Source organism: Oryzias latipes, chromosome 13 (assembly GCF_002234675.1).
Source record: "Oryzias latipes chromosome 13, ASM223467v1".
NCBI classification, from domain to species: Eukaryota; Metazoa; Chordata; class Actinopteri; order Beloniformes; family Adrianichthyidae; genus Oryzias; species Oryzias latipes.
In genome coordinates this window covers 5,320,106-5,463,417 of record NC_019871.2, presented here as the reverse complement: position 1 = coordinate 5,463,417, position 143,312 = coordinate 5,320,106, and the positions used below count along the sequence as shown (strand labels likewise).

General features: G+C 42.4%; 5 protein-coding genes and 2 long non-coding RNA genes across 10 annotated transcripts; 2 read left to right on the top strand and 5 right to left on the bottom strand.

Moving 5' to 3' along the window:
• Nucleotides 1-9,906: 9,906 nt before the first annotated feature.
• Nucleotides 9,907-11,672, top strand: LOC101169551. 2 transcript variants are annotated; one of them, XR_909809.3, is made up of 2 exons: nt 9,907-10,161; nt 10,885-11,672. It is a non-coding gene; the product is annotated as an uncharacterized LOC101169551 (long non-coding RNA). The 2 variants fall into 2 exon arrangements; XR_002874481.1 differs by having other exon boundaries at nt 9,907-10,393.
• Nucleotides 11,673-11,811: 139 nt separating this feature from the next.
• On the bottom strand, nt 11,812-14,057 carry LOC111948462. Its single transcript, XM_023961726.1, has 3 exons — nt 13,329-14,057; nt 13,013-13,130; nt 11,812-12,741 (listed from the first exon to the last, which is right to left on the bottom strand). Exons 1-3 carry the CDS (start codon nt 13,916-13,918, stop codon nt 11,980-11,982), a joined length of 1,470 nt encoding a protein of 489 aa, XP_023817494.1. The 5' UTR covers nt 13,919-14,057; the 3' UTR covers nt 11,812-11,979.
• Nucleotides 14,058-17,296: 3,239 nt separating this feature from the next.
• LOC111948446 lies at nt 17,297-18,049 on the bottom strand. Its single transcript, XR_002874457.1, has 2 exons — nt 17,855-18,049; nt 17,297-17,536 (listed from the first exon to the last, which is right to left on the bottom strand). It is a non-coding gene; the product is annotated as an uncharacterized LOC111948446 (long non-coding RNA).
• A 43,478-nt stretch (nt 18,050-61,527) lies between these two features.
• On the bottom strand, nt 61,528-69,389 carry treh (trehalase). Its single transcript, XM_023961632.1, has 15 exons — nt 68,575-69,389; nt 68,347-68,447; nt 68,127-68,274; nt 67,962-68,049; nt 66,581-66,681; nt 66,416-66,508; nt 65,179-65,295; nt 64,983-65,105; nt 64,861-64,910; nt 64,099-64,299; nt 63,807-64,024; nt 63,436-63,547; nt 62,381-62,493; nt 62,237-62,290; nt 61,528-62,154 (listed from the first exon to the last, which is right to left on the bottom strand). The coding sequence occupies exons 1-15, from the start codon at nt 68,709-68,711 to the stop codon at nt 62,017-62,019; spliced, it is 1,794 nt and encodes a 597-aa protein (XP_023817400.1). The 5' UTR covers nt 68,712-69,389; the 3' UTR covers nt 61,528-62,016.
• Nucleotides 69,390-69,489: 100 nt separating this feature from the next.
• Nucleotides 69,490-84,340, bottom strand: ddx6 (DEAD-box helicase 6). The gene is made up of 14 exons (XM_023961633.1): nt 84,209-84,340; nt 83,010-83,593; nt 82,841-82,904; nt 82,613-82,717; nt 79,943-80,072; nt 79,432-79,578; nt 78,999-79,093; nt 78,795-78,917; nt 78,567-78,695; nt 77,182-77,298; nt 76,920-76,983; nt 74,401-74,502; nt 74,138-74,317; nt 69,490-72,191 (listed from the first exon to the last, which is right to left on the bottom strand). The coding sequence occupies exons 2-13, from the start codon at nt 83,195-83,197 to the stop codon at nt 74,142-74,144; spliced, it is 1,440 nt and encodes a 479-aa protein (XP_023817401.1). The 5' UTR covers nt 83,198-83,593; nt 84,209-84,340; the 3' UTR covers nt 69,490-72,191; nt 74,138-74,141.
• Nucleotides 84,341-91,836: 7,496 nt separating this feature from the next.
• cxcr5 (C-X-C motif chemokine receptor 5) lies at nt 91,837-95,385 on the top strand. Its single transcript, XM_004075509.4, has 2 exons — nt 91,837-92,317; nt 93,612-95,385. Exons 1-2 carry the CDS (start codon nt 92,285-92,287, stop codon nt 94,662-94,664), a joined length of 1,086 nt encoding a protein of 361 aa, XP_004075557.1. The 5' UTR covers nt 91,837-92,284; the 3' UTR covers nt 94,665-95,385.
• Nucleotides 95,386-95,431: 46 nt separating this feature from the next.
• bcl9l (B cell CLL/lymphoma 9 like) lies at nt 95,432-120,907 on the bottom strand. Of its 3 annotated transcripts, XM_023961631.1 has the most exons (10): nt 120,329-120,733; nt 105,235-105,494; nt 104,502-104,563; nt 103,937-104,322; nt 100,665-100,784; nt 100,268-100,442; nt 100,099-100,183; nt 97,411-99,688; nt 97,072-97,326; nt 95,432-96,970 (listed from the first exon to the last, which is right to left on the bottom strand). In XM_023961631.1, exons 4-10 carry the CDS (start codon nt 104,253-104,255, stop codon nt 95,859-95,861), a joined length of 4,344 nt encoding a protein of 1,447 aa, XP_023817399.1. In that variant the 5' UTR covers nt 104,256-104,322; nt 104,502-104,563; nt 105,235-105,494; nt 120,329-120,733; the 3' UTR covers nt 95,432-95,858. The 3 variants fall into 3 exon arrangements, with proteins under 3 accessions (XP_023817399.1, XP_023817398.1, XP_023817397.1); XM_023961630.1 differs by lacking the exons at nt 105,235-105,494; nt 120,329-120,733 and adding an exon at nt 120,775-120,907; XM_023961629.1 differs by lacking the exon at nt 105,235-105,494.
• Between the last annotated feature and the right edge of the window lie 22,405 nt (nt 120,908-143,312).

Below are 143,312 nucleotides of genomic sequence, written 5' to 3'. Positions count from 1 at the left end.
GGGCTGTGAGGCAAGAGCGCTAACCACTGCATCACCTGTCCAGGATGTCCCCTGCCTTCGCCCACAAGTGGCCAGGATAGGCTCCGGCAGCCCCGTGACCCCCGTTGACCTCGAAAGGGACAAAACGAATTGGAAGATGAATGAATGAATGAATGAATGAATGAATGAATGAATGAATGAATGAATGAATGAATGAATGAATGAATGAATGAATGAATGAATGAATGAATGACACATGAAGAGGAGCTCCCTTGAAACTCTGAGAGACAAGACAGACAAAAGCGGGCAGCTCCAGTGAACAAGACACATGTTGTATCCTGACACTGAATTTAGCGGAAAAGGGATTACAGGTCTCTTAAAATAATCTGAAGTCAAACAACAGAAAGGCCCCTGGTTCAAGTCCCAGCTGGGGGACAGGAACCAAAGCATCAGTGGCGGACCTTTCTGTGTGGAGTTTGCATGTTCTCCCTGTGCATGCGTAGGTTTTCTCCGGCGTCTCCTGCTTCCTCCCACCGTCCAAAAACATGCTTCAGTGGTCATTGGCAACTTTGAATTGTCCCTAGGTGTGAATGTGCGAGTGAAAGGCTGTGTGATTGTGGCCCTGCGACAGACTGGCGACCTGTCCAGGGTGTCCCCTGCCTTCACCCAGAAGTGGCTGGGATAGGCTCCAGCTGCCCCATGACCCCAAAAGGGACCAAACGGAAGAAGATGAATAAAAAAAAATGGTTTGTGTATAAATGTGTAGTAAAGAGATGAAGGTGTGTTTCCCAATGATAGTCAGAGACTCTTTTTTAAATTAATTTTGCATGTATATTTTTTCCCACTGCTGTTTTTTGATATAATAGCATCCCAGAGTAAGAAAAATGTGTTTTTGCTTCTGCTGCAGGTAGACCTACGCGATGTCCTTACACTCATGTCCCTCTGGATCTACTTAAGGTGGACAGACATTTGAAGATGAGCATTTAAATTATAACAGCAGTTATGGGCCTTTTGGCTGACATCCCACCTTTTTATTTAAAGCCAATGTCAGCCAAGAATAATATTTTACATCCTGGTTAGAGCATTTTATTTAACAACCTTAAATATCAATATTTGGCACCAGAACAGTATTTCTTATATTATTTAACAGGCACTGAAGCTTTGGCCTGGTCCATTATTGTAGGACTGATTTATATTCCGGATTTCCAGCACGTTCTGTCCAAAGCGTTTTCAGTTTGGTGGCAAAAATATTGACATGGAAAACCTTTTAAAGTGATTTATTAGGATTTCTTTTTCCCCTGAAAGAAACACTGCTGTGAATGTTTTTTTTTTTTTTTTAATTGAGGAATGAAGCTGGATTAGCCAGAAAAATTCCTCTTTAAAGCTGGGAGCCAGAAGTCTGCTGAAAAAACTGTGATGATGTGTGCCACGTCTTTCACAGAGTTAGCGCAGTTCTGGGTCTGATAAATGTTCGATTTGGGGAGGAGGTTTAAATTACCTTTTTACTCTTCAAATTTTCCTTCTAGACCAAAAATGTTAGCTTATTATACAGGACACAATTTAGCATGTTTTACTACACCTGGCCTGAGACGGACAGGACGACCTGTTCAGGGTGTCCTCGGCTTTCAGCCAATAGTCGCTAGCTTTGGCTCCTGCAGCATCGTGACTCCTACTGGATTTGGTGGCTTCTGAAGACATATGGATACTGCACCTGGTTTGATGTTTTACAGTGGGCAGATTGGATGTAAAAAAGGCTTGCAGCATTCACACGAGGGGAAATTATTGATCTAAGGGTAAACCTTGCGCAATCCTAGGCACATTAACATTGGGAGTTGGGTCATCTAGACCCACTAGACAGTGCGTTGAACCTTTTTTCTTCAATGATTTGTGATCTTCACTGGGGTCAAACCCTTGTGCTACCTTAGATGACCCCACCCTTACATTGACGTGTTCTCCCTACCATGACAAAGGTGGATAAAGGTGGAAAGATTTCATGTAATCCATGGACACCAGTGAAGATCACAAATCATTGAAGAAAAAAAGTTCAGAGCACTGTCTAGTGGGTCTAGATGACCCAACTCCCAATGTTAAAGTGCCTAGGATAGCACAGGGGTTAACAACCACAATGATGTCACAACATCCCATAAACAAACATGCCATGTAATTATGCTTATATTTAACCAAAGACAGGAGGCAAAAACAGAATCAGCTGAACTGAGATCCCATCTTCCAATCGATGTTCATTTATTTTGGGTTTATGTCCACAGTCATACGCATACGTCTTTACTGTGAACACATTGGTGGATTCTTTTCCTAAACAGCATGTTTACATCCTTAAATGAACAGATTGCTCAGAGAGTAATTCCTGTGAGAGCTCGGCATCGAATCAAACCCAGCTCACAGTTTCTAATTTCATATATTCTCTTCCTTTTATGTTGGATATGCAACATGTCGTCGCCGGCGTCCCCCAGTGAGTGCATTGCTGAGTCCGTTGACCCTAATTATTCATAGAATTAGACTGAATTTAATCATTTAGGGTCCTAAAGGGCCACCCTGAGTGCCTGAGGTAAATTCTTTCCATCATGGTCATTTAATTGATCCAAACCCTAACAAGACATTATGTCTTGTCTGTGCAGGAATCTTGATTAGAAACAGATAAAAACGAGATAAAACAAACACATTTTTATTATTGAAGGAGATAAATGAGGTACAGAGCAGAAATTCATGCATTGTCATCTCTGTAATTATCTTCCACGTTATTTTCTTTGTAGAAATAATAAAAGAAGGCCTCATCATTTAATAGAAGACATGAATCAATGCCCAAGATTAATCAGTGAGTCTCCTATCAATCCAGATGATCCAGATTTTTATATAAATATCTGGCTCTCTGAACTCTCCGCACTTTCCAATTATGTAAAGATTAATTACCTGGGGTCTGAGGGGCTCTGCTTTCCGTTGTCACGAAGTAATGTACGGCGCACCGTGCCTGATGGGCCCAGACTGACCTGAAAAGCCAATTAATTACCCCGTGGTTAGGTGTGATAAAGAGCGGTGCATAAACAGGCTCCTGCAGAGCGGGGGGGCTGAGGTGACCTGCTGCTGGACCTCCGGCTGCATCCCACACTCTGTCATCACGGGATGCCCGGCGGGGCTGCTGTCTTTGCTGACCTCCCTTCCACCTCACCTGCTTCAGCGTGGTTATCCACAGCTCCGAGGTTGGATTTTTACTGAAACTTCCACACTTTTTTCACACATGTCATCTGTTCGGTTTTTTACTTATCCTTTGCTCTCTGTCTTCCTGTTATTCACTCAAAGGGAGACGAGACGCTGCATCGATACGTTTTTTGCTCCTGCAGACCGAGACAGTGCCACGCTGGGCTCTGCACGGCGCCAGATGGGACCGCAGTGGCCTGAAATAACCCCTAACACGTCCAGTTTGTCACACTTGACACGCACTTATTATAAAGAAAATGAAAAAGACTAAAACATTAGTGGCGAGAGTCCAACTCTGGACGTTTAAAGCAGGTTTTTTCGATCAGAGCTCCAAGTGAAAGTGCTCGTTTCTGTGTCCCCATAATTGCGATCCTTTATGGCGAGAAGCAGTTAAGAAGAAAATGTTTTATCAGAGTCACTCATCTGGTGCACGGAGAGGCTATCATTAAACCGTGTTTTCAACAAACACAAAGAGCGTGAGGAAAATGGGATTTTAGTTGTTTATTTGCTGCTGCTTTGAACAGCAAATTATAAGTTTCACAGTAGAAAGGCTGAAAATTGCCAAAGTGTGAACAGTGGGTTACAGAAACGCTTCGGGTTTAGTGAGCAGGAAGAAAATCTGAACCCAGAAAATGTGATGTCTGTGTTGTGGGACTTGTTTTTTTAGGGAAACTTTTGTGGAAAAACAGCAACTTTCCTTTTAGTATAAAAAAAAAACCAACCTTTTTAACCCTTGTGCTATCTTAGATGACCCCACCCTTACATTGACGTGTTCTCCCTACCATGACAAAGGTGGATAAAGGTGGAAAGATTTCATGTAATCCATGGACACCAGTGAAGATCACAAATCATTGAAGAAAAAAGGTTCAGAGCACTGTCTAGTGGGTCTAGATGACCCAACTCCCAATGTTACAGTGCCTAGGATACCACAAGGGTTACATCAAAGCTTTCAATGACAATACAAAAACTATGAAAACTGTGGAATGATTAGGGCATTTTCACATGTTTCTTTGAAAAACAAAGAAGTAATTTAATATTTTAAAAAACATTGTTGAATCCTTAAGTCTGCAGTACTTTCTTGGTTAGCTAATTTTGTATTTTCTGTCTCAACTTGTAGCACTTTTTCGGAGGTTTGCACAGCTTTGATGATTAGCTGCCCTGAAAGCTGGGGGAGAATTTCAAGCATCACCTCTGAGTGAAGATAAAGCTGAGATTTCTGTTGGATTCAGTTTTTTGCACACAATTTATAAGGAGGTTGCAGTGTGATGATGTCATGCCTTTCATCAAACGTGGATGATGAGGCCGCGGACATTATGGGATGTATGTATTATCATACATCCCAAGCTAACTTACCAACTTCATACATTTATTTGGATTTTTCCTCAAATCTGGCAACAACAAGGAAAACTACGTCTGAATTAATGATTTGCCGGGTTCCTTTGGACTCCTAAACTTTCTTCTTTAACTCCCAGAATCACCAAATGTCAGTCTAAAGAGAAAGTTTGTATTTGAGATTTAAGATCCACCTGGTCAGATACTTTTCATTATCTTAGCCAGTCATTGATTTGAATGCATTTTCCTGAATTGTGCTCATTCACTGCAGTGAAACCTCAGACAATGGGCTCCCTGTAATAAATCCTGAAACAAAAGCTTCCTCTGAGCCTCTGCAGACAGGACTGTGGTCCTGACGCCTATCAGACACCGTCCAGAGCCAGAATGATTACACTCTGAAAGAGTTTTTCCCGATTGGTAAAGTCATTACGGCATGTTTGTCAATTGATTTGGCATCACTTCTCTGGGGCAAATCAACTGAGGGTAATCAGCCCCCCGCCTGTCTGCACACAACATGGGACGCACTGATTGCTCCTCTTGATTCTCCGCTTTTTCCCGTATCTATGTGGAGCGCTTGATGGGCTTCTTCCGGTGCACAACCGAGATCCCGGGCAGACACCCTGGGGTCAAATATGGATTATTAATTTTAGTGTATCGTGTTCTCACTTTCACGAAATTATTGAACTTTTATATTAAAATGATTGAAATCTCAAATATAACATATTTTTCTAACATTTGACATTTAGTTCTAATCATTTTCCTTCTATTTATTCTATAGTTGTTTCACAAACAATATTTGCAAAAACATTTGTTAATATTTTAAATACAACAACTAGTATCCCCATTTAATGTCAAAAACAGATTTACTATGCATGGTTTGCATTTACTTTAGCATTTATTGCTGTTTTAACCCTGTTTTAGCTAATTCAACAGTTTTGTCATCATTTGTAATTTTTCAAATTACATCATAATTCTGTTTGTTGTTATGGAAAGTACTACTATCTATTACTTTAAGGTTTCTGTGTCACACTCCTTTTTCTTGCCTTTCAGCACATAAGCTAAAGCTAAGAACTGTTGTTTTTTTCCTCAAAGTCCCTCTAGTCAGTGAGTTAATTAATGAAAACATACTTACCGGTAGTCAACTGGCCTTAACAGAAACTTGGCTCCAACAGGATGACTGTGTCAGATTGAATGAAGCAACCCCCACCCCCACCCCCAACCCACCACCACACACACACACACACGCACACACACTTATAATAACTATCAGATCTCCAGGATTTCAGGGAAAGGAGGTGCTTTGGCAGTAAAGTCAAACACATTTATAACTCCTTTGAAAACATCATACTGACTGTAAACCTCCAAACAGGAAGACTCAAAAAGCAGTTTAAATCATAATTATTTATCGCCTTCCTGGGCCGTATTTAAGAATTTTCATATGTCCAAGAAAGGCACAGCTTTTCTTCTACTTGTGATGGGAACAAATTCAGTAAAAATAGGAGGTCCTATAGTGGATCTTAGGGGAACTCCCAAAGTAATTTTGCCTGTTACTTGTATTTCACCTCGAAGAAGAAACTTGTCTGTATAGTTTCAAGCAACATTTGTTTGATTTTGGGGAGTTTTTTTATTATCTTAGAGTGTTGTTATTGTTTAAATATCAGTTTAAACTTGTTTTTATAGAAGCAAATACATCTCAAAAAGAAGTTAAACTTCCTTTCCCCTGTCACATTTTCCTTCATCTTAAGGCCACGGATTGCTCCCAAGTGTGTCCATAAGATGCATCTTTCTTTTTTGTGGGGGCGAAAGCCTTTGTCTTTGCAAAAACACCTTTGACATTGGATTACTGTCATAACACAGCCCACATTTTCCCCACTTCACTGCAGTCTCTTGTTATCAAGGCATTCTGCAGCAGAAAGGTCCTGATGTCCATCTAGGCACTTCTTTGCTGAGAAAATAAAGCCCTCCAGTGTTTTTCCCCCTCATGTGAAAAGCAAACTCTAAGTAATGCATTAGCTGCATCTGCTGATTTATCCAGCGGAATAGAAAATGGTCCACAGGACCACAATTCTCCCACCAGCTCAGATCGAATTTCACTCAAAAGCGTGCATATCCCCTCTCGGAGCGTCATTTGATCTTTCGCTCTGGGCTCGCATTAGGATTTTTGTCTTGCTCATGATTCTCCGCTGTGCAGAATTCAAACAGGGAAGCCGCAGGAGCTGAAATGAGTGGAAGGCCATTCTCTGAAAGGTCGGGAAGGTGTGAAAGCAATGAGGGACCAAACAAACGACACTGAAGAAAAAGGCTCACTCAACCCGCTCAAAAGAGAACTGTCAGGACGTTTTTTTGAAGCGAAAAACAAAAAAGCTCGCATGTTTTTTGTTTTTTTTTAATTTGTTGTAACACAACCTGCTATGCATCTTCCATTTTTATTTAAATTCCTAACCCTTTTTGTCTACAGAGGTGTCTGACTTTAAAGTTCACACATCCAAACATGACTTCAGTGAGGGTCCAGCCGGCAGCTTTTGATCACAAATGTGTTTCATGCAGTAAACAAAACATGTTTGTTACCGAGCCGCCAGATCGATGTATAAATAAAAAAAAAAACCTCATTCCAATTAAGCTTTTTCTGTGATGAGCAGACTTTTAGCTTTCAGTCCAAATGTGAAAAGTCAAATGGATTTAAACTGGATTAGAGCATTCAGACATGTCGTTTCCAAAATAGCATCAACTTGAAGAAATATTTCTGAAATTCAATGTTTGCTTGTTTTTTTATCGCCCGCTGTGGTTTTGGTTTGATGACTTTTCGAGGAAAAGCTGTCATTTTCTGACGATGCCTCTGTGATCTATACGGCGAGTATGTGAGAACTGGACCGAGTAAGCATGATGTCACTTGTATACGGTTCACTTCCGGCTCCAACTAAATGAAGTCAAGTTTTTGCGATGTGCATGGCGCCATGTTGCAACCACAAGACGGCAGTAAGCGGTGATCTGTCACTCAAACGTTAGGATTCACAGATCCAGCAGGGACCACCTCCTTTTATTGATGCATGTGATTTGTCAATAACTTGAACTACAGAAAAAACTATAATTTAAAAATTTTAGGTTCAGCCCTATCATTTTATAAAAAGAGCAGAGCAACAGCTAGTAACCCTTGTGCTGTCCTGGGCACTTTACCATTGGGAGTGGGGTCATCTAGACCCACTAGACAGTGCTCTGAACCTTTTTTCTTCAATGATTTGTGATCTTCACTGGTGTCCATGGATTACATGAAATCTTTCCATCTTTATCCACCTTTGTCATGGTAGGGAGAACACGCTAATGTAAGGGTGGGGTCATCTCAGATAGCACAAGGGTTAAAGTTATATCCCATTATCTGTCACACACCCAGGTGTGTAAAATACGGTCTCTACATTTGACCTATTCCCTGGGGGACCGGTGAGCGGATAAATGTAATGACTGAGTTATAGCTGTTGGTTTCTCAATAGAAGTTGAAAGGATTTAGGCTTTTCGGAGCCAGTGGACACTCTCTGTTCATTGTTCCATGATTATGCTATGGTGGATTTTTTTTTTTATTTGGATTCTCCATGTTTCAGGGTTTATAAGTAACATTGAGTCTTTCATCAGGAAGTGGCTGTATAGTTTGATAGTTTGCTACTTGAAACATTAGAGCTTCATTTTTAAAAGCTCAAAGCCTCAAAGAAATGTTTATGGAGTTAATTCAGTCTCAATAATTAGAAATGCACACAACCTGTTTCACAAATACACACGCTCTGATTCAGAACTGTAATTTTACGCAAACGTGCAATATTAATTTTGAAATGCACACGTTATTACTAAAGCTAGCTAAAGCTTACCTTGGTAATTGTGGATAAACTCTTCGTGGAAGAATTTATATCCCTTGTCCAATTTGTTTCCTTTAGTGGACAAACGCTTCGCCACACTCTTCACCACATCGGCGCTGGTGAACTTCAGAAGACAACTCAGGATTGTCGAAAACACTCTAGCTGCTATTTTCCGCCAACAACGCTTCATTGACGTGTTTCCGGTTTTTGCCTAAATGGTCTATTGAGACTCCTTTCACGCTGCAGGTCAACTAATGTCACCATTGGCTAATGAATGTGTCAATCAAACTCATCAACAAAGCAGATGTGCTCGCTTTCAGCCAATCGAATGGCCCCTTAGACTTTATACAACTTCCACACAGGTGACAAAAAGCCCCGCCCATCTTTGACTCTGTACCGGTCTGTCGTTAGCGTGTTAGCTTTAGCATGGCTCGTAGGTTTATTGCCTTCGGTCGTCAAAAATTACTGGCTTGTGCAACTTTCCAGTGGACTTGAAACCAAGTCAACATTGGTTGAATGCAGTTGGCATTGAATCCAGCGAACTGTCTCCTGGTGATGGGATTTGCCATGAATGTTTCATTCAGGATAGTTAGTTTGCTAATGCTTTATCCTTATTAGCTATGATGCTAGTGACCTTTTAGCACTCAGACACCGGGTCTGTTCGGTCTGGATCATGAGGAGAAAAATCTTCAACTTCCATAGAAAGTTCTGTGGAGAAACTGGCATCACTTTGTACCACTCTCCATATTACAGATGCAGCGTGACTACGTTACCTCAAGCCAACCTCCCTGTCAATCACAGATCAATTCAGCCCCCCCGTTTTTTTCACTCCATTTTCCAAACCCTTTAAACCCTGATGCAAGCGGCGGCAGACGTGTAGTCATCACACGCCGGGGTGACCTTCTCCGTGTCACTCCTCTGTGCTCGTCGCTCCTAAAAACACCCCGCAGTGCAGGTCCACACTGCAGACATATTCGATTATTAGAAGAATCCTAAATGACATTTGAGAGACTCATAATGATCACCTATGACGGAAAATTTTCTGTCTTTGAGAACAAAAGAAATGCTGAAAACTCATAATTCACATTTGATTGGTGAGTTTCAAAAATGTCAAGTTCTTTTTGCTCCGATCGCATTTGCAGACGTTTGAGAACCTTTCTTTACACAGAGGGAGTTCGAAGTGTTTCACTGAGGAGCACAACGCTTTGGCAGCATTAAAACGTGGAAATGAAATCAAGCACTGAAATGAAAACACAACCTGAAGTGCATAGAAAGAAATGGAACAGGTAGAGTGCAGGAGCTGCAACACGCCAGAAAACAGCAAAGTCTGGATTTAAAACTGAATAAAACTGAGGAACATTTGGGTTTATTATGTAGCTGCTTTTCATCTTTACATTGTAGCGGCTAAAAGCAGCTTCTTCCTGTTTAAAACTGTTCTGCAAACTACTTCCAAAGACACAGAACTTGGTTTTTTCAATATATTTGACCAGATCTGAAGTTTTCCTGACTTCTATTTGCTCTATTCCTTTCCACACTTTTCTGCAAATCAACACAATAGGCTATATGCACACTCACTTCCGCATTCCAAGTCGGCCAGCCAGGTTACATCCGGCGTCGACGGCGCACATAGCGTCAATAACAACTATGGCATTTTTCACTCGGTCCCTTCAAGATGTCCCAAAGGTAACGGTCAACGACGTGAGTCGAATCATACAAAAGTTATGTCACACTTCGACAACCAAGAAAGAGAAGGGCTTCAAATTGTATGTGTCAAGCTACATCCACAATTTTGAAGGTAAGATCTGGACGTGTTCTGTGTTTACATGCCCATAGCATGCATGCTATCTAGTGCTAGCGCAGCAGGTGCAGCGTAGGCTATGTTTACTATTATGTGTCAATCACAGCCAATTTTCCTAACGCCTTTGTCAATGTCAGTTTCAAACAAGGATTCAAGCACAGGAGAGGTAACGATTAGGGCTGAGTGCTACAGATCTATGAGGAAAAGCCAAAAGCCTCACAGCTTAAGCGTAAGAGAAAGTTATACTGCAGGTTCAGCGCAGATTGGTTCATGGTTCATGAGACAGGTTACGTTTGGCAGATCAAAGTTTCTGTGAATCATTGCATCTAATAATGCTAAAGGTTATTTTAAAGACAAATTTCATTTACCATACCATAAATAACACTGGTGTGTTGGAATATTTATCGATATTTAAATATGTACGCTAATCACTGGGATTCACAGAAACTGAGTTCCGTTTTGTCACTGCATTGACACACGTTCTGTGTCCACTGTTGGGGATGATGAGTAAAGTGAGATAAATAATAATATAAATAATATTGTGGCTACAATTTTAGCTCATACAAATTGTTTAGTAGTTATTAATTGTTTTAGTAGTTAATAATTATATGTCGATGGTTCAAATTTGTTTGTTTTGTTAAACATTCTCACTGTACTCATGTATTCTCTTTTTAAAAAACTGCACTTTTATTCTATTATAACAGATTTGTGTATTTTCAGATTGTGCTTGGGGATGCCCGTCCTGTGCATCTACAAAGCTGCCAGTGTACCTGTGTGGCAGGTACAGCTGTGTGTAATCATGTGGCAGCACTGTTGTACCAGACTGCACATTATTGCCAGCTTAGCATCACCTCTGTTCCCCCAACACACAGCTGCACAGAGACTGAACAGAAGTGGCATAAGCCAAGATCCATGGTAACTAATGTTTTTAACAGGGTACTTTGTGTACGATCCAAAGGGGCAGACAGTGTTTGGCCTTGTTGAAATTAAATGCCCCAATGTTGCAAGCTATGTTGACTGCCCATATATTAAGATCAGTGAGGGCACACACACATTAAGGAAATCTCATTCCTACTTTTGGCAAATCCAGGGCCAGATGTTGATTTCTGGTTTAGACTGGTGTGACTTTGTTGTCTACACACAGGAGGACATGTTTATTCAGAGGATTCCCAGAGACAATGAAATCACCAAAACAATGAAAGTAAAAATTGATTTTTTTTATTTTTATTGTTACCTCTTTGCTTCCCTAAATAATTAGATTCTGATTGCCTGTCACACTTCTTTATAGAGTGCTGTTAATTTCTCTTTTCTCCATTTCTCTTACTGGCAGTAACTCTTATTAGTTCAATCCATTTCAAAATATTTGTACATATATATTGATTCAAGTTTTTATATTTTTTCTTAATTGTATTACTATGTTTCTTGTTGTATTAATACTAATCTATTATTAAATTACATGTTACATGTTCTTCCGATTAATTTTTTTGATAATTGGTTACCTAAAAATATTATTTTATAACTGTTGTTTGTAAATTGGGAGCCCTAAATAAATGTTATTCAGTAAATAATTCACTGTGCATGAAAGTATTATTCTTATATTACAGATGGCTTAAAAGCATTGGTGAGGTAAAGTACATATAACATGCAAATAATTCAGTAGTTCTTTATTCAAAGAGTATGTGCAATGTACAGCAGTGCATACATAACATTAATTATAAAATTCAATTTATACAAAGTAATTTACAAAGGTACATTTAAAGAAAGTAGTTATACAAATGGTCATAGGTTATTAATTTTTATTTTTTTCTACTGCTGCTACTCTGGATTCTTTGCCCAAGCCTTTACAAGAGGCCCGTTTTCATAGTTCGTCAGAAGACATGCAACAGTATACAGCTGATTAATGTTGCCAAAAAGCCGAAGTGGAATCTCTGTGTCAAAGAACTTGTGTTCCTTAACACGCCGTATGAGGCGCTCAACATGCACCCTGAGGCGTGCAATTGCTTGGGTCTCCCTGACCTCACAGGCAGACATCTGGGATCTTCCAGAGAGAAATGCTGGCCTATAAATCTTGCAAGGTACAAGGTCATCAACCAGAAAACCTCGGTCGACCATGATGGCCATTCCAGGTCTCAAAAGGGAGAGAATTCCAGACTCACGCGTGATCTGTTTGTCACTGATGGAACCAGCGTACAGTTGAGAAATAAATGTGACCGCCCCATGAGGAGCCACTCCAAGCAGCCCTTTGAGAGTACAGTGGGACTTGTATGCTGAGAACATTTCACTTTGGAGAAGAGGTGATGAAGGGCACTGGCACCTTAGCTCTGTGCAGTCCAGGATGACTGTAGTGTCTGCATAGTCCTTAAACTCAGCTGGCAGATGTGCCCTTATTTTCTCCTCTGGTATCCAGATCCTCACAGACCCTAGCACAGTGTACAGAAAGTTGCTCCATGTTGTAATGATCCGACTGACTGTGGACTGGTGGACTCCATACCGGTCAGCAAGATCACGCTGTTTTGAACCCAGTGCCAGGTAATTGAGAAACATGAACATCTCATCCATGGGCTGCAGGAAACGAGTCTGTTCAAAAGAAAAACAATTTGCGTTATGTTTCTCTCAACCTCTATTAGCCCTGATCTTTGTTAAAGGGATAGTTCACTTCAAAATGAAAATCATATACTCAGTGAATTTCTTTCTTTCTTCAAAATATCTTCCTTTGTGTTCAGCAGAAGAAAGAAATTCATACAGGTTTGAAACAACTTGAGGGTGAGTATATGATGACAGAATTTTAATTTTGAAGTGAACTATCCCTTTAAGTTTTATTGTATGGGCCATGTAAATAACTACTTACTACAGTGGAACTTGGCTCTGTAAAGGTGCCTCTCTGTGCTTGTGTCACACTGACCATATTTGGCAGTGATGGCTCTATTAAGGCCCAGAATCTCATCAGCAGGTCATAGGATGCAAATCTAAATAAATACAATTCAGATATAATCATTTAAATATTATATCAGTGTATACTATGATATTACTTGGAAGCATTTCAAATATACAACTCTGTTAGCCTTCCTCTCTCCCTCTCTCTCTCTCTCACACACACACACACACACACAACTATATCTGTTGTTGCAAAAGTAACGTTACTACAGAACAATCTGATATCTTACCTTGTGAAAAAACGTATGTCCTTGTCTGAGGCAGCAAAACGATGAATTCCAAAGCGCTGATTCATTGTCAGCTTCTCGACGTGTTCCCTCAGCTTGAGAATCTCATCTCTGAGAGACATGTTGTCATCAAGGGCTAAATCAACAACTGCAGGATCTGAAGCTGAAGCGTAGTCGTGGTCCATAGGGATATCAGCTTTCTCGCCTGCGTCGCCGTCATCCTCCGTCATCGGAGGCGGACGCTCTCTCCTCTCCCACACCCCCGGTCGTGAAGTGGGAAGGGTGAAATTGTTCCACTCAAACAGTGCTGGGACAGCTCCCTTGTTTAATAGCCGCCTCCCCGTCTCTGATAAGGGCTCACGAACATCACCCTTGTTAAAATGTCGGCTACATACTCGGGTATGGGGAGTAACTGTGAATTTGTCCCTCCGGATAGCTACAAGCCATTTTCGCCTGATTTCCGCGTCAGATGGAAATGTATGAAAACTAAGTAAACTGTTGTACTTGCTCGAAGCTTGACACAGAGGCACACAGCAATGCTCGGCTGTACTATAGATTGTTCGCTGAAATTTGAACGTTTTCTTACTAGTCATATTGTAGTTGCTGTTATATCGCTTTGTAAACAATCGCCTCAGCGCGAGCGGAAATGGCTTAGCAGGCTGAGATTTTAGCGGAAGTACGTCATCACCTCCGTGTGCATATAGCCTATAGACCTTTTTCGCAAAAACCGGAAGTACGTCATCAACGTGTAAACCTAGTTCCGGTTTGTGCTTCGCTTGCGGAGGAATGGCAGAGCCTAGAGTGTTTTCGAAGAGCCTGAGTTGTGTTCCGAAGTTCACCAGCACCGATGTGATGAATAGTGTGAAGATGCATTCGTCCACTAAAGGAAACAAATTGGACAAGGGATATAAATTCGTCCACGAAGAGTTTATCCACCATTACCAAGGTAAGCTTCAGCTAGCTTTAGCCATAGCCGCATCACCGCTAACTCTTTGTTTACGTCAACTGTAAATCCTGGTGTTATTAATTTGTAATATAAGGCATAACACATCGCAGTGAATATGCTGTGTGTATGTTTAAGTGAAAAGGCATGAGATTAACATAACACCCAAAAATTTGGTGAAGCTGTAAATAAGAAATGTTAAGTTGCCCAAATGCGTCTTCATTCTTTTTGCTGCGGTTGCGGCACTTTCTTCACTTACTAGTATTATTTTTCTGAAAGTATGGTGAGCAGAAGTCCTCTTTTCCTGGACATGTCCTCTCTTTTGATACTTATATAATAAAATAACATTGAACATAGATGAAATGTAATTATATTTGCTTCATTTATGCAGCTCTGAACACCAATTACTCTCGATGAAATATCTCACAAACTCACTTCACTCCTGTTTTTTACAAACTCAAATCTGGTCACCCTACTGAAAGTTATAGTTTCATTTTACATTGATGTAGCAACATAAGTATGTCTTAATTTCAACCTATTTAATTTATTGTGTCTAGATATCACTGGATGCAGAATGTGCCAACCTGAAAGCTTTCTTCTGCAGTTGTGTGGCTGCTAAAGGATTTTGCAATCACATAGTTGCCATCCTGTTCCAGAGCGCACATTATTCACAGCTGGGTCTGCAGGCTGCTCCACCCCCCCGGCCTGCACGAGTGGCTTGCAAAGATGGCACAGACCAAGAGCACAGGTGGGTTTGTGATCATATTGTCATTATTTTTTAAGAACGGATGTGTATCCAGAACAACTCTAAATTATTATAAAAACACCCCAAGTAGTGACTACAGACTGTAATTGCTTTTTGCCTTTTACTTATAAGGGAATCCATCCTGAACCGGTTAGTGAGCTGATGGTGCAAAAGCCCAAAACAGTTGGCAGGGACGGTCAGAGGTCCACACTGTACAAGGCATTTACAGGTGATTCACTTTTTGTTGCTTTGTGAGCAAGTTAAGTTTGTTTTTTTTCTAATCTTATGACTAACCAAATTATGGTTACAGCAGATATAATGAATTAAATTGAAATGTAGTTATGCACTTATCAAATCAAATCAAACTTTATTTATAAAATAGCGCTTCTCATGCACTTTATTGCAGCTCGAAGCGCTTTAACACTAAAAACAGTAAACACACAACATTACAATAAAAACCCCAACCCACCCTTCACCCTTCCCACTCCCCTCCATTAAAGCACATGACCCATGGCTCCCACGTACAATGAAATATGACTATGTAACTGTAAAAGAATAAATAAATAAATAAATAAATAAACAAACAAACAAGCATGGCTTGGCTCTGTTGTGAGGAAACAGTATCTGGGAATCCTTTCATACCAGGAGCCAGCCCGGCCACCGGAACATCGCCACAGCGCCCACCCAGACCGGGACAACACCGGGGTCCCCCTCACACCCAAAAGCTGTAAAATTAGACCCCAGCCGCCCCAGCAAGGGCAACAACTGCAGCAACAACCGCTGACCAAGCCGGCAATCCCTGGAGGAAAAGATCCCCTCAAGAAACACTGGGGCTAAAATCATAAGATGCTAAAATTAAAAACATAAAAAAGAAGAAAAAAAAATACATAAAATTGAGAATAAGATGCATAAAATTAAAATAAATACATAAAATAGCATATATTAAAACTAATAGAATAAATTAGCAGTTAAAATCAACTAAAAGCTAAATTAAAAAGGTGAGTCTTGAGCCTCTTCTTACAAACCTCTACTGTCTCTGCGGCCCTGAGGTTCTCCGGCAGGCCGTTCCACAGGCCAGGACCATAATGGCAGAACGAAGCCTCACCATAAGTTTTGGTCCTCACCTTGGGAACAACTAAGAGGCCAGCACCGGAGGACCTCAGGGTCCGCGAGGGCTCATATTTTAAAAGAATATCATTTAAATAAGAAGGCCCAAGACCATAAAAACATTTATAAACCATTAAAAGAACTTTAAAATCAATCCTGAAACGCACAGGGAGCCAATGCAGCGATTTTAAAACCGGTGTAATGTGTTCCCGCCCTCTGGTCCTCGTCAGAACTCGTGCGGCTGAGTTCTGTAGAAGTTGTAAGTTTGAAAGAGACTTTTTGGGTAAACCAGAGAGAAGGGCATTACAATAATCTAAACGACTGAAAATAAAAGCATGCATTAGTACCTCTGTGCTGGCAAGAGAGAGGAACGGGCGACTCTGGCAATGTTTTTGAGATGATAAAATCCTGTCTTAACGACATTTTTAATGTGTGGGATAAAATTTAGCTCAGAGTCAAAAAGTACGCCCAGGTTTCTCACACATGGAGAAGGTTTAAAATTATGAAGATGTGGTAAAATCATCTCTCTCTTGTCTTCAGAACCGATGATTAAAACTTCAGTTTTGTCCTGGTTGACAGTTTATGTCTAACTTTTGTGTGTTGTGTTTCTCTTGTGTAGGACCACAGCCAGATCCATATCTGATGGCATCTGGAAGCAGATTATGCCAGGTGCAGCCCCAACCTCTCATGGCTGTGTTGGATGGGTTTCTGAGATGGAATGAAAGAGAACTTGGATATATATTGTGGCAAATGCATGAATGCATACCTTAAATTACACTTATCTTGTCTTTAACAATCAGTTCAGCCTTCTGTCTTACTGTTGATCTGTAATGTTATTTTTTATTGTAAATGTTTGATGTTATTTGCATACCAAAAAATTAAATGAGGCACAATTTTGACCAAAATTGTTTTATTTGTTCATCTAATTTTTTGTGTAGTCAGTCACATTTCAACAGAAAAATATTACGAATATAACATTTATATTTAATTAGATTTTAAGAATATGTGGAAACACTAAATTTTTCCATACTATTTGAACATTATACATTATTTACATACCAAACATTAATTCACTCTTCAAAACAAAAAAGTCCTTGATAATTTGCCAAAACACGGCGGTTAAGCCAGATCTGATTCACACCGCCCATCAGTGTGAGCGGCACGGGAGAGTCCCTGATGTGGAAGGACTTTATCCTACCGATCACTCTTTCCACCATAATTCTGAGGCGGGTGATGGCTTGGATTTGTTCATTTTCCTCCTTGCTGAATTGAGCTGAAAGCTTAAAAGGTGGAATGATGATCTTAGATCCAATGTCAGTAAGGAGGTCTTGAACGAGGAACTTTTGTCCGCCATGACATCGTCTCCTGGGTCCAGCAAAGGAACTTGGCTTCTAAGTCATGGATGTAATCCAAAGCCTCATCCAGAGCACATGTGAAGATAAAGAAATTAAAAATCAGTCTTAATATATTTATGCTACCTTTCAACACAACACAGTAATCATGTTTTGAAAAGTATGTTAAGTATTTAATTACAAATACATTTAATTTATTTTTGTTAAGGAAATTACAAAATGACAAAATGCTCAAAAGTGATTAAATACATGTAATTAAAATAGGTGAGAGCATGAACATCTTTTATTATAAATATTAATTTTTTCAGGTAGAAATGCATTTATCCAATAACGGTACACATAGTTGACTAACGTTAACCAAACACATTATGAACAACCTTACCTGCAGGTGGGTGTGTCACGTAGTCCTGATCCATCTTTACTGCCTTAGCTTAGCCACCGTATGCTAGTATCTTCACAGCATAGCTGCATAGACTGACGTTTGAGGTTCTGTCATATACTGACTCCCTTCTCAAAGGAGCAGTAAAGTTTTTCCAAGGGAAAATACTCCGGACGACACCACTCTTCAGGCGACGAACGACGCAGCCGCACCCCATCCGGAGCGAAGTTAGTAAGTGCCGGCAGCAGAGGGTGCTACCTGTGTTTACATTAAAACTATGCCCTTCATCTCTTCGCATCGCCTATATCCATTTGGGTTTCAGGTTTGGATCCACAGGAAAATAATGAAATGAAAAGTAAGGCTGTTTTTGGTAGGAAGACGAACAGCCTGGAACGCAACAGAGACTGCAACTCTTCGACTCTGCCATTCTTCATATCTGCTGCTACGCTAACAGGAAGTTGTTTTACACGTCATTGACGTATTTCCGGTCGAAAAATGCGGAAGTGTGAAAAAGGTCTATTGAGAATTTTTGTCTCACTAAGGGGTAGGATTTAGAAATAAGGAAATTATTATTTAAATGAGTCAAAATCCTTTTGCTCCTGATGTAAGACTCAATAATAACTCAATTTGCTCTGTTATTTTTGGTTCACTTCTAAAGGCATTATTTTACATAAATAAAGTTAGACTGGCATCTATTGTCGTTACTTTAGAAAAAAAATTAGATTTATGTCCTAAGATAAGTGCTAGTTTTAGATTTTACGAGGATTTATTCAACGGGCTAACTTGTACTAAGAGGGTATTTTATTTTGTTTACATTTTGTTTCAAAATGTGTCACTTCCATTTATTACGCTAGTTTTCTGTCACCGTAATCAAAATAAACCATAGATACACAAAACCTCAAAAAATACAAATTATTTGCTTGGAAATGGCAAAAAAAGTACTTCTTATTGGGCTGTATGATATGGAATTTGAAGTAATTCTCTCTAACAATTTGCTTTTTAGCCCATTTTTCCCTTTTTTAAGCTTGTGTGGAACTCCTTGTTTCCAGATGTTGATATCTTTGCATAAGCTTTAGTAAAAATAACTTTCTGAATTGACAGATCATTTTACAACTTTCCAGAGATTTTCTATTTCAAAATTAGTTTTCCTATTTTCAGGCAAGCTGTTTTCGCAGAGTCCCAGCAGATTCTGCTTCCTGTTGTGAACTTCTATCTCAGGTTGTTTTTTGAGGCACTTGGAAATCTGGCGCACTTCAGACTAATTTAACCACCAGGTGGTCAGTTCACAAAACCTGCTTTTCTCCATTCATTCTATTGTAACGTGGCCCAACTTCACAACAGAAACGAACACGAATGAAGCTTTGGCTCCTTTTGTTTTACTTTTTCTTTTCCACCGTGGTTAAATTTTTTTGTGGTGTTTTTGGAACTCATTTTTTGCATTTTATATTCCTGATCAAAATTAAGCCCAAATGTGGGCGTGGCCGTTTGCCACATGGCCATTCCAAACATGAGATCTCCAGTGTTTTGGACTGCTATAACTCTTTATGACCTCTTACCCAATTATTTGTAATTCCAGCAGATTCTGAAGTGAAGGAAACACAATATGCAGCAATATGCAGGACCTTACCGTAACAAAGCGTTTACGCAATCAATGTAAATCCGCTGATTTAGCAGCTTGCATCAACGGTTGAATAGTTACGATGTGGCAAATACTTGTGCACTCGCAGCTGCAAGCGGCTTGTTGTGAAATGTCGAAGCGGTAAAAATCTGCCGAATCTCGCTTCAGGCATTTTCTTTCACAGCTCCATTCCGACAACTGAAAGATTTGGCGTACTAGAATTCCGCAGTTGTTATTTTCTCCTTCCTGACGCTTCTGCGTCTTGAAAACAACGCTACCTATACATCACTCCCAATCAGAGTCCAAGACTTTAACTTTTGACACAATCAATTTCTACATGTTTTGTACGTAGAGCCCGAAAACAGATTTAAAAATGTGGATAGCGACTAGAGTTTTTGACGTTGAAGCCCAAAACACGCAAATACATGTGTTTACATAGACTTTTCATTGAAAGTGGTTTCTTGAACATGCAATTCTGAACCCAAAGTGAATGTAGCGTAACTTTACCCAAAAAGTCGTTGGACATGACCGTCATGCCTGTAGAATAAAAGTCCATGATTATTTTCGCTCTACTGGCTCACCTGTAGTGGTCTATCACTTTGATATTTTTCTCAGGCCACCTAACTGCCCAGTGCAGCCCGTATCCACCCATAAGAGCAGTAGCGACTAAGGCTTTGTGTTTTTGAAAACATCCGCTGCACCACCCGCACGTACCTGACTAAAGGAAATAAAACACAACCATGTGAGTGCACAAACTTTTTCCAGGTTTTTTATTTCAAAACAAGCATTATTTAAGGCCTTCTCACCCTTGTTTTTAGTTATTTTTAAGTCTAAATGACACAATAAGATCCTAAACCTCCTTTGAATGTGTGAGGAGTTAACCCTTGTGCTATCTTAGATGACCCCACCCTTGCATTGACGTGTTCTCCCTACCATGACAAAAGTGGATAAATGTGTCATGGTAGAGAGAACACGTCAAAGTTAGGGTGGGGTCATCTAAGATAGCACAAGGGTTACATCTCTCTTGCTGGTGCTGAATTTTCTTTCATTTTGTAACTTTTGTCACGCAGATTTAGGGAGCAGCCTGGAAGCTTTTTCTTGGACCGACCCTCAAATCATCTGTAAAATGGAAGCGGCGAAACATCAGTGCGGAAAATGAAGGGCCCTCTGCAGTCTGTCAGCAGGAGCCAGAGGGGGGAGTGTCGCAGTAAATAAGAGAAGAAGAAAAAATCTGCATTTATCTGTGTTGTCACCTTTAGGTAAACACTCTTAGGTCTGTCTATTTCTATTTCCTCTGCAGTAAATTAGGGGGAGCGACTGGTGGTTCTTAGCTCTCCTCCACCTGCTTCTAGAGTCTTTCTGCTCTCTGTTTGGTTTAGTTTGGGCTTCTGAATTTGTTTTACATTTTTGCCCCCGAGGGGGGAAAAAGATGGAACTGTCGGCAGCTCTCTTCCTCCACGCGATAATGTCCCCCCACTGTTTCCTGTCTCCTGCTGCTCCTCCTTCCTGCTCCTGCATCACCTTTCCCTGACACCAGATTACACGGTGACAGCCCATTACTGCTTATCCCGCACCGTCCGCCTTAATCACCGATGTCACAGACACATCGAAATATCTTATAATGAAATTGGCGCCTTTTGTCACATCCTGGCGGCTCTGCCTCTCGATAACAGTGTTTTTCTGTGACTTGCGGGATTTATTTCATGTGAAACTTTACCGGCGAGCATAAAACAGAGACAAAAACAGGTGATTGTGGGGAAACTGTGGCCTCTGCAATCATACGCTTCAGTGTTGAACTTCCTTAGAAGGAAAACCTGTCCTCAGTCAGGGTCAAGCGGTGACCTCAGCAGCCGGGGGGGGGGGGCGGGTGAAACCTGCCAGGAAGTAAGAAAACGTTGCAGTACCGCAACCAGAGAGGCAGGGGCTTGGAGTGAGTAATTGTCCATTGACTCCCATGTTAAAATCATAGAAACCCCTTTAATGCCTGGTGCTTAAAGTTTTTATTTCATCAATGGTTGCATAGTTGAGTGGGGAAGTGTGATGGGGATTGTGGAAAAGAGGTGAAGAGGCGAGTGCAGGCAGGTTGGAGCGGGTGGAGGAAAGTGTCAGGAGTGTTGTGTGACAGAAGAGTGTCAGCAAGACTCAAAGGAAAGGTGTACAAGACAGTGGTGAGACCAGCTCTGCTCTATGGGTTAGAGACGGTAGCAGTGAGACAGAGACAAGAGGCTGAGATGGAGGTAGCAGAGATGAAGATGTTGAGGTTCTCCTTAGGAGTGACCAGGTTAGACAGGATAAGGAACGAGTACATCAGAGGGACGGCTCATGTTGCCTGTGTTAGCGACAAAGTCAGAGAAGCCAGACTGAGATGGTTTGGACATGTTCAGAGGAGGGATAGTGGATACATTGGTAGAAGGATGTTGGAGATGGAGCTGCCTGGCCGGAGGGCAAGAGGACGGCCAAAGAGGAGATATATGGATGTCTTAACAGAGGACATGAAGTTGGCTAATGTTAGGGTAGAAGATGTTCATGATAGAGTGAGGTGGAAAAGGATGATTCGCTGTGGGGACCCCTGATGGGAAAAGCCGAAAGAGAAAGAAGAATGGTTGCATAGTTGAGTCATGGAAACTCTGGGGGAGTGAACCTTTGTCTAAGTTTGTGATTTCTTTAAAAAACAGCGTTTATTTTTGCTTAGTGAGGGGGCGCTGCTTTATGATTGACAGATTGCGATGGATTCTGTGAACAGAACTCTGGTGTTTAGCTCGTTTCCATTTTAGCTTTGGCATCTTTTGGCTATATTTAGGTTTATCAATGAGTTATATCGCTAGAGGAGACACGCCCACTTGGGAAGCCTGGCCAACGGTGGCGGAGCGCGACGTCATCTTGGTGAGGTCGTCGGCGCCCACATGACAATGCTTTCTATAGCCTTTAGTGGCATCTAAGAAGCTTTTATATAATTCATATATATGTATTTCTATTTATATATAGCACAAAGGTTAAGGGCTTCCCACGCCGGGCCGTTTCCAAAGCCACAACGTAGCTAGCTTCTGTCACAGCTTCACTGAATGTAGCCGTTTTTGTAAACATCGGCTGTACAGCATAGCCTTGTTGTTGTTGTTGTTGTCGGAGCTTATTGTTGCACTCCTTGCCGGTAAATTTGTCATAGTTTTTTAGGATTTGTAACATAGTGACGATTTTTATTCAATTATTTGAGCATTGCATTTACCTTCTTGCAAATACGGCACAGGACTTTATTCAGCCCGTGAGGTACGACAAGTAAGCATTTGTCCACTTAGCTTGAAAGCGCCTTTTCTCCTCGCCAACACAACGTTTTTCCTCAAAGGAACCGGCTCTGGCTCTCTTATTGAGGGCCACAAAAAATCTTCCCGCGGGCCGCCATTGGCCCCTGGGCCGCACTTTGAGAACCCCTCTAAAGATCTAAAGTGACTGACGTCACACCGGTGATCCAGATTTTTAAAGTGAAATAAAAAAAATACAGAAAACATTCTGTGTACTCCAACAGGAACATTGATTTTAATTGAATTTTTGACAAACTTGTACATGGTTCAATTTTTGCTGACTGTCTTGTGATTTTATTTTTGTGTTTGTCGCGTTGTCTCAAGTAAAGGTGCGATGAAACTGTTTTTCAATCACGTCGAGTTAAAAATAATTCAAATTTAAAACAAATCAAAGAGGAAAAACTTTTTGTGAACAAGACGCGTGCAAAATGTCTTTGATCTGATTCATCCAATTATGACAAACGTTTACACACGCCACACTTTCTATAGGAATAACTCGTTCTGACATGCGCAGAAATATGGAAAACACCGGAAACGGCCGTAGAAGAAGAAAAGGATAGACTGGCTAGCAGCCTTCCCTCCACCCAGGACATTTACTGCAGCAGGAGTCTGCACAAGCCACACAGCATCACAAAAGACCACACTCATCCAGAAAAAAGGCTTTGCTGACAGCTACCCTCCGGCTGACGACACAGGAGCCTGCCGGCATGTACAAAAAGCCTCAGAGACAGCTACTACCCACAAACTGTCAGACCTCTAAACTCCAAATAGCAGCTTCAACAATCAAGGCTGGACATGTGTAACGCTAAATCTGCAATAATAACCCCCAAATTCAACCTTTTTAATCAATTTTGAACCTGGACCCTGTTGCTATACCTCTGTACTTCTACATATTTTATCTTATTTGTACTAAATTTGAGGTGTTCTACTTGATTTTGAATCCACCTTCAATCTTGTACTCCACTATATTATATTTTATAATAATTGTCCTTTTCTACTTTTCTACACAAGGCGGGTACCTCTCGACCTCTGCAGTGAGTAACATCGCAAGCATTTCACTGCATTGTCGACCTGTGTTGATACTGCATATGACCAAAAAAAAAGCTGAATTCATCAACGCCGTGGGGAGTTTTATGCCAAATCTCAAAAGCCCTTGTCAAGTCCCTGCGCTGCTGCCGTAGGATTTCTAACCATAGGATGGCGGAAGGATGGCAGCATTGGAGGCAGCGGCATGGCTGGAGGGTTGGGCTGAAATCAGTTGGGGTTTCTGAGGGGCTGTAAGCTAGTGGGAGAGCGTGTAAACACAGAACTCTCAGCAATGGGGAGGGGAAAGTTTTTGTAATTTTTAGCTAAAAACATCCAAATCAAAGACCGCTTGGAAAACTTTGAAAAAAAGTGGGTCTTTGAGGAAGCCAAGATCTTTCACAAAAATCTGCTCTGAATTGTGACAAACGATGAGACGGCGGCTACCTGAAAGTTGCTGCCTTTGAGGCGCAAAGAGCAAACCAGTGAAGGTGCAGAGAAGGACAGTTGCCCTTTGAGGGCCTGCAGAGAGCAAAGTGAGCAATGTAAGCCCAAACCCAGCCAGAGCGGCTGCTGTCTGCTTCCATTGTCTCGGTCTGCTTTTATTGATCTGGGATGCAGGACGCTGCACGCGTCGTGCTGAGGATAATAATGCAGGAATAGAAGCTCTGATGAGTCTGTCATGGACGCGCTCGTCTCTACGGTCTGTTCAGATTGACGTTTTATGTTGTTGCGCTTGAAAAAAAATGTAGTTTTTCCCCAATTTCTTTCTTTTCTTTCAATAAACTTTGCAGAAATCCTTTAAAAATAAATGAATTGACTTTATTGACATCCAAACCTTTTGCTCTGGAAGCATTTGTGCAGCGGGACACCTAGGAAAACGTTGTTGAGCACCTTTTAGCTTAAAGCCGTGTCACACAGCCACTATGTACATTTTGAGCATATTGCACAGATGAAAATTGGTCGTAGGTGAATATTTGTGAGAACTGTTGTGGTCTTTACGTGAAATTTTCACAGATGTATCACAAATTGAGCATGTTAAAACCATGAAAGAAGTACGAATAAACCACGCAAAGAACACGTAACGTAGAACGTGAATCGTGCGCGATCATTGCGATGTTTGTATGCAATTCATTGGTGATTCGTGTGTCAAATACATAATTTCAACGTGACATGTGCGCCGTATACTTGATATAAAAGTTATACATTTGTGGTCTATGTGTGAAAAGTCAGTTAAACATATGTAGAACGGTCGTGGAAATTCACAAATTTGCATATGCATCTGGCAAAAATCACACATTTCTTAGGATTTACGTAATAATGGCATATAAACTACGTAACATTGAATCATTGTGTAATTCCCAACAGACCAAAAATTTCGAATAGCTCAAAAATTAATTCATGTAAAGACCCGTCGGCCAAAACCGTTGGCTGACATCTGCGCACAGGGACGAATGACGAACGCACGAAAAACTTAAGAAAAAAAAGATAAAAATAAATACAAAATTATTAAAAAATAATAATAATAATTTTAAAAAAATTAGTATTAATGATACGCATGTATCACGAAAAACCGAAATTTCATTTGTGGAAAATGCTCAAAATATTATCCCTTCAGGGGATAAAGTTTTTACTGATTCGCACAGGTTGTTTGACAGAGAGTTTTCCACCAGATGCCCTTTTTGACAACCCTGTTTGTTTTCTGGGCTGGGGACGGGCACAGGGGGACTACAGCTGCGTTTACACCGCACGCCTGATCGCTAAATTGGGCGGTGTCTATGTTTATGCCGTTTACACGGCATAAACATTCATCTCTCCGATTACTTCGTTAGCCACTTTGACAAACGTGTCTCCGATAATTTTTCTTTTCTCTTCGGGGTTGGTGGTCATGTTTAAGGTCTTGCTGATGCGTTTTCGAGGTGTTCTGTCCTCTTCTGAGATCGGGAGGGTTGTCGTTCCGTTGTAGAATGTGTGCGCCGCATTTATCACTTTGAGTTGGATGCCCAGCTTGGTAAGAGCTTCTTCCACACTTTGGAAGGGAGCATGTTAGAAGGCCACACCCCTTCCACTGAAGCAGCCTCAGGAGAATCTGTCAAAGGCTTCGAACATTTTGCCCAAGGCCACCTACTCTTATTGAGGCATCTGATTGGTCAGTTTATAACTTGAAGAAATGGCTTTACAGCAGAAATAACTTGAAAAGTTAATGAAGGTTATCAAGAACATGTTCATGTTGGAATCATTCTCTTCATGCAAAAAAAAAAACCTTAGAGGTTAGTTGGTGAACAACTTGTCTCCAGTTGTTATTGTTTTGGGTTTTAGTGTGGAAGTCAAAGGCCTCTTAGTTTCTCGTGATGTATCAGAAGAAGATGCTCTGTCTCCGCTCAAAGACTGGAGTTTCATTTGGAGCAGTGGCAGGAAATCCAAGATGGCTGCAATGTTAACCAGCAGTTCTGACTTTTCTGGAGGGGGTAAATCACTTTGTCACATGCCTCCATTTACACGATGAAACCACAACCAGGACCCCTTCTTCTTCCTTCCCAGATCCTCACACTTCTCCCTCTGCATCTCTTTTTGCAGCAGTGACACGTTTGCTCTCTCCGTCTCACAGTGCTCACATGAAACGGCTGTTAAACCAATTAGGATTTGTCTTCTTATCGCAGTCTGCGGCGCTCGCAGAGAAGGGGGCTGTGTCCGGGATGTTTTGACGTCTGCTTCTTGTAAACTCGCATATAAATACTTCTCGACAGGGTGTTTTTCGCAGCCTGACTTCCACATTAAAAACAGGTTAAATGAGGCTGCAACCAAACGTTGCTCTGTCCTCCGAGTCAGAGCCGAAAACATCTACAAATGTGAAAATGAGACTGACTGTAATGAAAAAATGTTTACACACTTTGAGAGGAAAAACAAAATAGTTTTTTTAACATCTGCTGCAACTAAAGGGAGTCCGACAGTCAACTAAAGTCAGCTTAGTGAGTCCAACTTTTCTCAAAGTTTAAAATAGCAGTTCCATCAATAGAAGTTCCATCATTAGTGTTAACTGCCCTTGTGGGTGGCTGTTGGTCAAACAGGTGGCCCGCAGAAAATGTCTTTGTTTCCATGCAGTTGGTGATGAACACCTATGCAACATAAAGGGTGAAGTTGGTGGGACGCAGGCAGGACATATGGATTTTGTCCATTTTCATAGTTCTGTTCAAGTGATAAGTGTGCGCTCCTTGCGTGCCGCCTGGCTGTTATGCTACGTTTGCACGTGCGTTCAAGTGGCCACTACCAATAAAAAGTCAATGTAAAAGCACATATATGTGCTTTTAGGGCTTCTGCATTCAAAACGCTTGCCTTCAATAGTAACTGTGCAAGAGCATTTTTAGGCTTTAAATACAAAATGAGTGGCCATTTATTGCATGTTGGAAGTTAAACCAGTTGAACTTTGACCAACTTTGACCAATCAGGAGCTCAGATTTGGTATGATGTGATGTTTGGGTAGTGTCCTTTTTGGAGACACAGAAGTTCCAAAAGGGGGAGGAGAAATTAATAATTGTGGTTAGTGTCCGGCTGGAATGAAAGGATACAAAGTCTTTCCAATGTCAGACTAGAGCTGTGAAAGAAAAAGCCTGGAGCAAGATTTGTGAGATTTGCTCTGCTTGGACATTTCCCACCAATCGTCTTCCAATTGTGAGTACACGCACCACAATCGGGCAGCGACAGTTCAGTGTAAACACTGTATGCTAGAAGCATGCTCTTGAACGCGCGACACATGCCCAGTGTGTACATAGTATTAGACATTAGCAAATTAGACAATCAGAGCATTTGTGTGGACGTCTTACGGGCATCATACAGACATGTACGAATCACCTGCACAGTCCGTGTCTGCACCATTTGCAGCAGAACCCAACGCAAGCACTTTACGCCTTGTGCTATCTTAGATGACCCCACCCTTACTTTGACGTGTTCTTCCTACCATGACAAAGGTGGATAAAGGTGGAAAGATTTCATGTAATCCATGGACACCAGTGAAGATCACAAATCATTGAAGAAAAAAGGTTCAGCACACTGTCTAGTGGGTCTAGATGACCCAACTCCCAATGTTAAAGTGCCTAGGATAGAACAAGGGTTACTAAGGACTAGAGTGTGGTAAAAGGGGATCGTACAAGTGTATCACCTGTTTGTCATAAGTGCGAGTAACTCATGTTATCCTTAGGAATCCTTCACTACACCACACCCACAACAATGGTACCTTCCAAGAGTGGTGAACGACGTGTTAGAGAAACACAAGACAAGTACAGAGGCATGGGACGAAATCTTTAAATGAAATACTTCACTAAGACAGAAACATTTCCACCCAAAAAAAAAAGCAATACAAAGTGTTATAAATTCCACTTAATTTGGCTAAAGTCTTTGCATTAGAAACACAAATAATTAAGAAAGTTTAACTAAATGAAAACTTTTATTTTAAAGAAAATATGTTATTAATATAACATTTCGTCCTTTTTTGTGGAAACATATTTTCTCTATTTTATTTAGGATGGAATTTACTAAAAAGAAAGTCTTTCTGTCAGAATAACGAATGGATTTTTTTTCTGTTGCTCATGTGTTAACATAAAGAAAAACTAAACAAAAAAAACACATTTCAATGTTGCAGCTCTGATAAAAGATATGGTTTTGCATTTGTTGTCAGTTTTTCATTCACACATATGACAGTTGTCAAAGAAATGACATTTAAAAAAAAGGTAAATGCAGAAAAAAAGGTGCAGCGGTGCTTCACGGAAGCAGAATATCACTGTACACTGTCAGCAAAAATGACAAGACTGGAACAATTATGTCATTTGGAGCAGTTTGTAGAAGATTCAAAAACAGAGAACCCCACCCCACAACCCGTGGTGTTTGATTTTTACCGACCATAATCTTAAAAATACACAGAAAAACTCCAAACAAAGCTGCCGGCGTTTGCGCTTAATTGTTGCTGCAGGAAAGTTTTCTTCCCCTGACAATCCTCCGCGGCGCTGAAACTTCAGATTGATGAGATATAAAATGAAAAATGAAACAGAACAAAGCTAAACTTAACTCTGACACTCTCCCAGGAGGTTCCTGGTTTATCCTCTGAAGTTTGTTCTTTACTGATGTGCTTTGATATCATCTCAACTGCTGCTGACACTTAAGAGAAAAAAAACAAAGGAAAAAACCTCAAAAAGATCTTAAAAATAGAGATTTTTTAAACTCGGCTGGTTTTTGGAAGAACTACTAACTTTGACTTTTAATGAAATTTAAATTGAAAAGCGTGTTTACGCACAAAGACACAAGATTTATGAAATGATGTGAGAGTCAGTGATAAATCTGCAGAATCAGAGCTTTCAGCCGATCCAAAAGGCGGATTTTCACTTTTACGTTTAACTGTAAATGGATGCAAACTTTTAGGTAATGTTTGACTTGCAGGTTTGAAAAGAGCATTCGTGTCGCAAGAAATGAGGCGTGGCAAAAAAAGAAACAATAATAATGCGAGGAAAGAGGAAGTGACAGAAAAATGACTGAGGAATCGTTAGTATGTATTCAAGAAAAAAACATCTTATACAGAGGAAAAAATGATTGAATATATGACCCCACTCTTATATTGACGTGTTCTCCCTACCATGACAAAGGTGGATAAAGGTGGAAAGATTTCATGTAATCCATGGACACCAGTGAAGATCACAAATCATTGAAGAAAAAAAGTTCAGAGCACTGTCTAGTGGGTCTAGATGACCCAACTGCCAATGTTAAAGTGCCTAGGATAGCACAAGGGTTAAAATGATACCTTGAAGTTGCATTAGTCTTTATTTAAGTGTGACAAATAAACAAAAAATACATATTCAACACTATGCTGAAAGTTTTCTCTATGAAAAATGAGTTGTTTCTAATTATTTGAAACTTTATCAGTACTTTTGGGCTAATTATTAGGACTCAATGGATCAGATGACCCTGTGTCTTCATGTGAAAGACGCTCGTCTGAGTGAATCAGTGGCCTGAAGACTGAATGCAGAAGAGTGTGGATCATTTTTCAGCAGATGCTTCACTTTCCTCCCAGAGAAACAGTCCATCTGCAGAGGCTGTCTCCTCCCCAGGCTCCGACAGGTTCGCAACTCTCCATGAACCTCCATGAAATATTTATGAGGACATATAATGTTGGCAAATTATTTTATATAGTGGGGAAAGATTCATCTTAGGAGCAGGAATTGGGTAGGGAGAAGCTAATGTGTTTATTATGCCAGGATAATGGCATGAAATAGAGACCAGGGGTGGAGAATTTAGAGGAGTGTTTATACTTTATATTCATTGGAGGGTTGCATCTGAATGCCTCGTGGTCACATGATGGCAGATGTCGGCAGAATGCAATTTATGAGCACCTCTGTGTGCACGCAGGTGCGCGCGCTTCCTCGTCTGGGTTTGCCGTGGATTTGTCTCGTCAAGGTTTTCAGGTCGGTGTTGTCTGCTTTTATGTCTTCCAAGAACTCTTGAGGAGAGGATTCAGAGAGTGTCTGACGGGCACTTTGCTCTGAGTGGCAGAAAACACCCATAAAAGGAGACGGTCTGCTGCCAGATCGGCTGTTTGCTCTGCTTAAAACACGGCATCACTGTGTTCACTGAAGGCAGGCAGTGAGGTCAACAAGTTACCTGACAGGCGTCTCCAACATGATTGGTGTCTCAAAACATGCTAACGTGTTTCAAATGGATTTATACTTTTACTGACATGTTTCAACTGGGTTAACCCTTGTGCTATCCTAGGCACTTTTACATTGGGAGTTGGGTCATCTAGACCCACTAGACAGTGCTCTGAACCTTTGTTCTTCAATGATTTGTGATCTTCACTGGTGTCCATGGATTACATGAAATCTTTCCACCTTTATCCACCTTTGTCATGTTAGGGAGAACACGTCAATTTAAGGATGGGGTCATCTGGACCCCATAGGATAGCAAGAGGGTTAACACGGCCTACATAGAAATATTTCCAATAGGAAAAAATTGTGTAGGCATTTATGTGTAAACAAAGGTGTAAACAATTTTTATCATTGTAAACCTATTTCAAATGCATAAACATGTGTAGAGACGTTTAATTGTGTAAAAAATTGTAAATATGTATAGAAATTAAATGTGTAAACATGTTTCAATATTTTAAATAATTCGCAAACATGTAAACAAATGTAAACAAATTTAAACGTGTTTAAATATCTAAAAAAATGTGTGAACATGTTTAAAAAAAAAAAAAATTATTGTAAAATTGTTAAATGCGTAAAAATAATGTCAACTTGTAAACAATTTGTTTACGGCTAGACGTATTTAAATAGATAAATACATGTGTAAATATGTTTTAAACATGTAGATATTGTATTAGTGTGAACATTTTCAAAAGTGTAAACATGTCTTATTATTGTAAACCTTTTCCAAATGTGTAAACATTGGTAATGTTTAAACAAAATTAGTAAATACCTTAAAAATATGTATACAAATGTGTAAACATGAATAAAATGTGAAAACAATACGTGTTAACATATCTAAAAATGTGTAAGCATGTCTTAAATGTGTAAACAAAAACATGTAAGCATGTTTAATTACATAAATAAACACATTTGTCAACATGCTTGAATGTGTCAAGACGGATAACTGCGTAATAAATGTGTAAACATGTTTGGAAATGAAAGAAATGTGTAAACATGTTTCAAACTTTGAAAAAATTCGTAAACATGTAAACAAATTTCTAAACTAGTTTGAAATGTGTAAACTTGTTTAAATATCCAGAAAATGTGTAAACAAAACATGAAAACATGTTTTTTTACTGTACACTTCATAAATTCATAAAAATAACGCAACTTGTAAACAATTTGTAAACGTCTGTAACCCTTGTGCTATCTTAGATGACCCCCCCCTTACATTGACGTGTTCTCCCTACCATGACAAAGGTGGATAAAGGTGGAAAGATTTCATGTAATCCATGGACACCAGTGAGGTTCACAAATCATTTAAAAAAAGGTTCAGAGCACTGTCTAGTGGGTCTAGATGACCCAACTCCCAATGTTAAAGTGCCTAGGATAGCACAAGGGTTAAATGTGTAAAAACATGTGTAAGCATCTTTTAAACATGTAAACATTTTATTTGTGTAAATATGTTTAAATGTCTAAAAATATTTCTAATTTGTAAGCATATTTTTTATGTGCAAACATTTATTGTATTTTCAGTTTTTTGTTCTTTGATCGTTTGAAATGTTTCGTAATTGAATTCTAATGAAATCAAAACAGCTAATTTAACAAAAACTAAAAAACAATTCCTGCATCCATCTTTGCATCCATCCATCCATATAATAATCTAATTATTCAATCATTACTTTGAGTTTTCAAATCTGACCCTTCCTCCCTGCCTTAACTCTATTGGTTTATCCATCCATCCATCTTCATCTTAACTGTATTCATCCAGTCTTTTCCATCTATTCTTTTCTTCCACAAAATCTTCATCCGTCCATGTTTTCATGAACACTTACCCAGCTCTCCCTCCTCCCCCATACTGTATGCGTGCAATGCTAGCATCCTAACTTTGTTCTCGCTCTCCTCTCTATTAACAATTTTCTTCCATTATTTTAGACTGCATCCGTTTAAATGCATCTTTACCACATTATCCTGGAATCCAAAAGCAAAGGTTTGGTCTCATTTAAGTGTTTGTTTTTCTCAATAATATTCCTGAGAGTCAAACATAAAACACGCAGTGTGATAATACATCCACATTGTACTGCAGGAATGCGTTCTTCTTTTTTGTAAATTGGGGTCAGGTAAAATCTGTCAGCGCAGAGAATGTGCTGAAAGCTGACAAAGTCGTGTTGACTTTTTTTTTTCTTTTTCTCAGGGAGCAGAAAGCAGAAGAAAACATGCAGCATCCCAGGAGGCAGGGAGGAGGAGAGGAAATTAAATTGCCTCTCCACAGCTCTTGTGAAGAATAAAAACCAATCAGCCAGCCCTCAATTCACATGCAGAGCTCCACCAAGATCATGGGAAATATTGATATTCGCATTAAAAAAATTCATTGTCCCTTTTAAACCTGACACTGAGGCTCCAGTTGTAACCATACTGATAAGATTTTTTTTTTTTTTGGCAAAACTGTAAGAGTCATGAATGTTTAACAAACACAACACTGTCAGAATGCGTTTCTAGGTTTCACGATTTTTGTATCCTGAGTGCAAAGCTTAGTGTGAGTCTTATTTCACAAAGACCAAATCTGTCAGCGCCCTTAAGTGCAGAAATGTAGTCTTTGTTTGGGCTAATTTAAGACTTCCCCCGGCTTATATCCCCATGAAATCCCTTCCAGTAACATGAGCACACATTCAGAGCTGTGGGAAGGCTGAAATAATGAGGTGAATGGACGGAGAGCAGCTCACAGAGGCTTCAGAGAAAGAAGTATTAACTCTGGTTATCACCGTTAATTTCACAGTGATCAGTTCAGAGGAAATTCTTTCTGTGCAATGGTCAATGTGTGGTTTCGCAGGGAGCATTTGTTTACAGTAATGAACTGCGGGAGCAGTACTGTGGGACGTCTTAGTCTGAGCTCAACCAGCAATTTTGAACAACATGTTCTGGAATTAGTTTAATGTCAATAACGGTCGACGCTGCTAGAAAGCTGTCAGAGTTCAAAATGAAGGAAGTTAAACCTAAAGTGGACCAAAAAAACCTAAAGTTTGGAAGCCTCTCTGACTTACGTACGACGTATGAACCAAAAAAGAAAAGAGAAAACATTTTTTATTAGATGTAACCTGTAATCAGAAACTACCAGTCATGCGTTGTGTCTTATCTCCATATCTTTGATTTTGTGTTCATAAGTTTCAGTTTAGCGCGACACAGCTGCCATGCTGATTGGTCTAGATTCTAACCAACCAAATTGCCATATTTATCTAATGTGGTGTCTGCTACCGAGACTCAGAAGCCAGACCAGCTCTTTTTACCTTCGACTTTGCCTCTTTGGCCAAAAAAATGTCATTTTGATCAGACATCTCATGCAGTAAAGAAGATTTATTTCCATATTTTCTTTTAGTTAGGCATAAGGCTCCATTCAGATACATAAAACAAAGATCTCCATAGAAAACTTTGGATATTAAACTACCCCTAACGGAGCTGACAAGTGGAAGCCGGGGAGGAGGGTGGGGCAACGAACGCAGAGCTCGCGGAAATGGATGAAGAAGGATTGGACCGCAAACCTGGAACTTAAGTAGGACGCTGAACAGGTGAGTTGATTAGACTGAACCGCCCGCAGGGAGGAGTAACCAGGTAAATGCACTGCTCGAGTTGCCTGCCTGAAATACTCCCAAGGTCGTTCATTTTTACAGGGACCAACCAGGATCAGTTCATAACTCTTTTTTTCCCTTATGTTTTACAAAAGCATCAAGGTATCAGTATTGATATCCAAACCAGATGACTCAGAATCGGATCAGAGCCCAACAGTTCTGATCGGGACAAAGGATACAGATACAGTGTGTTGATAATCAATAAAAAAAAATTGCACAAAGAAAAATCCTGAAACATTATAGCGAGGTAACACTTTGTAAAAAAAAAAAAACCTTACCCCCTGTGCTATCCTATGACCCCACCCTTACATTGACATGTTCTCCCTACCATGACAAAGGTGGATAAAGGTGAAGAGGATTTCATGTAATCCATGGACACCAGTGAAGATCACAAATCATTGAAGAAAAATTGTTCAGCGCACTGTCTAGTGGGTCTAGATGACCCAACTCCCAATGTTAAAGTGCCTAGGATAGCACAAAGGTTAAGAGTCACGTGACCTCCAGTGACTGACTCTTGTGCAAAATAAATGAACATTAATGGCAGATAAAATTGAAACCAACCTGCGATATTTTATTAAAACCTTCATGTTAATTTTATTCTTTAACTGACAACTTCTTTTTCTGACGGCATAATCTACGTTGCAGCCTCTCCTGTGAGCCGTTTCCTTCAGTTCTGATAATAACTTAAGGAGGAAGAGACATCAGGCCCATTTATGGCCAGCGAGGTTTTTCTGAAAGATGCTTCTGTTCCCCTCATTAGAGATGCCCGTCTGCGCCCCTCATCTCGATGTGATGCTGTGCTTCAAATGAAGCTATTTGATCGGTCGTCGATTTTTAAATTGGGGGGGGGGGCTGCCTGTGTGTGCCGCATGGAGAACCTGGTCTTTGTTGTGTCAGACCTGATGGTCTGTACGCCGCATCGTTCACGGATCTCATCGCTGTGCTCATTTGGGAGGGTTTGGGAGAATCCCCGACTATTTGCAGCTGCAGGATAACTCAGCGGTTATCTGTAACTTATAATGGGGGGGGGGTCACATTTTCAGACACATTTCTGAAAACAACCAAGGAACACGTGACGGAAGGTCCTGGAAGCATCGCCGCCTTTGCCTGCTGGAGGATGACTTTTCCTGCTGCACCACTTGAGCAAGCAAACACGGCAAAAGTCATTGAAAGTCCTCTTGAGATTTGGGTTCTTAAGATGATGGAGGGGGGGGCCGCATGCTGGCCCCTGCAGTGCTCTGTGTGATCACAGGCCGGGCTGCCGATGAGACTCGGAGATGAAGAAGGGAAGAGGGCAGAGCGACGCAGAGCCACTGATGTCTCCATCCGGTAGTTTCAACTTAATAGGAGTGCTTGTCAATCATAATTGATCTTGAGTGGCTGGGGTGGCGCGAGATAAGGATGGAGCCGAGGGGTGGGGGAGTGCGAGCGAAGCATCCTCCCTGGAGGCTACAAGAACCTTCCAGGAAGCGGAGACCTGAAGGGCTCCTGCTCTTTTTTCCCCCCGATTCAAGATCAAAACCCGTCTCTCCTCCACCCTGCCTCTCCCTATCGTCCCCTTCAAAACTACTCTTCATTAAATTTGCTAGGCGAGAATGTCCAAACAGCTGGAAGTGAGAGCCGCGCTTCACAGAGACCCACATCTATTCAGAACGCGTTTTGAAATCACAGGAGGGCATCGAGGAGCGCACGCTGACACTTTCATCTGCTCGCTGAAACCTTCATCCAGCCACGCATGTTCTGTTCAAACGCTCATGCTTTCACGCTGGCATAGAGATGGTGTCCTCCAAGCCAAACCCCTTAAAAGAGTCTTTTCAAGAGTTTTAAGCCTGTAATTCTTACTCGAGCAAATAAATCCTTGAAGGTATAACCTGTTGTCTTGACAAATAATAGTTTTGTTGATTTTATTCTGTATTGCCAAACCTTTTTGCTCATTTGAAGGATTCCCTTTACTCTTTTGTTTGACTAAACTGCTAGGAAACATCATGTACTTACAGCAGCTGCTCAGTAGGGGGCAGTACTGCCTGACATGCATAATGATCAGTCAGAAAAGAATGAAGAAGAAAAGCCAACAGTTCCTGACCGCCATTTTTACTCCATCTCTTCATCAGGTACCCACAAAATCTTTTGATATCTTTTCTACTATCGTCCATCTTTAATCTGGTTTAGGATCATCGGGACGCTGGAGCCTATCCTAGCCACTGTGGGGCGATGGTGGGGTTCACCTTGGGCAGGTCGCCAGTCATTGGCAAGGCAGACAATTTTTCTTCCTTTTAACTTGAAGTGCGCCGCAGCCTGTTAGCACAGTGTAGCGGAAAAATCTACGAACCCCGTGACTGTGTGAGCCGCTGCACAGTAACCCTTCAACACCCGAGCCTGAGCTCCAGTGTTGACATTGTTGAAAGCTAAACCAGTTTCACTTTAACCAGTCAGAGACTCGGATTTGATAGTGACGTGTGAGTGGCGCCCTTTCAAAACACAGAAGTGTCAGCCGTTTGAAAATTGATCATGGCGGAGAAATTAGTCATTGCGGTTCGTGCCCGGCCGGAATTCCATCGGAACAGAGCTGTGAAAAGGAAAAACTTAGAGCAAGATTTGTGATATTTGCACCACTTTGACATTTCCTACCTAACCTCTTCCAGCTGTCGGTGGTGGACATGCATTAGAAATAGAAAAAGAAGGTCCTCCCTGTTTGACCAGTGTGAACAGCCTTGGGCTAAACGTGCATTCAAGAATCTGCATTCTGGACCATGCGTCACAAACCCGGGGTGTCTGTAGCTCTGGGCAGCTCTGCTGCCGCCAGTGTGTTCCTGTGTGAGCTTGGGTGACGGGCACTGAATGGTTCCTGAATGTGCTTTTAGCATATGGTGTTGAAACTGGACTGTCGCTACCCGACATTAGCATATGTACTCACAGATCGAAGAGGTCAGGTGCGAAATGTCAAAGCGGTGCAAATGTTGTGAATCTCACTCCTACTTTTTCTTTCACTGCTCTATTCAGATAAATGAAAGACTTCAGAGGATTCCTGCAAAAACCGCAATTGATAATTCCTCATCCATGATGAATTTCCAAGCAGTTGCTACTTCCAGGCTTTGAAAAAGACTCTACCCATACGTCATTACCAAATCCGAGTCCCCGATTGGTACAAAGTTCAAGTGGTTTAACTTACATGTGTTCAGTTGCTGCTCATTTTATTCACAGAACCCCATAGTGGGACGTGAACGCAAGAGTTTTGAACACGTAAGCCCGAAATATGCTTGAACGCGCATCATCGAGCCCAGAGTGAAACCACGTGATAAAATGGTAAATGCCACACAAACACAGTCCCATTCACACGCCGCCAAACTCACCAGAGGCAACCGCCCCACCTCAGCACCATGGTCCTGTACACGCCGTTTACCCTTTTATCTTGTTTGTCTTGTTGTTGTCCTGAGAGTTTTAGCGACTCTGAATTTAAAAAAAAAAAGTTGGTCAACCTTTGCCTTGAAAAGCGAAATGAGACGATAATGATCCTGGCTTCACATTGTTTCTGTTCTGCTTCCACCTTTGGTGGGACCGGCGTGGAAACACTAAAAGACCAACAGAGGGGTCCTGATAAACAGCAGTGCAGCTCTGATGCATCATTGAATAAAATATCAAACATAAAGACATGAAGAAAACCAGAAAGCTTTGGTCTTATTGCAACGTGACTCCTCCCACTTTCATGGAGGAGTCTTGTGCACACATTGAATGTCAGCACGGACATAAAGAGGACGGACTGCTGTTCTCAATTCTTGGGCATCTTCCCGCTCTTGGCCGTCGGGAGTCATAAAGAGCTTCTCCCAGACTTTGGCGAAGTTAAACAAATCCTTCAAGCAGGCAGGTTTAACTTTTCCTCACAAAGAAGTGGTGATTTATGTGACAAAACGCAACGCCTTTGAGCAGAACGGAGTCCTTACCGTCTGCCTTTTTGCCCTCTACCAGAATTACATTCAACTTGATGGCGAGTCATTATCGTCTCATGTTCTTCCTTATCATATTTCACTTTAGAACCATACCGTTCTCTGGTGAACTTTCATGCATCGTGATTTTTTTCATAAAGATTCGTCAATCAAGAGTGTGATCTGCTCCATTCAGGGAGGGGAAACTCTCCCAACTGGTTCAGTTTTTCCCCCCGGAAGAAGACTTTATTCTTAAATCTGCTTTTGGAGTTTATTCAAGCTCACGTCGGACAAATCTGACCTAAACATGGAATAACAAAAACAATCATTTGAAGATGCTTTACTATCCTGCTCAGAATTTCTCTTTTATTTTCATTCTTTTCATTCCTCTGAACATCAGCTTCCCGCCTGCGTTGTGGTTTCATAGCAGTAATGATGTTTTTAACTCCATTCCAGGTTTTTACGAGGGATATTCCACCAGCAGCGTGAGCTCTTACCCGACATGATGAGGCTCAACGCAGGCGCTCTCATTTACCCTCACTTAGCTTACTCCGGGGTCCCCGGGTAGATTGGATCACAGGCAGGGACGAGGTGTGTGTTGTTGTGTGTCTGTGTGTGCGTGTGTGGGTGTGTGTGTGTGTGTGTGGTGCTGTGAAAGTGATTGATGAAGGGCGCCGACAGAGAGACTTGTTGTTAGATTCAATCCATCACCATTCTCACTCCAGGGGCCTCATTTTTAAATTCTGTCTTATTATCAATTTGCATCTTAAACAGAAACTTTCTCCTTTTTGAAACTGAATTTGTGTAAAAATGATTTGGTTTAGTGGAGGGGGGGGGTTCCGAACATTTGTCTGGACCGACCTGTGAGAGCTGTACGGAAAATAATTTTTGTAAGAAAATAGTTATTTTGTTGTCAGAAATGAATCGAAAAAGGACCAGACTTGGAGACGATTGTCCAACTTACAAAGATTTTGTCTTCAAGTTGTCATTTTAACCCTTGTGCAATCCTATGACCTCATAGGATTGACGTGTTCAAGGTGAAGAGGATTTCATGTACTCCATGGACACCTGTGAAGATCACAAATCATTGAAGCAAAAAAGTCCAGAGCACTGTCTAGTGGGTCTAGATGACCCAACTCCCAATGTTAAAGTGCCTAGGATAGCACAAGGTTTACGATGTCTCCATTAAACAAGAGGATCTGGTTGGAAGACGTCAACGTGTAAAACCGGAAGCCCTCGATCAGAACCGGAGGTTTCCCCATATCGCTGAGGGTGTAAACAGATGAAGGATGGTAATTGGGGGCGGGCTAACTCTTCACCCACTGTCGCGCCCTCAAATCAGAAGCAAATTCCTTACAGACTTCTGCCGCTCTGCAGAAACTATGTTCTGGGATTTTTGGGGGGATTTTGGCTAAAAAGGGCCATACACATAAGTAAAAGTCCACTGGGAACGCTTAGAAAATAGAAGAAAAGACGATCAGGGTGGAACTTTAAATACTTGATTTAAGTCCATCTGCTGTGTGACCAGAAACTTGCTGCTCGTTTTAATCAAAGTCCGACCGCTGGAGCCCGTAAAGCCGAGTCCACCGCACGTTAAACAACCGCTGCTGCTTTCATTGCCGGCGTTTAGGCGTCCATCCGTTAAGATGCTCGCATCATCACTCATCTTTAAAATCGATAATCACCAACAGAAACAGCAAGGTATGTGATGAATTATTGAAGTACAGAGTATGATTAAACCTTCCTGTTTTCCTTTCATTCATAATATATGAACAGCTTTTAGTACATAAGGAATCCTGGTACCTGCTTAAAATCACCTTTTAGTTAATAAATTCAGTTTTATGCAGCTGGTTAAGCATCCCATCGATATTTTGAAGCTTCTGGTTGTTTAAAGTCCCACTTTGATCCTCTTTTAGCGTTTCCAGTGTTCCCTTTACTTAGGATTTTGCCATTTTTAGCTGTAACCAAAATTTAAAAAAAAAAATCCTGTGTCATTTTCTAGGACCTCATTTCTTGCAGAGCAGCAGGAGTTAATCAGAAATTCCCCCCGGAGTTGTAGGTGGAACTGTTGGCACGGAGTAAGCCTGCCTTCATTTCCTATCATCCCTTGGTTTACATGCTCTACCGCTAGCGTAAAGCCCCTCATACCCACCAACTTAAATTTAGGAGTAAAAACAAAAATGGCGATCAATGTGGTAGCTATCCAGCTGTGCAGTTTGGAGCCAGACGCCACGAGGAAAACATGGATCTATTTGTCTGCAAGGATGCACGGATCAGGGAGCTTGTGGTCTGTCGATTGGAGATTTTACGTAACAACTACAAGCTTTTTTCATCTGCTCCTGATTCACAACCATTTCAATAAATAAATACTCAGAAACTTAGTTTTATTCTGAATTTTATATTTATATATATATATATATATATATATATATATATATATATATATATATATATATATATATAGCCACCAGAACATGTTTAAAAACACAATTTTCATTGGAATGAGTCTATAAACTCTTCAAGTTTGGGCCAAAAATCATTAAACCCCGTCCAAAAGCGGTGCTTCCTTCCTTTTGCGGGATCTATTTAGAGTCAGTCGTCCGCTTGTTTGCTGTTCATCTCAGTGTGAAATAAACTCTGGGCTAATGCTGGTGAAGTCTGGCTGAACTTTGTGTTCCTCACGGCCACTCTGGCTGCTCTCCAGCGCTGGCTTGCAGGTTGTTTTTTTTTACCTGAAAGGTTAAATTTCGCTCTCGACTTTAAAAAAATAAAATAAATGTTTAAAAAAAACTGACAGGCAAAAAAAAATCCTCTCTGCTTTGAATTGGACCAAATATGGGCTCATTCGGCTCACATAATTTGTAGAATGAGTCACCGGCAGCAGAAGTTTTTTCAGCAAAAATCTAACTAAATCAAACGCTCTCCCTGGTTTTCTGTCCCTCTTATTTCCCCTCCTGAAATGACCGCGAGCAGAGATCACCCAGTTTGTCTGCGGTGAGGAGTAATACTGTTGCAGCATAAAGAGTTTCTCCCCTTCTGGTTAATTTCCTGGAAGCCCGCAGGGCCAGCCGGTGGGGGGATTTAACAGAGGACTTCTGACAATCCTGAGGAGAGCTGACACAGAGAGCGCCAGTCGCTCCATCACTTCAGGCCAGATTGGAAGATGCCCAGCATGAAGGAGGCAGATGAGACGAGCGGAGGAGGGGGGGGGGGGGGGGGGGGGGGGCTGAGAGGAGCACCACGAGGGCACACTGCCACACAGAGGCCGCGGCCGACACTGCAGCCTCACAACCCCCCCCCCAATGGTGACTATTTCTGCCCCCGTTTCTGCCCCTTCATGCGCTGTCCTGCAACCTGAGGCTCCGGAGCCGCATGTGGCTCCTTCATCTCTCCAGTGTGGCTCTTTGGCTTTGGAGAAGACCACTAACAATTTCCAGAAATAATATGTTTGTAGTTTTGGTTCAATAATTTTAGCTAATCAGGTTTTATCATTAATTTATTTATTTATTTTTTATTACTAACCCCAATAAATGAAGACCAAGTAGGCTAAAAGTGGTTTATTAATAGAACACGTGTAAAGCACATATAGATTCAAAATTATTAAATATAACAAGGGTATTTTCTGAGCGATATGGGGAGGAGGGGGGCGAGACGTGAACTGCTAATGATGTCAGGGCAACATGATGTCCTCTTGGTCCTTTACGTGAGTAAAGTGTTGCATATTTTATTTTTTTTTATTTTTTTCTTTTAACTTGTCCTGTCCAACAGCTAGGCAGACAGATGAGAGCTGAGGGCCTCTTGGGTTGGACATATTTTACTTTAACAAGAGGGGTTATTAATCTTCAGACAAACCAAAGGTATGTCTGAATAAACCCCTTTTGTAATTGAGGCCAAACTTTATTAATTTCAAACATGTCTGAAAATCTTTGGTGTTGGACCGGACGGAAAAGGAAAGAGGGGAAGAAGAAAGAGGGACGTTAGAGAGAGGGGGGGTAGGGGGTGATAATAGGAGGGGAAGGGGGATAAGACCATGAAGCAGCATAAAGCAACAAGTTTACTGGTTGTTAATCATTATGGTAAGGTTCAAATGTAAAAAAAAAAAACAAAAAAAAAGGGCGGAGCCTGTCCACACACACACTCAAATGTTATAAACACACCTGTTAGTTGCAAAAATGTCCACCTGTCGACATGTACACAAAACAGATAGTGTTCACACGCATACTTATGCCTTAAAACCAACTAGTGTGAAATATTTCAGTCATTCAGTCTGTTGAGCTGACACCTGTGCTCAGGTGAGTGTTTATGTTCTTCTAAAATGGATGGTGGAACGTGAAAAGAAGGAGGGAGAGTGCCCAGCCATCCCCACCCCAAGACCCCCACCGCACCAGCAGCGGCAGCCGGATTCCCCCCAACACCACACGGGAACCGGCAGGGAACAACCGCCGCCCGGGCGACCAAGCCCGCCACCCAGGCCAGGGCCAGCAGGGCCGCCGCAAGGCCCCCAGAGCCAGAGAGCAGGGAGGCACGGAGGGAAAGAGGGCGCCGCCCCAGCCCAACCAGGAGAGCAGCCCCCCCGCCGCGCCGGGAGAACCCAACGCAGGGCCCCACCGGAGAAGGACGCCCACAGCCCCAGACGAGCACCCCACCACCACCCAGGAGTTCCGGGCATCCCCCCGCCCCAACCCCAGGTACGGGCCAGGACCCCCCAAGGGAGACCCACTCCGCACTCCAGGCAGCCATCCGCCCGGCCAACGGTTGGTCCAGGGAGGAGCGAGGCAGGGGCCCGCCGCCCCCGCCCAGGAGGGGGGAACCCCGGGGAAAAAAGAGGGCCCACAAGGGGTGTTGTAAATATGGCCCGACCAGGCTCGGCCACAGTTGGAAATTTGGCGGGGCCCAGCACTCAGGAGCAAGGACCAGAACCCACCCCCCAGGGACACAAACACCCCCGGCTCAGATGTAATGTGAACCCCCCCACCGCGCGGAGAGAGCACCGCCGGGCCCAGGAAGCCAGCACCCCGGGGACACAGCCGCCGTTGCAAAGGGGCCCGTACCCCCCACCAGGGAAGAGGCAGGGGACAGATGGTCCTAGGTCCCACCTTCCTTGCAAAATGTGTGTGCGTGTATGTGTGTTTGAGAGAGTGTGTGTGTGCATGTGTGTGTGTTTATGTTGGGATGTATATATTGAGGGGGGAGGGGTGTGTGTACTAAGGGGGGTGCGGTTAAAATTGGCGGGTAGGGCACTAAGGGGACGTCTCCTGATTACTCACAGTGACGTCCCCTCACCCTCCCCACCAAGGGGCCCTAAATGTCTAAGGTGCGGTTAAAATTGGCGGGTAGGGTGCTAGGAGGAAGTGTTGCATATTTTAAATGTTTATGTTAAATTTTGCATAACGGCGCAAGGCTGCGTTTTTCAGCTGATTGCGTTAACACTTCACTGTCAAGCCTCTTTTAGGAATCCACTTTTATGTGTGAAAACGGTTCAAAAGTTGGTCCGAAGAGCATCAACACTGCTGTTACAAGGTTGATCTCATGCAGTTTTGGAACAATACTGCCCCCCAGAGGAGCAGCTGGAATTGCGTAACAGTTGGGTCAATGTTTTGCCCCCCCCTGAAAGTGCAGTGTGAAAGCGGGACAAATGAACGAGTGGAAGGCGACACGTTTTGAAGCCTCCTTCAGGCTCATCACTCCATGTGGCATCACGGTCGGGTTTGGGTCACTTTTCCATCATCAGTACAGGATCTGTGGATGAGCAGAACGCAGAAGAACGTTGGTTAAAGCCCCAGTGAACGTGTGATTCTGCAAACCAAACCGCTGCTGCAGTTTCTATTTATGTGTTCAACGTCTCGGATTTCTCATGTTGTGGGTCTATTTTGACGGTTTGGGAACTGAAGGCTACTAAAAAAAAATTTTTCTCTCACATCAAAGTCAACAACAGCACAGCTGTGGAAGCAGCTCCTCTGCCCATCCATTAAAAGCCCCCACAGGGTCTGAAAGCTGCCCCCCCCCCTCGCCGGCTGTCTGTGTCTTCACACCTGGTTTCAAGGTGAGGCAGCTGGGAGGCAAAGTGTGCAGAGTAGTTTGTGTCCAGGCCCGCCCCCGCCGCTTGTTCCTTTGACTCTCAGCATTCAGGTGGAGCCACTGATTAATTAAACATCCCTGGGGGGTCATGAAGTCGTGGAGGGCGGTGTAATTTATCATCGGCCTGGTGTGTAATGGAGTGTGGTCGGCTGCAGAGCTCTCGTTAGGAATGATAAACTCAGCTGCTGCACCCAAGGCCTCCGCATAGTTCAGAGGAGGAGGGGCTACACCGGTACAGAACCCGACCAGCTCTCACCTCCACCTGTCCAGAACCCGACCAGCTCTCACCTGCACCTGTCCAGAACCCGACCAGCTCTCCTCCACCTGTCCAGAACCCAACCAGCTCTCCTCCACCTGTCCAGAACCCGACCAGCTCTCACCTTCACCTGTCCAGAACCCAACCAGCTCTCCTCCACCTGTCCAGAACCCAACCAGCTCTCACCCACACCTGTCCAGAACCCAACCAGCTCTACTCCACCTGTCCAGAACCCAACCAGCTCTCACCCACACCTGTCCAGAACCCAACCAGCTCTACTCCACCTGTCCAGAACCCAACCAGCTCTCACCTACACCTGTCCAGAACCCAACCAGCTCTACTCCACCTGTCCAGAACCCAACCAGCTCTCACCCACACCTGTCCAGAACCCGACCAGCTCTCACCTGCACCTGTCCAGAACCCAACCAGCTCTCCTCCACCTGTCCAGAACCCAACCAGCTCTCACCCACACCTGTCCAGAACCCGACCAGCTCTCACCTCCACCTGTCCAGAACCCGACCAGCTCTCCTCCACCTGTCCAGAACCCAACCAGCTCTCCTCCACCTGTCCAGAACCCGACCAGCTCTCACCTTCACCTGTCCAGAACCCAACCAGCTCTCCTCCACCTGTCCAGAACCCAACCAGCTCTCACCCACACCTGTCCAGAACCCGACCAGCTCTCACCTCCACCTGTCCAGAACCGAACCAGCTATCTCCTCCACCTTTCCAGAACCAACCAGCTCTCCTCCACCTTTCCAGAACTCAACCAGCTCTGCAGGAACAATGTGCAAATATGTTTCAGAAAACATTTTTGCTTTAATTTGAAACACTTAATTGTTCGAGTTGTTTTAGTTAAATTTCATAAAAACAAGAAGAAACTTTGATTTTTACTCCTTTTTTAATATTCACAACCACCTGTCCAGAACCCAACCAGCTCTCCTCCACCTGTCCAGAACCCAACCAGCTCTCACCCACACCTGTCCAGAACCCGACCAGCTCTCACCTCCACCTGTCCAGAACCCGACCAGCTCTCACCTCCACCTGTCCAGAACCCGACCAGCTCTCCTCCACCTGTCCAGAACCCAACCAGCTCTCCTCCACCTGTCCAGAACCCAACCAGCTCTCACCCACACCTGTCCAGAACCCGACCAGCTCTCCTCCACCTGTCCAGAACCCGACCAGCTCTCCTCCACCTGTCCAGAACCCAACCAGCTCTCCTCCACCTGTCCAGAACCCAACCAGCTCTCACCCACACCTGTCCAGAACCCGACCAGCTCTCACCTCCACCTGTCCAGAACCGAACCAGCTCTCACCTCCACCTGTCCAGAACCCGACCAGCTCTCACCTTCACCTGTCCAGAACCCAACCAGCTCTCACCCACACCTGTCCAGAACCCGACCAGCTCTCACCTCCACCTGTCCAGAACCGAACCAGCTATCTCCTCCACCTTTCCAGAACCAACCAGCTCTGCAGGAACAATGTGCAAATATGTTTCAGAAAACATTTTTGCTTTAATTTGAAACACTTAATTGTTCATCGAGTTGTTTTAGTTAAATTTCATAAAAACAAGAAGAAACTTTGATTTTTACTCCTTTTTTAATATTCACAACCAAGCCTTTAGTAGGAAGTGATACAAAATGCAGGAAACATCAAACCAAACTAAAGTGTAAATTGACCAAAGCAGGAAAAGTCACATGTAGTCACAGGTTGATCTGGTTTTACTAGCAGAGATCGGTGGCCCTCTAAAGGGAGGCTCGGGACCCCCACAGGCCACTATCCAACCCCCACCTGGAAACACAGACCACATTTAGAGGGACTGATGTCCCCCATGGGCCATTCTTACTAGAAAACCAATCATCTGTGCCTCATGTGTTTTATTTACACGCGTGTTCTGTCTCGTAGAGAGTGGTATGATTGACCTCACATCCAAGTTCTAACTGTATCTGCTCTATTGAGTCTTTTATGATTCAGCTCAACCATCAAAGCTCGGGTTTGTATGGGCTGTGAAGTCTTAAGTCCAACTGAACTTGAAATGATCTGATTTTCCCGGCTGCTGTGGATTCAAAGCGTCTGAAGTACTTAAGGAGTCAGAAATGTTCGTTCTGAAGATACCAGGTAATCTTAAAAGCACTCCTCCTCCAATTCAAGGGGTCAGATGTCTCTCTCAGTGCTCTGTTTAGCTCCTGGTTCTAGCAGTCAGAGTGAAGGGGGGCCAAAAAAATAGGACCTCTTAAAGGCGTTTGTTCCTGGGAAAGGTCCCTGCGATCAAAATCCAGCACTCTGTAAACATCCAGAGCTTCGTTAGCATGCACAGAGAGTCACCTCCACCCTATCCTGCTTAGCTTCAACCAGTCCTGCTAGAAATAGCCGCTTTCGACCTTCTTCTGAGGAAACCGTCGCCTCCTGAAGGTTGCAAAACCAAAGAAAAATGAGGTGACTAAAGAGGGAAAAGAGACGCGCGGTGCTCCTCTTCATGTTCCCTGAGTGACCTTCCTCTTCAAAGAGGCTAACAGCAGATCCAGAGTCCATTCGTTTAACTGGCAGACAGACGCAGGAGTGCAGGTTTAGACCTATTTTCCAACTCCAAAAAAGAAAAACGGAACCAATTCAGCTGAAAGTCCCACTCCGATCATCAATGAAATGTTAAAAAACACAATGAGAAAGCGGAAAAGGTAGGCACTAAAGGACATCACTGATTGGATGATGATATCCAGTATGGCTTCATGTATAACTATCGGTTGAAATGATGGAAAAACGTCATCGTCCAATCAGATGTCGCATAGTGTCTATAGTGTCTACCTTTTCCGGTTTCTCGTTGAGTTTCATTTCATTTTGTGTAACGGAAAATGACTGTCTTTTCCCAAAACGTTTTTTTTTTCATGTTTTGGTTTCTGGAATTGTGTTTTGTTTTTCTGAAATACAACGCTATTTTTTTAAATTTTTACCTTGTATTTTTAATTGTCATTGGGACCTTTAAAATATTTATGCATCGAGCGATTTGTTGATGTGATTTGCACCTCAGGGCCACCATAATGGATGAACGGACGGACAGACAGTTGGATGAATGGATGAAGACGAAAAGACCTGTACAGGGGGAACCCCATCTTCACCCAACAGTATATGGGATAGGTGGATGGATGAATGGAGAATTGAACACAATATACCATCAGTTACATTTTGCCAAGACAACTTTAGCCGAAGTTTTCCTGTTAAGCTCCTGGTAGTTTGCATTTTTGAATAAAGTTTTATATGTCTGACCTAAAGGTTTCAATATATCGTGAGATAAATATTTATGCATCACACATTGTTTTGTTTTAACTGAAAGTTCTTTATCTTAAAAAAAAAAACAGAATGTTGTGCTTTTTGAATTTTAAAATTATTCACCAGAATGGTATTTTAGTATCTATTTCTAAATTTCATCCTCAAATCGATTCTCTGGTCTTTATTCTAATTTCTTGTCCATTTTGCCATCTGTGATGTTGACCCAGCCGGGCAGGTCTCCCTGTTTAAGTCATGACTTTTTTTTTTTGCAAAAAAATGTGAAAACAGGACAGAAGAATATTTTCATGCAAATGTAAGACACTTTCATGCATCCTTACAAATACAAGTATGAAAGTCAACACCTCCCACGGACTGTGACCAAAAGGCTAAAGTAAGGGCAGCCGTTGACAGAAGGAGAAATCCTTCATCACCTCCCGACCCACAAACGTCCTCTTAAACCAAAGATAAAGAGAGCGGCCATCCTTGTTGTTGTTTTTTATTCTGTGAGTCATTTGCCCTTTTGGTAAACACATTATTCAGTCTGTGCCTCGTATTTAGGCGCTCTCTGGAAATTGTTTCTCTCTGCATCTCATATTCCGGCTAAGCAGATGTTAATAACTGTAATTAGTCATCTTCCTGTGAGACACATTCAGGCTGCAGGCTTCAGAAAGCTGTCTTGTTAAGTGACAAGCGGTTCTAAAAAATCCTTCCCCGGACTAAATTTGCTGCGGCTGCCACATTTTTCTTCTGCCGTGGAGCTTGAAAAGTGAGCCGATGCTTCAGACACGAGCAGAGGACGAGCCGAGGCCTTGATGATGCAACGGGGAAAGAGAGGCTGAAGATTTTCCTTTGATGAAGTGAAATTTTCTTGGTACAAAACACACGTTTAAAGAGGAAAGTTTCAGCTCGCCACAGCTTTGATCCAAAAGGCCGGTTTCTTTGTTATAGTGGAGTCGAAGAACTAAAAGCAGCCTCAGTTTCCCTGCATGTTTCAGCAGCGGGGCTCTGGCTCCTCTTAATGTTGAGTGTCGACAAGCGGGACTGGAGCAGCACGCCGAGGCCGATCCTCGTCCTGCTGAGCTACAGAGGCGTGACTGAGAGGAACTTCCAACCAGGCAAAGAACAAACCCAGGAGCTGCTGGAACATCAGAACATCAGCTGATCACTCAATGACTGTATCTCTCTAGTGCACCCAAGGCACTTTAACGTGGGTCATCTGGACCCTATCACAGATGACCCCACCGTTACATTGACGTGTTCTCCCTACCATGACTAAGGTGGATAAAGGTGGAAAGATTTCATGTAATCCATGGACACCAGTAAAGATCACAAATCATTGAAGAAAAAAGGTTCAGAACACTGTCTAGTGGGTCTAGATGACCCAACTCCCAATGGAAAATTGCCTAGGATAGCACAAGGGTTACACAGTGTGCTTGAACCTTTATCTTCAATGATTTGTTGAAATTTCCGGTTCCGGGTTACAGCAGCAGGACGCGTGGCGTGCCTCTCTGCGATTACAACTATCTTCAAATTACTTAAAAAGTTGATTTTTCTCCAAAAAAGAGAGCTGACCATGCCCCCAAAGAAACCCCAGGAATATGAAGAACTCAAAAAGTCTCTTGACATTATTCAAGAAACGCTGAAAAGTTTTATGGATCAAGTGTCGGCTAAGCTAACACCGTTCTGGGAGATGATGGAAGAGTTCCGAAGATTTCGGGCTCAAAACGAGCAGCGAGAAAACCAGGTCGAGATTCTGGAGAAAAGACTGGACGATGTGGAACAGCAAGTAAGGATGAATAATGTCATTCTCACTGGAGTACCAATCAAGCCTCAAGCGAAGCTGAATACAGCTGGAGCCAGCACTGCTAATGCTAGCGCTAGCGTAGCTGGCAGTGCTAATACGGAGGTCAGTGGAGAGTCTCTGGAACAGCAAATACATTCATTTCTCACATCTAAAGTGATTTCCCTGGATCTCAATACCATCGAGACCTGCCACCTGCTCCCCAGGAGAAAGGAGACGGATAAACCAGCGATCCTCATCAGGTTTGTGAATCACAAACACAAGCTAGCTTTGATGAACCAAAGGAAACACCTGAAAGGTTCGGCTGTTTATCTGAACGACCATCTGACCAGGAGGAATGCTGAAATCTCAAAACATGCACGGCTTCTCAGGAAGCGTAAGCAGATTGAGAACACTTGGGTTAAAGGCTGCAGGATTTATGTCAAACCGCTCGGTCCAGAGGACCGGTCCAAGGTTCTGGTTGTGAGCACCATGAAAGACTTTGAGAAGTGTTTGATCATGGTCGTCTGAAACAACATGGAGTAATAAACCAAAGAGCCAAATAATTTCAAGAAATATGACACCAGGAATCATCACTTTCTCCATCGTCTGACGTCACCTGAATAACAGCAGAGAGTTCTGACCTGCAGACAACTTGACCTCAACTTTCACCGCAGCTGATATCAGCTGAAGAAGGATATGGACCTGAATCTAATGTCTGCAGTCATAACATCGAAGAGAACTATTAACTCTATTTTGAACCCAGGAGATCAGCTGTTATCAGTAAAAGAAGAAATACCAACCTTGGATAATCGACAGTTATGGACCCTTTTTATTTTTCCCCAACAGCATTGCTTTATTATAAAAAAATAAAAAAATAAAAATAAAAATATATAAAAAGAGTAAAACAAATGATTAATCACTTTTGAAAATTGTTAAATTGATTGACTTTTGATGATATTACTTCACTAGCTCCTAAAATTGAAAAATTGATTCAAAAATCTTTCCTAATGTAGCATAACTTTGCACATGTTTTTAACTTTTGATACTTGATGAAATTTTGCTATGAAAACTCCTGAAACAGTGTTGTGTCTATTTTACTGGTATAGTATTATTTTTTAAAGCATATGAATGATTTTTAAAAGTAACATAATTTGCATATATTTCAGATGCTGCATTTGCCATGTTAATTTCTAAAATAGTTATTTTTGACGTAGTACTTAAGTAATTCATCTTTGGCATGTGCCTTATTGATACCTTATGATTCTTAATTCTGTCTGATAAAACCTAGGAACCGGATATTGATAAATCATGTAATAAAATGGTTATAGTATAACGGGGTGGAATTATATAAGTTCGCTTCCTTCCACTCCCTTTCAAGCAATATTTATTAATTATGTCTAATTATCCTAAGTTTGATTAGTTACTGTATGAATGTATAACTGATGTTTATATTGCTTTTGTGTATAACTTCTATTTGATTGCTTGAAATAAACCATTTCAAATCAAATCAAATCAAAATTTGTGATCTTCACTGGTGTCCATAGATTACATGAAATCTTCTTCACCCTTTTCCACCTTTGTCATGGTGGGGAGAACACGTCAATGTAAGAGTGGGGTCATTTTGACCCCACAAGATAGCACAAGGGTTAAAAGAACTGGACTGAGCGAGGGTGACTTCCGTGGCTTAGTTCCGGCTCCTGACGCTACCCGATCCGTATACCGTATATGTCAGCGATCGCCAACCTTTTTCAGGCCACGGACCTTGAATGTCAGTTTTTTCCAGAGACCGGCCTGCACGAGGCTGAAGTGGGCATCCGATGTTTTTAAACTCATACAAACTTTAGCCTCAAATGGGTAAAGTTTATCTCAATTTTCTGTTAAAAAAAAATCTGCAGCTGCTTTAAACTTTATGTGTACGCTGGATTTTGTGTACCGTTAAAATGCAATAAAGATTTTCCATCAAACCCATAACCGTCAAAGTGGAAGCCAAGAAAAAAAAATCATCAGCCTAAATGCATATAAAATGGTCACTAAAACTGGCATTTTCGAAATATAATAAAAATATTGTTTGAGTAACGTTATTAGCAGCATCCTAGTAACAAAAAAACGGTTAATGAATATTCTGCATTATTGTTATGGTGTTTGGAAACAACTGTCACAAGAAATCCATATTTGGAGTAAAGTCTCCTGGTTTTTGTTTGTTAAATGCCGATTTAATGAACAGTAAATGGAAACATGAACAACATAAGGTGTTGGAAAAAGGGGTGGGATCATACAAAATGTTTCTACTACCCGCTCTTTTTCAAACACAGCTTTTTGTTTTGTCCGCCTTTTATTGACGTTTGTGTTTTTACATAAAAATAAAGTGTTTTGTTAAATTAGCTAACTTGGGAGGTTTCAATTGAGATGTTGGCCCAGCCGCTTAAAAAAAGTAGCAGAAGGATCTTGAACCCGTGAGTGAGCGACTTGACATGCGTCAGGAGCGAGTCGGATGTAGTGGAGAAAATCCAGTCGTTTTTCAAAATAAAACTTCCCTCTGAATCAGATATTAAAGAAAATCTGAAAAAATGTAGGACCGTAGCGGTCCGTGGTCTGGGAGTTCAGCGCTACCGTCTTTCTTCACTTCCTCTCATCTGCAACACTGCAACAAGTTTAGCAGTTTGAATTAGACATAGCATTTCCCTGTCAGTTTTGTCTCCGTCCGAGCCACTTTCCTGCCAAATTAACCGTTCATAACGTGTCTGTGTAAGTAAGTAAGTTAGTAAAGTGTCGGTGTCCTTGCACAATGGGGAGTAAACTGCCATTACATGAAAAAGAAGAAAAAACATTCACATGCGCAGTACGGGTCATAAAGTACTAATCTGTAACTTTTTAGTGTTTTCATTTTAAATAAAAGTGTTTTTTATTACCGTAAACAATTTAAGAGATACATATTATTGTTGACATCACAAGAAATACTCCAACTAACTAGAGGGAGCTGCATTTCCAAATACAGAGAGGACATATCATCCCGGAACATCTTGAAAATGTTAAGGTTTTGAAGGACCAAAAGTCATAGCTGGAAAAAGTTTAAAAAGCTGAACATTTTCAAAGCTGACAAATTGTAGAAGGAGTTAAGCACCCAAAAAAATGGCGGAAGATACTATAATAAACCAGAAGAAAATGCAGGGTAGAATGCCTCCTCTCAACTCTCTGCTGACCTTTTTGGACTGAAGAGAAGATGTGTTGCTTTGTAGCATTCAAGCAATAAGTGCTTTAAAATATTTTCCGTTAAAGTCGACGCATTTCACGCATGGGCGATCGTGTTTCTGGTACTGATCGGGTCACGACGGCCCGAACCAAATGAAGTCAGTTTAGCCGAAAACATTTTTTTACGTGATTTTGGCGCCGTAATGTTGGAGCCAGACGTCGTCAGTAACCAGTGATTCATCCAAGTCATTCTAAGTCAACGTTTCTACGGCAACCACTCTCGCCAATCTGCAGTGAGTTTGTTGGTAGGCCACACCCCTTCCACTTGGGTGTCGGGGGGCCAGCAGGCTCGAGTAACAGCTGTTTATTTCTCCACAGACGTCTGTGGGATTTTGGCTTCTTGGAATCTGCGGGTGCTTCCTGTTGGGAACGCCAATGGGGGGGGGGGGTCACTCAGCCCAGTCCATCTTGGCCATCTTGGACCAGCGTTGTCCAGAGACAGAACTGGTGCTCCGCATCAGGTGATTCTAAAGTTAGGAGGAAAATTCTTCCCTCATCAGGAGACGCTCATCACAAAAGAAAAGAGAAGAAGATTTTGTGGCCGTCTTTACTGTACCTTTCAGACGCGAAGAGTAAAGGTGACGTTTGATAAGAAAATTACTTTTTTAATTCTCCATCCCACTTTTGATATCAGATATTAAAGTCGCTGAAAAGAACCGAGGGCCATTTCTCTGAACCTGATGCGGGGCCGGCGACGTGCGGTGAAAATAGCGCTCGCCTATAATACGGAATAAGAGCCAGCAAATTTTCATTTAGAGTAGATGACAATCAAACACAATAAAGGCTTCTAAGCTTCAATATTTCCTTCAAATGAAATCCCATTTTCTTTCATTCCTGAAGGCTGTTTTGGCAGGATTTGCTGATTACATGCTTCACACTTCTCTGACAAAAGAGGAAATTGGTTTCTTATTAATCCTCCTCACCGATGGGACACAACAGATCTCTGTCTGGTCTTGATCTGACCTTGGTAAACATTTAAACGCTGTACCGGCCTAATGAGGGGACATGAAAGAGACAGCCAGCACCTCAGCGTCCTCATCTGCAGAAATCCACATTGGGATTACAACAAAACATCTCATCTCTGGCTCAATTCAAGCCGTTTTCTTGTCCTGTGCAATCAGCCGTGTGATCAGACGCATGCTGCTTGAGCTGGAAAAAGGAAACTGCCAAGGTTCACACAGATGTGGACCCAACAGAACACTTCCTGGTTCTTTTAAGAAAAAGAAATAAAATACCGTTGTGTTGGTCGGATGAAATGCTTGAGTCACATCATGACGGACGGAGGGACACACAGATATAAATTACCCCAAAGTCTCATCACCATCATTCCATGGAAAGAATTTACTAGTGTTCGTCTGTGATTGTGATCCATATATATCTATAGATATAGATATATATGGATCACTCTTCTTTTTAAATTTGTGTGCTGAAAATACCCAACATTGGTGAGACCTTCTTGTGAAGGTAATTTTTAGCTAACTATTTATAACCCTCCATTTTCTAACAGCTGAGCCACAGATCAGAGCTGAAGGCTTCTTGTGTTATAGAGATTTTACTGTAAAGATCAAATGTGTCAAACTCAAGGCCCAGGGGCCAAATGGGGCCCGCCGTGTCATTTTCTGTGGCCCGCGAGAGCATAAAAGATTTTAATTTCTTAAAATAACTTTTTCTTTTAGTTGATTACATATTATTTATGTGTAGCTGCAGTTTTAATTATTCAATGTTTGCAGGTCTTATGTGTGTATGCAGAGAAACCATCAGTTGGATCCAAGGCTGTGTGCAGCCTTTTTTGTCAAATGTTACACTATAATACATGTTCTTTGTTTGCAGCTCAGTATTCTGTTATTTTTCTTTATTTACTTGGACAGTTTGATTGATCGTGGGTTTTAATAAGCGGACAAAATTTAAAAGAATGTATGCTAGAGTAACAAGCAAACGTGTTTTCTATGCAACTGTAATTGTCACATTAAGTTATAATAAATAAATAATGAGTTATTTAACATTAAGGAGTAGTTACATTTATTTTTCATTACATTTAGTTACATGTATAAGTTTTATCTTTGAGGACAGCCACTATGCTGATGTGGCCCTCAGTGAAAATGAGTTTGACACCCCTGGTACGGGGGGGTTTGTGGATCTTCAGATAAACGGAGTATATTTGTATAAACCTCTTTTGTATTTGAGGTTAAGCTTTCTTTATAATAATTATATTTATACACATTCCTTGTTGGACCGGACGGATAAGGAAAGGAGAAAGACGGCAGCTGGGTAGCTCGGTTGATAAGGTGAAAGACTACCATGCAGGAAACCAGGGTACTGACAATCTGACAATGGTACTGGGGAGGATACCATATCAATGGCGAGCAATTAACCTCACCTTTAACATGCTACTGCCTCCCGAGCACGGTTTGGCTACAGCTCACCGCTCCCCCACGGGATGGGTCAAATGCGGAGAACAAATTGCCCATTGTGGGATAAATACAGAATTATAAAATAAAAGAGAAAAAAGAGAGTGGGATGTTAGAGATGGTGGTAAGGGGAGATGGGGGGAGGGGTCGATATTACAGTCATAAGTATAACCTTCATCTTTGCTTCTGTCAAAAATGAAAAGTTAGATTCAAGTTTGGAACTGGAAAACCGACCACTGATGAAAATATTTTTGGTGTTTTTAGCGTGTACTTGTGTCATTTTTCTGATGATGCTGGGACATGTGTTGAGAAAATTAAGCTCAAAACTGTATTTAAATATTTTTATATTCACATCACTGTGAATCAGGAGCAGACAAAAAATTGACGTTCATGAAGGTTTGTAAAAGTGGCTTCAGTGTTTGTAAAAGTGGCTTCAGTGTTTCCCGCCTGGATCGCCATTAGGAATTCTCAGCAGGGTTTAATGTTTATATCTATATTCCTGCACTGATGTCAGAAGTGGATGCAAACTCCCTCTGTGACTGAAGCGCAATTTCACAAGCCAAAAAAAGGAAGAAAAAAAAGTGCTGCAGCGATCGCTCATCAAAACAAAGCCACAGAGGGAGTGGCCTGATTCCTGCTGCCTTTTCTCAATAAAAGTGTGGAGCGCCGTTCTCCTCTCATTACTTCTGTACTTATCAATGGCGGGGGGACAGAATCACAAATGACGAAAGCTGGAATAATAGCTTGCGAAGCACAAAATCTGCTGGAATATAAATATTTTTCTCTTTCAACTCCTCCTCCCAGTAATTTCATCCTCCTCCATCTTCTCCCGCCCTTCCCGGATGTCCTTGCTGATCCGATGCCTTTGTCATCTGGAGCTTCAAGTCGTCCGCTGTGCCCTGCAGGATCTTGCACCATATGCTGCCCGGCGCTTCCTGTGGAATTAATATTCCACAGGTGGCTCCTCTTGCCATTTTTCTTGCTGACAAACCGAAGCTGGATGGAGGTTTTCAAACGTTTCAAATGTTTCTCCTGGAAGCTCCTTATGCTCACCGTCCAACACGTGCTCTGACTTTTTTTTTCTTGTTCCCATCTGTGCAGCTGCTTCCAGCAGGACAACCGCCTCCGTGACTCCGGCCTTCGCCACCACGGCGAGCGCAGAAAAATGAGCTGAACTTCCCGGGATGAATTTCTCAAACTAAAGCCGCTCAGCCTGAATCTGTGCTCACCCAGAGGCCGCCCGCCGCGCTCAAGCAGATCCGTCCCTCCCGTTTGATCTGAATGATTTTCCGGACATAAAATCTTTGATTTGAAGCAGAAAACGTTCACCAAGAGCTCTCCGACTTTAGAGGAATTTCGAAAATATGTCTGCCATTCCAGTTTGAGAAAAAAGTTGTGACAAATTGAAATTGTTAACAGAGAATTCAATGGTTTCTTCATGCTTCTGTTTGCAGCACGGAGATGCTTCAGAAGCTGCAACGCCAAGATGAATGAGACCGATCCGACGTCTGAAAATCAAGTCGGGGGTCAGCCTGGAAGCTCGTTTCTGTCCAGTCGAACAAGAATGCTGACATAACCGAAAGTTTACACTCAAATACAAAAGGGGTTCACACAAATATACTCCTCGTGTGTCAGAAGATTCAGTATGGTAACAGTAACTCAAGAGGCCTAACGCTCAAATCTGTTTGCTCAGCTGACGGACAGGACAAAATACAAAAAAATGAAGGAAACTCGTTCATTTCTGGTATATTTTTCATTTCGACCTCCTATAAGCTGAATTGCTGTCATCTTTTGATCTATTTAAAGCCGTTTTTGAATTCTGATTGTTTTCATCCTAAAAACAACATAGGAGTTCATTAAAAATTTCCTCAAAGATGTGGGCGGGACTGTTGGCGCAGAGTAACACCGCCCCCATTCCCGTTGCCGAGAGCTCTAAGCAGGTCACTTATGCCTGCTTTGCCTTTATCTGAGTCATAAATGAGTCTGCTCCTGATTCACAGCGATTTGAATAAAGACAGACATCGAAACACAATTTTACGCATAATTTTCTTTTTACGTGTCCACCCTCATGACAAAAATGCCACAGGAACATGATTAAAAAAACTATTTTTAATCAGAGTGGGGCTTTAGCACGGGGAATTCAAAACAGACTGTAGCTCCATAAAACTGGTTCAGACATGAAAAGTAAATTTAGACGATTATTTCAGGTTGTGATGGTTCTGTAATGGAACTAATACCAGCTTAGTGGCCTAGTAGGAGAGTGTCCAACCTGAGATTCAAATCCTCAGTTGGCTTGTACCAAAATCTTCAAGTGGGACCCTGACACTCAGCTTTTTTTTTTTTTCAATTTTATATCAATTCAAGTCAAATTTATTTGTATAGCCGAAAATCGCAACAACAGTCGTCTCGATGGGCTTTGTGCAGATAGATGTAGGGTAAAACATAAAATATAAAGGTTAATGAATACATACGATTCAATAGAAAGATTCTAAACTGAACTAACTAAACTAAACTGGACATCCCTTCCCTTAGACCCCCCTTCGCGGTAAGGAAAAACCCCTAAAAAAACGGATTCCGGAAAAAAACGAAGAAACCTCAGGGGTGTCAACATGAAGGAGGGATCCTCCCCCAGGACGGACTGGTTTGGTCTGGGAACCAAATAGTTTGAGCCCAAGGGCTCACCGTCAAAAGTGGAAGACAGATTTCCTCACTGGAAACTAAAAACAAACTATGAGGATCAGTAATTACGTATAGATCGAGTGAAAATCAGCTAAATATCCAGAATTCTTTAAAAAGTCCAAAATAAAAGTCCCGTTTCCCTGAAGAACAGAACCCTGAGGTAACAGGATTCTGTCGGTTAAAATAAAAAAAATAAGCTTTTTTGATTTTTATTTGAAATGGTTTATTTCAAGCAATTAAGTACAAATAATACACAACAGCAATATAATCATCAGTTATACATTCATACAGTAACTAATCAAACTTAGAATAATGAATGCTGAATGAATTTCTTCTATGTCGTGAGGCAAAACATTTTATTTTACAGCTATTTTTCACAGTTACTTTATTATACAAGCAACAGTTTTTGAACATCAGTGTTTTCATTTCAAAAACACAGAATCTTGACGCAGCTCTGACAAAAGACCAGCAAACCCAGCTCATGAATTAGAGGTCATCCACCAGAATTTATTGACTTTAGATTTCAGCTCTCATAGCGATATGTAATCAGGTCAAGTAGACGTTCAAAGTTAGAGTTTTGTTGCAGGTTTTTAGACTCTGTATAAAAGCAGGGGACTTATAGATCAGGAACAAGCCGCATATTTCTTTGTGCAGCCAAAGACCTTCAGTTAGCTCCTGCTTCTAGATTAGAGGTCACGGCGTTGATCTGCAGACGGACCTGCAGGGCTTCACGTATTGATCAGGGCACGGCAGCAGAGGAGTCGCCGCATCTCGGATTCATCATGGCAGGCCGAGCGGCCTCTCTGCAGCCTGCAGAGCCTGCGGGGAGGCGCGCTAATCCTGGCAGGGCAGAGCGGTACGGCGTGGGGATAATGAGCAGGTTTGTGCTGCAGGAGGCTGGAGCAGGCTTTCATAGAAATTTCCTCTGTTGAAATTCAGGTTTTTGAAAATGTTCTTGATGGAGAACATAAGAAAATAAAGCTCAAAATTACATTTATTAGTTTTTCTTGATTGGAATCACTGTGAATGATGGTCAGACAAAAGGAAACTCCGTTGGAAGAAGATTGGTATTTGTGACGTAGAGCTACATTGGCCGGGCCACTAGTTCCCTACTCCGCTCTATTTCCTCGTCTGAGCTGGAGTCCGCCTCAAAACTGTACGGCTGGATGTGTCTTACATTGCTCGCCATCTTTGTAGCACCAGCCACATTAAGCATTCGTCACAGTATTTTGTGTAGCTTGGCCGCAGGTGCAACTTATGTGCTTGTAAAAAATAGGCTCATTTTTTGTTTAGTATTTTTCCACTAAACCAGTAGAGGGCGCTGCAGGGGCGTGTAACAGTTTCGGCCACTGCAAGCAATGCAGGAGAAGCAGCGCCGGTGTGGCTACTAAAACTGTTCAGCCTGCAACAAGTGTTGGAGGGCCTGCCAGTAATGATGACGTCACACTATTGGATTCAGAGATGTTCCAAAGCCATACAGATGAAGAAATGAACAGATTTTGTGATTTAAAGTGGTATAAAGACTTAAAGATGACCTGTTAGCATGTTTTTTTATTATGCTATGGTTATCTCAATAGTTGTGTTTATGTTTTGGCTAATATACTTATTCAATTTGTCTTATTTTTCATGAAGCTAAACATGGTCCGGGGGAATTCTCGATTCTGATTGGCTGCAGGGTGTGGATTAGAAAGAAGTTCCGGTCACATAGCTTAAATGTTCTATATCACTGCGCTGGCAAACTTCAGCTTCATGCTTGGGACAAAAACAAGCGGGAAGAGGTGAACTTTCTCTCTGAACTGATGTTTTATTTAACCCATTGGGAATCAAGCATGCGCATCGCTTTCCTTTGCCGCTGCAGTCGAGGTCGGTGCCAGCTCAGCAGTTACCGTGACGACGCGCAGCCCCAAAGGTGATCTAAATCGAAAAACAAGGTATGAGCGGGTATCACGTGTGTGTGAAGATAACCGCATCACTGCATGTTTTTTTTTTTGCTTTTTTGAAAGTTCTGCATATGGTGCGTGATTGGAACTATAATAAACACATTAAACACATTCAAAAAAAATTACTTTTTCTGCTAGTCCTATGTTCAGACTTCAAGGGCTTCTGGGGGAAACCTTTTATTACTGTTCTCCCTCACTCCATGCATGCTCCCTCTCTTCCTCTTGCGCTGCACGCACTCCCTCTTCTTACACACATGCACATGGTTTCAGCAGCAAACATACATCCTCATTGATTCCACAACAGAAGTTTCCATCTGTAATTATTCATTTCCATTGTGGTTAATGGCCAACGAAGTATGCGTTATTACTTTTTAACGCACGCCGTGGAAGCCTGAACTGTCCGACGTGAAGCGAAGTGCGTTAAAAAGTAATGACGCATACTTCATAGGCCATTAACCCGCTTATACCATGGTCACTTACAAAAGTAATACATATTAACCAGGTTTTAGTCCTTAATTCTTGTTTTTTTTTTCAGATTTGGATCGCTTTTCTCACAAAAAGCGCAGCATCACGTAACACAGATTCCGCGTCACGCAGCACCACCGCTGTAGTCAAGATTCGGCGATATCTATATGCTGATCGTCCTGATGGGTTGAATAAAGCATCAGTTAAGAGAGAAAGTTCACCTCTCACCGCTTTTTTTTTGTCCAAATGATGAAGCTAAGGTTGTTTTATAGAAGCAGGCGCAGTGATACAAAACATTTAAGCTAGGTGACCGGAACTTCTTTTTTCACCGTGGGGTTAGCAGGTTTTAATCCACACCCAGGAGCCAATCAGAATCGAGTATTCAACCGGACCATGGTATAATCATAATTAAAAGACGGCTGGGAACGCTTGTAAAAAAGCTCAAAAGATGATCAGAGTGGGTCTTTAAACATTTTACAGGTTTTATTTTATGATCGACGCATAAAGAAAGTTGATTAGTGGCTGATAAATATGGATGGATGGATGTACAGATGCTTGTTTCTGGGTTTTTTTTCTTTTTACACAGTGGTGGGTGATCCTGAGGCACCGTGACCTTTACTTGCTCGACAAGGTGTAACGCAGCCGACCCTGCAGCCTCGCAGTCCGTGTGCTGCAAACTGAGCGGCTCTAGCAGTCAACAGTTGTGTTGCTAAACCCGCACACATGCTGCACCGCCGCCTCATCTCCACTGAACTCCGACTTCTCGCCACATTTAGCAGCTTAATCCACACAGGGGGGGGGGGGAGAGATGCATCAAAATCCTCATTCAGTGCAATTTCTTATCATCCCTTTTTCTCTTGGACACATTTAAATATGGTATGGAGTAAATGTCTCCACACATGCAAGCAGAAATGACCAAAAAAAACTCTTCCGACTTTGAAGGAGCTTTTTAAGGTGTCAGCCTCCAGGAGTGGATGAGGCCCACCTCGAGTACCTCAAGTCTCTGGATGCTGTGGGAGTGTCTTGGCTGACACGTCTCCGTAGCATCTCGTGGTAGTCGGGAACCGCACCACTGGATTGCTGGGTCGCTGTACCGGTCCTCATTTATTTCATGCCTTTATTCTAAGAATTCTGACTTAAACAACCATTTTCAGAAACTGACTTCCGTCATCGCTCGTACTACTTTTCTTCTTTCTCACAAAATTTTATTTTTTTTCATCATTTTTCAAACTTCTTTTATTACATTCTCATATATTTATTTGTTCATCCTCTCTTACTGTGTGGCCCAAAAATAATCCAAATCTGTTACAGAAAAAGGTTTTATTTTCCCTGGAAAAACATTTCCCATATCTCAAGAATTGATTTATCAGAGAATCGGTTGCTCAGAATGAATCCAATATTAAAAACACGGGTTGTTGCACATTCAGTGCTTTTCTCTTCACATTTTATTTCTCACATGCGCTCATTTACATTCAAAGTGGGTTTTGTGGGAGTGAAGCCATAAACTTTCTAATTTAATTAAGTGAATAACTGTAATCGCAGCTCAATATCTAGAACAAGTTAATGCTGAGGTTTGAGCTGCCAGCCGTCCAGAAGGGCAGAAATGATCTGCAGCTTCTCATAAAGTCAAGGATCATTTAGCTCTGATTGGAAATACAAAAACATTCATCAGAGTAATCCTCACTCGTGATAAATTACATCCCCTTAAACCTGCTAATTACATGATCCAGATCACTCAGGATTTAGAAGAGGCACAAAAAAAGTAGGAGTCCACTCTGCATTCTCAGATCATGTCGGGTTGTTTTTGTGCAGCAGCTCAGCAGACAGGAGGGATGCAGGGAAGGTGAAGCAGGAAAAATGAAAACAAACCCCCCACCCAGGGTCTTTCTGACACCTGGGACTCAGCGGAGCGCCACAGCAGCCGTGAAGACCAGCGGCAGCAGGAGGTCGCAGCCCGAACGGCTGGCCGCCGAGGTGAGGCTGGCGCCGTACTGCTGCAGGAGCTGCAGGGCCACGCCGTTGGTCCAACCGAAGCCCAGCTGCAGCAGCACAGGTCCGGTTCAGTCACAAACAAATCCTCTTCCCACCCGACAGCAGGGTTTTTACAGCTAAAGGACGTACCTGCACTTCGTATTCTCCTCCACCGCCGGGTTTGCCGTCTCCGTTCACGTCATACTGTCATGCGGGGGGGGGGGGGGGGGGGTAATCACAAGCCTCACACCTCTGTGTTGCTGCTGCCCCTTCGAGAACCCCTCACACACTCACCTTCTCAAACATGGCTTCATGCTGCATGTAGGCCCGCCAGTTGGTCCTGATCCAGCGCTGCGCCAGGTCCAAAGCCAGCTGTTTGGCCTCGCCTGAAGGAAGCTGGGAGAGACCTGCAGAGGCACACGGACAGTTAGGACGAGGGAAACAGAACCCGTTCAGTACCAGTTTTCAGGGAACGGATCAGAGCTCATCACAGTGAAAAATACAGTGACAGCAGAGTGTTTGGAACAAAAACGATTTTTTTCCCGCATTTCAAACTAGTCAAAAGCAAAACAAAAGCTAGGTCACTTTACAAATAATTACTTTAGATTGTAAAAACAAATTCCATTTTTTAATTAGCACAGACTCCTACCACTAGGGGGCAGCGTGTCACAACCATCCCATAGTTAGAGGATCCATAGTGGCCACTTATCTGAAATTTGTTTCCAACAAAAAAAATTGATATGAAAAACATTTCATATTCAATGTCATTTCTTTTGTGATATATTTGGCATCCTCTGGCATTCCCATTGTTAGGACTATTGTTCTTGTCGTGCATTCTTGTTCTATGTGTTTTCAACAATGAAGCATTAAAAAAAAGATATGGAAGCATTTTCCCACCAAGTACTGCGTACCACTGAATGAACGTTGGTTCTACAGAGGACATCCTGGGCTTTTCAATGATATGAAATGTGAAGGGTGGGGCTCTGGGAATTGTTTTTGATTTATTAAAAACATTTTAATTATGTTTTTAATAACCCAAACATAATTAAAATGTTTAAAATTAACTGGACAACATTTTTTTTTCTCTGATGGGTTATTAATGACACCGATTCTCCATGGAAACACATGATCATGGGATCAAAGCTCTCCGTCGCTTTTACTGCATTAAATCATAGTGCAGTGGAATCAATTTAAGTACAATCTCCAAGAATCTCCACTTTCTGGAGCCCAGAGTTCCGTTAATAATTGAAAATAGGGTTTTGAGTTTTAGTGATGATGCAGAAGCTTTTATTTCACCCCCTCAAGCTTTTTTTTTGGGGGGGGGGGGGGGGGGGGGGGGCTCCTCCAACCTTCTATGAGCATGTGCTGCAGAGGGGGCCACGCGTTGGGGTAGTCCCACTGCTGCCCGGACTCCCTCAGGGACGTGGGGACTCCGTTGGGGAACTTGAGAGCGCCACTTTCCTGTACAGAGAAACAAAAACACCAAAGAGGAACGCTATGTAGTGCACTTCTGCCACCTGCTGGAGGAAGCAGGCATTGCTCCTGCAGCTGAGGAGGTGACTTTTGATGCATCAAAATACAAAGAGAGGAATGACAAAAAATATCCACTCATTAAAGAAGAAAAATGAAAATAAACTGAATTAAAATAAGTTTTTGTAATGTTCACAAACACGATATCAAAGCTCTTATTTTGAAGGGTTTTTTGTGGCTGAGCTCCAACCTTCAGGTACTGCACGGCCCTCTCCCCCATCTCTGGCAGAGAGAAGCACTGAGCCCAAACAGGCGCCAGGTTGGAGGCGTAGAACTCCAAGTGCTTGGATTTGGACAGCAGGCTGTAATCAAACCAGGCTCCCCTCTCGGGGTCCCACAGCACTGCCTCCATCGCCTCCACCCTCCGGGCCGTGGCCTGCTGGTACACAGCGGCCAGCTCGTCCTCACCTGTCAGAGAGCGACACGTCAAAGCGGCGCTGCGGAGCGGCCGAGCGCGGCGGGTGATGGGGTTGGCCTCTCACCCAGCAGCCGGCAGAAGGAGGCCAGGGTCCGCTCGGTGCGGCACATCAGAGCGTTGAGGTCGACGGGTAGGATCTGGCTGGTGCGCGTGTCTTTGAGGGCGCCGCCGTTGTGGCCTTCGGCGTCGATGTACCAGCGGGAGGTGAAGTCCCAGCCGGACTCCGCACCTGCTTTCAGCTCCGCCCACAGCTGGTCCCGGAGCCCTGAAGCCACAGGGGACGTCAGAGATGGAGCTTCACAGAGACCCGGGAGGTTTGTGTGACCCCCCAGGAGCAAAAAAACAAACATGAAGAAGCTTATTTTCCTCCGTTTTAAATGGAGTTATGGCACTATAGAAAATCTGCTGAAGAATAACAGATGTTGAAGTCATGGCAAACACACAGATGTAGGACCTTTGTTCTCTCAGCTGGTCCTCAGGGTCTCCCCAGAGGAGATGGAGGTGGGGGATGAGGGAAGTTTAGATTGCTGCCCCCACACCCCAGGCCCACCTGAGCGCCAGAAGATGGATGGAGGTTTTCAGTGACCTTCCAGAGACATGAAATCAAACACCCCAGGGTCTTTGAGACTCGACTGAACAGAGAACCCCGGATGTCCCCAGATGTGTTTCTGTCTTCTAGATGTTTAAAGTCGTCTTTTGATCGTACCCATCAGCTGTTCATTGCTACTGACACTCTGGGCATGAGTGAGTGAGTCTGTAAGCATAAATACTTCATGTCTTGTGTCTTAAATGAGTCCCCTGGGACATTTCTGTGCCTCGTCCGTACCTTCGGAGAGTCCTTCTGCCAGCTCCAGGTCGTCAGTGTAGGACTCGGGTCTGCAGGCAGAGGCGTGCAGGTCAGGGGGGGGGCAGGCGGGGACGGGCGGTGCAGCTTTGCGTCACACGTACCTGGGCAGGCCCGCCTCCACATGGAACCGGTTCAGTCGGTGTTCTGCTCCGGCGACGTCCAAAGCCACAGAACGGTTCTGCATCCAGAACTCGTACTCGTCCTTCAGGACCGGCAAAGCGGCTCTAAGAATATTAGGGGGGGGGGGCAGAAACAGGTGAGATCTGGTTGCTTTATTTTGAAGGACCCAAACCCCACCTCAGAAATTCGGTGTCATTGGTGGCTTTGAAGTAGCTCTCCACCATCAAAGTGAGGAACGGGGGTTGGCTCCGCCTCTCGTAGTAAACCCGCCCCCCGTTTGGGATGAAGCCGTATCTGCAGGAGGCGAAGAAGAAAGCCATAAAACCCGACATTAGAAACCGAATGACTGACATACATCAAATGTTTTGATTGAACTGCCTTTTTTTCCACAACTATAGATCCAGAAACCCTTTAGGATCTGTTAGGATCTGGACGAGACGAGGAAAACTCGCCATATTAGCGATTAATATTGTGATGACGATATAGCTTGCGATACATGAACAAACAACCAAAAACATAATTTCCATTTTACTGTAGTTTAAATAAATTTTTAAAAAAGAGTCAACATACCTTAAATGATACTCCAAATTAAACTAGTCTACCAGGGAGGCGAGCATCGAACATAAAAGGGCTTCATCCGATTGGTCAAATGCATAAATGGATTTTTTTGATTTGCCAAGTACTTCAAGCTGCAATAAGATTGTTTTAGCACATCTAAAGTAACCAGTTATTGCAATTTTCGTTTGCGAAGTGCTTATTACACAGTTCGATATCGCGATAACGATAAATTTGTGATTCATTGTGCAGGCCTAATGATCTACATCAAAACACAGATATTCCTTAAATTTGTAAGAATAAAATGTTTTTCCACTAAAGTTTTTGGTCGCAGTCGGATCTGGAGCCGATATTAAGTAATCATGCCGTGTTTGGTGATCGTAGGCACTATTTTTTCCTAAACTGCCGACCAAATTTTATGACCAATGCACATATTCAAAAACAAATTTCATAATGTCTTTTTTTTGTTAATTGTTTTGTTTTTAAAAAGAGTAAAAGGTATTTCTGAATCATGCAGATGAGCTTAGTCAGAAGAGACCTTGTACTGTCAAAGCTAATGACTAAAGAAGGTATTTTATTTTGTAGTGTACCTACAAAGAAACACTTCCTGTTTCAGTGCTATGAAAGAATTTTTTTCTTGCACTTTGTAGACGGTCCCTAAGTTTGTCGGCTACATACAAGACCAAAAGAGAAAAAAAGCTCATGGTTTATATTCCTGCATCTTTTCAAAATAAAAGCGCTCACTTCCTCCTAACAGTTGGAGTGTTGATACCAGAAGCAGGAATCTGTGTTTCCAGCGTTGCCAAACTGCTTATTCAGGAAGATCATGCTTCACCGATCAGGAAGCTTGTGGCCTCACCTGCTGACCAGGTAGAGAAAGTTCTGGATCATGCCGCGGGCCGTGCTCGTCATCCCGGACACCAACAGCCCGTTGATGACCCAGTAGGAGTCCCTGAGGGGAGCAGAGGTCAGAGGTCAGAGGTCAGAGGAGGGCAAGGCAGCTCCGGGATGACGGCTCACTCACCAGTAGTAGAGTTCCCTGAAGCGGCCCCCCGGCACCACGACGGGATGGGGGGTGTAGATCAGCGAGTAGAGCTCTGGGTGATCTTTGACATCGCTGCGGATCTGAAAGAGTTCAGAGGATCCAAACTGGATGAAGGTCAGGTTTAAAAAAAAAAACTGCTGCAGTAAATGAAAAAGGTTCATTCATGGCTCAGATGTTGGAGTTCCTCAGATTGTTTTAAAGACTCCAGAGCTTCTCTTTCTGCTCCTCAAAGTCACCATTACGATTCAAATCTCTTGGAAAAGCAGCACATGTGCAGATCTGTCCAAGCTAACTTTAGTTAGAAAAACAAAAAAAGACATTCACAGAACTTGTTAATAACAAATGACAATATATTTAATGAATGCAATGGGATCTATGATTGAGAGTAATTATGATGGAATCATTTAGATGTGGATAAACATACACACACACATGTATTTCTATATTTCCAATGAATTCAAGACTAATTAGCAAAACTATTTACATGAACTTCAATATGTTGCGTGTTTAGGCGTCTGCCTTCACCAGGGAAGTCCCAGGTCCCAGGACGGGGTGGACCAAATACCAAGTTTCTAGTATCATTTTATAGGAAGATCATCAATATCATAAACTCCACTGAATGTCTGGTGACTCCCTGCCACTTTTTTTTTTTTTTTTTTTTTTTTAAGTGTTTTATCATTTTTCTGTTCGTAAATTCCTTATTTTTCACTCATTTTTGAGCATGTTTTTAGGAACTTTATGATTTTCTTTTTCATTTTGCTACACATACAACAGAAAACCACTAATTAATCACGTCTTGTCATGTTTTGATCGATTATTTATGAAAAGTACTTTTTGTTGGGTAAAATTTTGCAATTTATCAAAGCAGGTAAAAATTATCAGGCAAAAGTGATGGTGTAACGTTATAGTGAAAGTGTTCCAAGGTTAAAATATTTATAAATCTATATATCTAGATATATATATCTAGATATATCTATATCTAACTATATCTCTATCTATCTATATATATCTATATATGTGTATTTCTTTGGCTTAGGTTTTGTTTCAGTTGCCTGAAATAAACCAATTCCGATCCCAAAACTTCCATTACCTGAAGGTTTAAGTCTGAGTTTGAACATTTAACTACTTACAAAAAAAAAATTATTGTAGGGTTGTTTATTTTGTTAAGACAACAAATCCGGTTATGAATGAAAAAGTTGGGAACCAAAAATTAGAAAGCATTGCGATCAGTCTAGATGCAGAAAAAGCTAAATTTGATCCAGTAAAAGACGGTCCTTCCCTGTCTCACGTCTGAGAAATGAAGCCATTACATTCTGGGTTCTTGAACAATTTAAAGGACAAATATTGTGAAAGTCGTCACCTTCCTGCCCAGAGAATTCCACAGGTTATGTATCTGCCCCGCCCACTCCCGCAGCTTATCGTCTGCGATTCCCGTCAGGAACTCTGGCCTGCAAAGGCAAAGTCCCCGTAATAAAGCCACTAAAGAGAGCGTGAAGCTGCGAGGGTCAGGGCGGCCGGATCTCACTGGGCGTTCCAGTCTGGTGGAGCCCACGGCTCCAGCTCCGTCCCCGGTTCCTCGAAGTACTGATCCAGGAACTCCTGCAGCTTAGCAGGAGGAACCATGGAGTTCAGGAACTCAGTGGAGAGGTTGTGGAAGGACGACAGAACAAGATCTGCAAGAAGGGACAGATTTGCAGCAGCAGCACCAGGAGGTGGAGGGACCAAACATTAGAGTTGACCCTCACCAGGAGGGGAGTTCAGCTTCATGTCCACAAAGTGTTTATCATCTGTGAAGAACTTAGCTCTCTGCATATGATCCAGGATGGCTCCATAACAGTAGATTTGACTGAAAATATCAAGAATGACCCAAAATTACAAAAATAAAAGTTTTTCCTCCAAACTAGTGAAGTAGAAGATGAAGGGATTTAAAAACTACATTCAAAAACGTGCATTTTGAAAGCTGTTGACCTTACCTGTCACATGGTGGAGGCAGAGAAGCCCCCGTGAAGGCAGAGAGACTTAAAAGCCAGCAGAGAACCGAGGTCCTCATGTCGAGTCCTGAAGATCCTGGCAGCTCAACGCGGTCTGAGCCGTCATTTATACGGAGCATCCACGCCCCGTAGAGATAAACAGGAGGGAGCCGCCACCGCTTTATGGGGAAACCATTTTCTTACCATGAAACGAACAAGAAGCCCTTTTCTAGAGCATTAAAAAGAAAAAGAAATAAAAAAGTCTGTACTTTATTTTGGAAAAAACCCAACAGGAAACCGGCTGTTTGACATTGACACCAATGATCAACTAAAACTCGTCAAGATTTAAAGAAAAACCCATTTTTAATTTGCAGAAATTTTAGATATTTGATAAAAATGCGCATCACTTTACTGTAAAAATACCATAAGATACTTTGTTCAAAAACAGCAGAAAGATCCTCCATCAGGCTGCAGAAGAACAGTTGGAAGGTTCCAGAGTCTCCTCACCTCCCTGCTAGAGATAAGGTGGTTTCATGCTTCGATAAACTACAAACCCTAATTACGTCATTCCAGACAAAAATAGCTCCGTCTTCCATTAGCATGATTCATCTGTTATCGGTCTGTACCAATCAGGATCTGGAGTCGCATTTTTAAGTTGCTCATGAGAAATTTCATCTTTAAGAAACTCTAAATCACCTTTTATTTTACTTTTTGCCATATTTATGATTTTATTCAAAATATTGCATTTTGGGATTCAAAAAATGAGTAGAAGCTTAAATCTGACTGGTCTTGAACCGTAAAATGTGAATCTTTAAATTGTTTGGGGACATTTTGGGGGATCCTCTGCCACCTAGTGGCCACCTGGTGAACAGACAAACCAGCAAACACGAAAAACAAGACAAGAAAAAACTCCACACGTTAAATTTCAGTGAGCTTTATTTCTTTAGAACAAAACTTGACCCAATAATATCCAAGACATTGAACTGGTTTGTAAAATGTGCTTCACTGAAAACTGCCAATTGTACGAATTTTAAATTAAAATAAAATGATGAACTCAAGCTTTTAATTTACGTAAATTCGGAGATCTTTCCGTTATTTTTTGATTCTCCGCTCAAACACTTGATAACAGAAAACTTAAGGGCAACTCTTGAAATCTTGTTAGACCCGTTACCAAACCTGGGATTATCCGATCACCATTTAAAGTGCCTTTAGGCCCCTCCCACTTTACCCCCTTTAACTGTTGCAGGTTCCCAACGCCGGGCTGCATGATGCAGCTCGAGGTTGGGAACCTGCAACAGGGCAGCAAACAGCCAGATTGTACCACCCGGTAAATTTATTCATTAAAAAAAAAAAGACGGCCTTAAAGAATGAGACAATTTCTAGAAATATGCAATTAGATACCCGATCTGGGGCAAGATGCTCTTGTCTCAGTCTTTATGGCTAAAAGAGTGGCAGCAACCCTGCAGAAAAGAAAAATAATAAAAATAAAAGGCCCCACCCACTTTATTGGAGGTAAAAGTCACTGATGTTCAGGTTTCTGCAGGACGCTGCCAAAACAGACGGCTGCCATACGTCTGTAAAGTTAGACCCCCTTTACTTCAGTTGTGCTTCAGTCAATTTTACTTTTGTCTATCAACCCCCCCGCCAAAATAAAAGACCAAATCAGATGTAAGAAGTCACAACTCTGAGAAAAGGGACCTGAGCTTCGATCGGTGAGAACGGCTTCCACTTGAATCTTTGAGTCAAATTCTCACCAATTGGAGCCCGAAAGCATCTCGCCTGGAACAAAGGGGAGACCCGGTTGCTCTGAAGGCCCCGCCCACACTCGACGAGGGGGTTGAAGGGACTTTCAGGCCAACAAAGTCATTTTTTCAAAAACTTGTAAACCCAACGCCCCCCCCCCCCCCCCCCCCCCCCCCCCACACACACAGCTTAAAGCAACTAAAGGGCAAACAAAGCAGCAGACCGAGGGTTCAGAGTCCGCTTTCTGAAAGCTCGACCCGACCCGGTTCTCCAAAAAGGTTCTGCTCCAAGGTGCTCCATCACCCTAGGTGATGAGTATCAAAGAGGCCCAGTCACAGAGGCAGGCTGAGCCCCCCCCCTCCCCTTCAAGTGCAACCCAACACGGGCCGGTTGTGCAGCAGCCAATCAATTCCTGCTACATTTATGGATCCATTTGATGCCAACATTCAGTAAAAGGAGGGGGCGGGGCAAAAGCAGCGTCTGAGATGTCAGGAATAGTAGCTGTGCTTACAGATGGCATAAATCTACAACCCCCCCACCCACCCACCCCACAAAAAACAACAACCAGCCGCCAATGAAGCTGCACTGCAGCAAGTACTTCCACACCTACGCCGAGGAATCACTTCCGCGCCGACCGGAAGGTTTTGAACAGAAAGCCGTCGCTCTGAGCTTGTTAACACTGGCAGCGATGGTGGGAGGGGGCAAAAGAGGGGGCTTTAAACACGAAGTGCATCATGGGAGGATTGCACGCGCCGTCCAATCAGAAGAGGCTTAAAGAACTGAGCTCTCCGGAAACATTTCATGAGCCTCGCCGTGCAAATGCTGGACTTCTCTCTTTTTTTTTTTTAAACTATAAATAAATTCACAGTCCGGAACGGCAGAGCCAACAGGGCGGCGCCGGCGGGTCGGGCCTCCAGTGCTAACAAGAGAGGAGAGGCGGCGGCTTCTCAGTCCGTCGGCCGGCCTTTGTACGCACATTTAAAACAATATTAAAATGAAGGTATGTACACAAAGATAAGGGGGGAGGTTTCCCACCACCGCCAGATGTGGGGGGAGGAACAGGACGATGGGGGGGGGGGGGGGACAAAGGGCTCTCTTCAGATGAACTCCACTGAATGTCTGGTGACTCTCTGCCGCTCTTTTTTTTTTAGTGTTCTGGTGCTGAAGACTGGGGAAAGGGGCGGGTCTCTGCGGCGCCGGCGAAGGATGCGTCCTGGGGGTCGGGGGGGGGGGGGGGGGGGTCAGATCCAACATTTCTGTCCACAGGAAAAAAAAAATTCCAAATAGTCCTGGGATCAGCCAGACCACAACTCTGCTCAGCCAGTGAGAAGCAGCTTCCTCCAAAGAAATCCTATTAGCAAACCCCCAAAGAAAAGAGAACAGAAAGAGATTTCACCTTTTTGGTTCAAATCCGTGACAGGTGAGGGTGAGTGTGGTTCCACGCCGGCTGATGAAGGGTTATTACTTCAGAACTAATGAACTGCTTGTTAAGGCACTTGATAGAAGTTTGTTCAAACTCCAGAGTGGAGAATGGAGGTCGTTCCTCAGGTCTGGACTTCCATCTGAGCCCCCCAGCATTGTCCACCTGGTCCCGTGCCCCCTTCCCCCCCCAGCGCTCATGTCTTCAGTTGAGTGGTGCAGCGCACGGCCTTCAAAGGCAGGCGAGTTCATCCAAAAAACAGAGCGGGGAAAAAAAAAGAAAAGGAAAAAAAGGCGTCCAAACACTTCTGTTATGGCGGCATCGAAAAGGAAGACAAAAACTGTACAGAAAAAGGCAGGCGGGGGGGGGGGGGGGGGGGGGGGGTTGATAAAAAACAAAAACCAATCCAGAGATGGTGTGGGTGGAGGAGGGACAGGAGGAGGGGGGGTGGACTTATCTGTTGAGAACAAAAACAGAAACAAAGTTGGGATTCAGTTCTTTTCATTAAGACCGTGTCACACAGCCGCTCCGTACATGTTGTGCATATTACACGGATGGAAATGAGTCATACATGAATATATGTGGCATAAAGTGAGAAAGATTGTGGTCTTTACGTGTAATTTTTTACAGATTTATAACAAATGAGCCACGTTAACACCACCACAATTGAACCACGCAAAGAACGCGCAAATCAACACAGACCCTGGACTGTGCGCCATTATTGCGATGCTTATGTGCAATTCATTAGTGTTCTGTGCGTCATGTGCGCTGTATACGTAATATAAAAGTTATACATTGGAGGTACATGCGTGAAATGTCTGTTGGACATATGTGGAACGGTCTTGGAGAGCCACAAATTTGTACACATCTTGGAAAAATCGTAGATTTACGTGATTGCATGTAAACCATGTAAAATATGCATAAACTGCGTAAAACTTGGAAAATCTCAAAAACGAATTTGCGTTAAGACTTGTCGGCCAGAACCCTCGGAGGACACCTGCACACAATTACAACTATCACTCATCACGACAGATTACATACGTGGACAATGTGAAAACGTACAAAGCCGCGGTGCGACGCGACCTTCAGGCTGTAGGGATGTTCAGAAGAAGCAGCTTCTACCAAACATCTCATCGGGTGGACAAACAAAATCAAGTTTCACTCACTAACTGGATCTGAGACTGGACCCAGCGAGTGTGACGTCAATAGAAAAGGCAAACCACACCCCTACCACTTGAAAACGCGTGGCACGTAATTTCTCAAACGCTCCCACTGTTGGATGTGTGGGACCTCAAAACCTCTGAGGCATCTGATTGGCCAGTTAGTAATAAATAAATGAATTACAACTAGCAAGAACATCTTGAAGATAAAGCTAGAATATTTTTTTCCTGACAAATGCAACAGATTTTCTCTAGGATTTTGGCTTCTTGGAACCATAGGGTACTTCCTGTTTGGAACGCCAAGGGGAGGAGTCACACAGTCCAGTTCTCATGTACACAGTCAGTGCTTCTACTCAATGGTCATGTGACCTGCGGCAGACTGCATGTCTGCTGCAGAGAAGATTGACATGAAGGTTCTAGAAATATGTCGGAACTAAACAACTGCAGGTGAACATCTCCATTATGAAGACACACAGGAAAAGTCAGGATCAACCTTTCGACTGATGGTTCCACTTGATTTAATGACAAAAATGCTGAGCCCGAAAAACCAAAGCAAAATGAAGAACCCAAAAACATCCTAGTATTTATAAACAGCAAATTGTTCATTTAAAAGATGGTTGAACACTGAAGCTCTTTAACCTGCCTTGTGCCATCTCCCACTCCCGACGTTAACGTGTCTTGGAGGAACTTTAACGTTGGGAGTGGGGTCATCTGGACCCCACAAGAAGACAATGTGATCTTCACTGGTGTCCATGGATTACATGAAATCCTCTCCACCTTTATCATGGTAGGGATAAAACGTCAAAGGGTGGGGGTCATGTGGACCCCACAAGATAGCACAAGGGTGATGAACAACATGTGTGACTGACTAAAAACCTTAAAATCCACACGTTCTCACACAGAACTTATTACAGAATAAAACTGGCACTAGAATTTTTTGTGTAAATGTGAAAAAAAGAAAAAAAACGCTAAGGTTTTAACTTTTTCTATAACTTTTTAATTACATGTCAAGTTAATCTGACACCTGAGGACCAGCTGACTGCTTTTTAAACCGTTTAACAGATTAGACAAGCATCTGAAACTGTCTTTCCAAGTTTGACCCTTCATCTAACAAAACAGGAACATGTTGGGCTTGTAGATAGGAAACAGAATCCCGTCAAACCAAAGGTTTCCTTAGCAACCGCACTTATCTGATGAGTCAGCATCTTCAGACAGGACAGTGAGGTGCCCTCTGGGTACTCACTGGCTCATGGCTTTACTTCTTCACCGCCCTCGCTGTGGTACTCTGCCACGTATAAGCTCTTGTCGATGATGCCAGGGATGGGCTTGATCTCTGTTCCCAGCTGCTCCTCGATGCCTTTCAGGTTGAAGCGATCATCGTACGTGATCAGGTTGATGGCTAAACCCAGGTGTCCGAAGCGTCCTGGAATCAAGGGGGTGATATTTTTTAAAACATTTCTTTTAACAAAGGTTTTTTTTAATCCAACTATTAACGCAGCTTTTTACCTGATCTACCGATGCGATGAAGGTACGTTTCTCCCAGCTTGGGGAAATCAAAGTTGATCACAACATTCACAGCTTGAATGTCAATTCCTCTGGTAAAGAGGTCTGGAGGAGAATAAAAAACAGTTACTTATGCGTGTGCGTTAATGCAGAGTTGGAGATTGGTCAAAGTAAGATGAAAAGAGCGTGAATATGTGGACGAATAGATGAGGTCATTCAACTGGAGATGGTCCAATTTTTTCCAATTAGTTGAAAACAAAGACAAAAATATTATATAAGTGCAAGTTATGTCCTGATATGAACAGCTTTCCACTGCCCTAATGTCAATGAGCAACATGTCTAGACACCATGTAGGCTACAATTTTTCAATTAATGAGGTGGTGCTGACAAACCTGATTGACCTTGTGTAGCCTTGTGTTTATTTAGCTTTATCCCCTTGAGAATTTGTATGCAATAGGAAAACAGTAATGAGTAGTTGAGTACTTTTTAAATTGGGGAACAAGAAAAGTACTTTACCATTTCATTCAGTAAATAAAGTACAGTAATCAATTATTCTTTGAAAGTAATTGACCCAACACTAACCCTCGTTTACTGGTTTGTACATTTAATTCACATTTGATTATTTTGCATGAAATCTGGAAAACTTCACCTGCTCTGTTCAGTTCTCCAGTATTTATCCCAGAGTCACACTGGTTGAAGTTTTGGCTAAAATTGTCCGAGATCAATTTCATGTCAGTGAAGTTTAAAATAAACTCATTGACTATGAATCATATTTAAAACAAATTAGGATTTGAATTGTTAAAATGAATCGTTACTCTAATGCAGTTATTAAATCACGAATAAAAACTTAGATCGGGCTTTGCGGACAAATGTTTAGATTATTGTACTAATGAACTTTATAAATTCAGGAAATGCACATTTTAAAAAAAAAAAACAATTTCAGCTTAATCTTCACTTGCAATCTTCCTCTTGAACAATCTCTGCATTGTTGTCTTAATGGCTTAATACACATTTCACCTTTATCCTTGCATTGGGTTTAATCTTGTTCAGAAAACTAAGAATCACTTGTTTTTCTTGGCTCATTGCAAACTAAACTTCCAATTTGCACCCAAACATGCCTACTTGACTAAATGAATCACTGAGTCACGCCCTTCAGTGTCACCAACAAATCAAGCGTACCCTGGTTGTGACATGCGCATGGCCCGGTGTTTAAGGAAGTGAGAGAATTGCGGATAACGTGAGGGGAGAAAGGGACATGGATCACATTCTGCGGTGAGGAAAAGACAATAAAATCCAGAGATGCTGCCTGGTTCACAGTTTTAGTACAGTTTTATGAGTTTTAAAGCAGAGAATACCAAATACACCGCCGTGCGTACCTCAGTCAGACCGTATCTGCCTTATGCAGAGTCGACGGATTCACACGACCACATTCAGTGTTCAGTCAACGTTCTGATGGAGTAAGGGGTACGGGGACACCATTTAAGTTATTGGCGCCACAATTTTCTAGCAGCAGAGTGTTAACTAATGAACAGCAAACTAACTGCCAAAAAAAATATAAGTGCATCAATTTATCAGGAACTCCGCTTCAGTACAGTTAATGTGAAAACCGGCTGGAGTCAAAAAACTAACCGGACAAACTAATAATGGCCATTTGTTCTCAGCTCAAATTTGTTAAGACGACTACAAAGGTCCCCTACTTTTGTTTTTTCCTCTACAGACTACGGCGGGACAGCAAGTCAAACTAGATCAGATGGAAGCACCGCTGAAAGCAGCTCCTGCAGTGGATGGTGAACTTCACCGTCCTGACAGAACCACAGAAGGATGTCATGAACCCAGACATGGAGATGTGATTACTGATGCTCGTGTAGAGACAAGAGACCAAACCAAACTCTCATCTACTTCTATACTGTAAATATGAGACTGAAATAAAGGTTAGATGCACATTCACGCATCTTTATGGAAACACCTTGACAAGAGTCTTCGAGTGAATTCCATTTGTAGTTTAGGAGAAACATTTAAGAAATGAAAGAAGGAATGAAGTCTGGTTTGCTGTATGTCAAGCGTTTTCTAATTCCTGCTGATTTTCTTTATTCTAAATTCAAAGTAAAGGCTAAAAGAAACAAACCAGACGAAATGAGAAAAGCGACAACTATATCTGCACTGAACTCTGGGTAATAAGTAAATCTTTGAAATCATTTTGTTTTTGGCAAGAAGTTGCTGCCTTGTAAAAGCACAGCAGCCTGAGCTTTTTCATCCATTCCCTTAAAAACGAATCAGTTCAACTTCCAACAACTGCCCCACAGTTTATTAGTTTGACCTCAATGATTAAAAGCCCTTTTAAAGTTGATTTGACACCCAGGTCATTCAAAGACATCACTGCTCACTTCTGAAAAAACCAGAACTCATAGCTCTGCCATCATCAGGATACCAGATTATCAAATCACACAAAAATGTAAACGTCTGTTCTCAGGAGATGCAGCCAAACGCAGCCTGGGCGAGCGAGGAGGCACAGCCTCACTCACCAGTGCAGACGAGGTTCCGGCACAGTCCGTTTCTGAAGTCGTGGAAAACCCGATTACGGTGCTCCTGGAGAGAAGAACGTCCATTCAGATCCAGGAAGGTCAAGCAAAGTCCCTCCACTCAACTTAAACTCATTTAATGCTTCAGCTAAACAATCACGTCTCTGCAGGACACAGAAAGCTTCACACTAAAGAACAGACAGATGTTCCTCTGAGCAACACCTTTTCATTCACTGGTTTTCTCATACGGGTTGCAGGTGCTGACCTGTCTCATCTTGGCGTGTATGTAGAAACATGAGTAACCAAGTTGGGAGATCTTCTTGGCGAGGAGCTCGACTCTCTGAGAGGAGTTGCAGAAGATTATAGACTGGTTGATCTGGAGCTGGAAGGACAGAGGACATGTAAATCCCAGCAGCTGCTTTTGGAAAGTCTCCAAAGTCAAACCATGTCAGTTTGCTTCTTTAAAGTCCCACTCTGATCATCTTTTAATCCATTCTCCAAGCCAGTGTTTTTCAACCGGTGTGCCGTGGGAGATGAGCCTTTCATTGATCTAAAAACATTTCCATCTGCAGGATATCAGCTCTGTGTTCATCCAAACAGGCAAAACATTGAGTAGTTAGGAATATGAAAGATCATAAGACTCTTCTTTGGGTTTGATTCTATTAACATTTCAATAAGAATGACGGTACCGTGATTTAGCCGTAGCGTCAGCTGTTTTTGGAAAAGTCCCACCCCTTTAACTGTCTCCACCAATCATTCTTGGAGGCTTAATCACATGTCAGTCTGACCAATCAGAAGTGGTTCAAGTCTTCACTTCCTTGTTACGATTCTGCTCATAAAGTCGCTCAGTTCCAACAAAAATAGCAGCTAAAGCTCGTCTTTAGCGGTTTAGCTTTCCACAGAATCGGGTATCAGACCGTGAACAAAACAATGAAGCTCAGAGACGCTAGTCTGTCTGCGTTTGGTGGCTGTTTGGACTACATCTCCCATGATGCATTGGGTTAACGCCACACTGGGGGCACAATGAGTTTTCCTTGTTAAACTATTGAAACCACAACGAAGACTGTTTTTAAATCCAACTTAACTTTTATTACATCTTTTAGAAAAAAAAACAGCTGCAGCTTCCAGCTTTTTCTGCCACAATTATCACAAAAACATGTGAGATTGTGGAGGGACTGTAGATCAAATACAGACTATGAGTTTCTCCTTTTTTTTTAATTTTTGGATGCTGTTGTGCTGCGGGATTTTTGTCAAGGTTAAAGTGTGCCGTGGCTCAAAAAAGGTTGAAAAACACTGGTCTAAGCGTTCCCATTGAGGATTATCGTTTTTAGCCACAAAAAAGCAGAGCAGCAGTAGTTCATTAAAAATGTGCCTCAGTAGTGGGTGGGACTGTTTGCGAAGCAACCCCACCCACCCTCGCCACTGTAGAGCAGAAAGCTACTGAACGGTCCAGCGCAGTTCCTTCATAAAAAGCTCTTTTTCAAACTATTTGAATAAAGAAATACTCAAAAGCAATTTTAAGCTTAATTTTCTCACTCTACGTCCATCAGAAAAAGCCACACAAACATGTTTTTCAGGTGAGAGGGTTAAGTTTAAGCTTCAGGTGTGCAGCTGTCTTTTGACCAGACGAGCAGAACAGACAGGACCTACCCTGGAGAACAGCGTGTTAAGGCAATGGACCTTTTGCCTTTCGGTTACGTAAGCATAATACTGAGTCACGCCCTTCAGTGTCAGCTCCTCCATTAGATTGATCTCATAGGGTTTCTGCAAATGTGAATTCTGGAAACATGAAGCAGAGGTTACAGATCCATCCAACAGAAGTCAGGAAAGGAAAGTATTTCAAAACCAACGAGTTCTGTGTTTTTTAAATGACTGTACCATAAACTTCTGCACACTGAGAGGAAAGGTTGCTGAATACAGCAGGATTTGCCTCTGTTTGGGCAGGAAGCCCAGGATCTCCTCCATCATTACCACAAAGTCCTGAGACAGGAGTTTGTCTGCCTGTGAGGAGGAAAAATAAAAATAAAAAAGTCAATGCACCGTTTTATCAGAAGAAAAAACAAAAAAACAAATACGACTCACTTCGTCCAGAACAATCATCTGCACTTGATTGACTTTGGCCACGCCTTTTTTGATGAGATCTAAAATCCTACCAGGGGTGGCGATAACCACATGTACTGCAAAACAACAAGATAAACTTTAGTCACTGACTAAAATAACCATGCTCTTAATTCAGTATAAGTGGAATCTGTGATTAGAAAGACTTTATTTTAGCATCTAGACAATTCATGTTTTGTGTGTAGATATTTTGACTCTCCAAAAAAAGAAAAAGAAAATCTTGTATTACAAACTCATAGGTAAACAAAAATAATGAGCTACGCCAGAGCAGAGTTTAGATGAAAGTTTGTTTAGAGAATTGGGTGTTTAAACATCTGTATTTGTGCGAAAACACCAGAAACATCCTGATTTGCGTGATCGACCATGCAGGACTTGGGTTGTGCTGAGTGCCGTTTACCCGTCTCGTCGAGTCTCATGATGTCATCACGCAGGTTGGTTCCGCCTGTTGTCGCCATCACCTTCACTCCGCCCATGTGTTTGCTGACCTGGATGCATATTTGGCTCACCTGCAGCGCCAGCTCTCTGGTGGGCACGATTCCCAAAGCTGGAAAAGCAGGAAAGCTCAAACTACAGAGGAAAACTGACCATTTTCCTCAAAAAAAGAAAAATCTTCCACACGATGGAAATTCAACGACAAACCACAGGTTTTGGTCGACAAAGGAAGCTGATGCTAAATGATGCCGTGAAGTTTCTCCCTTCACAGTTTCAAATTATACCGTCTGCAGATTGTTTTGTAGACTCAAAACTCTTGAAAGCTAAACAGTTTTGTTTCTTCAGTCAATCAACTTAATTCTGTTTAAATTAAGTCAGTAGCTCTACAGTAGTTTTAAAGAAAGAAATCTGGCTTTAAGGAGATTCTTTTTCTTCCTCTGTCTGCTCTCATTTGCAGTGAAAGGTTTTCCTCTTACCTTGTATACAGTCTCTCTTTAGATCAATGCGTTCAAGTAAGGGAATGAGGTAGGCTCCACTCTTCCCTGTGCCGTTTTTGGCCCTGGCCAAGATATCCCTCCCCGACAGTGCAATGGGAATGCTCTCCTCCTGCACACAAAGTGTTGAGCACTTATGAAGGTCCCCATCCTCAGACCACACTGGAGTTTGAACATTCAACATTCAGTAATTAAGCAGAAAGTGAATCGTTTCTTCAAAAAGTTTACTTATTTCTCAGTCATGAATGCTAAAATTATTTTGCATCTTTTCCTCACAAAAGCTTAAAAATCCTTTTGTGATCATTTATAACAAGTCCCTACATTCAGGTCACATCCCAGCATCAATCTGAGGGTCAAAGGGTACCAAGAACAGATAACATGCATCATCCGCCTCTTTTTTTTTTTTTTTTTTAAGTTTTAGACCCATGTTTTATTTTTGGAAAACTACCAGTTTCTCTCCACCACATCCGTCTTTCACCCTTGATTGTCAGGATGTTCATGTCACATGACTGAAGCAGTTTCTTCAACCATCATTAATGCTTTACACCGAAACCTCCAAGCTGGGAAAAATAAATATCTTGAGAAATTTTCATTGCTCAGAAAAAGATCCAGAGAAGGCAAGAAACCAGAAAGCAACATTTAACAGGAAAAAAACAAACTGGAGTTTTAAATTAATTTAAATTTATTGCAACAGGCTATTCTCGCGCAAGAAAAACACTTTGTGTGTGGAGATCAACTCTGTAATGTAAAATATAAATGAAATAATCTGCGAATCTGCAGCGAGACTGAAGGAGAACAGGAAGTTGAAGTTCAATTCAGTTCAATTTAGTTTTAATATTCCTCTCCCCCTTAGTATGATTTGTGTTATTATACATTTTATATTTATTTGAATGTTTTGTAATGGATGTAGCCTTTTTTTAATCAATTGGTATTTTAAATTATTTCAATTTCTCACTTAACTACAAAAACTATCAGGACACAGGTCCCATTAGGGCTGCACGATATGAGGAAAACTTGCGATGTGCGATATTAGTGATCAATATTGCGATAACGATAAATTTGCGGTAAATAAACAAATAGAAAAATAAACAAAAACATCATTCCCATTTCATTGCAACAGTTTAAAAATTATACTCCAAATGACCCTCATCGACATGGGGGACAAACGTCAGGGTGGCTAACCCTGGTCCTCAAGAGCCTCAACCCTGTCTGTTTTCCAATTCTCCCTAGACTGCTCGATAATGATAACCAAAATCAGGTGTGTTCAGTCAATCAGGATGTGAAATCACTTGAGTCAGCCAATGAACAGCAAGCTGGTTAAGGAGAGCTGGAAAACGGGCAGGGTTGAGGCTCTTCAGGACCAGGGTTAACATAATAGGCCTCCATCTGATTGGTCAACAATGGGAAGGTGTCCATCTGGTCAAACCATAAAGGGATTTATTTGATTCGTTAAATGCTTCAAGCTGCTAGAAGATTGTTTTAACACATTTTGGGTTTGCGATTTATTACGATATTCGCCGTCTTTTGCAATATGCATATTGCAGAGCTGGATATCGCGATAACGATAAATTTGCGGTATATTGTGCAGGCCTATGTCCCATAATGCATTGTTTTGTAGTCATAGGCCAGCTTTCAGTCAGTTCAGCACTAAATTTCCAGCTGCGTTCGGTTGGTTGGGGCCTTGCTCCCACCCCTTTCTCGTGATATTTTTGTGACGATTGACAGGTGATGTTGGAGCAAAAACAAAAATATGTCATACGCCAGGTGATCTGAACAGCGTTGCGTCTACCTGGGTGATCTCAAACACGCTTATTGTGCGTCTTGGCTGCACTTATTTGGTGTCACCAAGATGAATTTCCATCAGTTTTTGAGCCTCTTTCTGATCTCAGGTATCTCTAACGATTGTTCTGATATCCAGTGAACATCGCCCGTTCTTTTACAGTTAACCTTCTGTCAGTTTACCTTGTTGCATCTTCAAAAGTGCAGATTAAAATGTGACACTGAATTTGAAACAGCACATTGTAATTTCTGCAGCTATTATTAAAGTATTTATTCATAATACAGTGGAAATTAGTAGATTTGGTTAGACTATTGATTTAAGGTGTGCGCCCCTAAAATTTTCAGTTGGGGGCCACAGTGCTCTAGTGAAAAAGTTAGTCTGGAGCCCTGATAAGCAGGGCAACATCTAAAAAAAGCTCCATCCAATTGGTCAAATGCATTAAGGGATTTATTCAATTCATTAAATAGTTCAAGCTGCCTTAAGATTATTTTAGCACATTTGAGGTTTGCCATTTATTGTGATTTTGTATGACTTTTGCGATATGGATATTGCACAGCTTGAAATGGCGATAACGATAAATTTGCGGTTATTTGTGCAGGCCCATTATTGCAGAACCAGTGAAACCAGCACACGTCTTGAGAAAAGCAGCAACGCTACCAACACAGTGCTGCCCCTGAGCGAAGTCCCTTGCATGGCTAAAAATAGCTCAACTCCAAGTGCCAGGGCTCACTTTCTTTAGAGTCCAGGCAGAAGGATAGTCCCACAATTTACCAAGCCACTGTCAAGGTTACCTTTAAAGAAGAGATCCCACTGCAGGTGACTGGATATACAATAGCTCACTAAAAAGGAGCTTCTGCTGTTAGAAAGTTTACCTGAATTGGAGACGGCCTCTCCCAGCCCATTTCAAAGATTCCCATGAGCAGCTCTCTTTTTAGGCAGTAATCCTCAAACTCGTTGCCTTTAGTTGCAGTCACATCCTGTAATCACACATCAACATTCACTTTGAGGCCTATGACTAACAGACTTATTAAAAAGCCAGGCTGCATTTAAGGAAACGAACATCGAAAAGCCCATTTGCAACCAAAAGATTTTAAACACACCGAAGTTTTTATTCTCGTGTCCTTTGGAGGCAACTTCAAACTTTTCTTCCAGTCATCTCCAGGCCTAAAATAAATAAATACATACAATTAAAAAACAAAAACACAGGATTTTGTCAATCAAATACAAGACTTGTAGAAAAATTCAGAGGCTTATTTTGAAAGAACTTACTTTACAACAGCGTTTGTTGTAGGCGATGGCTGGGAATTACCATTGATTGTGCCCTTCATCTGATTCAGCTGCTGCGGACCTCCTCCTCCTCCTCCCGGAGCTCCGGCGGGCTTCACCGAGCCTCTTAGCTGTCCGTTCTGCGTGGACATGCCCAGAATCACGGGGTTCTCCGTCCTGGTGGTGCTCATGTTCACTTGGCCACAGAGTTCCGTTCCAATAAATGCTTTTTGTGAAAAGTCTCCAAATGAAGCGAACCCACTCCAGATGCAATAATAATCCCCCTGGCTTGCCTTGTTTCTTCTTGTTTTTTTTTAAACGAATTAGGAACAAAACGTGAATGTCAATAGTTTTTTCTGCGATAATGTCGCTTCGACATTAGAATAAAAAAAAGGTAAATTAAAAAAAAAATACGTTCGCCCTTGTAAGTCTTTGCAACGATGAAACTAAATGTGCACAGGGTTCATTCGTAAATGTTTTCGAAAACAGCGAACCAGGAAGGCTCGGCGAGCTTTCAGGAGTTGGCCGAGTGCTCAGTTAGCCATCTCGTTAGCCTAACAAGTGTCCTTTCTGAAGTCTTTTCAACCCTGAAACGAAAGATATAAAACAAATTAAAACCGACAAATATCACAAAAACGAACCACTTACGTAATTGTGATTGTGTCACGTGACAAATCTCACGTTTAGCTCTGAAACAGAACGCAGCAAGACCCCAAGTTAGCATACAACGGGGCTAATGCTAGCGGGCTTCAACTCAACTGGCGTTAAATAAAAATGACGTTAGAGGATAATGTTACTTAAGTAACTAAACTCCCCATCTGGTAAAGAAACGAGGAGTTAATATAAGCGATATGTATTTGTCCAAATCAACTATACAGATCACTTTTAAGTAGTGCTAATCATGCTAGCATAACAGGCAAAGCTAGTAGAGTCTTTAAAAAAAATCAACACTAACTTAAAAAAATAAAACTACATAATGTATATTATTATACATCTATTTAAAGCAAACCCTTAAATAAAACAGAGAAAAAATGCACGTAACTCAAACGAACCAATTCGGTCGAGTGGTTAAGCTAGCTAACGAGTTAATCATGAAACCGGCTAAGAGAAAAAAATCCTGACCTGACTAACAGCAAAGAAAGAAAAAAATCTAAAAATAAAAACGCTAAGGCCTTCAACGCGTTCTGTAAAAACACATTTACCTTAGATATCAGGGAGAGGAGGGGGGAAATAAAGCGTTTCAGTTTGCAGTGTTTGTATGTCGAAGTCAATATTGGCTGACTGCGAAGGAGCCCCACGGCCATTCAAGATGGCTTCCAAGCGTATTTGAGCCCGCCCCTCCCCTCTCTCCTTTGAATCAGCTGATTCCATTTCGAATCAACGACCCCCTCCCCTTTCCCCCGCTAACGGACGACTCCGAGCTGCAGGAAAAAGAAGGAAAATCAGAAGATTAAAGTTAACAAACCAATAAAAACAGCCATAAACTGATCAGAATAATATTTAAGATTCCTCATTGTGGGTAACCGTAACATCCAAATATTAAACTGACAAAAAGATGCTTTTACTTTGAAAGATTTTACTGAAAAGTTCAACCTTATGACTGGAAATACATTTCTTTACCAAATGTGTTCAAGCTGTAATTACCTTATGTGTAAATATTGACCTCATTGTATTAGATATTTGAGATAAAAAAAAAAACATTTTTATTTTGACAACTGACCACTAAATCATCACTTTTATAAAACGTCTTCTAAAAAACGGGCCACTGGAAAAAGCCTCTAGCCGTGACGTAGATGCTATAGCCACAAGTTCCCTGCTCAGCTCCATCCCGATACATCCACTTGCAGATGTATCTAGATCCATTTACGACTTCAATTTCCTTGTCTGAGCTGGCATCTGAATCAAAACTGTACAGCTGGATAGCTCCAGTTTTGCTCGCCATTTTTTTTGCACCACTAATGGTAGGTTTGGGTTGTGAGGGGCTGTAAACTAGTGGGAGTGAGTGTAAAGGAAGGGATGATGGGAAGTCAGGGAAGGCTTACTCCACGCCAACAGTCTTGCCCACAACTCAGAAGTGAATTTCTAATGAACTCCTGCTGCTCTGCAGAAACTATGGGAAGGGTTTAAAAATAGATAAAAAGATTATTGCAGTGGGACTATAATCAGATGTTTAAATTTTTTCTCAGAGTTCCAACTTTACTTTGTCTTGTCTAATTACTATTATTGGGTTGAGGATAATAAACTCCAGTCTCTTCACACTTCATGCCTTAATATCATCATTCAGTGCCCATTGGTTGACGTAAAGGTTTGTTTTTCTCCACCCTGTTGAAAAGGTCAGGGTATGTGATGTCAGAGCCAACCAGGATGGTTAACAACAGAGCTGGAAAGCCGGCTTCAGTTCAGTCCAACAAAAACAATGGATGGCATCGCCACACCACTAATACTTTATTTTTATAGTCATCAATTTAAACTATAATGATCACCTCTTTAGATGTTGCCTCAATGGCAGGAGTGTACTCCACCCTGTACAGTCACTGCACCTAACCCTGAGCAGGTAAAACAAGGAAATCTGTGTTTTTCTTTGGTGTTTTACGCATCTAGCACTTGGGCAAATAACACGAGAAGTTGCTTTTCACTGTAGTGGTCTCAGGAGTCAGTTGGTCTAGACCAAGTCCGCTTAATTTGTTCCGGATCGAGTCCTGAACCTTGCGTTTGGTTTTTATTTAGAGTGCTGTCAAGCAGCCTTTCCTGTTTCAAACAAATACTTGTAAACAAAACCACATGACTAAAGATTACTTTAGTCATTGGCCAGGAATTGCGAGGGTGGGGCAAAGATACCAGAGGCAGAAATGATGTAAGTCCTGTGGTTCAAACTTTATATTGCTGAGTACTTTTAAACGCATGTATCAACATCACGAACAACACTCTATACTTGCTACTTGTGTACCGTGAAGGTGTGCTGCAGGGCGGTTACTAAGTCGAAGACAGCTAAGAAGTTACACTGATGAGTGTTTTTGACATATAGACTATCGGAAAAGCAGTGAGAACCAATCTGTATCACGTTAAAAGTTGTTTCAATGAGCATGCATTCATCTGACCAAATTTCAACGACTTGCTGTGTCTTATCGTTGTGGTGTTAGGGAATTGGTTTTAGGAGAATTCTTGTTCATGAACTAAAAGGTAGCTTTTAGGATGACATCACAGCAGCATGTGTCACATAACAAGACACAGAAAAGCATGTAAGAAATGTTTTCAGCTGTGTAAAAAAATGTTCCAACAAGTAAGCAGTTAGATCCTATTTTTTGTCTGATAACATGACAATCGTGGCTTTACATTTGTCCCTGGCTGATTAGTTGCTTCTTTCCTACTTTGTTTACATCATGTCATGACAGACTGCGGTGGCCGTTTTTGTTCAGTTCTTCCGCTCTGAACATATTCAGACTGAGAAAAAACCAGAGCGAACCGGAGCTCAGTCCGATTGGAACTGAACCGAGACCACCGTCAAAGATGGATCAGAGAGCGGTTCCTGGTCCCGGACCAGGGTCTGTTTGGGTGTATTAAGACTGTAAATTTGTTCCGTATTGTTGGGGGAAATGAACTCTGGTACACTTTAAACAAACCAAATGTGTCAAGTCTGAAAACACACTCAGATTGGACCTTGGACCTGGTCTATTCTGCAGCAAGTTCAGTGGGAGGTGGACAAGAAGATGAAGAAAATTCCTATCTTGGGACTGCAGAAGTAGTGTAGTTATGTAAATCCTTTCTGTTCATGCTTCAGATCGATGTGTGTATGATTTATGGGGTAGTCTAAAATTAGCTGAAGGTATCAGTAAAGGTGGGACGCCCAATCTCAAGACCCGCAGTTCAAAAGCAGAAGCAGCTATGGTCCCTAAAGGGGTTTGTCTCCAGTTGTTTGTCTCACAAGTTTCACTTGTACAGTACCATTTTAACATTTTTTCTAAAATTTGTCAAATGTGGAAGAAAAAAGTATATATATATATATATATATATATACATATATGTGTCCCATCATGTGCCCCCCTTCAATACCATCTGCAGTAAAGTAAACAACATGTTAGCACCTGCTGACTTCAAATACTTGAGCAAACTTTGATCATCAAAGCACAGAAGGCTGCTTCCTCTTCCACGTTACTGGAACTTTACATTTCCGTCATTCGTTTCTGTGTTTTTGGAACAAACTCTCACGCTCCGCCATGGCTTCATGGCTCTTGTTTCTATACGTTAAATCAGACTCCGTTAGAACCGTCTCAACATACTTTCACAAACAGGCAAAGTCAGAAATGTGGATTTGTGTGGAACAACTCTCATTCAAGGCAGCTTAAAGTGCCTTACAGATAAAAACACAATCTTGATGACAGCATTATAAAGAACTAATGCTACCAAAAAAGATAATCAAAATCCATTTAAAGCAGAAAAGAAAATTCTAGAAACTTTCTGTTCCAAGTTTGTAGAATTGATAAGTTTGTTACACGTGATGCAAAACCCAAAAGAGTTTTTCCAAGTATCCATTTAATATGTATTTTTGTGTTTCTTAAGTTAGATGTTGAAGGTGCTCAAACTGGTACACACGTTTGGTCTAATTTCTACTGCGGTCTACTTTCTCGCCAACCAACCATTTTCTCTTCCCCAACTGGAGGCCCACTTCTGCTCTTTATCTCCAGCCAACCCCCAACATTTGGGGCAAAAGTATTTGCACCAAAGTGGTCCAATGTGTTCCCAACATCATCAGGTCAGAAATGACATCCCCTTCTTTCCAGTTCTGGAGCGGTCTAGCCAGTCTCTGAACCTCAATTCAGAGAAATGGTCTCCATCCATTTTCAGCCCACAGACGGGTTAAATGTTGGACAATATTTTCCGGGACCGGTCCGAACAGGGCCGAAGTTTGCGTTTAATATTTTTAAGCTTCCGCTTTCTGGAAAAACCTCATTTTTATATTCAGCTGCTACTACAAGAAATGTAGTTTCTTGTGGTGAAAACATTAGTCAATTGTTTTTTTTACGTGTGATGAAGATTCAATGAAACAAAGTTGAGGATTTATAGAAAATGTTTCTGATTTGTAAATAATTCATTAAAAGCAACATTGGAGGTTTTTTTTTTTTACAAAGAACACCATAAGAACACTGAGAACTCCATCCAGCCTCAGATCGTCTTTCAGGGCATAAAGATTTATCATATTTTGTTTTTCCATAAATCCTGATTCACTGTGTATTTTCAACACAGAGGAATATTTTCAGGGCTAAAATTCCCTATCAGAGACCTACCTATAATTCTTCTATGCTGTAGGACAATTGATAACTGTCCCTTTTACAAGTTTCCACAAATCAGCAACTTTATTTGATTTAATCTTCCTTCTCTTGCGGCTGGTTTGAACTTAGACTTTGTGATGAAGATGAAGAAGTCAAAGTGGATGCTAACAACCTGATGCTATCTTTAACTGCGACCGACTTTCAAGGTGTGATGGATAAATAAAGTGAAATTAAATGGCCCAACTGTAGTAAAACTACAGTTCTATATACAAAGATGAACATGAATTCACCCTGCAAATTTATAATCTGCATATGTGAAAAATTCAAAAGTCATTCGCCGCATTTTAGGCAGAGCAGCTTTTGGCACGCGAGAACAAATGTCTCATGTACCAGAGTCTTCCTCGACATACGGATTTGTATGTCGAGGAAGACTCCTGGTCTGTAAATAGCAGCGTTGTTTTTCTTTAAAGTCGAAGACCCTTATTTAGTTTCCACACTGGCTCTTTTCTTCCCAAAGAAACTTTCCAAATGCAATTTATTGTTTGTTTGTTTTTTAGCTTTTGAGCGTTGAGCTACTGACTTTGCCGCCCGAGCAGCTGCTAAAAGTCACAGGTGGATGTGGTGAACAGAATCTGGTAGTTTTCCAAAATAAAACTTCCTTCAGTATCAGAAAATAAACAAAACGCTATAAATGTTTGCGTCTGTCTGGGCGCGGTACCAAGTGGCCCCCAGACCGGTACCGGCCCTCGGCCCGGGGCTTGGGGACCACTGTCATGGAGAATCTGTGGGTTTTAAAGTTCGTGTTTTCCATTAACAGCACCATCATCACAGGTCTTGAGGAGATCTGCATGGAAGAATTGACCAAAATAACAGCTACAGTGAATGAATGCAAACCTGGTGAAAACATACAAGACCAACCAGAGTTACATAATAAATCATTGAGTTGAACTTTTTTTTAATTGAACAAATACTTACTTTCTTTACTATTATAAAAAAAATAAATTCTTTAAAAAGCAAACAATCTGATTTCCTTTTTCTGGATTCTTTTTTTTATTTTCTGTCTCTCAAAGCACCTTTGATGAAAGCTGCTGAAATTGACACACAACTCAGAGATGGTAAACATTAATGAGTCTGTGAGGTGAGCAGAGCAGATTGTGGTCAAAGGAGCTGCCAACATGAAAAATGTGCCAAAGATTACACAAATTACACTCTGGGTTTTATATGATTTTATCATTAAGGGGAACAAAAGGGAATATATCAGAACAAGATGGAACCACCTTGAAGCGGTGATCAATGTTCTCACACTTGTCTAAAGGATTTTAGCCCCAAATCATGTCCTTCAGTTTCCCTCAAAACGTCACAAGTTTCTGCAAAACTATTTGTCTGTGCTGGTCTTTATGAACAAAACAAGGAGAAGCGTGTCCTAAATGAACTGCAACACTGTCATATCATGTGATCTTATGGGTGGTGAGAGAGGAGGAAGTGTAAAAACTGCCTGCTAAGAAAATCTGAAAGTTTTTGTGACTTAGCTACACAAAAGTTGGGACACATGCTCTCTGGGCACAGACATTAAAAAAGAAAAAAACTGTGGTTGCTTTGGGCCCTCACCCTCTGGGGGACCACTGTTTTCAACCACAATGTCACATGACTTTCATTTACATATACTACAGAAATGAGCCGACGCTGAACCCAACTAACTCACTGAACACACTGAGGCCTGTAGAGTGCTGAAAGGCTGTAAGGGGACATACGGGACCTAAAGAATGCAATTGTAATTCCATCCTGCTTGCAGATTTCAACCTTTTATTTACTACTTATCTTAAATGTTGTTTTAGTTCCTGTTATAATTTAAATGTTATTAGTTTATTTTTTCGTGTTGCACTGGAAAGTAATTTCTGTATGTCAGTGTAAAAGCTGTGCAAACGACAATAAACTGATTCTGATTAAACCATGTCTTAAATGTAAAGTGAAAAAAGAAAAAAGTTTTGTGTTGAATCCTAAAATCCTTTTCCCAAAAGACCCACTCTGATCTTCTTTTATGCTGCAGTATTAAGTGGTCTTTTTAATCATGATTAGAAAACCTGTGTGGTTTCCCAAGATTAAGCCTGGTGTGAAAAAAGAGCAGCAGACATCCCTCTTATTAAAAAAGAAAGTCCATGTTTGTCAAAAGAAATGAGATGATAACAAGAGAAAGATGAAACAATATAAGAAAAACCTGAGCAGGCGGTGGAGGGATCCCCGCTGCCACCACTCTCCCGTCTGCCCGCCGGCCATCGGTGGCAGGGGGCGGCGGGCAGCAACGAGGACGCCGGGGCCAGTTTATTCCCAGGGCAGGGGCCCCTGGACCTGTCCAAGTGTACCCCGCTTTCGCCAAACAGAAGCCGGGACAGCACTCTGGCCTCGAAAGGGATATAGTGGGTTAAGAAAATAGACGGAAAATAACAAAATCAAGACAGCTAACCCGGAGCTAAAGTAGGCTAACTGGTGGCCGACCTTAGCGAGAGTTCAAAAGAAATAACCTTGAAAAAAAGAAAGTTGAGTATTTTGATCCTATACTGACTTTTTTTGAACCTTTTTTTCTGGACTGTTTTCCTTGAAACGATCCGCTGGGTTGCATGCTGCATTCTTTACACGATCAGCGGCTGACCCCAACAAAATGCGGGTGGAGATCTCTGTGTTATCATCTGTTTTATTTAAATTTTTAACAAAGTTATGATAACAGGATTATCTCCCCAGTATGGGACCAATAACCTTTTAATTAGTTCTATTTTATTTTAGTTAAATGAATAAACTTCAATACACATGGAAAGTCTGAACAATCTCTCTTTCCTGTGACCCCTTGACGTATTTTTGACAGTTTTTTAAGCAGGGAAATTTCGTACTAAATGACGTATTAAAATTAAATGTTGAATTCATTTTTTTTCTGCAAAGTTGTGGACAAAGTACTAACTTGTGCAGAACTGTGTCTTTTGCTTCTTCTTGATAGATTCCTCTGTAGAGAACGGCGCTCCCGCCTTTTTCCGCTTTGCATCTGGAATGTGGCGGTTTAGCCACGTCTCAGTGAAGATCAGGAGACGGCTCTCAGGAAAACAGAGCTGATTTTTTTTCCAGAGTGCCGTTCCTCCATCCGTTTTGTTGATGAGGGCCTTTCCATTTCCCATCGGGAGCCAAGGATCGGATGCTTTCAAACTCCTTCCTCCCTAAACCTTCGCTGCTTCCTTTAGCTTTAGCCCTCCGACTGGCTGCGCTACTTTATCTCCTGAGGCATCAAACTGCGGAATCCTCCTCCAATGTTTCTCCTCATCGTCAAGCACAGGTCCCTCTTTGAGTGTACAAGTAAACTAATGTTGTTTTGCATTATTTTACACGAAAATAGCAGACGTGCAGCCACTGATGCACAGGCCCACAGAGACTCGTTAGTTGCAAACCATTTAGAAGCTTTTTATTTAAATGACTGAATAAAGTACTGTTATAGCTGCAAAAACGCTGCAAAGTCTTTTTTAATGAAACCAAAAGCTTGTTGTAAACATAAACATGACAAATAAAAGTATCTATAAAATCTGCATCACATCAGCAGATGAATGAGGGTACGCACGGTGGAGCGAGGAGAATGGTTTGGGCTTGTTTTGCATCTTTAAAGTTTTCTTTAGGCAAATGTGAGGCCCTCTAGCCTCATACCGCTGCGTCGTACAAAACTAGATTTTTATGTGACAATGCTTAAAAAAAAATACGCAACCTACAGGTGAAGACGACAAAACAACTAGAAGCAGTGTTACTGTTTTTAAAGTACTACTAAATCTGTTACTATTAGTTTCTAAATCTTGGCAGGGCCATTCGCTGGACATGCTCTGCTGCTCTTGCATGAGGTCTGCAGAGGTGCTTTGAAGGTCTCATGCAACCGATCCTCCAGGAGGAAACCAAGCAAATATAGAGAAGAGGCAAAGAGGAAGAGCAGATGTACTTCACAGCAGTAGTGCGAGACAAACATTCAAATGTGCTCCATCACCCAGCATGGATATAATGGTGACCTACACATTTTCTGAGGTAAGACTCCATTAAAACTTCTCTTTTCTTAAAAAATAGAAAAACCTTTTTTTTTTTCTTGAAGTCTGTATAGGTTCATATGAACAAAAACAACATTTTGGGGCCTTTATCCTAAACTGCAGTTTTTAGCATTTACTGATAAATGTGTAAGCATCAATATTATGTTTGCAAGAGTTACGGGTGGAGCTAAAAGCATTTTAATATTAACTTTAGGTTTAAAGGCTAAAACTTTCTTTAAGTCATGCAAAAATCCCAGATTTTGTCTCACCAAGCAGCATAAAGGAGAAACCAATCTGTCGGATTGTTTAGTTTGTCAAACTTGTAAAAAAAAAAAGAATAAGATGTGTTGATGACTTTTAAACTTTTTTTGAAAATTAGTCATTTTAAGCTTTACAGGATGTTCAGTATCTCAGTTACTGGTTTGGTAAACTAAAAAATTGTTAAAATTACATTTTTTTAAAAATGACAAATTAGAATTTTGTACCAGGTTTGCCCCAAAAATAACCTCAAAGCGACGAACAGGAACTGAGAAGTATCTGGTGCATTCAGCGTTTCCTGTTGGCTCTGACCAATAGAAACAACCCAAGCCATGATTGAGCGTCATCTTAAATGTGCTTGAATTTCTTCATATTCCACACTGTCACTCCATGGTAAATGCAGTACACTTATTATTATTTTAGCTCCAGGGTTTCCCTGTGAGAATGTGCTCTGGCTTGGACTGTGCCGCAGTAATTGCCCTCACCGGGGCGGCTGGGGTCCAGCATTGTCCATTGGGACGGATTCCCAATATACAGTCTCCTTACAGCAGAGCCGAGACATACGTTTTTTAAAAATTAAGTCCTGCTGTCATGACTGTAATTATTTCAATTTCAATTTTAGATTTAAAGTTTGTTTTTAACTTCAAAGTGCTTTCAAGTTGCTCATAGCATGACTTTTTTTTAAATAAATTTTTTAAAATAAAGCTAGATTTTATGCTATGCTTATGCTCACACCAGACTCGGAAAACGCGGATTGAAGCCACCACTTTCAATGAAATGTATGTAAATGCGTTCATATGTGCTTCTTAGGCTTCTGAACTCAAACCTATTGCGTTGACGGGTCGCTATGAACCTTTTTTTGGTTTCACACACTAATAGTAGCTGTGCTGACCTACACTGGCGCCAACCAGGAACCACCAGAAGTACAGCGTCTTGCCAAAGGACACATTCCCAAACCTGCAGTCCTCTGATCGGAGGTCAAACTGCGTTACCTTGACCACCCCCATGATAATGTTCTTATTTTCTGTGCTTTGCAGACGGCATTCATGGGAGAGTACGACAACTTTACAGACCCATCCATGCCCTTCGACGCCATTTGCGACGATGAGGAGTTGGGCTTGCAGAGCTTTTACTCCATCGTCCAGCCTGTGCTCTACAGCATCATCTTCCTCCTTGGTTTGGCAGGAAATGGCCTGATGACCACTGTCCTGTTGAGGCGTCGGCGCCGCCTGCGCATCACAGAGATCTACCTGCTGCATCTCGCCGTCACTGACCTCCTGCTCCTGCTCACGTTTCCCTTTGAGATGATCGGCGTCGCCGTCGGCTGGGTTTTCGGAGACTTCCTCTGCATGACCAAGGGCGTGCTGGAGAACCTCAACCTGCTGTGCGGAAGCTTCCTCCTCGCCTGCATCGGGTTTGATCGCTACCTCGCCATTGTTCACGCCATCCCCAGCATGCAAAGTCGACGCCCAGGAAAAGTGCACCAAGTGTGCGCTGTGTTGTGGTTCATCTGCTTGCTCTTGTCGACCCCGAATGCCGTGTTTCTCTCTGTGGCGAAGCACAGAAACTCCTCGCTTGATTGTTACTACTACCGATACGACATTCATGCGCACAACTGGGTCCTGGCCAACAGAGTCCTGCATCACATCAGCTTCTTCTTCTCATTAGTGGTCATGAGCTACTGCTACACTGTTCTGGTGTTCACTTTGTGGAAAAGCCCTAAACGTGAAGCCAAGAAGAGCGCCGTTCGGCTGGCTTTGCTCGTCACGCTCGTCTTTTGCGTCTGCTGGCTCCCGTATAACGTGGCCCTGCTCATAAGAACCATGGTAGACCTAGACGTCTTGACCTACGACTCCTGCAGATTCCTGACCCTGCTGAACCAGACCGCCGCCGTGACCAAGAGCCTGGGCCTGTCCCACTGCTGCCTCAACCCCTTCCTTTATGCCTTCGTTGGGGCGCAGTTTCGCAGCGAGCTGGTGAACTTACTTAGTAAGATGGGCTGCGGCAGAGGCGGCGTAAGAGGTCAGGGTCACAGCCTTGCATCTATCTCTGAAAGAACAACCACCAACAGCACCACCTTCATCTATTAAGCTCCTGTGCTTTAAACCTTTATGGCCTTTTCGCAATCCAGAGACTGTCTCCAAGTATAGGAGATTTCAACTTCTAAAAATGAAAAAAATCACGGCATAAATAAAAGAAAAATGAATCAGTGTCATGATGTCCCATTTCAAAAACTCCCAATGGAAAACAAAGTTTTCACCTTAGACTGCAAAAAAACCCCAACATGTGATCTACATGTTAAAAAAATAAGTTGTCCACAGTGTACGTCGCATCAGACCTTCAAGAACGTTAGAAAAACAAAAGCCTGGATTTTCACACACTTATTCGGACAACGGTTAGAAGAAATCGAGATGCAACAAACACGCGCCTCAGACGAACGTTGCTAAAGCTTAGACGGAAAGCCTCTGGGAAACTACGTCTAACGATTAGGACAGGGCAATAAAATAACATTGTTGCCATGGTAAATTCTGGAAAAATGTTTGGCACATATGTTATTCTATCATATAAGGGCCCAAAACCGTCAATGGAGCAGCCGTTTTTCAACACAATGCAACTGGAAAGCCATTAAAAGTGTAGACTATTTTACTCATGGTGAGCCTACAGAGGGAGCCAACCGCAGACCCTTGATGTTTTTGGGCCTCATGGGTCATTACTGTTCACAGCTTTTGCTTTAAACTTGAAAATTGTGGCAGTTTTTAATTGTTGCTTGTACTACTGATTCAATAAAGACTTCATATCTTCATCTTTCAAGTGTTTCTCCATTTCTTTGTGAAAAAAACCCAGACGACAACCCGACTCGGAGGTCGCTGCTCTATTGGTAGACTTCTATTAAAACACAGTTTTACAGAACAACTGCAAACAATCACAAATCGCATCTTATTTACAGCAGATACACATTTGATTTGATATCTCTGCACAACAGTTTGGTATTTGGTGAAAATAGATCAATGATATTAAAGCAAATAGAAATTGTAGGCACTCCTCTGTTCCCACGCACAAATACATTGAGTTTTTTTTTTTTTGAAGAACAAATGTACACATTTTACAGCATTTTAGAAAATGGCTTAAATTTTGGTTCATTCAACATGGTTCTTAAATATATTTTTTTTAATTGGTTGTAATTTAAAAACGTGATAAACACTGATTTGTTTTTAACCAATTAGGAGAGTAACGATGGAAAAGACGTGGACACGATGGGAACAATGAGACGTTTTTTTTCTGGATCAGAACGGCATGTTGGCCATTCCTCCAGAGCCGTAGCCCACAGGACTATCCAGAGACATTCCCCGCTGTCTGAGAGACTGTGGGAGCATCATGCCGGCCTGGGGGTGGGGCGGGGCCATCACGGGCCCCTGGTGTCCGAAGGGCTCCCCCGGCATTGGCATTGCTCGCTGTTTTGCTTGCATCATCATAAGGTTTTGTTGTGTCATCATGTTATGGGGGCTGGGGGCCATCATGCCAGCGTACTGACTGGGAGGGTGAGGCAGAAGGCTGTTGGGCATCATGGCTTGGTGTTGCTGCATTTGTGGCTGAGGCATCATGCCTGTCCTTCCCATCATATGTCCTGGCGGGCACATGGGGCCCATCCCCCTGGAGACCCCTGGAGAGATGCCCATGTTTTGGCGTACTCCCCCGGGCGAGGGGTGGGGTGGCAGCTGCTGCTCAGCCATGTTCTGCAGGCTTGCCAGGTGGGGGTTGGATGAAGGGCTGCTGCCGTGATGAAGGCCAGACGAAGGCATCTGCTTGAGAAGCTGTTGGGGAACGTGTTGCTGGGGCGGGGCCCCCTGATGTGGTTCATTCTTGGGGAAATACTGAAGGGTGCTGCTGGGTTTATCGGCAGGAATGATCCGGGACAAATCAAACTCGGGGATCCCTGTGTGGGTGGGCCGAATGACCTCGCTCAGGTCAGGACCGTCACTCATGGGAAGAGAGGCAAAGGAGTCTGAGCGGTGAAAGGGGCGCTGAGGTGGGGGGCCTTTGCTCAGCAGCTGTAGCTGCTGATGAGCCTGAGTGTCTTCGTTGGACTGAGAGAACCCTTGCAACATTCCTCTTATCGGTGAGTGCATGGAGCTGTGCGGCGGCGGTGGCTGCATGCGGGGAAAACCTGCCATCTGGGTCTGAGACAACGAGGATGAGTTGTTTGGCCCCATTTCAGCATGCCCCCCACTCCTCATGATTACAGTGTTCATGGCCGGCATGGCCATTTGGTTTTGGGGGGAAGGCACAGCTCCTGAGCCATCATGGGAGAGCTGGCCTTGGTTGATCAAGCCCATGGGGCTCTGAGGGTTACTGTGAGGTCCGAGTCCCTGTGACATGCGAGCGTTCCCCATGTTTCCTACAGAGAAACAACACATTCAGTGCAAACATGAAAAGAAACTCGAAAGAACAATTCATGTCATCTCATCTGTTCGAGGGGGCTTGTCCTCGTTTTCTTACCTCCAATGCTGACGCCAGAGAGGAGGGGCCGATCTGGGAGCATCTCATCATCAGAGGTGGCGATGGTCTTAATTGCATCGTGGTAGAGGGGAGTAGAACTGGGCACTGCGTACTTGGACATCTGAGACATGATCAGGGACAAAGGATTCTGGGCCGCTGTGGCATCAGGGGAGGAGGTAAACGGTATGTTGGGATTCATGGAGCCTGGTTGGCTAACAGGGGTGGAGTTTGAACTGCGCGGGGGAAGTGGTTGACCTGTAAAGAAGACAGCAACACATGGTAAAGCTTCAACAACAACAGGAGACAATCTTGGTCGGAAACATCTACAATGGGACCCACCTGCTTCCGTTGAAGTGCTCCCTCCATTGCCCAGTGCCTTCCCACCTGTTGGGCCTCCAGGACTTGGAAGAGTTGTTTTGGGAGAAGCCCACCCTGGAGATGCCAGAGCCATGGCTGGAGATTTGAGTCGTCCAGGTGAGGCTGAGGGAGAGTGCAAACCAAGGCTGGAAGACCCCAATATTTGAGGAGATTTCATTGAGGAAGAGCAGGGGGTCCCGGCGCCTGATGCAGAGGGAGGGGCATGGCGATGGCCTGCAGAAGTGATAGGTGACTTCAGTGCTGGAGCGGAAGGGGAGGGCAGAAGAGGCGATGGCTCTTGGTTGAAAGATGGGGACTTGAGTGGATGAGGAGGCACAGAGGGAGAGGTCAGGGGGTTTAGATCCGCCTGTACGTCCGAGGTGTGCCTCGAGCTGAGGTCTGCGCCTCTAAGTCCCCCGGTCAGCGGCATGTGGCTCAACCGCGATGTGCCTCCCATCTGATTTGGATCTAGGTTGTCTGGTCCAAACATGTCAGCGCCCGGTTGCTGAAGATACCGTCGGTCCAACTGTTCTCCAGGGAAGGGAGCTTGATTAGGAAACTGGAAGGATCCAGGGACCATTCCCTTATCTGACACTCTTCCATTTTGTGAGGCGTTGATTCGTGAAATCTCTCCGGCGCCAAACATTTCGCTCAAAAATCCTCCGCCTGGATGATTTCCTCTTAGCCTCTGCAAAAGCATCATCTGCTGCTGCTGCTGAATATTCATTTGAGGATTCATGCTCATTGAGATGTTACACCCTAGTGGAGAATTCACCAAGTCCCTCATCTGAGGACCACCCCCAGAAGAATCTATCATCTCCCTTGGACCGGGAAAGTCCATAGGATCCCCTCGATTGGTCAGTGGACCCCGACCCATTCCTAAATTAGGAAAGTCTGGGCCAGCGAGGTTTTCCAACATTCTTGGTCCCAGGTTTCCTTGCTGCTGGTGTTTAGCTAGTCTTTCAAGTTCATACCTGGGGAGACCCTGCATGTGCCGCTTCTCCATGATGCGAAACATTTCCTCCCGGGTCAGCAGTTCTGGATCGCTCTGCAAATGTTGTGGAGGCCCACCCGGGTAGCCACCGTGGAAGTTCCCACCACCAATGTTGTTGGGCATATCGTCCAGCCAAATCATCCCCTGCCGAGCGGACCTTTGAGGCCCAAGACCCTCCATGGGTAAAACCGCACCTGGACTACCAGGAAAGCTCCCTCCCCCTCTCTGCATCTGTCCAGGAAACCGTGGGCCACGGGGTCCTTCTTGGTGAATGTCCAACATTCTTCCGTTTCCACCCATTCCTCCTGCCATCATACTGGCGGGACCCCATTGCTGATCTCCAGACTTGCTGTGATAGGGAGGAGGGGGCCCTCTCATCATCACTAGCTCCCCGTGCACGCCCACCTCACTCATTCTAAAGTGCTGTGGATGTGGCCCAGAATGCATTTCCTGTTGCCGTCTTTTTTCCTGGTAGTATTCTTCTTGAAGTTTCCTCCAGGCCATCTGTTCTCGCGTGAGCCCCTCTGGTCCTGGCAAGGGGCTCATGTCATCTCCAGGTGAAGACATCTGGTGTTGGGGGTCCATCTGAGGGCTGTCAAGGGCAGGACCACCAAGAGACTGGGTTTGAGAAATGATGGACTGAAGAGGTTCCTCGTATTTTTTCAGGCCTTCGGCTGAAACCAGAGCTGAAGACATGCTAGTGCAATTATTGTTCGTACCGTTACCAGAGTCCTCAACGCCGCTCCGATCACAACCACCATTATTATTCAGGTTGCAAGAGTTACTAGGAGTATTATGGTTGGGGCCTCCTGCATCTCCAGGACCTCCGGCCGTCCCACTGCGGAGGAACAGCCGCTCAATGTCCCTCAGAGTCTGCAAAGATCGCTCCCTGTGCTCGAGCTGCTCCTTGGAAAGACCACCGCCGCTCATCTGGACTGCATCCCCCTGTAGGTGTGCAGACAGGATGGAAGGACTTCCAGATGGGATGCTTCCAGAGCCATCTCGATTTCCAGGTTCAGGGCCTGCAGGTGTAACCTTATTCCCCCCGTCGGACCTGTGGGAAGCTATGCTGCTGTGTGGGGCGGTGCCTGGTCTGCCTTCAGTATCAGAGTGTCCTGCCGACAGGGGTGTCCCGGCAGAAGGAGCTACGACTCCAGCAGAAGCTGGACGTGGAGTTCCACTTTGGGATTTTGGGGTTCCGGTGCGCGGAGAAGTGCTAGTGTTCATCTTTTCCAACAGGCTAGAAGGCTTTCCTGGAGTTTGGCCCTGCAGCAGAATAAACATTTGAATAGTTTAGATCCCAGCTCAGACGAGGAAAACAAAGACGTACGTGGATCTAGTCGTCTGCATGTGGATGCTTCAGAATGGAGTGAGCAGGCAGCTTGTGGCCTGCTCAGCGTATTTTCTACATCACATTTCAAACACTTTTTTAATCTGGTCCAGATTCACAACCATTTGAATACAGATATTCTCAGAAACGCAATTTTCTTAATATGTCCGCCACCTTTAGAAAAATGCCACAAAAACATGGTAAAACACCATTTTCCTCAGGTGGGTCTAAAATGGCCAAAATTAAGTTTTTTTAATCTAAGTAGAAACTCTGGTAAATGTGAGGGAAAATTCTTGAATTAAATCAACAAGAGGTGGTCACAACATCTTCAATTTAAACGTCTGACCTGCTCCAGCTTAGAGTGTGGGGAGCTTTGCTGGTGAAAGTGAAGGATGGATTCAGCCTGTCCCTTCATCACTGCCTCTGCAGCACTGTGATGTGAAGAAAGGTTTTTATAAACAAAAGGAAAAAAAAAACTTTGCAAAAACAAACGCTCATGCACACACAGTTCTCACCTGTTGGCCAGGCTGGTGGAGAACACGTAGAGCATTTGCTGTGAAGGCTGGGGAGGCTCCGCCTTCAACCCTGAGCCCGCCCCACACCCCACCAGCAGACCGGTGGGTTCGGATCCGTTTCCGACAGAGAGGCGCTCCGACAGACCCTGGATGGAAGCCGCGAGTCCTCGTTCACCTGCAGACAGAAAGACCTTTTACCTGAAAGAGGTGCAAACATTGCCGCAGCTCAACACTAGATGGAGCTAAAGCACCAAACAGCAGAAAAGGGGTGAGCATCTTTTAGTAAGGATCTGACTGCTACTGCATTTGGAAAAACTAAAACAAAAAGAAGGGGGGGTCACTGTTGCCACGGCAATTACTCTGGTGGCAGTGAGGTTCAGGATGGAGTGAGACTCACGCTGGGCTGCGGCGTGCGGCTTGTCCTCGTCGTCCGTCTCCGGTCCAGAGCACCATTCATCGCCGCTGTACGGCTGTTTCTTTGCCAGAACGCAGCGGCGTTTGCTGCGCTGAACCCCCTCTGGAAAACACAGGAGTGCTGAGAAGTGCTTACACGCCACGGCATGAGGACATCTCAGAGATAAGAAAAATGACACTGATCACAAGGAAAAAAACAAAGAATTAGAGGTTTAAAAAGCTTTCTTCCTCCCTTTTCCGTCTGTTTTTAGTCAAAAATGGAGGTTTATTCGTTTTGGACAGAACTGTTGGTCTTCAGATCGATGTCAGATGTGTCACCAGAACTGTGTGTAGCACCAAAACAACTAACTGGTGTGAGTTTTCCAAACACTGAAAAGGAAAAGCTGCTTTTCGAGGCTGGCTATGGCGATCTAAGCATCTCACCAGCCCGCCACCTCAAGCCCTCACAAGGGAGGTATTCAGGACTCCTCCAGCAGGGCGGGGACCGCAGAGCTGAGGGATTATATGTCCGATCCGGACCGGGAATCCCCTGACTTAGATTACACTCCACAAACAGCTTCTGAATTTGATGAGTGTAAAATAATTTGGAAGGAGCGCCGGTCCGGAGCCGCGTTTGTGCTGCCTTCCAACAGATGAGCTTACATAACTGCAGACCGGTGACTGTGCACTCGGGAGAGAAAGTTGCTATGACAATGGAGACAAAATGTCAGCAGGAGGCGGACTGCCACCTTGTCACAAAGAGACGGCATAAAAGAGGCGACCTTTTGTTTTCGTCGGCCGCATATTTACACACACACATATATATGTATATCTATATATGTACATCTATGTATATATATATATATATATATATATATATATATATATATATATATATATATATATATATATATATATATATATATATATATATATATATATATATATATATATATATATATATATATATATATATATATACACACACACACATACACACAGTGAGGTCAATAAGTATTTGATCACCCTGTGATTAAGCAAATTCTCCCACTTAGAAAACATGGAGGCGTCTCAAATTTTCATCATTGGTGCATTTCCACAGTGAGAGACAGAATCTGAAGAAACATTCAGAAATCACGTAGTACAATTTTTTTTTAAACAATTTATTTGTATATTACTGTGACAAATAAGCATTTGATCACTTGAGGTAAACAATAATATTTGGTACAGAAGCCCTTGTTAACAATTACAGAGGTCAAATGGTTCCTGTAGTTCTTTACTAGGTTTCTACACACTGCAGCAGGGATTTTGGCCCACTCCTCCATACAGATCTTCTCTAGATCTGTCAGGGTTCGGGGCTGTCGCTGAGCAACACAGAGTTTCAGCTCCCTTCAAAGATTATCTATTGGATTTAGGTCTGGAGACTGGCTAGGCCACTCCAGAACCTTGGTTTTGTTGGCTGTGTGCTTCGGGTCATTGTCATGCTGAAAGACCCAGCCACGACCCATCTTCAATGCTCTGACTGAGGTAAGTAGGTTTTTGCCCAAAATCTCACAATACAGAGCCCCGTTCATCCTCTCCTTAATACAGTGCAGTCGTCCTGTCCCCTGTGCAGAAACCCCCCCCCCAGAGCATGATGCTTCCCCCCCCGTGCTTCACCCTTAGCCACTTCCAGCTTTGTGAAGGTCTACAATTTTGTCTCTTGTGTCTTTTGACAGCTCTTTGGTTTTGCCCATGTTGCTAGTTAGACTTCTCACTGATTTGCACAGGTGCCTTTATGCAAGCTAACGACCTCAAAGAGGTGCAACTAATTTAGAATCATGAGCAGAGTGGAGTTGGACTATTTAAAAGCAGAACAGCAGGTCTTTGCTGGTCAGAAATCTATCTGATAATCAAGTGATCAAATAATTATTTGTCACAGTAATATACAAATAAATTGTTTAAAAAAAATTGTACTACGTGATTTCTGAATGTTTCTTCAGATTCTGTCTCTCACTGTGGAAATGCACCTATGATGAAAACTTTAGACCCCTCCATGTTTTCTAAGTGGGAGAACTTGCTAAATCACAGGGTGATCAAATACTTATTGACCTCACTGTAATATATATATATATATATATATATATATATATATATATACACATAAATATGTGTGTCTCTATGTGTGTGTATAGGGGTGTTATTTTTCTCTATAATGAGAAAAAAATTATACGACTTATACTCCAGAAAACATGGTAAGTATAAATTCAGTTGATTTTCTGTAACATATGGACTAAAGATAAAGTAGACTTGAGAATAAAACTCAACTGTTGCAGGTTTTTTCATGTATGCGCACAAGGAACTTCTGTGCTGAAGAGAAAGAGAGCACAGCTAAAAAACATCCAGGACTTGAAGTTTATTTATACATTTTTTATATTATTTTGAGCTTCTTTCTGAATTTTTCTGGGGGATAAGTACACTAATATTTTATCTATACACATTTGATCCTTATTATAAGACATAAAAACATTATTTTCTGAATTTTTTTTATTTTTTCAGTAAAAAAAATAACTAATTTTTATTTATTGTACAGTTTCAGATTCATTGTGAAGTTTTTGTCTAATATAATGAAAAGTATTGACAAGAAAAACAAGATGGGCTTGTACCAATCGCCACAAAGAACTGCTTTAAAGGTAAGTTATTAGAACTTTGCGTAAAATACTGCAATACGTCAAAAACTTCTAAAGGGTTACGTCTTTACATTTATTCCAACGCAAAAAAAGAGCCAGACGAGCTTTTTAGCTTTTAGGTTCGAGTTTTTGGCTCTTCTGGGCCTTCAGTCGGTCGGCTAGGCGTGACTGGTGCTAGAACGAGCGAGAGCTCACGTCCGCCTAAAGGTTGGAGTCGTGAACAGGAAGCCTGGAGGAGTTTCACAGAGCAGCAGCTCCTGAATAATCAACAGCAAACAAATGCAAATCAGACACCTCCAGCAGAACCACAGATATTTACCTACACCCTGGCAGCGCTCACGCCGGGATGACGAATCATAGTTTCAATCTCAACCTCACTGCAGGCATGAGCCATCAAAGCCAGGGGGGGAAACCCTAAAGCCTCAGCGAAAGGTCAGGACATTTGAGGGAGAGAACACTTCGCCTGTCCTCTCATTTCTCGTAATGACTTCCTGCTGTGGAGGAGGCACGTAGTCTGGTAATTCGGGTAAAGATCTGCCTGATAAAAGTTCAGGGAAGCGATGTGGGGGCAGATGCTGACACTTTTCTGTGTTTGCACGTGTCTTACCTCCTTTGGCGTCTGCCTCCAGGACCGAAGGGGCGGCGCTCCTCGATTCACCGCAGTCAATGGAGGCGCTCCGCTTGGATTTGAGCTTCAGCATCCCTGCAACGCCGCCGCCCCCACCGCCGCCCACCGATTGGCCACTGGCCTTCAGCCCGGAGCTGTTGTGGGACATCTGGGTGGCCTTGGCTCCTCCCTTTGAGCCCAGGTGTGCGTTGGCGGCGCTCCCCTGCAGCTGAGGCTGCTGGGTGGCGCCGGGCATCTGGGCCTGGCTGTCGCTGCTGACCTGCTTGCCATGACTGGCCAGTGTGTTGTCCGTGTGCATTTGAATGGAGGCGGGTTTCTGTGTGGAGAAGTGCAGCCTGGTGGTGGAGCTCACATCGCTGAGAAGCCTGATGGAGAACAAAATCCAGATTATTCTTACTTTTTTTGTCTTATTATTTATTCATTTTTCTTGTTGTTTTTTTTTTGTTTAACATTGTTTTTTTTTTTTTTTTTTTACATTTTATTAAAATTATTTCAAATTTTAGAATAAAATTGAAAAATTCTGACCATCCCCATTCATCCTCACCTCTTCTCAGCAAGACGACCAGCTGACCCTCAGCCACGCTGCTCCACTGCGGACCCCCACACCTGAGGACAAGAGGGCAACCATGAGTGTGTGGGGGGGGGGGCAACTGCTCCCATCAGCTGTGAGGGCAAATTCAGGGAGAAGGGAAGCCGGCGAGGCCAAACAGGCCGTCACCTGGCCCTTTAAGAGATCAAAACGCATCTGCAGCTGGGGGGTCGGGGGGGGGGGGGGGGGGGGGCTGAAATTTGCAGACACACCCCCCCCCCCCCCCCCCCCCCCCCCCCCGCTAAACACCAAACACTTTGCAAACCACAAAAACTCCAGCAGACGTTTGTCAGAAGCGAAACGCCGGCTCTCCCTCGCAGTCTGACGAACAAAAAAAAACCCAAAACGCTACTTTTTACTTCCGATGATGGATTTCACTTTATTCATAAACAATATTTTAGACCTTTGATCTATTTTTATCCAACCCCGAAGGTGCCCCCCCCAGCCCTGGCTCTCTGTTTCTAGCTTTCCTGAAACAACAAACGTTACTGCAGAATTTCACGAAGAAAAAAAGAAATAAAGAAAAGAAAAAATCAGAGGAGCTTATTGCATTCTTGGACCCATGTTCTGACCCCCCCCCCAAAAAAAGGGCACACACAAGTCTCAACAAGACCCCCCTTACACGTGTCTCTGCTGAAAAATGGCTGGTCAAAGCAGAAAGCCCCGCCCACTCCAGAAAGAGGTTTACCTGGGCAGGTAAACAGACGCGGTCAGTCATTAACCGGCACACACAGAGGCGACTTGTTTGGCGCCGGAGGACTTGGTCACTCATTAACTGACAGGCGGCTCCTGTTGACCAAGTGTGACTCACTTTGCTTTGTGTAACAAACTGGGAGGCGGGCAGACGAATCATATGGTGAGACGCTGACCTTCGAGGGGGCGATTACCGACAGATAGGCTTATCTCCAGCCAATGCCAGCTTCACGGCCATTTCTGCCGCAGACGAGCCTGCAGAGAATTTAGTTTAGAGAAAGAAAACAGGATTTCTTCCTCAGCTCCAGTTGATACATTTCTAGAAATGTTTTTATACTCAGAAATCCCTGATGGTCTTTTCAGCAGGAAGTGTTGTTCGGAGGAAGAAGGCAGCTTCTTTTGTTTATTGTACATATTTACGCTTTTGTTTGTAGTTGCTGAAAACTTTATATTGATCATAGCTTTTTACCCAAAGAAATAAAGGAATTGTGTGTCTAAGAGCACAGAAATGTAGCTTTAGCTTAAAGTCCCACTCAATCAACTTTTATTTAGTTTTAAAGCATTACTGTTTTTTTTAAGTATTAAATCTGTGGTTTTTAGCCAGAATTCGTCATTTTCTAGGACATAGTTTCTCCAGAGCAGCAGGAGTTCATTAGAAATTCGCCTCCGGGTTACGGGCCGTTTTCACAGAGCAACCCTGACCCTTATCCCCTCACTGTAGCCCAAAGCCCTCCGTTTCCCCGCTCTCCAGCTAGCTTACAGTCAGTCCCTCACAACCTCAACCTCACATTACCGGTGCAAAAAAAAGATGGTGAGTAATATGGGAGCTATACAGCCGTACAATCCTAATCCAGATTCCAGCTCAGACGAGGAAATGAAGACGTACACAGTGGACGAATCAGAAGGGAGCGGAGCCGGGAGCTTGTGGCACAAATACAAACTTTTTTCAAAGCAACATTTTTTCTTTTTTTTGATTCACGACGATTTGAATAAAAAAATTTAAATAAACTTGCAACTTTAAAAACTGTATTTTTGCACCAAAGCTAACTAACTTTTAAGTCAAGTTTTATTTCAAATTGGCCCTTTATTATTGTTACGTGTAATAAAAAACTAAGCAAAATCCCTGATAATCTTTTTCCCCCCTTCCAGCCGTCCAATTCAACTGAGATAAAAATCAAAGGACAAGACGGCCATGTCAGCAGATTAACCCCATCCCAGAGGGCATTTAGGCTCATTTGTCAGAAAACTCAACATAGCAAGAATGAACAATGAGTGTTTGAGTTTAAACACAACTCCACAAACATGCTGATGGTTCACCACAAATGTTAACAAAGAAAACCCAAACTAGCAGCTTTTCATGACGGGTGTCCAATAAAACCCCTTCAAAACAGCTCCTATGCGATCCTGCTATGAGGTCACTTCCTGTCAACATCAAGCTGGTGTGAAGCTTTGACTTCCTATTGAAGGTGGGTTCAAAACCGAAAGCAGCAGGAGTCAAGTTAGTTCAGTAGAGTAACTGATTTGGTTACACAAGCAAGTTGGTTCCCACTCACTCCAATGTGAAACAGGTTAACTTCATTGACTTAAAGTCCAGTTTACTAAATCAACTTCACGTCTACGATTAGACATCCACAACAACTGTGCTGAAGGTAAATATTTATGAGCCTCATTTATTTTAATGAAATATAACAATTTGGAGATGGAATGGCACGGAAAGGGGCGTGGCATTTTGACAAACTGCATGTTTTTGACTACCGTTAGGCTGTTTTTTTGTCATGTAAACCAATTTATCATATAAAAGATAGAATAGGCTCAGGCAAACCAATATATCATTTATTTTGTTGCAGTTCCTCAAAAGACCACTGGAGGGTGGCTTCAGATAAATGGTGGCAGCTTTATGTTGGCACCAATGCTAAAACATCAGACAGACCAAAATAAAAGGGTTTTCTTTCTAAGGGTTTATCACCGGCGGTTTAGCTCCAGTGGGGAGCTATCGCAACTCTTCAAACGTTCACGCAATTGAGCTACTTCCAGCTGATTCTGACGTGGAGAAAAAAAAGCTGCTTTTCTCCGCCGGTTTGAGTTGATTGCGCCAACGGTCAGAGTTACGGTAGGTCAGAGAGCGCGTGTTATTGAGATGATGCAGGCAACATCTCCGGTGTTAAAGGGTTAAACATCGACTGTATCTGAGAACTTACTTACGGCTCCAACAAAATGAAGTAGACTCAGTTGCCATTTTTTCGTGTTGCAAACGCCGCGATGTTGGAGCCAGACATTATCGGTAAGCAGTGATAGGTCCGTGTCGGTCAGAGTCATCGCTTCTTTAACCGTAAGCTTGTTGGAAGTCCACATCTCTTCCGCTCCGTAGTATGTTAAATATCTCAAACGTTGGACGTGGGGGCCAGTGGGTACCACCTATTTTTGTTAAAGCCTCCGATTGGCCAGTTTATAACTTGAATAGGTTGGAATAAAGAAAAAACATCATGAAAAAATTAGGATTAGCACGAAAACGCTTTAAAAAAGGAAGCAGATCAAGAATGGTTATTCTGACCAATAGAATGAGTGAGAAACAACTGTTTATTTTTCTATAGAAGTCTATGGGAGTTGGACTTCTTGGAGCCAGCAGGTACTTCCTGTTTGGAATGCGAGGGAGGTGGGGTCACTCAGTCCAGTTCTCATATACAGCCAATAGGTTTAAAACAACTGTTTTGACGTTATTAGAGTTTACATTGGTTCCCAATTAAGGGGAGGGGCGCATTTTTCATTGGTAGCAAAAAAGCTTAAATATCTGATACAGGTGCGTGCCACCCCTTCTGCCACCAGCTCTAATTTCCACCGATAAAAACCCATCAGCTGATCAGCCACACCTGGAGTAGCAACACTAAACTTAATTGGTGCCATCTGCTTTCCTCACGTCCTGACCTCAACTCACGAGTGGATTTAATGGGGAGGCTCCAGGAATAATTGGTGCTTAATTGTGGTGACATTTCAGTGATGCATTAAATCCAATCAGCTCGGCTGATGTGCAATTAATTTACAATAACATCAGGGTTGTAAAACCAAAGTTAATATCCCTTCAGGAAGACACTCATTTTTCCACCCATCTTATCTGGCCTGCGTCTGCCAAAGTGGGTTTGAACTCATTCATTCCAGCTTTTCTCGTTGTTCCAGGCGGCCTGGCAGACTGATGCCATTTTCTGCGGTTTGACAACTGTCTGAGAGACACAAGCATACTCGAGTGTGAGGACTCCTGTTTTTATATCTGAGAGTTTTGCCCACATAAAAACCGTAAGACTAGATATGAAATAAGCAGATGCAAAGAAAAACCTCTGACTTTGGTTAATCTGGATTGTGGGGTGCAATAAAAGTATTTGTCGGTCACAGATTCTTAAATAAATCATTTTGGTCTGTAACGCTCATAGAAACATTTCTAGTGTTAGGGACAATGTAGAAAAAGAAATGAAGAAATCAATGTTTGATTTTTAAAGAACTCATTTCTATAAAAGGTGCAGAAAATAAGTATTCGGACCAATAAATACGCAGGAATTCCGTCCTTTACCGGCCTGTTCCTTTTTATTTAAAAAGCTCTTCTATTCCCCACTAGTCACTTGTATTAATGACACCTATTTGAACTGAATTGTATAAAAAACACCTGTAGTCAGACCGCAACCTCTCCAGCAAGACCAAAGAGCTGTCAAAGGACACCAAGGACATGATTGTAGACCTGAACCCGACTGGAATGAACCGATCTACAATAAGCAGCATCTTAATGAGAAGACATCAACTGTTGGAGCAATCATTAGAAAATGAAAGAAAAGCAATATCCCTGTGATCTATCCTGGTGGATCAAACAATCTTGACAACGGTGAGGAAGCAGCTCAGAACTACACTAGGGAACTGATCAGTGACCTGAAGGGAACTGGGACCACAGTAACAAAGGTTACTATAGTAACACACCACATCATCATGGGGTCAAATCCTGCAGCTCTCAAAAAGTCCCCCTCTTAAACCAGCACACATTAAGACTCGTCTGAAGTTCTGCAGAGGACGTCTAGATGATCCAGGAGGATTGGGAGAAGATCATGTGGTCAGAAGAGACCAAAATTGAACTCTTTGGTATGAACGCCACTTTGGAGGAGTTAGACTGCAGACATCATACAAACTGTGAAGCACAGGGGTGGAAACATCATGGTTTGGGGCTACTTTCCTGCAAAGCAGACAGCTGAACTAATCCATATGAGGGGAAGCATGAATGGATCCATGTATGGTGAGATTTTAGGGCAAAAACAATGTTCTATCAGTGACAGCACTGAGGATGAAACTCGGCTGGAGCTTCCAGCGTGACATTGTTCCCAAACCCATCACCCAGTCAGCGGAGGAGTGGCTACATAAAAAGCATTTCAAGGTTCTAGAGTGGTCTCGCCCGCTTCTGGACAAAGATAATCTGTAGAGCAAGCGGAGGGTCGCGTTGCCCGGCAACAGCCCCAAAACATCACAGCTCTAGAGAAGATCTGCGTGGAAGAATGGACCGAAATAGCAGCTAAACCTGCTAAAACCTACAAGACACATCTGAAAATCCCGATTACATTACAAGTTTTGTTATCAACCAAATCCTTATTTTCTCTATTGTTACACTAATAAATTATACAAATAAAAAAAAAACGATGAATTAAAGTGAAGAACAATTGAAGTGTTTAAATGATGACCATTACAGACTAAAACAATGTAGAAGCGGAGTATGTAAAAAAAAAAAAAAAAACAACATCTCTAATCACAGATGTTGCATCAAAACCTGGTCAGAAAAGACAAAGAGAATGTTTGATTCATGAAGTATTGGATTCGTTTTGGTTGTTCTTGCTTACATGTCAACCAACTGCAGCAGTCTTGCATTTCCAGGCTCCTCACACCGAAAAGAAAGAAAAGATTCCTGTAGTTTCTAGACGACAGATTTTCCATCAATAATTCAGAAAAAAGTCTGCTGGGCTAAGAAAGCAGGCAACGTTCCCAGATCCATTTCTATTTAGCAACAAAACACAGCAAATGAAGAAGAAGAAAAATCACGTTTTTAAATGGTAAACCTTTACTTTAAATATCCATTTTATTATCCAATTATTTTTATAGTTACAAGAAAGAAATGTTATTCAAATGGAAGAAAGAGGTTTCCTCATGATAACGCATCCGGTTCTTTTGCTGTGAGTAAATTCAGAAGCTGGACCTTTAGGGGTTGGACTTGGTGGACTTCCACATCCAAGAGTTTGATGATCAGATTAAAGAGTGAAGAATTGAGAAGCCAAATCAAATTTTTCTAGTTTTTAAAAAATAAATAATAATAAAAATGTTGCTTTTAGACCAAACTTATCAAGGCAAACCAGTTGTACTGAGCGGAGTTCAGTCCCCATGTTGGTGTCCTGCTGACGGATTTCTCCACCTCAGCCGCTGACCACCCGGATCAGATGAGTTCCACCAATGACGCAACACCCTGCTGGCTTAGTGGTAAAGTGTCTGCCCTGAGACTGTTGTGGGTTCAAATCCACAACAAAAGACTCTAAAAAGAAGGACAATGCCCAATGCCACCCTGTTGACACTCAGCATGAGTGGGGTCAGATTAGAAAAAGTTCAGCCTCCTAGCAGGAAATGTCAACCAGTCCTAAAACTGGGATTGATGAGGAAATAGTCTTCTGGAAATCATCTTTTTAGAATCAAACCACTGGAAAACATATTTTTAGTTTCTCTGTATTTCAGCCCCTAAGAATGTTTGAAAAGTTGTTTTAGCATCAGATGAGCAACGCGGCTTTTTAAAAAAAAAAGTATATCAAGAGAGTATTTAAAACAGTTTACATTGCACCTTTGCATTACATTTTTTATAATGTGCAAATAATCTTTGCGAAAGAAAAAAACAAAAAACAGAACTTCAAAACCCACAATTACTGGATGGAATCAGTGAAGTTACTCCATCTGAGCGCAAAAATCATGAAAAAAGAAATAAAATTAAAGAACACCCCAGAGTTCTAACAAAAATACACCAATAATGATTAAAAAATAGCTTCAAACTAGACCATTAATATGTTTCTTTTTGGTGTAAAGTTGTTAAAACTGAAACTGAACACAGCCTCTAGTGGTCATTTGTTGAACTGCAACATTAAGTACTTCCTAGTTCCAAGAAGAAAATGGGCTTGGTGTAAACACACAAAGAGTGAAGAAAGTAGGAAAAACATCGGAATTTTGTGAGAAAATCCATCAAAGCTTTTATTATGACGCAGGTTTGGAACCAGCTAAATTCAGCAAAAAATCACTTTCTAACTTTTCTTCTTTTAATCTCCTCCAAAAGGACCCGTCTCAGGTACTGTCCCTTTAAGTCTTTGCGTTTGCAGGTTACACACTTCTTTGTTTTATTTTTAGCAACCTCTTTCAGTTTCCTGTTACATGTTTTTGAACTTTTTTTTCTTCTTCTTATTTTTAAACGCCCTCAAACAAACACGTGCACTTTACGCTTTAAATCAACAGAAAATGTCAAACTATTTCTGAAGCACTGGTGCATCTTTAGAGAGGACAAAAGCTGTTTTGGTAGTTAGGATTCCTGCTGGAGTGCTCACCGAACAGCAAAGATTGAACCGGGCTGGTCTGACTAGAAGCTCTGCATTTACCCAGAAGGACTTTGTTTTTTTTTTACATTTTCTAAGTATGACTGAACCATCTGAACTGTCACTTTCGAAAAGCGTCTGCATCCACAACCAGAAGCAAACACCGTCAAAGCTGGGACTTGATGAAGATAAAAGACTCAGAGCGACCGTCTGAGAGCCTGCTGCCAAATAAAGCACACATTTTTCAACAGGAAAATTGGATTAAGAACATTTAAAAAGAGCCTGACTTTGTATTTGTTGTTGTTTTTTTGTTTTTGCAACAGAGGAAGTTCAATTAACCAGCAACAAGGCAAAAAACGAAAAGACTCAAAATACTGCAAATACCAATATTCAGATTTTTGTTTATAAATTAAAATTATTTTCAGTTGGATGACTTCAAACCCTTTCAATTGAAATGAACACCAAGGGGATGGCTCTATAGAAACCTGAATTTCCATTATTATCAGTGACTTTCCGTTCTAGAGAAAAACACAGCGGCTGCAGCTTTAGCGCCAAACGAAAACTTTGATTTCCGATAAACCCTAGGTCATCGTGGAGGATCCCGAGTTCCGGGTCGGTTTCTCCCTCAGACTCCACATATATGTGAGGATTACGCTGAAATCCAACCATAGCTATGCTGGAGGCGAAAACCCAAGAGGAGGTGCGACCGCTCCTCTTAGATCCCTGACTGTTGTTTAGTGAAAAGCAGCCGCTCCTCTTCACTTCACCACATGAAGATTCTCCACGTTTTTATTATTTGCACCTCTTCGTGCGTCGCTCCCCTCATCTGTGGCCACATTTCGCACCAGCAGTCAGAGATGCTGCCCTGTCATTTTGTTGAAAGTCTTTAACACTGAAGCTCAACTCTCCAACCATTTATCCAGAATTAACATCATTCCTGGGAATGCCGAAGTGAAGAAAAAACAGCAAAAGCTTCAACTGTTGAAGCAAAGAACTTGACTCCAACCAGTTCTGAACTGGAGAGAAACAGAGAAAGAGCTCTGCACTCTAAGCATAATTCCAATGGATCCTGAAAGCTGCTAAAGCTTCAAACGTTTTCTCTATTTATATAGTTTTAACAAATTTGGGAGTGGAGAGAAGAATCTGTTTGAATGGCATTGAATGGGTAAATGGTTGAAGCGTTTGAGGAGCGCGTGTTGTGTTTCCATCGCAACGGACAGTCCCGGTGTTTGCAGGGGATGCTGGTTTGAATCTGTGCGTTCACCACACGGACACGTTTGTTCCGTCAGAACGGGCAAAAGTTTATTATTCCAGCTAAATAGAAAATAATGAAAACTCCGTCGCTGCATCAACCAAACCCAAGAAAAACTCACTATTGCTTTATTTTATGTCACATCTGAGTTTCTTCAGACTTAAAGAAAGTAACATTTTCAACATAAATTAGAACTGACTATTAACCAACTGGGTCTTTATTTTAGGCTGCGGTCGGATCCCTTTTTGCGATTAATTCTCTATAAATTACGTTTTAAGACGCTGCTAACTGCTGAGTACTGCAGTGGGCGACCTATAGCACTATCCTATAAACATAGATAAACAGAAAATGCTGTGGTTTTCTCCTGGTTACGGAGGCCATTGTGAGCTGAAAATGTTTTTTTGTTGTTCAACTGGTTGATGATGAATTAAATGTTTGTTAACTTCGGAATAAATTCAATTTAGGAATTGAATTATGCTTTAAACCAATCAGTGGGAAGGAATCACAAGGCCTTCTTTGCGAGGGCTGCCGGGTCTTTTAAGGTTGTGATAATTGGATTTAACGCATGCATTCCTGCAGCCACACAAACAGCTCAAAGCTGCAGTTTGATGGATGATATAAACCCCCCTCCCCAATAAAAAAAGGGGAGGTAGGACTGCGGACTGCAAGAGTGTGGTATCTGAGCGCAGGGGGCGCGTGCAACAACTCGAGCTCTGATTTAGTTCCAGTGGGTCACAGAGCTGTTATTTATAGAGTCCGGAAAGTCACAGCAAAAAGGGAAAACGATGGATCCTCAAAGCGCTCAGACGTCCCGACACAGGAGCGCCTCCAGCTGCACGCGCTCAGAGCTCGCCAACAAAACGGCGTTTGCACTTGGCGCCAGTCAGAACGCGGCCCGAGATAAGAGAAATGAGTTGAATGCGCTTTGTCACTTTGTGCCCCCACTCAGGACAAGGCCACGGCTAACACAACATGTGTGACTGCTAACGAAATAAACCCCTCCCTGAAATCTGGGTCAGAATACAGGCTGCAGCTTTTCAAGTTTAAACCGCAGAAACGAAGGACGGAGGAGACGAAACTCAAGACGGGAGGAACGGACACGTCCTTCCTGAAACAAACACCGTCAGGAAGATTTCGATCCCCGGATTTCTCTGCACAGACTTTCCCCTCAGTGGGCTGAAGATGCCCAGACGTCTCATCGCGGCCCGCTCTTCATCCAACAGCTCTTCTTCCAAAAATGAGGCGACAAAAAACAAACCTTTGTTTTTGTGAGGAAACTTTTGCGACAACTGCAAGCGCTTTGGTTCAACCTTCAGACAGAAAAACAAGGAAATAAACTACAAATTTGCATCAATTTTACCCAAAATAAGGGCCGACATTAAACATTAAAAAAAAAACCTTAGTAAAAAGACTTTAATGAAAAGTTGAGTTGATTTTATTAGATGAAGTGTTTTTCATAGCAGAGGTGAACTGCTAATAAATAGAATGGTGATCCAACCCATCCATCCAAACCCGCTGCATCTCTTTTAGGTTTAACCGGGGATTGAACCTAAGATTTCAAAATCTCCCGTCCATTTTCTTAACTCGCTGGATCCCTTTTAGGGTCACCGGGTTGCTGGAGCCTATCCCAGCGGAGGCCGGGGTAAACCCTGAACAGGTCGCCCGTCGGTTGCCTGGCTACACACTGACGCGCCCAACAATTAGCGGCGTCACCTAACCTATGAAGCAGGAGGACGCCAGAGAGCCAGGAGAAAACCGCCTGCATGCAGACACCACACAGAAAAGTCTAATAGTGTAGGGCTTACCACTCCACCAACGTGCAACCTGGGCTCCAAGTTAAATTGTATAAAATCTTTATTTCACCAAGAAAAGTTACATTTTTCCGAATGCAGCTTTTTGCCATTTTGTTCCCTCTGTGTGATAAAATAACAAACTATATGAACGTCGCCGTGTTGGAGTCGGAGATCCGTACGCTCCGTCCAAGTCATTGTTTCTATGGCAACCACTCTCGCCATTGAGAAGTGATCTTGTTGGAAGTCCACGCCCCTACCATTTGAAAGCGGGCTACACAAGACTCAAGGGTCTAGAAAAATACTTTTGAGGCATCCGATTGGTCAGTTTAGAAGTAACTGAGTTCTCATTTCCAGCCAATGTCTCTGACACAACTTTATGAATCAAGTTCCAGCTTTTGAACAAACACCAGCTAAAATGGCAGCTTTAATGACACTTTGGAACTGAAGGAAGAGTTTAATACCTGTACCAGTCAAATCAGAACGTGAGATCTGATGATTCCAGGAGATACTAGATATTAATGTCTTTATAATGTCGGAGCGATAACGCCGTTGAGGAATATTGATTGGTCTATTAATAGGACTGCATCCAGGGTTGATCCAATCAATGCTCGGTATCAGATTCCTGCAGAGGTCACCGACCGATCGGATGTTGGTCTGAGCGCACAGCTCCAACCTTCGCTGAAGGAGCGGCTCACACCTCCGCCCACGGTTCAGTCTCCTCAGTCAGAAGCTCTGACGGGCGGAACCGTCAGTCCGCATCGTCCGTCAAATCACCTTCTGATGGAAAGACCTCCACAGATCTTTGGAGAAAAGCATTAAAGATCTGGGATCCTGTGGTGCATTGTGGGGCAGGTGATAGCAGGAAAGTAAAGATGGGTTGTTGCTATGGTGAAGGAGAGTACACAAACAAAAGCATCTCCGAGTAAAGGTTCTTAACCAAAGAAGTCATAAATCTCGAACTCATACGAGACTCAACAAGTGCTGAAAACAGCAGTCCAACTGAAGTTTGGAACACGATTCATCTCAGACCGACGCTAACAAAGAGGAAGACTTCCCAGAATTCAAGACAAAAAAAATCCGGTTTGGTTTGTCTCAACTCAAGGAGAGGCGAGCGCTGGGTTGATGTTCCCCGGGGGGTCAAGGGTCGTCTCCTTTCCAGCTCTTTCTGAGAAGAAGGCCAACAGCGGCGAGGAGCGCGGCTGAACTGCAGCGTCACCGTGGACACAAGGCATGCGTGGAAAAAGATGGGAAAAAGAGGAGCTACGGGCTGAAGGCCTTCTGTGTCCAGAGAAGCTTGGACTCTCAGCATTTGCCAAGAAACCTTAGTGCCAGCTCTAATTCAGAGCACCTGAATTCAATTTGAAGAGTTTTCACTGACAGACGGACGGACAGGGCAGAAGATCCAATTTTTCGGGATCGTTTTCTGTTCTTCAAGTTCAATTTAAGCTTTATAGCTTTCCAGTGGATTTTCAGTTTTCAGTCAAAAGACATTTGGTGGGATTTGGATTTACACCTCGACTAGATGTCTGATCGGTCACAACAGTTTTCTACAGACTCCCGGGGAAAGAAATGAACAAGAACTGGATTTTGTTTCCCTTTTTTCTGAATTCTTAAAAAATTACGTTTTCCCACCTGATTTACGTGGCCTTCCACTCTGGATGCGCTTTGACACCAGAGTTCACACCGCATCTTAGATGAGTTTAGGTGACCTTTCACACTGGCTCAAAGGAAGTGTACTATTCTCGTAAATTCTTCTTAAAAAATCTAGAGTTCTAAAAAAAATTTAAAAGGCCAAAAAAAAGATAAAAGAATAAATCAACTATTTGAGCGTTTAAGTGTTTTATGTTAATTCCTCATGAAAAAAAATCCCAAAGCGGCATTTGGATCAATTCGCACTTCTAGTCTTCCTCTAAAGCACCCGCCCCTCCCAACCCACGAAAACAAGCGAGTCCTCACAATGTGATGTCACAAAGTGACGGACAGCCCCCTCCAGGAAGAGTTTGCACTGCCAGCTCCGCCCCCTGGCTAACACACCCACTTTCTCTGCGAAGCTAGCGGTGTCGGCTAAACGCTTTCCAGTTATTTAACCGATATTTCCATCTTTGCGAAAGTTTGGATGTTTGTTTTCGTGGGCGAAACGCAGACACGCTGCGGGGGCCTGGGTGTGGGTTGACGTCATGGAATGGGCGGCACCCATAAGGAGAGAAAGGCGGAGCCTCAGAGATCGAGTCGTCCTTACTTCAGGTTGGATAATGAGCTGCAAAAATTAACTCCTATTTTACCAACTTTTAGTGTACCAAAGATATACGATCATATTTATGGATATAGTTTACCCTGAAAGGCTTAAGAAAAGCAGGACATAAGCCCTTTACACAATATTTTGAATAATAATTTTATGCCAAAAATGTATTAAACAAAAAAACAACAGTTTATTGTTTGTGTTTCTTATCAACGTTTAAACAACTACTAAGGAAAACAGTTGTTCTACAACCTCTCAGCTAAGTCTATAGCTGCACCGGTGATCAGGTGACAAAGCCAGCGCCGTCCACCAAATGACAGTGAAGAGAAAGATACATCACAGCTAAAGAGGACCAACCAGACGGAGACCACAGCGGGGCTTTAGGACGCACCGCCAAGGTTCTGTTGGAACGCTGCAAAAAAGTTTTTTTTTTTTTTCCCTCAAAAAATTGAAATTTTTAAGCTCTAAATTGTCTGAATGGGAAGCAGAAACAAATGTGCACCCCTGATCTTTTTCCTAAAAACGAGCTTCAATGGTTGATTCGCTGTTTCCGTGATGGACTTCAAATGACCAGGGGCGTTCTCACCGGTCCGCCTGAACGTCCCTGCTATGACTCAACACATCCACGCCACTTTCCGCTTATGCAGGGCAAACCAAAGAGAGAAACCCACCGGCGCCGAGGTCACCGTGTTCAACGGAACGCCGGGAGAAGGGCCGCTTTCATTCAGCCGCCTTGCAGCGTCCCGTCGTTAGGAAACGCTCTCAGTGTCACATTATTCTTTCATGGCTCACCTTTGCCGTGCTCCCTGTAACTCACCCCAAAGCTCTCAGATCACCTGAGTAGATTAGAAGCACTTTGGACGCAGTGGGAGCTTGGAGAGGACGGGAAGGAGCCGCCACACCCACTCAACAAGGATGTGGGGGAAGTCTCCAAAACACTACGGATTCTGGAAAATCCCAACGTTTGGAGATTTTCCTGCCTTGTCACAAAGTAAAACTTTCCTTTTTCTCCTATTACAAACAAACGCCTTTATTGTAGAATGAAGTTCCTGCCCTGAAACATCGTCGTGGAGGGAAATAATTTACCAGAATTTCCAGAAATGGGACTTGAACGCGACTGCTTAGTCTTCTCCTAACTTTTTCCAAAGAGGACAGCAAGCGGTGATCGGCAACACGCCGTCATTTGTTCAGATGTTTTCGAGGGCGAAACAAAAGACACGCTGCCGAGGCCGGCGTTAGGATGATGTCATGAAATGGGCGGCACCCACACGGAGCGAAAGGCGGAGCCTCAGAGATCAAGTCGTCTTTCTCCCGGGTTGGAAAAAGAGCTGCAAAAATAACTCCTACTTCATCAAACAAAAACCATTCGTTAGTGTGCCAAAGGTCATATATGATCATATTTAGGGATAGAGATTATTCCAAGAGGCTTAAAAGCATTATATAGGCTCTTTATTTGAAACTATTGAATATTTTTCAAATGTTCTTTTAGTATCCAAAGATAATTTTAATGGAAATTAGATTTTAAAAAAACCTGCAATGCATCATTCCTTTCTAAATTAAAAGGTAAAAAGAATTTCTGTAAAAAAAAATTTAAATCACATCGGTAAGACAAATATTTTGTAAAAATACAAGTAATATGTTGGTTTTTTATATATTTCTAAATATATTTTCTCCTAATTTTCAACTATTCTAATGTAGATTTTTCCTCCTTTTAAATTAGTCATCTTTTTTTCTTACCTGCAACTTTATTAAATTATTTTAACATTATTACTAGGCATCTGTGCTCACTTATTCTTTAGCTTTTATATTATTTTCTTTGTATTTGCCTTAAATAAATATTGGTGTCAACAAAATGTTCACGTTTTATACATTTGTGTTATTTTTACTCTTAAATTCCTTTGTTTTGTATCTTTTTATTGCTTTAATGATTCTATTTTGTTTCTTCTTTCGTTTCTCTCAGTCGCCTGCATTTGTGGTGCATTTTAGAGGCCTTTAGGTCCTGTTACCTATAGAGTAATGATATAATGATAGTATAATAATACAAAAGAAAAAAAACATTGTAGTGATAATGATTAATTCTTTTAAACAAAATTTTCTGGATGGATTTTTTTTTTCAAGTCGTTGAATTTTGTCGCTTTTTGCTTTCCATACTTCCCCAGCCACTCTTTAGTTAAGAGGACATGTGCAGACAAAGCACATTCAAATGAGCAAGCAAAACCAAAACAGGCTTAAATAAATGCTTCAGTGACGTCACATGAAGCGTAAACGTGAGAACAAAACCTCATTTCCTGAAAAGTAGGATGCTCGGAGCCCAGAGACGCTTCACCTCCAGTGGAAAAGAGCTGCAGAAGACAATTCGGATCAAGTTGCAAACTCTGTTAAGATGCTATATATAGTCCACCAGGATATCTACATGCGCAGGCGGTGTCTGCCGCGCGTGCGCAGGCACGCGGCAGCAGGAGAGCAAAGTTGTAGGTGTTTGAGACCTGTTCAGGCGCAGCACATTCAACAGGCTGGTCAGGCGGGGTCACCACGGGGGGGGGCCAGTACTTTAAAAGACTAGGACAGCGCGCGCGCGCGCACACACGCACACACACACAATAAAAGAAATGTTTCATTTCATTTATATATATATATATATATATATATATATATATATATATATATATATATATATATATATATATATATAGCAAATGGAGTGCGTCAGAACTGTTATTCATGTAATAAGTCAAATAAATGTTAATGAATCTTTCCAGCATTTAGTGAGTGCAGGGGGGGGGGGGGGCAGTTTTAATGATGGAGGTGTGATTTTGAGGCTCCGCGTGCCTGCAGTGACAAACATCCCCGTTCAGCACAAAGACATTCTAATGCTGCCACTTTAGCTAGCTTACGAGCTAATTTTTATTTTTAATACGTATTTGTCTTAACACGCACGGATGCGGGAGCCCCGCGGTCCTGCTGGGGGCCGTCAGCGCTCCTGCCCCCGCCGTGAACCCCTGCTGGGGCTGTCGGCGCCGGGCTGCCAGCCCCGCTCCGCGAGCTAACTTAGCATGCTAATCCGCCGCTAAGCTACGCGCTCGTGCCGGGATTCGAACTTTGTTAGCGTCGCGCTGACTTGTGTAAAAGCGCAGAAAGTTAGGCGGCTCCGCTCGCACCGAAGGGCGGCTGCGAAACGCGGCGGGGCCGGCGGTGACAGTGTCGGGAAATGTGGTGTACTTTACCCCATATGGAGATCAGAAGAGGCCGATGTCAGGACTGACAGCAGCCAGCCGACATTCCCCGGAGTGGCCGCAGCCGCCGCGGTCTCACTGCGCCAAAAGGGTCCCGATCGCGTCGTTGATAGGGGGACGTGGTGGTCGGAACGGGGCTCAGGCGCCGAGGAGCGACATCGGCGTGTCTAGGTGGAAGTTTCTGTTGAAATCAGAGGACGCGTCACCTCGCAGTGGTTCATGACTCCCACGGTTCAGGCTGCGTTTCTGTGCGCGTCCATATCTGACAATAATCAGTGTGGCCACACGGGCATCCGTATGTCACCGCACGGATGCGTCTGTTTGACACGCTTCTGCGCCATCAATATTCAAATGATTCACACGTGACAGTGCAATTAACCACGGGCACCTAAACGCACCACACTTTAGACGGAAGCCAGCCGGCCTGTTTGACCTACATTTCATCGGACTCGGCAGTGAAAGACTGAAGCCGCAGCGGCAGATCAGACACTTCATGCTCGGTGCTTCCAGGCGCCGCTCCGCCAGTCCTGCTCCCCTCAGGTGGATGCGCCCTCTAGCGGCCCGGGCAGCAAGAGCGGCTGGAAATCCATCAAGTTAAAGAAAACAAAAACATAAGGCATCAATAGTTTTATCCCCACAAACAAAGGACTGAGAGTTCACATAAAACAACATCAAATCAGTCTTTTGTTTTGTCAATATTAAAATTAAAAAAAGCAAAAAAAAATTTAAGCGAAAAGCTTAAAAAACAAGAAAAAATATTGCTTTAAAATAAAACTCCCAACTATAAGTTGTTGGGCACCCAGACCAAAAAAAGTAAAAATGGCAAGATTTAGTAGTAAAAAGAAGAAAAAACTCTTAAAAAATAGAAACATTTTGTTTGTGAACAAACTTTTTTTGTAAACAGAAAAAAAAGTAAAATAAGATTTAAAGTCATAACAAAAAAAAACTTTTGTAAAAAAAAACAAAACGTTTTTTTCTGTAAAAGTTTTTGTTTGTAAACTGCAAGAAATTAATAGAAAAAAAAGTTTTATTACTTTACTCTGGAAATCACTAACATGATTGTAAAAATCTCAACCAAAACAGATTTTACACAGAAGGAATTAATTTATTTAAAGCAATTAAAACCAAAAGAAGACAAATGAGATATTAATCTTTACATATCAAACTTAAGATGTCATTATTTATATTGGAAAATAAAAAAGTAAAAGACACAAATCCATGCATTTACTTTCACATGTCAACAATGCCATAACAATTAGTCTTAATCATAAATCTTAAACACATACGTGACTCATTGAATCCATGAAATGTGAAGTTTGTCCCAAAAAAACCCAACTTATTTACATTCAAATAAAAGATCATTCAACATTTTTGATGCAACGTTTATCCCTGTGGACAAACCTAGCTAACTCACATTTTGGGATGAGTTTGGGTTGAACTAATGGGTATCAAACCTCTCAGCAGCCGGTTAATAATCACATTTTCGTGGACCTTGTTAAGGCAAACCCGGTCATTTATTCATGCTTTACGTTAATATGTGAAAGCAGTTGAGTTTTTTGTCAAAAGTCTGTAAAAACACGATCTAGGTTCTGTTTGCTCCTTTTTTTAATTCACATTTAAATGATACAGAAATAAACAAAGAAAATCAAACATTTATGAAGTATGGGGTTGCAGCACACAACATTGCTTTGATCTAAATACGATAAAAAAAATTAAAAAAAACAGTATTCTGACAAACTTCATATTTTATACTTGTGATTTTAAAAGAACCATTAAATATTTGAGAATTTTTGCCCAAACCGTTGTGCGTAAATGTTTTACTGTGCAGGTTTTTAAGAAAAGAAAAAAAAAGACCAAAATCAATTCAAAGACGCCGTCGATTCAGTCTTTTCCCGCCTGAAAACAACCTGCCAGAACACAAACAGTCGCAGGCGGAGCGCGCCGCCTTTGTGTTTAGTGATGAAAATGCCAGAAGATGCTTTGAATTCCGCCCACCCTTGAAACGTGGATCATGCCGTTATGTACCAGGCAGAGAAACGAGCTCAATTATGGGAAGAAATGAAAGAGAGAGGGGGAGGATTTTTGGACGGCGAGGATGAAAAAAAGAAAATGAAAAAAAAAAGAAATGAAACACTGACGGAAGGTCAAGAGAACACAAGAAAAGGCGCAGTGGGAAATGAGAGGAGAGGACTGAGGCACAGAGAGGATGAGAAAGTGAAACTATGTTGTCATGGAAACTGGCAGTTCTGAAGAGCAAAACAAGAATGTAAATTGGTTTACCCTCAGGAAATGTGATGGCTCTACAGAGAGAAATGAGTGGAGAGGTGTGTTTTCTGTAACACGCAACACAAACACAGCCCTGCAAAAGAAAACAGAGGGCAGGAATGTGGGGCAAATCCTGGAACAGAGACTCCGGACGGGAAGGCGCACCCGCATCTCTCCAGACAAACGACTCATTAAAAATGCATTAGCTCAGGAGGGCAGTCCGAGACGGCAAATTGCAATTAAAGTGTGTCTTAACTGCTGCGGCGTGTCAGGAAGATGGTTTTTAACGGGCCTCCAGGAGGTGGGGGGGGGGGGGGGGGGGGGGGACTCTGGAGCCCCAAAAAAAAAAAAAATTCAGGCTTTGGCGCCATTCCCGTTTCAGTCATTTTAATAAGAGAGACTCGGCCAGTGAAGATATGAATGTTGCCATGAAACTAATGGTTTCCGTGGTGACAAGCTGGAGCCCGGTCTTTGTCTGTGGCAGTGTGGGAAGTCAAGTCCGCCCTTCGCCTAAAAATCTCTGCCTTCAAAGTGGACAAAGAACACGTGAGAGAGTCGTGTGCCGATTTCACACCTTTCACATGTTGGTGCAAACAGGGTTCCATGCCACACGTCTGCCTTAAGGACAATTTGGTCCGTCAGCAAAACAAATTGTGGAAAAATTTCTAAGAAGGACCAAAATAAATAAATCTCAAGTCAAAGGATGTAAATGCTAGAAACAGAACTTTTTATTTTTTTGGCTCTGCTGTGAGGAAACTATATTTGGGAATCTCTTCATACCAGGAGCCAGCCTGGAACATCGCCACAGTGCCCACCCAGATTAGGACAGCAACTGGGTCCACTTCACAGCCGTGAGGCTGCTGTGTTTAACTCCAGCTGCCCCAGTAAGGGCAACAACTGCAGCAACAACCACCCACCAAGCCGGCAAGCCCTGGCAGAAAAGATCCCCACATGAAACATTGGCTCCAGCAGGCTGTTCAATAAAAAAAATATATAATTTTGCCATTGCCTTGCAGCTCGCAGTGCAAGTGGTTTAATTTTCCAGTAATATCAGTCAAAAATGCAAGTTCAGATTCACCATATTCATTTTCAAATTCACCATATTCAGCAGACATCTCCTCTAAAACACCTTGAAAATCCTGTGCTGTTTTGCTTTGCAGCTGAGGTTGTATATGATTTTCACAATAGGAGTCATTATATGTCCAGAGCCAATGACTTCTGCACATAAGGCCTGCTGGTGAATGACGCAGCAGTAATGCAGACATTTTGGAAAGTCTGGGTCAGCTTTACAGTGAGTGATGAAACCTGTTTGTCTATTGATCATAGCAGGTGCCCCGTCTGCAGTCACTGCTACCAGCTTTTCTAATGGTACCTTTTTCTGCACAAAAACTCCTTCACCGTGTTATACATTTCAACTCCTCTTTTAGTTGTCTGTAAGGGCAGTTGTGTCAAAAGTTTATCTCTTGATGTTAATATAACCCAACAGCTGCGGTGCGGCACTGCTGCTTTCCACAGACTCATCACACTGGACATTAAACCACCTGCACTTTGCAATATCCCGGTCCACCTGATCGGCCAAGTTATCTGACATAGCCGACTCTTGTCTAGACATTGTAGTGGAGATTAGATCAGTTCCATTTTCTCATCCTAAGGCACAGTGTTAGTAATTATCATGATTGCTTGATTGACAGCTTCTTAATCTGAAAATGCCTTCTTCTTGATGAGAAAATGAGCGGGTCTAAACGAGGCTTTGGTTGAAGATTTTTTTTCGTGCTATATGCAAAAGTGTCTGTCCTTAAAGCCAACAGATTACAACCCCTCCCACCCGCTGCTGTCATGTTAAATGTAGCTTGCAGCTCCAGAATGGAGAAGAAATAACTGCCAAACGGTTCGAGCAGGGCGTGGTTCGGGGGGGCGTTCGCCCGTGCTCGGGCCTGCTAAACGCTACTTTGCTACTTGTAACTTTAATTTATTTTTATTTTTTTAAAGAAAATGTTTGAATTTGTCTCAGGTTAAACAAGCAAGCAAAAATGTCACTACTGCTCGTAAAGTCATAAAGGCAGAAACATATGGGAAACATCCTGCTGCCATGTGAATAAATCCTATAAAAAAAACCTTGACGTGAATCATTCTTGAGACTAGTGGTGGTCCACAGATGGAGAAAACTGTTGGAGAACATTCCCAATCTCACCGACGGACAGAAATTCACAACAAGAACCCTTCCAGCAAGCCAAATGTGTGGGGGGAAAAAAAAAGTGCAGCAAAGTGTTTACCCTGACTAACAAAAAACACCAAAGGTTGTCTCATACGAATATAAATAATGTATTTACAAATGAACCACCGAGAACTAAAAGTCAAGCAAAAAGACTTCAGGGTGAACCAAGGCCAAAAATAACAAACACAACCCAAACCTGAGTCTTACCTGAGTCTTACCTGAACTAAAAGAAAAGGGAAAACAAAGACAATCACTAACCTCCCAGGACTAACAAACAAGTACTAAAGAAAATGGCAGTTCACCCCTACAGCTTCAATTAAACAAAACTACAGAGTGGGCCTAAACACAACACCACAAAGAATTACAAAGTGCAACACAAACTAAACCAACTGGAGAAGCGTGTCAAGCTGCTGCAAAGCTCCCTTCTCCCAGGCTGGAGGTCCACATGGTGCTTTGGAAGGCTGTCTCCGATGGGAGCCACGCCTTCATGCAGCACACCTGAAAATAATCAGACAAACAGACACACAAAGATCCACAAAAACAACGAGGTCCCACTCTGAGATAGAAATAAAGTACACCGAATAAACAGAACAAACAAAACCAAACACGGCAGCCGTGACAGACCCACTCTGATAAAAATGGTATTTTTGGTGTTTTTAACATGTTTTTCTGGCATTTGTCTGATGATGGAGGACACGTAGGAAGAAAACGAGGAATTTTGGAGTATTTCCTAATTCAAATTGTGAATCAGGAGCAGACGGAAAAATGCAGTTTGAACACTATCGTATTTGTGACGTGTAAAATACAGTGGGCGGGGCAACAAGCTTCATTCTGATGCCTCCACTCGCAGACAAATAGATCCATGTGCGTCTTTGGACAGCTCTGATGTTGCCCCCCATTTTTGATGGTTAGGTTGGGGGTGGGAGGAGCTGTAAGCTAGTGGGAGGGGGCGTGTAAACAGACAGCTCTCAGTAACGAGGGATGGACAAGTTAAAAACGGCACAGTCGTCATTAAGACCACCTCTAACACTTTTGATCGGAGTGGATCTTCACGGTCAGAACTTAAGATTAAACACAAAAACAGCGAAGAGTTTGAGTAGAAAAGTACAAAAACTCGTCTCACATTTGATAAACTGAATTTCTCCTCCAACATTTTTTCAAATATTTAGCGAGAAAAAAAAAGGGACTTTATGAAAGACACGTCTCTGTAACCAAGTCACAGTTTTTACAGAACAAGAAAAACATGGAGGCACTTCACACACCAGCCTGGCAGAGGCCTATCTGCTGCTAGACGGACCAAAAGGAGGAAAAAAAAAGATAGTTCCATAAACATCAGAGAAAGAACTGTCAAGCACGGCGGTGGGAGTGTAATGTTTCTGGATGTTTTCTAATGAATGGTGGAAGCAGAAATTCTGAATTACAGATGAAAAAAATCCTTAAACAGGTTGTTGATGCCAAGCTCAAGAGCACTCAGTTTATCAGGGAAATCCAAAGAGATCTCTAAGAAAGTTTGTTAAAAGCACTAAACCCATTCATGCATTTAGCTCCCAGCGGAGACAAGATGTCAGGTTTTATGAGCCAAAAACGTTTTGACCCAAAGTCTGCAAGATTTGGATAACTTACATGTAAGTAAGGGCGCAGTGGTTAGCGCTCTTGCCTCACAGCAAGACTGGCCCCCGGTCCAATTCCTGGCTGGGGGACCTGAAACAAAAACACAGATGGGGGACCTTTCTGTGTGGAGTTTGCATGTTCTCCCCGTGCATGTGTGGGTTTTCTTGTCCATAAGTGTGAATGTGAGTGTGCACGGGTGTGTGATTGGGGCCCTGCGACAGACTGGCCACAGGGTGTCCCCTGTCATCGCCCACGATTGGCTGGTATAGGCTCCAGCAGCCTTGTGACCCCAAAAGGGACAAACTGGGAGAAGATGAAAAAAACAAAAAATCGTGAAATTCTATTTAATATTTCATTATTTTAAGGATCTAAATCTTCTAAGTGTGACAGGCAGAAAAAATGAAACATTAAAGCGTTTCTTCATTTTAACTGTGTCTTATTTACAGATGTATATCAAAACAAAACGCAGAAACAAATTTATATTTTTTTTACAAATCCAAATGTTCAAAGCAGATGTGGCAGCACATTTCCACTAGAGGGCAGTATTGCGTTGCTTTGAGACAAGAGACGAGAGTTTCTTCTTCAGTTTTTGTGTTTCTGCAGCAAATTTTAATCAGTTCAGTGTCAGGATGGCATCACTTTCCAGCTGTCAGATCCCCTTCAACTAAACTGTTTGGAAAAGAACGGAAGAACTTTTAGCTCAATAGGAACCACGAGGAGAATGCACAGGGTGCAATTTGGCAGCTGTTTTATTTTTTATTTCCTTTCAATTTTATTTCTATATTCCTTTTTATTTTTATGTTTTTATTTTTGGCTTCTGTCAAATGAACTTTAAAAAATAATTCATGGGTTTTCCAGGGTTAAGAACACTTTCATGAGCGTCTCCTTTACTCCACCATCTCTAAAACTCCCATGATTCAATGTTAACAGGTCTTAACTGAAAGGAACACGAGTTATCAGGTTTCCCATTTGTACCTGATGACAGTTGGTTCTGTCATGAACACTATCTTTAGTTTAGGCTGCAGGAAACTTTAATTAAAGAAGTGAATGAATAGAAAAATGTCATAAACTGCAAAATGCCTTTTGTCTGTCAGACAGAAAAAAGGAAGCAAACCTTTAAGAAACAGACGGACGGACAGCAGGTGGCGGCCAAGTTCCTCTGTGGACCTTCAGTGACGTCAATCTTCTCCAATAACACGTAAACATCCACATCTACACCTAAATGATGCCATTATGTACTGATACATACATGACACATTTGACCAAATAAGAGGATCAAAGGAGAAAAAGAGCAAACTTTTTTTAAAGCAATACAGATCAAAACTGAAGAAAAAAAAACATCAGTCGATAATTTAATAAGTGAAAATATTACTTTGAAGGGCCTATATCCTGCTTTTCTTAAGCCTCTCAGAGTAAAAGATATCCATCTATGTGATAACATATCACCTTTGGTACACTAAAAACGATTTTTAATGAAATATTAGCTTTTTCAGCTCGTTTTACTATCCGGAAGTAAGACGACTAAATCTCGCTCCGTGTTGGCGCCACCCTTTTCATGGCATCAACCTAAAGTCCGCCTCGGCAGCGTGTCTGCGTGTCGCCCACGTAAACAAACAACATCCGAACTTTTGCAAAGATTTTGTGCATATTGTGGATGTGAAATGAAAGTGTTTTAGCTCCACGGAGAAAGTGTGTGTGTGTTAGCCTGGGGGCGGAGCTGCCGGTGCAGACTATTACTGGAAGGGGCGGTTCCTCACTTTGTGATGTCACAATGTGAGAACCGTGTCGTTTTCGTGGGTTGGGAGGGGCTGTTGCTCAGGGACCAGGTATTCAGAGGAATATTTGGAGAAGTGGAAATGGATCAAAATACCTCTTTGGGGGTATTTTCCAAGAGAAATGAACATTATAATACACCTAAAAGCTAAAAAAAAGTTGATTTTGAAGGATATGCCCTTTAAAGAAATATTGTGATATTAATGATCTTTTAAAAATATTGGGGTCGTTTGTTTTATGCTTAAATAAAAACAATCTGTATGACTTTCTGCAGAGTGGCAGGAGTTCATCAGAAATTTGCTACTAAGTTGTGGGCGGAACTGCAGGCATAGAGCAACCCCGCCCCCTCTTCCCTTCCCCATCACTAAGTTAGTCCCTCACACTGTCAACACTTTTGAGTCAGATGCCACCTCAGACGAGGAAAATGACCGGGGAGTATTTCCTACTGCGTTTTTTTAAACTGCATCTTTACATCTACTCCACAACAATTTGAAGAGAAAAATAGCCAGAAATGCACTTTAGAGCTTCATTTTCTTAATATATGTCCTCCATTTTCCCCAAAAATGCTTCAAGAACATGTAAAAACACCAGTTTTACTGGTAAGTTTGTTACTTTTTCATCATTTACAGTTTCTTTTTTTAAACTTTTGTTGAAAAGCCGCTTCATGGCCTCTGGACGGTGAGGTTTTGCATCCTCATCAGCTGGAACCGTTTGCCTGAGAGTTTTTCCGGGGCCACATGAGGTGAGGTCCTGCAGCATGGGGCCTGCAGCCTGACCCTGAAAGGCATCGTGGGGGCTGGAGGCGTGACCTTGGGCGGAGCTGTGGACGTGCGGCTCCACTTGCTCGAAGGAACTCACAGAGGAGGCTTCCTTTGAAACGGCGAGAGCTCAAAGCGTTCTGGATTTTATTGGACCCCCCCCCCCCCCCCATTCCCCCCTCCTGGTCTGTTTTTACTTATTCATATTCCTTTCTTTTCATCGCCTCTGTCTCAAGTATCCCACAATGCATTGCGACAAGACTGCAGGGCAGATGTGTTTTACTGCACTGTTTGAAAATGAAAGCAGAAAATAGGAAGAAAAAAAAGGTGAACCCTGAAAAGTGAACATTGACTCGATGGTCTAAAGCTTTAAAAGTTTCGATGGGAAAAAGACGAGTTTGTTGCTGTGATGAAATCTCGGCTGGCTGAGAGCGGCCTCATCTGGAACCGCCATCAGTTGCCTGTTAAACGGGGGCGGGGCTGTGGCAGCATGCAGCCTCAGCCAATCCACGCAGACATTGGAGAGCGTCTGCACAAGCTGCAGGTCACACAGCGTGTGTGTGTGTGTGTGTTCAGGCCACGCCCCCAACGCCAGACCCCATCATGGTACAGAATCTCTGCTTCTTCCTCCTCCTCTGAATCCCATCTATGTAATTGATCCCAGACTGGACATTGGAGTTGCCAGCAGCGATTCATATCATTTTTATCTTCTCAACAAGCACGACTGCTACCAGATGGAAAAAGCACTGCAGAGTCTAACTCTAAAGAAACAATCAAAACAGGGATGTTTGAATGTCTTTACCTTAAAGCAGATAATTCTATGGAAGTCTTTCTGTATCATAATTTAAAAAAAAAGTCAATACCAGAAATCCTTTTTCATTTTCAAAATCGCCCCTCCTCCCTCCTGGAAATGCTGACTGGAATTGAACTATGCTACACTTTTTGCGGTATGGATGTTGATAATGAAAATGCAATCCCCTCTTTGCATTTTCCCTTTAATGACGTCACAGAAAGCGCAGTGTTATAGTAGAAAATGAAAAAGCATTTTGAAGGATTGATTTTAATTTGATCTTTGAGTCATTTGATGCATTTCCATTGTGAAAATAAAAAAAGCATTTCTCTTAATCCATTTTAATTGTAAAATTAAATATTTATAATTGAATTTTGCTACACATTTACTAGAGACCTTTTTGAAAATGAAAAGTCAAATACCATTTTAATGAAGTGACAGAATGAGAGGTGTCGAAGAAGAAAAAGAAAAAGCGGTTTGGCGAATTGCTTTTTCTTTTTCATTTTGAGTCAACAAATGCAGCTTCATTTTGAAAATGAAAAAGCATTTCTGGTATTGATTTTTATCTTTAGTTATGCTACAGAAATGCTTCCATAGAATGCAACATGTGCAGACTCGCCGGTCATTTCTTCTTCGGTGGCTCCAGAATGTATAAATGTCTGCTCAACCTATGCCTCATGTTCTGAGTTCTATTTCTTTTTTTCCCATGATGCATTAGTCGCATAAACCCCATAGTTGTGTCCGAATTCCCTCCCTACTCACTATTTAGTGCGTTCGCCATTTCGTAGCGCTGTCCGAAATCGAGTGCCTAAGAAATGTCCCAGAAGTCTCTGCGAAAAAAACCAGTGTGCATCAATGCTCACTAGATCGGCAAATATAGACCACAATGCATTGTGTCTGAATGATTGTTGCCGAAAAATGTTTTTACATTTATTTTTTAATAAATCATCAACATTTTTATCTTCAGAAGACAGTGAACTCATTAATAATTGTCACAAAACGGTCATATTAATTAGATTTTAACCTCGTGAAATTGATTACATCATTTCAACCATTTAAAAATAAAAGCATGGTGTCCGAATTGCTTTTAAATTCCAGGGCCCTACATAGTATATGAATAATCACAATCGTGTCTGACAACAGAAGAACCTAAGAAGTCACTGTACAATCTTATGTTGTTGTCCTTACAGACAATGATGATGTCAATGATCCGTGATGTCATACAGCTTGGAGCCATTCTTTTTTCTGATCTTTTTTTTACAGGATGTGTTATCAATGGGGATTCACAAACTGAGGGCATTTGACTCGACCGAGATGCCCTTGTGCTACTGCACCCACTTTTGCAGCCAAATTAATTTTTAATAATGTCTGAGTTTCTTCGTTCAGTTGATTTGACAGCAATCGTGTACAGGAGCATTAATCAAGAAAAGTACACTTTATCAGACATTAGCCAACCCATTTCCATCTGCCCGCACACACAAATACAATAGTTAATCATTAGCATAGAAACATACAACAATAGTTAATGATGTGTCCGTTAAGTGGTGGTGTCTAGTACACTGGGAGGAAACTGTCATCAAAGGAAACAAAAGAAGAAGAAAACATTTGTACACGGGCGGTACGGATCAGGTAGATCCTGCCACGGGGTCATTCTTTGCACAGTCATGGGTTCGTCACTTTTTAAAATAATGATTTCAATTATTGTAACATTTTTAACCCTTGTGCTATCCTAGGCATTTTAACATTGGGAGTGGGGTCATCTGGACCCCACAAGACAGTCCGCTGAACCTTTTTTCTTCAATGATTTGTGATCTTCACTGGTGTCCATGGATTACATGGGGAAATAGGCCAAGCTCCTCTTCTTTTACACCACTAAGTGGTGTAAAATGCTTTTAGCAGAAGAAGTCACACTTTGCACACATGGACTACCAATTGGGTAGACACTACGGATTGGGTAGCGCCAGTGACGTTAGCAAGCTTACAGTAGCTATGTTTTCATTACACATATGCACAAAACTTTATCAAAATTCTAGAAATGTCGAAAAAAAACACTATTTTGCAATTGCACTACTTCCATTAAATCATTACTGTGTCGATAAACACAGACCAATTCACGTGTTAAGTCTTTTAAAAAACCATCTTGAATCATGCATTCAAAGGAGACGTCGGCGTCTCATGGAGCGGCGAGCTCCTTACACTTGGGGGTGGCTACGGATGACGGGATTTTGGGAAATGGTCATTGGTGATTTTACAGAGTTGTGATTCCGACAATCCCGCATGACACGCTCAACATTTGATGAGCTGTGTGATGCAGTGGAAGCTCTTGTGGCGCCCGCTGTGCGGCGTACGAGGCCTCCAGTTTCTACCAAGAAGCCCCTTGCCATTCGGTAGTTGGTCACATGACTTGAAAAAAGTGTTTCCATTGAAGTTTTGCCAAATATGTCAATTTTGATACGCCTCGAAAGCCACCTCCTCCAAGTGCAAAAACTTTTTCTCTATAAATGCGAGATTTTTTCAAAATGGTCGCGTTTCCTTTAGGCGACTTTATCATCGCAAATCCAATTTGTGCAATTTCAAAAACACAGCTACCGATCAATCTGAGATGTTTTTTTGAGAATTGGTATAGCAGATTGATATTTAGCAATAATTATGATATTTATTTGTACAAACAAAAACAAAAAGTCTCATTATTTTAGAAGATTTATTTGAACATTTGTCCTTTAAAAACAAAGCAGTGTGAGCAGAAACGGGACAAATCCACCAGACCTTTCCAGCAGCTGCCAGCCTTAAGTCAACATCCATCGAGCGCGTTCGGACCCCTGTCAGACACATCAGCGGTGTGCTCGTCATAAACTGCACTCAGGGTGTATTTTTCCTAGAAGCTGCAGAAGTTAAACTATGTTTGACAACTCCATTACAGCAGTGGAAACAAAACAGTCGTTTCTCCGTCATGGAGGGATGCTCTGAAGCTAATCTTTGTCTAATGGAAGCTTGTCAACATTCGACTTGTCGACATCCCACAGCGCTGGCCTCCCCTCCCAAGATAATTAGCTGTTGTACATCTGCTGATAAATTGCATAATGACACAAAGTGATCCTCAAACGCTGTTCGAAAACAGCTTCGAACAAGAAAATGAGGCTGGCGCTGACAGCAAAATACATGTGACTGCAGAGAAGGGAAAAAAGACATCAACATGAGGTCCAACGCCGCTGTTTCACCTCACAGTGAAGGCTGCAGATGACCGTTAATCATGTTTGAAAGTCTCATGGCCTCAGGCTTGAAATTCCCCTCTTTACTGCTAAAACTTTTGCTTCGGTTTGATCTGAACTGTCTCTACTCTCATGCCCACCGACCAAATGACTGATCATTTTATCTGCATTATATTATGTTTTTAAATGAGTTATAAACATGTTTGACTTTGGTGCTAATGTAACCGCTTTTAGGAACTATTTTAGCAATGCTACGCTGAAGGGGGAACAGATACGTGACAAGACGTACCCCATGCTTTTATTTTGACACGCACAACATTGAACATTGCACAGGTGTCACAATCCTCTCCCCTTCCCACACTCATGGTGCAAAAAAGAAGTACTGTCTATTAAATGTAGCTCTCTTTTTTTTCGAATTCAAAGGGTCCTCTTCTCTCCTGGCTGGGTGTTTTTCTCTTGGCAAAGAAACTTTCCAAAGACGTTTGTTTGTTACTCACTTTGCTAGATCCTGGATTTTATTTTAGCGGTATCCTTTCACGTGACCGAGAAGAGCGCCTTGGCCTTCGTCAAGAGTGACATAGACGGATGGTCTCTTCTTAAAAGTGCAGTGTGAAAGCAACCTAAGTAAATGAAGGTGTGACACTAATAGTCAGTTAGTTTATCAAATGAACGACCTTGGGAGAATTTCAGGCAGGCAGCTCAGCAGTGCGTTTACCTGTTTACTCCTCTCTGCGGGTGGTTCAGCCCAATTAACTCACCTGTTCCGCGTCCTACTTAAGTACCAGGTGAGCGGGCCACGCCCTCTTCATCCATTTCTGCAAGCTTTGCGTTTGTCGTCACACCATCCTCCCCGGCCTCCATCTGTGAGCTCCGTTAGGGGTAGTTTTTCTATGGAGATCTTTTTTTTGTTGTATCTGAATGGAGCCTTATGCCAAACTAAGAGAAAATATGGAAAATAAGTCGTTCTCTACTGCACGAGTCGTCTGTCTGAAAATAAAATCATTATTTAAAAATCTGCTTTGGCTTCTTCTGACGAACAGCATTCATTCAGTATATCACCTTTCATCCTCACTTCTAGATCCGTATTCATGTTGACAAACGCGAAAACAGGAAGTAGAATGAAGGTTGGTAACGTTTGGCTTGGCACCTTTATTCTGAAAGGACACGATGCTTGGATCCTAAAGTCCCACACAGGACCGAGTCGTTCATTTCCCTGACGGTGTTTAACTGAGACTAACTCTCCTCAGAGGAAGTGTGTCTAAAGCAAAAGTGTTGCACATACGAAGCAAACTAAAGTGGCCGTGACAGACCAGCTGCTCTGGACGGGAGGGGGGTGGGGGCGTGTCCAGGAGCTACTGTTCAGAAAACAGCTGAGTGTCCCTTGGGGAGGGGAGGCCAGATGAAGTGATCCTCTGGAGTTTGTGTCATCTCCGCTCAGACGGACAGCGGTCAGAGTCTTTGATCGGTCCATAAAAACTCATGCTCCATTAGACCCCAAAGCCTTTCCACATGTTGTTTGCAGAGGACCTCTGGTGGGGCTTCAGCCCCTCCGTCTGCTCCTGTTGGAGTCCAAGAGCGTAAACATCTTAAGACTCGCCTCAAGAGAACGACTTGATCCGAGTAAACTGTTTACACGACCTGCCGCTTTCTGGGAACAAATGAGTTGAAGTCTGGAGAAAACACCAAACCTCCAACAATCTTCCTCGGTTTATTTTTTAAAAGCAGAAGCTTTTTCTGCTTTGATTTATTTCTGAGCCTCTTACAGTATTTTTAGCCCCTGTTCTCAATGGTGGGGGGGCTCTTCCTGCCCCTCTTGTCCCAAGTCCAGTCAGCTGTGGCTCTGCTGAAGGTTTGGGATGGAGCCCGGCTGGCATGGCGAGGAGAGGTCGCAGGGGGCCGGACTCAGGGGGGGGAGGCCCCATTATGAGCATCGCCTGGCAGATAAACGATGAAAATATATGAACGGTTGGCAAACAGGGTGATCCAACAGCCCCGCTCCACCTCCTCGATGTGTGGTCCAACTGTCAAGAGAGGAAAAAGCAGGGAGGAGGAGGAGGAGGCGCAGCTGCACTCGCCGTGCGACGCAGGTCTGAGGACGGCGGCGCTCACAAACAACAATAAATTCTCGCCCTCACGAGAAAACAAAAAGTCAGAGAAAAAGTGTGAGTGGAAACGCAGGATTGTTTCATCTCCTGCAGGGGCTGTGAGGAAGACATGGTGGTCCTCTGGAAGAAGAAGAGGAGCTTGGCCTTCGGCAGCAGTCATGACTTATCTAATCACAGGGCTCGCTCCGGGAGCCCACCTGTTTCAGCAGCCCCTCATAAAGCCCGGGCGGGCGGTGGCACATGGGAGAGTGGCAATAATGGCTGCTGCAGATCTGCTCTCTCATCTGCTGCCAAGGAGGGTAAAAGAAAAAAAGCAAAACAGGCCGGACCCGACCGGATCTGAAGGCTTTTGGGGGCTGCAAAGGTCCAGATAAGCAGGAACGTTTCCTTTGTTGCCGATTCTTTTTTCCCCCCATTCAACCATTTAACCATTCAAACATTTTGGTTTTCAAACAACTCACACTTTCCACTTGGCTGCCCTCTCCATTTTTTTCCTGCTTTGCAGGCAGGCAGCCAGCAGATGTGGCGGGGCTGCAGCTCTTAAAATGGATGTGCTTCACTGCAGAGGAATTTTACTCCGGCTCTCTGCAGCCATTAAGGAACGGAGCAAACGTCTTCTCAGCTTGAAGCAGCTGCAGAGCCGCTTCTGCATTTTGGCACAAACTCTTTAACGTATGCAAATATTTGGGCTTATTTGAATCTGTCCACTCAACTGTTTTTCACGACAGCAAATGGAAATTTTCAAATGTACGGTGTCTAAAACATTCACATTTTTAAAGTTTCTTGTGCCAAAAATCATAATAAAAAAATATAAAAATCATACATACCAGCCGATTCTGCCTCAATTTTGGAGGATTTTAAATGGAAAACTGAAGCGTTTTGTTAGAAATATAACATATATTTTTGAGATCAAACAAACATTTTAGAAAAGTAAAGCAATTTCAGTAAACATTTACAAAGGAAGAGAAAAACGTTGCAGCGTAACTTTCATCAGACAGAAATTCTTTATTTCGCTTCATTGGTGCGTTTACAGACATTTTTAGCTGCTGTATTTTACAGACTTTGTCCTACATTTTATTTAAATTTTCTTGTGGTGGGTGATTCTAGGTTGAGCACATACCATGTATCTCATTTAAAAAATATAGAATTCCTATAAAATTGTTGTTCTGTTGATTTTTGTCTCTAAAAGTGCTGAAAATAATCTCGTTAGGATTGTCAGGTGAATATCTATAAAAGTTAAATAATAACTTTTTTTTGTTGCTGAAGCATCATTTTAAAGTTTGCTCACTTGGTCAAACTCAACTTTAATTTTTTCATTTTATGTATTTTCTTTTTATTTGATTGTTTTTGTTTTTATGTTAATTGCTGCTATACCAACATTAACTTTAAAAAGCCCAGAAGAAAATAGTTCTTGGTTTCTCCAGTGTTAATTTTCTGAAATCTGAATCGGTGTGACTTCTTACAGAACTGTAATCACGCTCTTAAATTCAAAAAATCAAACAAACAAAAAAACTCTTATCCTTTTTTCGCAGCAACATCATCATCATCCTCACCCATCCTGCCAACTTCCTGTACGGCGTCACTGGCGGCGCCCGCTGTCACGGTCTAATCTCTATTGTTCTACAGTGAAATGAATAGTTGTAAGAGGATCTGGAGATTGCAGTAAATGAACTAGAAAACTGTGTTTTTCCTGTGGAAACAAGCTCCACTGATGAAAGCAGACAGATTTCATCTCCCTTTGTTGGTGAAGGTCTGGAGGAAAAGCAAGAACTTCTACCGACAGAAGAGAACAGACCCAAAAAGACGCAGAAAACAAAAAGATAACATCTGGATAGTTCTTCTTTATTTGACAGAATGTTCTGAAAAGCTTAAGTGACACAATTTTATTGCAAAAAAGATAAATCAAGTATTAAAGTGGGTGAGACGGCATGATTTCAAAGCAAGAAGTGACAACAGGATCATCTGTTGATGGGTAAATCTATTGTTTTACGTGCTACACTAGCTAAACTAGCTCCAACTATTATGTGGCAGCTGAAAATAAAAAATACAAAAGAAAAATGCAAAGTAAGCTGCAAATGCAACATTTTCAGATAAAAGTTCATGGTGGCTCTAAACAGGTAATTTAGGTCTAAACTTGCTTAAAAAGCTTTATTAGAGACAAAATTAACAAATACAGAAATGAATCTACTTTTGTATTATTTTGGTAGAAGTCAGTTGCAAAGAATTGATGGATAAGATAATTTAGGATAATTAAAAGTGAGATTTTCTTTTAAAAAAAACTTAAATCATGAAGTAAATTGAATTCAGCAGTAATACAAAAAAAAAAAAAAAACAGGACATTTTTGCTACGAGACAAATTTTCTGAAGGCTGTTCGATGCCGAGAAAACAAAAAGACTCTCCTGAATTAAGTTTACCAGCTTTCAGGTTTACAAATTTGACTCTATAATCCCGAGGTAAATCAATCATAAAATAGAAGCCTTGGTGGAATTGTTTGGAGGCCTCGGTGAGGTCATGACCTTCGCTGCCTGTTTTTCCCTGAACGATCAGACGAGATGGAATTTCTGCTCTTGTTTCCGACGTCTTCAATAATCCATGAAGGCGTCATCCGGACAGCTTCCTCTCAGGTTTACCTGTGAGCGGGCAACGCGGAGCCACTCTGCAGGGCTGGAAACACTGCTGAATAATTGAAAGGGGATCTAGTGTCGTCTATAGTGTCAGAATTTCCTCCCGGTCAGGTCCCGGGACTTGTTCATTCGCTCTCGGACGGGACAGATTAGCACAGGGTCGAAAACGCCTCCTGACTCTAGACCTTCTGGCTGAGGATGGTTCCGATTATCTGCCTGCTCCTCTGCTGGATGGCTCCTCCTCTACAAGGTAAAGGCTTGGCGTGTTTCAGCCGACTTTAACCGACACGTTGGGGCAAGTAGCTTCTCTCTTCCCCTCAAACTGCTGTCATTATCATCAGGTCTGAGATCAAAATGAGACCAGAAGCAGTTTGTTGCTCATTTTAGACCCAATCCAATAAAAGTTGTGTATTTTTCTGTTAATAGAGGACATATATAAAGAAAATTAAGCTAAACATTGAATCTCTGAGTATGTCTTTATTCCTAAATGGTCGTGAATCAAGAGCAGATGAAAACAGGCTGCTTGAAAAAAACGTATTAGTGAAGTGATGGGCGGGGCCACAAGCTTCCTGCTCTGATTCATCCACTTGCAGACGACTAGACCCATGTGCGTCTTTGTTTTCCTCGTCTCAAATCTGTACGGCTGGATGGCTTAATACTGCTTTTTGTTGTAATGTTAGGTTGAGGTGTGAGAGGGGCTGTAAGTTAGCGGCAGAGACTGTAACCAATGGGATGATGGGATAACATCCTGAGACAGCAGCCTCACCCACTAATTTCTAATGAACTGCTGCCGCTCTGCAGAAACTATGCCCGAGAAAAATTTGTGCACTTCTGTCAGCACCGTGGGTTTTTGTTTCTATAACGGCAGCTAACCGAGTCCGTCACGTGTCACAGGTCTGGAGATCCATGACCCCGACGAGGTGGAATACATCCGATTCAATGTCACCGCACAGGCGGGAGGCTCCGTCACCTTGGACTGCGGCGCCGTTCTGCCGGACATCTTCTTCTGGGGCTTCACCAAACCGGGGACGGACAACAACGTGGCTCTGGCCCATAACTACGGGAAAGGCTCGAAGCTCCAGCCTCAGGCTAGCGACCTGGGCCGCCTGCAGCTGAACTCCAACACGTCGGCGCTGGTCATTGAGGACCTGAAGGAGGACGCGGCCGGGATGTACACCTGCCAGGCTCTGTACGACACGGACGAAGGAGCCAAGATCACCTTTTACTTCACTCGACTGGAGGTCACGGATAGCTAGTCAGATGAGTCATTCTGACAAACGCTTAGCTTGGTTTTGTTGAGAGGCTATAGCTTCCTCCTACAGACGCGTGCAGTGACTTGGGTTTTAATTTGGAACCTAACCCGGTGATCTAAGTTGGACTTGTGACCCGTGAATGATGACTTGTGACGAGTTACTTTTGACTCGAACTTATAAACAGAAACCAGAAGATTCACTTTGATATTTAGGGAGACATTTGCGAGTTAATTGAATTCACCATCGTAAAATTGGGACCAAATTAGTGATCCATCTTCAGGTCAGACTTGACCGCGGGTTCACTGAGTCGAGACTTGTACTCAAGACAAATTTTTTACTTTTAGACTCACTCCCATGAACAGTTGGCGCTTCTAACACGCTCTTGTGGCATTTTCCTGATAATACAGGACATATATGAAGAAAATCAAGCTCAAAATGTATTTTTTGTGAATTAGAAAATATGCTGGGCGAGCCACAAGCTTGTACCCTAACCTGAACTAGTTAGCAGAATTTTTAGATTTTACTCAGACTTGTATCAGAAACCCGAGCATTGACTTGTAAAGAATTTCCCCATCGTGTGATAAATAAAGTCTTAAAGTCTTATCTTATCTAAGAGACTTGCAACTACATTTGTTAATAATCTAAAGTTGGCATTGTGGTTGTAGTACATTAAACCTTTTTGGAAAATAGAAAACATTATTAAGCCTCAAAAATTTTGTCCCAGATTTAACGATTTAGTTTAATCCATATCAGTTTGAAACATTTCTCATTGTCAAAGACTATAATAAGGGCTATCTGGCGGAATTTTAAAGTTGTTTAGGGTTAAAGGTTGTTTAACTTATAACTTGTGTATCAAAACAACGGACAGAATTTAGCAAAAAACACAATAAGATTTTCTTTGGTAGATTGGACAATAATTTAGCGTCTGTAGTAAAAAAAAACCTTGATTGTAAATGAGAACGAGAGCGAGAGACTGTGACTTCACTAATAGAATATGACTTACTCACAGTTCCAATGAAGCCAATTTAGCCGAAATTTCTTTTCGATACGGATGCCGCCATATTGGAGCCAGACGATGTCAGTAAGCAGTGATTGATCCAAGCCATTTGGAGTCAACATTTCTATGACAACCACTCTTGTCAATCAGGAGAGAGCTTGTTTTGGCTTCTTAGAGGCACTTCCTGTTTGGATTGGAAAGGGGGAGGGGCTACTCAAGCCAGTTCCCCTTTACAGCTGATAGAAAAAAGGCTGAATCTAGCTGTTAGCAATTAAGCATTTTCAAACAAACGTATTGCTTTCTCTTTCCTTCTTATTGACCGCATTCAGGCAAATATAATAAAGACAAACTTTTAGCATTTAGCTCCCCACTCCCCTCCTTGTAAGGGTTTATGATGAGACGTAGATTTTTCACACCCATTTTCACACCCAGGACTTAGGTAAGGGTGGATTGTTGATGCGATCCGACGCGAAGCAGAGGACAGCTCAGGCTTCCACGGCTTGCGTTAATTTCTGATAATGCATACTTATATCAGAAATTATATATATATGAAAATATATATATATATATATATATATATATATATATATATATATATATATATATATATATATATATATATATATATATATATATATATATATATATATATATATATATATCTTGGTCACTAACAAAAGAAATAAATATTCAACCAGTTTTTGGTACTTTATTCTCGTTATTTTTTTGGTTTGAATCGTTTTTTTCACAAAAACTGACTATTTGTTACGTGGTGCAGCGCGTTGTCACGTTACTGTGACAACGCGCTGCACCACGTGCAGGTCCGTAGCGGCTCAGCCGGCTGAGCCGCTACGGACCTCAACTGCAGCGGCAAAGGAAAGCGATATATACCAGATGCTGATCGTCAATAAAGCATCACGTCAGAGAAAAACTTCACCTCTTACCGCTTGTATTTGTCCAGATGATGAAGCAAACTTTTGTTTTAAAGAAGCCAGCGCTGTGATATGGAACATTTAAGCTAGGTGACCGGAAATTCTTTTTTAGTTGCGTTTATCTCTTTTTAATGAACACCCAGTAGCCAATCAGAATCGAGAATTTCCCCAGACTATGGTATAAACTTCAATAATCTATCAGCCTTATAAAGATTTTTTAAACCCATGATAACTTGCTAGCATACTAATACTAATAAAGAATCAAGCATTAAGAGCCAAAGTGGTACCTTGTTAAAAAGCAAACTAAATAAAATGTCAGCTGTCTTTATTCTAATTTGTTTTGTGTTTTTAACTAGCCTTGCTAACTCTTACCAAAAAGTAGTCTATTTAAGTATACTCAACCAATGGTAAAAGTGAGGCAGTATACTTTTTATATACCATCCACGTAGTAAACTTAAATGTTTTAAGTTAGTCTGACGAAGTATTCAGTCAGTAGACTTTCTACACTACACATACATAGTCTGTATTATACTATCTATACTTAAGTATACTTAATAAAAAAACTTCAGGTGTACTTTTTGACAAGGGATTGAGACACATTTGCTGCATTGCTAACAGCTGTTGCTCGAGAATCAAACTATGAACTGCATTAGGTTGGTACCTTTATATATTCACCTTTATGTAACCCTGATGTCCTTGAGTTGAGCTAACAGTCAGTAGGTCATAGAAGTCTTTTTTGTAAGCCAGCAACAGACAATAAGTTCATTGTGTTTTAAGAGTTTGAAACTGGACAGACGTCTGGAAAAAAACAAACTTTGAATGTTGCTTCCTGCCTTGGTGCAGAATTTGCTGTGTGTGCATATTAATGCACTTTTGCTAAACTTGGAAGTCTTGATAAAAACAACAGCATTTCTGAAAACAATTTTTAAAAAATCTTTAGGAAAAAAAGGGACATCCCAAAACCCCTGCATGAGCAAAAAAAAAGAAGTAAAACAGGTGAGACAAACACAGTTTCAGAAATATAAAAATACAAAGCAAAAACTGTGGTATCTTGCAGAGAAGTTATCCTCGAGAGTAAACTGCAGTATCAGTGCGCCTGTGTGTGAGTGTGTCCCAAGCAGGAAACCACCGGAATGCTGTTCTTCATCCAAGGACAACATGCTGCACTTGTGGTTTGTGACATCTCCAGGAGTAACAGGAGTTACAAACTCCGTCTGACTCAGGGGAGTCACAGCCACAGAACGGCAGGTGGAGGGAAGAGGGGCCGGTGTTAACAGGTTGACAAAAAAAAAACCTCCTGGGTTGACAATAGGCTTCCCTGTTCCCATGGGCTCCTTAATGAAGGGGTGTAGCTGCGTAGGCTGAGGGTTCAGGGCAGAACTGAGGGGGAGGACCCACTGACAGACGTGGGAGACAGGGAAGAGGCTCATTTAGGGACAACCTTGCCCTTATCCTCCCCAGCCGTATCTGTCAGCATCCCTTGTCCTGCCGCAGAGATTTTTTTTTGTTATTCCGGCTCCATTTGTTTGTTTTTTGTAACTAAAAAGAAAAAATATGACTTGAAAGAGCCGTTTTGGTCCACTGTGTTTGGTTAAAATCTTAAGATAAAATTTTAAAAAATCCCATCAAAAGATCTGAGAATTTTGGGGCTGAGAAGACGAGGCGGTCTAGTCCTGGGAAAAGAACAGGCCCAAAAGGAATTCTACGAACGGCACTTAAAATACCAGCCGGAAGAAGCAGCGCCACGCCTCGCCGGCACAGAGGGTAAATCCGGGTGCCAGGAATATCCCGTACGGCATCGAGGGAAGACGAGCCGGGGCCTGAAGACCGCCATCACGCAGGCAGACCGGCACCAAGCATGGAGAGCCTCAGTGAAGCACAGCCGGGCCTGTCATGTGCCCGCTGCAATCCTATCAACTCCAATCAGCCAAGGAGATTATCCCAAAACCAACATGGGGTCTGGGCTTTTGGAGAGAAGGGACGGATCAGTTTTTCCCAAAAACACGTTCCTGTTCTTAAAGGGTCACAGAAATCACTACACACCATTTCCTGTGCGGCCCGTACAGGTAGGTATGTGGCCATGCAGGTAGTTTTAGTCTCATATTTCACATCTCAGCCAGCATGAAGATTCATCCGGACCCCGATGTTGGACTTGAAACAGAAAATCACACTTGACACTTAAAAACATGTGCAAACCAAACAATTTTACTTCTGAGACGTAAAAAGTACAAGCAATCAAAATCATTTTTCACAGACACGGACATAAAAGTTCATGCTGACTGGTCAGAAATTCTATCAAACCTTATCCAGTCTATGAGCTGATTGGACGAATTTCTGACCAATCAGCATCAATCTTCATGTCAATGTCATTGGCTAGCTTTTTATGGCATATTTGTGACGCAGTGCCCTGCTCTGTCTTAAACGAAGAAGAGACATCAAATT

What these genes read in the sequence shown, in the direction of transcription:
- bcl9l (XM_023961630.1), bottom strand. Translation starts at nt 104,255, where the DNA reads ATGCACACGGACAACACACTGGCCAGTCATGGCAAGCAGGTCAGCAGC. An exon ending in GCCGCACGCCGCAGCCCAGC is followed by an intron (nt 100,443 to 100,664) that starts GTGAGTCTCACT and finishes TTCTGTCTGCAG; the next exon opens with GTGAACGAGGACTCGCGGCT. An exon ending in GAGCACTTCAACGGAAGCAG is followed by an intron (nt 97,327 to 97,410) that starts GTGGGTCCCATT and finishes TCTTCTTTACAG; the next exon opens with GTCAACCACTTCCCCCGCGC.
- treh (XM_023961632.1), bottom strand. Translation starts at nt 68,711, where the DNA reads ATGCTCCGTATAAATGACGGCTCAGACCGCGTTGAGCTGCCAGGATCT. An exon ending in CTGCCTCCACCATGTGACAG is followed by an intron (nt 68,448 to 68,574) that starts GTAAGGTCAACA and finishes TGATATTTTCAG; the next exon opens with TCAAATCTACTGTTATGGAG. An exon ending in ATGAAGCCATGTTTGAGAAG is followed by an intron (nt 62,291 to 62,380) that starts GTGAGTGTGTGA and finishes CCCGCATGACAG; the next exon opens with TATGACGTGAACGGAGACGG.
- ddx6 (XM_023961633.1), bottom strand. Translation starts at nt 83,197, where the DNA reads ATGAGCACCACCAGGACGGAGAACCCCGTGATTCTGGGCATGTCCACG. An exon ending in TTAACACGCTGTTCTCCAGG is followed by an intron (nt 77,299 to 78,566) that starts GTAGGTCCTGTC and finishes CTGTCCTTCCAG; the next exon opens with CTCCAGATCAACCAGTCTAT. An exon ending in TCATCGCATCGGTAGATCAG is followed by an intron (nt 74,318 to 74,400) that starts GTAAAAAGCTGC and finishes CCTTGATTCCAG; the next exon opens with GACGCTTCGGACACCTGGGT.
- cxcr5 (XM_004075509.4), top strand. Translation starts at nt 92,285, where the DNA reads ATGGATATAATGGTGACCTACACATTTTCTGAG. An exon ending in TGACCTACACATTTTCTGAG is followed by an intron (nt 92,318 to 93,611) that starts GTAAGACTCCAT and finishes TGTGCTTTGCAG; the next exon opens with ACGGCATTCATGGGAGAGTA.
- LOC111948462 (XM_023961726.1), bottom strand. Translation starts at nt 13,918, where the DNA reads ATGACTAGTAAGAAAACGTTCAAATTTCAGCGAACAATCTATAGTACA. An exon ending in GACATACGTTTTTTCACAAG is followed by an intron (nt 13,131 to 13,328) that starts GTAAGATATCAG and finishes GTATTTATTTAG; the next exon opens with ATTTGCATCCTATGACCTGC. An exon ending in CAGAGCCAAGTTCCACTGTA is followed by an intron (nt 12,742 to 13,012) that starts GTAAGTAGTTAT and finishes TCTTTTGAACAG; the next exon opens with ACTCGTTTCCTGCAGCCCAT.